We start from the raw sequence: 117063 nt of genomic DNA, 5'->3' as shown, positions 1-117063 counted from the left end.
CTGTTAAAAGTGCACACTCAGCAAAGAACCAGAACACCAGAGTACCATTTAGGACAAGGGCAATAGTCACTCCAGCCTGTAAGCTCTCCCTCTCAACCTGTCAGCTTTCATAATGCTAATTTGTGTTGTTCTGGTTGGCTGCATGGCTTTTTCTTCACTGTCAGCAGTATCGTGTACTGGGTCCAGCTGTTTGCCTTCTGACTCTTTTTCTGTCACTACTGCAATCACAACCCAGAAAAGTTCTGCTTGAACTTTGAACTACAAAGCTCTTAAACGGATGTACAGATATATTTGGTTTCAGTGTACATGGTATGATTTTGAAGCAAATTATTTTTGATTTCAAATTGCTTTTAATCACATATTCAGTTTGGTTTAGCAGGTGATGTCCAAAAAATAAACCCAGATGCAGACCAGCTGTGCAAATTACAAACAAATTCACTCTCTCATTCTCTCTCCTTGTGGTGTAGTGATGGACCTATTAAAGCAATACATTATGATATTCTAACACAATTTTAATTATGTTTTTTTGGCAACAGTAAAATGAATTATTCTACTACTACATACATTATACAACAAATCCATACATAATTCATTACATACAAACATGCAGTAAGTACAAAAAAGCACATTACTGTGCTACATATACTGTAATAAAAGCAAAATACGTTGTATCACGTGATGTCATGATACCGTCAGTTGAGTAAGAAAAATATTTTATGATTAATACATAACCACAGATCAAATTAAATTGTTCTGGTTTCTGGTAGGTCAGTTCCTGACTGTTTTCTTTAATGTCGTTTTATTGTATTGATTTATAACTTATTTATGTATTTATACTTTTATTTATTTATTCATAATGTATTAAACGTCCTATCTTTCTTTGCCGTTTATACATATTGCGTCTATAGAAACATAGTGTGTAGGAATTTTTTCTTACTAAATCACAGATGGTTCATTATCCAAAAGTAAACAAGCAAATTAGCAAATAAACAGATGTCAGACCCTGGTCGACGTCACGACGTAATCATACGTACTCCTGGTTCGAGAAGTTACGCAGGACGTGCAGCGGTTCAAAGAGGAAGGAAGATGGCGGATAACAAAGGCGAGGAGGATATGGAACCGTCTGTAAATTCGGACTCAGTGCCTTCAGCGCAAGATAATGAGCAGCCAGAGACGAAAGTCGACAATGCGGTAATAGTTATAGAGGCAAATTCAAAGGGCGGCGAAGAAACAGAGACCCATGATACCGCTAACGAGGCATCTACACCCACCAGCGACGGAGGGGACGTTACTAGCGGCGGGGCTGCTGGAGCGGGAGGGGAAGCCAATGGTAGCGTTAGCAACGCCGTAAGCCCGGCTGGAACGAGCAGCACCAATAACGAACCAACGACAGCTGAAACCGTGGCCGCTGGGGATGCTCCAGCTGGCGGACTATCCACTGAAATGTCCCCTCCTCCTACGGCTCCAGCGGCCACACCGGTATCAGCGCCCATTAATTTACTGGATACGTGCGCAGTGTGTAAACAAAGTCTTCAGAGCCGAGACTGTGAACCAAAACTTCTGCCTTGTCTGCACTCTTTTTGCCTAAAATGTATCCCGCAACCTGATAGACAGATAAGCGTGCAGGTGCCTGGACCGCACGGGCAAGCAGACACACACATAGGTGAGTGTTTCACGAGTAAGCAGCGTTAACGTTCGCTAGATCAAACGTTAACTCTAAACGACCATGTACTCTCTCACCAGGTGTTGGGTAAGATGCGTTATGTCAGTCAAAAGTTCTGACTTAAGGCAAGTGAGGTGGTAAAGTTTATTGAATTTCGTTGGGAATTGAGAGGCTAAGTGACATCTTGGTCGTCGTTAGAGACTTTACCTGCCAGGAAGATGAATTTCAGACTTTTGCATTGGACAGTTAAGGTGGCGGGTGTTTCTATGGTTAGATTCACTCGTTGGTCCAACCGTTCTGTCACCATAACAGACGAACGGACGGCAGTTAGTAGCGAACATGAACCAGCAAGATTAGTTCAGTTTTCGTAAACAAAAGGTGGTCACGGAATCATCAGAATCATATTAAATGCTGAATCAATAATGTTGCCCAAGCAATGGCAACAGACTGCATGTTAAGTCATCAGTGTTGCTACGCTAAATAGGAAGACAATGTGAATTTGACATATTTTCGATGGCACTCTGGCTTATCTTTCAGGGATACCTATTGTATTTGCCCTCCCTCCAGAAATGTAGTCATTATGTTTTTGTAATGACTTAACAATCACTAAATGACTAACAACTAGATGGCGTCAACATAATTGGATTCTGATCAAACATTCTGGACGAGTAGTCAAACTGATAATCTACCACTGCAGTGTAGGGATGGGCAATACAACCAAAATCCTATATCACAATATAGGATTTTTCATATCTGGAGAATGATATATCACGATATAACATGTTTTCTGGTAATTTAACGAAGAATTAATCCATATGAAATAACCACATGGTAAAGCCTATTTTTGGATAATCGTGTGTGAATTAAAGCTCCAGTGAGTATTGTGATGGCTATGAAACAGTCTGAAATTAATTTTGATTACTCTATATGACCTACAAAACCAAACCAGACCACAAGCTCCTCACTGGAGCTTTAACTACTTGACAAATAAAAGTACTAAGTCCTTTTCTGCACGGTAATGTCCATGTTAATAAACAGCACCTCCGTCCATGGTTTGCTCCGGGTTCACTCCCAGGTGCAAGGATTGGAATGTAAAGCATTGTTTAAATGATGTAAGAATAACCGTAAAGCAGTTCAGCTGCTGGTTTTGTGGAATCCCGATAGAAACAATATAGAAAAGCGCATACGATGGACCTTTTTCATATTGTTTTAATGATACATATTGTCGTATTGCCTAGCCCTAGAAAGCTTGTTCATCAGATATCTTGCCAAGCCTCACGAGTCAGTCAACAACAGCTCAGCTGATGTTCAAAAGGTTTCATCCGTAGAGCACCAGACAAAAGCAAAACTATAGCACTGGCATGGTTTTCACTTCCCCTTAGTATTGACAGAACAGGCTGAAAAAGTGCATTAACTTCTCAAGAGTACATTTATATTTTGTCTTGAAGCTGAGAGATGTTGGGTTTTTCTTTAAACTGATACTGATTTAAGAGAGAAAAACTTTATGGTGGTTGGTATGGTGGTTGATTTTGTGAATTTCTGAGCTTGAACACAAATAGACCTTTCTTATTACTGATCTGAAAAAGCAATAATGGCCAGAAAGCTGCTTCTACAACAAGTTCAAATATATAACATCATTATACAATGTGAAACAATTCTAGTGCGCACCACCATCTGCTCAGGTGTGATGCTCTTCTACATATGCTGCAGACAGTACTTAGCAAGGTTTGCTGGACAAATGATATGATGACATCATTTCTAAATCCCCCCAAGCCTAGTCTTCTGTTAGTAAACAACTTGTATGCCTATATGGTTATATCTGTGAAAGCCCCATCTCAGCTGATATTATTGACCAAATAATGAATCTGTCGGGCTCTAAATTTGTCACTACATTTTTGTACTGTTCAATCAACATATGTTTGCACATAGCTTCTCTCTTAAAAGTACACATTAGACAATAAACCTCAGCCTTTGCTGTCATCAGTTGATATTTTGTAGAGCGACTTTACTGATAACATACTGACAGGTGTCTAGACTTGGTTTATGTGTAGGTAAATGTCACAACAATACATTTTTTTGCAGTGCAGAGCCAGAAAACATACTGTGTAAAGAATGACCAGAGCACTGGCGGTCTACACAAAATCGGTGTCAGATTTCAAGTTAAACGCAGGGACTCTTACAGGTGTCTCATGGTGACATCTCATATTACCCTTATTCTCCATTTTTAAGAGCGTGTGTTTTACCCCCTTTAAGTACCTGCCATCATGTTGAGTATGATTTTATTAGACATGGTCTCAGAGGAGAGTTTTTATGTCACATGGTCTTAATGTGGTTTTCAGGAATTACATTAGTATTGGTTTCAGGACAGATTAAATATCACGTGGTCTGAACTGTGTTTACAGAACTGCCTGTCCCCACAAAGGATTGCTTCTGGAATATTTAATATAACTATTAACTGTTAATATCATCTGACTTAGCCCTATAATTTGAAATTGACATGGGTCAATAATTTGGCACTTAAAATGTTTTTTTGGGTGAGACTCGGGAGGTGGGTTTGAAATGTTTCTTCACAGTTAATATAATAATACTCCACAACATGTTTGTGAAAGCATCCCAGAAAATTATTAATTCATCACTTTCAGCTCAGCAGTTACATGTTACCAAACATCTGTAACTGGATTTATGGCATTGATTAACTCTGCTTTTTACAAAGGATTACAAATTATGTCACCCTGCCCCAGTAAGGGCACAAGGTCAGGCCACTGATTGATTGTATTAATCCCTGTGCTTTACCTGGTTAGAGGAGAGCAAGCTACTAATAATATCAGAATTTGTGGTAGGTTCTAATGCTTTTCCATGATAGTTGAGATAAGATAGATAAGTGCATAAAATGGGGAACTGTAAAAGATGAGCATGCTGGGAACATGACTGACTTCACTATTTCCTAACTGTACTACTGTAATAGATCGAATTGTGGAATGTTGTTGTTCAGCTTCTAGTATCTTTGAAATATCCAGAAGGACCTGTCAGGTGCGTCTGAAGATATGTTAAGTATCTGATGCACTGAGTTAAACGTAAATAAACCTCACAGAACTACTTAATAACTACAAAAGTATTTTTATTTTATCATGGCATTACTCATCACTCTTTCTTGTCCTGCATTTCAGGGAGATTTACAATTATCTTGATTCCAGTTTAAGATGTTGTTGCAACTCTCTTTGGGCTATTTATTTTACTACAGTACTGGTACAAAGCATTTGTTTTACACTAGGTTAATATTTGGCTAAGCAGTAGCCTAATTTGGTCAAGCTAACCTGTTATTAGGGTTAGAGTATGCCCTTCTTCCCCTTTATATGTCCTTTAACAGAGAGGATACTTTTGATTAAGGTAGAGAAAAACAACCCTAATCCTGTAAAAAGTTAAAAACTAATGAAATAAGGTTGTAATTGTGTTATTATTCTTGTTAGCGGGTGTATATATCTACAGAGGCCCAGCTGAGCATGGGCTGCTCCAGTTCAAAGTGACAGCTGTGCATTTGTTTTTTTTCATGATGTGTGTGTGTGTGTGTGTGTGTGTTTAGAGGTGGTGTGGGTTCCTCGACGCAATCCGCATCCAGCTGCTCTCACCACCAATCACTCAGGAACCCATGCAGCTGGAGCTTACACAAACCGGCTGTGTGCTGCTCAAACCGGTGTAGACTGGCTCAAACTGGCTTACACCGGTTTGTACCTCAGCCGGCTGGAGATGGGGAGGATTTATGGATTTATGAGGGGGGGAGGAGCAACATATTATGCTGACTCAATTTACATTATTTATGTGAAGTTTAATCTTGTGCATCTCATTAGAAAATGAGTGACAAAGTTAATGTGCTGAACTAATTATTTGTTGGGGTGTATGATTATAGCAGTAATTCAACCAATTCCATCAACAAAGCCAACTAAAGGGATTAAGTGAAACATTCCTCGTTGTTAGGCCATGTGATTTAATAGTCTAATAAAAATGCCAAGGATGACGAGATTGAATCTTTTGGAGAAAAGCGCTAAATCAATTAGCTCCCATGAATAGGCACTGGATATCTGCAGTGCCAAGATTTTTTAATAACAACAGCATTTTACCTAAAGGAAATTATGGAAATAAGCATAGACAGTCTGCTGAAAGCCTCTTATTAATCCTCTTTTGTTTAAAGCAGGAATATTCATAGCCAAGAGTTAACGGGGCTTCTTAGAAGACAGGTAAAAGCTTACGAGCTTGTCCTTGATGGGTATTGCTTGTTTGGCTTTACTTTCATTTTTCTTTAAAGATCAGACATCAATGCAGTATCAATAAGCATTTAACTTGTAACCCAATTTTTGGCCTTTTAATCTCATTTGACTCCTTTTCCATCTCATTTTCTGTCTCTTCTGTCTCCAGTTAATGTTATGCGCTGTGTGGTGTGTCACCAAGACTACAAACAGAGTGACATTATTGACAACTACTTTGTCAAAGATACCACGGAGGCCACCAGCACGTCTGATGAAAAGTCTGCACAGGTATGTCAGAATGGACGGCTTTGAAGCTGTAATGTTTTGTATGAAATGTATTAACATCAATGCCTCGCCTTAGAGGCTTTTCTTTTCTGTTTGTACGGGCATAACCTTGGGATTCAAATACTTTATTTTCAATTGAAGCAAAGATAAAGAACAGATGTATCCGTCCATGATACAAGACAGTTTTATCTAAATATGCACCATCTCTATTTAGTCCATAATCTGCCGTCTTTAGAATCAGATCACAGTCCCATCATCTTTTTTGTCCTTTTTAAGCCAGTTACACCTGGGTAATACTGTGGCATTTTGGAATTCTTTCATTGGCTGAGCAAGAATTAACGGACTACATGTCACACAGACTGCTTAGGTTAATGGTGTTTTACAACAAAATTAATTTAAACATTTTATCATTAGGGGCGCTGGTTTAGCTCAGTCGGTAGAGCAGGCGCCCCATATACAGAGGCTACAGTCCTCGTCGCACTGATCGCAGGTTCGACTCCCGGTCTGCCGATCATTTGTGCATGTCAGCCCCCACGCTCTACTCCCCACATTTCCTGTCTCTCTTCAGCTTTCCTATCGAATAAAGGCAAAAAGCCAAAAAAAAAATCTTTAAACATTTTATCATTAATATTGCTGTCAGGTAATTTTTAGTGGAAAGACAAGCCTGCAGAATTTATTGTGTCGTAACTTGTTTCATAGCTGCCAAAAGTATTTTATTAAGATGTCGATCCTGTGCCACAGGTTTGTCTGGGGCTTTGCTGAGGTAAAATCTAAGAAAAAGAAATCCTACTTCCAATCCAAACAAAGGGAGGAGAATTTGTTTTGATTGCAGACACTCCTTGTGCCACCAAAAAATCACACTCTGCATTTCTTGACCTTTTATTCTGATATAAAATTTGCATTGCGCATTAATGTTCCCATATCAAATGAGCTTCATTATTTGAGCGAATCAATGACAATTCCAAAGTACTACCAAGCACAGACGTGCAGATCTTTTAAACAGAGCTGTTGTTTGATTGGGGAAACCTTCAAGGCCCATTAAATAGATTTTTTATAATAATTGATTTTAAAAAAAATAATAAGTCACTGGTTTCTAAACTTTTGCTTGTAAGCATAACTGTATCACTTGAAGAAAGCTTAAAATTACCTCAAAGCTCTGTCAGATGCTGAGCCATGCTTAAGATGATTATCTTTAATCCAAATTAAATTCTGACATCAATAATTTAAAAAATGCTAAACAGAGAAGAAATTAATTTATAAAAAGGCCATTTTTATCAGTCTGGAGTGGAAATTAATTCTATTGTCCCAAAGTGTTTGTAATTAAAATTATGCCTCAGTATTGATGAAACACTATTTGATAGTTTGAGCACACGTTCATAGGAGCTTGATCATAAAGCACCGGATTATGTACAGTATGAGTCTGCCTTTGATTCTAAAAGGTTCTTAAAGAGGCTTATTGTTGTCTATTTAAGGTGTGCACAAGTTGCGAGGACAACGCAGGAACCATAGGCTTTTGTGTGGAGTGTGGAGAATGGCTGTGTAAGACCTGCGTAGAGGCTCACCAAAGGGTCAAAATTACCAAGGACCACAAGATTCACACGAAAGAAGACGCTGACGCTGCTTCTGGTAAGATGGCTGACCCTCACTGTGAGGAACCCACCGAGGTTCGCTGCAAAACTGCAAAAGCCTCAGTAAGACAAACCCTAGCTGAAGCGCAGGGAACATGGTGCTGCGGATAGGCTGTTGCCATGGTAACAGTGCTGCAGAGTCTGGTTGCTTAGATGGTACCTCTTGCCTGGGGCACCATATACCCTGAAGCTCTGACTAGACCCAACTACTGAGGCTTTTGGAACAACATTTCTTTTTCTATTTTTGTCATTCTTGTCTTTCCTTCACTGGTTTCTATGATTTATGTGCCAGTCTATTCATTTTCTCCCCTTCCAATTGATCATCATTGGGTGTCTCTCATCCTGTAGAGTCTGTCGGTGCATCAGGACAGAGGCCTGTTTTTTGTCCCATCCACAAGCAGGAGCCACTGAAGCTTTTCTGTGAGACCTGTGACACTTTGACCTGTCGAGACTGTCAACTGCTGGAGCACAAGGAGCACAGGTAGCACAGCAACTTACACATCTCACACCTCTATTTAAGCACTCACAGTGTGCCTTCTCCTGTTTGTCTGCTTCTTTAACAATGTTTTATGGGTAAGTAATGTTATGGGCCTTTTAAAGTCCCGCTCCAGCTTGTGTTTCTAACAGTTTTATGCTAAAGGTTCTTTAACAAACAGAGAAAAAGAATGTGGTTAATTCTAGGAAATAATCCATTACAAGTTATAGCATATGTTTACTCACACATAAATCAAGTGGAGGGTTAATTCAGTACAGATGTGGATATTTGCCAGCTTGGTCCCTGGCCCCTCGGGCCTGACCCGGCCATTTCATCCTCCCTGGTGTGGGGATGCAACGATTAGAGATTTTGATGGTACGATTATAGTCAGAGGAATAATTGTGGTTTCACGATTATCCCAATTATTATGCATTAATTAACTTCACAACATTTCTAATATATAAAATCACATGAACAGTCTTTAGAAATGTTAATATGCCATTTATTGCTGCCTTTTATAACAGAAATAATATAGTCCAAAAATAATAAATAAAGATAAACAAAAAGTCTTATCTTTCCATTTTGAGTGGGAAACCCTTTAGACTGAAACTGTTGCTCCCCTCTAAAGAATAAATAATACTTTAACTGAAGTGTTATTGTCATCCACTGTCAAACATGCCGATCTTTTTTAATGCTCTATCTTTAATAATTAATATAACCTGGGAGAATCCTGACTATAAATGTTGTTTCTTTGAGGTTTAAGTTAAAATATATTATTATTATTATCATTACTATTATCATTATTAATACATTAATTGCAATGTGTTAAATCCCATGGTATAGTGCTGGAAGTCCACAAGCACCTGATGTCATGTTACTGTTTTACTCCTGGTATATTAACCTACCAGTTCAGCGTTTACTCCACACAGACGGTAGGGTGCAGCGTGAAACGGTCACTGACTGGAGCCCTTGAGAGGACTGTTTTATCTTCCATAGACTACATGCCGCTTTACTGCTGTTTGTTTACGTTGCATTGAAAGCACAACTTTCACTGCTACATCATTGAAGTGATGCATTTATTTTTTATTTCCTACAAGCTCAATGTTTCATTGTAATATTGCATCGTTTCATTGGGAGTGTAGTGCTGGGTGGTGATCCCACAGATGCTGCATCAAGTTTGAAGTGTTTGACACTTAAGCTGCAACTTTTTTGTGGCAAGTTTTGCAGATGGGGGATCTGTCATCTTGAATAAGTCCTTGGTCCTTCTTGGTATACCCGAAATGCCCCCACACTGCCGACTTCACTCAAAAATGCGGTGAATGTAAAGCTTCGCTGCTCGGCCCCTCTGCCATAGTAAAGCTAATGTAGCGTAGGCTCCTGGTTCTTCATAAGCACATCACATTAGGCTAGTGCACCACAGGTGTCACTTTGTTTTCGTTCCAGGCATGCCAAAAAAACCTTACCGGCCTGTTTTTTTAAAGTGAGACCAAAAATAACTGGTGTAGCAGAGCCTTTATGAAGAAATAAGCGTGGTATTTACACTAAAACTTCCCTGGTGTACAAAGCTTCCACTCTGGGAAATACCGTAACTATCTAGAAAATGCAATTCCTGAAGTAATTGCAGTTTGAATGCTGCTAAACTGATAATGCTGCGCTTGAAAGTTGAATGAATATAAGTAATGTATGAAAGATGTCGTATATGTTGTTGAAGAGCTGGCGCTAAACTGCTAATGCTGGGCCTGAAATTTGACTGAATATAAGTAATGTATAAAAGATGTGGTACATGTTGTTGAAGAGCTGGCCCTAAAATGCTAATGCTGGGCTTGAAATTTGACTGAATATAAGTAATGTATGAAAGAGGTTGAAAGAAGCTGGCGCTGACCAAGTTGCTGTGTGTTGAATGACAGATGTTGAATGATTCAATGTATGTTGAACAGCTGAGGCTAAACTGAATTGACATATTTAATGTCTGAAGAGGGAGTTGAAGGATGAAATGATGAAGATGACTGAGGAGGTAATAAAGGAAGAATGAAGTAAATAAAAAAATAAAATAAAATTAGCTAACAGTGTGGAACGGTGTCGGGCTTAAAATACAGTTCGAATGCGCTTAGTTTGAATTAGGGATGGACATTTCAAGCAAAAATACTACTAAATATTTACTGTGAATTATTTGACTGTTATTGCAAATTATTTTACCGGCATGTGGACCTAATGCGTTCTTCTTCTTTTGTTATTTAATGGCAGTTAGCAAACAGCTTTCAGATGCGCTGCAGCCACCATGAGGCGGTAGTACTGCATCACAACTAGGCACCAGTAAAAACGATTGAAATTTTTTTTTTTAAATATGAGATAATAGTTGCTTGAACTTTAGGAATTTTTTTTTAAATTGATGACTATTCAAAATGCATGACCCATACCTAGTTTGAATATACTTAGTTTTACCACTGAATTTTCAAGAAAACATGGTTAGGTTTTCCATTGATTTCCACTCTGCTAGCAGTCATTAAATTCAGCAGACTATTATAATGAGCTGCAGACAGCTGAAACATGCTTGAGAACTGTAGTTCACATTGACCCACACAGCCACCTAATGTTTAAGTATGGTGTGAATGTGCACACCAACCTATATGCTAATCCGACCATCAGGTTTTAAGATGTGTTGGGTATAAACAAACAGTTTGACAAAGTTGTCACATTTGGCACCTCCATGGTAGAAGTGATGCAAGGACAACAATGTAGTCCTTTCTGATTTTTTTTTTCACCCATTTTTGTTTTTTAGACTCACAGCGCATAAAATGTCTCAAAGGGCTTTACAACAACACATCAGCAATAGATCCAGACACAGCTGACCAAACATTAGAGAGAGAGAGAGAGAGAGACATCCCTGTAGTATTTCGATAGCATTTACATTAAATGTACAGAGAGCTGATCACTTCAAAGATGAACAGTAGGAACACAACATATCACATACTAATTAACAGTATTAATTTAAATAAAGTAGATCTAGCATGTGAGATCACACCTTTTGGTCTGTGCTTTTGTTTCTTAAAATCTTTGCAAGGCCAAACGTGGTGCAAAGGGAGCCAACTAAACATTTTTTTGTTAGAAAACATTACTTGCGCATGTAGAGGACATGATCAACACAGAGATAAGATGTACAGCTTTGTCCCAAGGGGTCGGCATGATCGACACAAAAAAAGTTCCTCACAGTAGCTGTAAGTTATCTGCTGGTGTACCATCAGAATCACTGTTTCTCCAGTAAGCTCCTCATATAAAACAAAATATACGATCTTGAGCACAATGGTGATTTTGAACTAGGACTGAATGATATATTGCATTGACAGTCGCTATTGCTATAGTCACTAATAGTCACATCGGAGGACGTGATGTTAATCAAATGACCTGATTGAGGCAGGCGTTCAGTTACGCCAGTTGGCATTTCAGTGGGTGTATTCCCCTCACTTAGCGGTTAGCGATATGTGGCTGATCACGCTGATTAAACATACATTTAAACATTGTGACAAATGGTTGATGACATAACAGTAACACAACTGTCACCAACAAGTCTCCTGGTAAAGTTTATTAAGACATGTGCGCTCGATCCCCAGCTCCCTCAGGCTACATGTCGAAGTGTGCTTGGGCAAGACACTGAACCCCAAATTGCTCCCGGTGGCATAGCCAACAACACCTGATTGACAGTTGGGCACTTAACGTAGCAGCCTCTGCCATCACTGTATGAATGTGTGTGAATGGGTGAATGTGATATGTAGTGTAAAAGCAGCTTTGAGTGGTCGCAATGACTAGAAAAGCGCTATATAAGTACAGTCCATTTACCATTTAAAGCTCCTGTGAGGAGTTTTTTGCTGGTTATGAAACAGACTGAAATGAATTCTGATCATACTATATGATCTAAAAAAAGCAAACCAGACTATCAGCGACAAGATTGATTATTTCTATATAGTTATTTTTAATGCCTGAAACTGCTGGTGGGGGGTAGGTTTTAGATGACGCGATTAACTGCATGCTGCCTTTGTTTATTTTTTCCAGGGCAAGAATTTTATGTGATTGATACATATGGCTGTTAAAGAAAGCAGGGATATTTTGTTTAAAAATAAACACTTGTACAGCATGTACAGGACATAATCAGCAAAGAGAGAAGAGGTACAGGTTTGTCCACAGGATGTGCCAACATCAACACAAACCGAAAGTTCCTCACTTTAAAGGAGCTTAAAGCATGGTTCTTTCTTATCTGACTGTGTGATTTTGGCCCATTATTTTAATCCTGAAGTATCCCTAAAAACTTCATTTTTGACCATATTTATATATATATCTTTTTTTCTGAGTAGAATTATTGTCGATGACTATAGTTTGAACTTTTAACTCTCAGGTACCAGTTCCTAGAGGAGGCTTTCCAGAACCAGAAAGGCATCATTGAGACCAGTGTCGCCAAACTACAGGAAAAGAAGAACTACGTCCATTATTCTGTCTCTCAGGTGCAAAGCAGGTACGGCGTTTTCATCACCAGCTTCCTCAGTTACTGTATGTCAGTGGGCTGACAAACAGTCAGCATGTGCACTGGTGGCTGTTGTGACTTAATCAAGAGGCTATTTTTTTTTCTTCCAGGTTGAAAGAGCTGAATGAGACGCATAGGAAGGTGGAACACGAGATCAAAATAGCAGTATTTACTCTCATTAATGAGATCAACAAGAAGGGCAAGTCCCTGCTTCAGCAGTTGGAGGTAAGAGAATATTAATGAAAGCCAGACTAGCTAAGAGCTTCAGAAGGTGCTGCAAAATGACTTACTGATAAAGTACAATGGGCCTCATTCTCCAACAATTCTTAGAAAGAAATTACTTCTTAAAACCCATTTACAAAGTTTCCAGGAAAACTTTACCATTCACCAATGTTTTTTTTTTCTTAGTTAAAGACTCCCTCCAGTGAAAACCAAGTGTTTAAACTTGTAAACATCTCCATGTGGGGTTCTTCATGTGCTACAAGATATATCAAGGAAAACATAAGCAGTCATCTCCATGGCTGAGCCTGTCTGCTTTTAAACTGCAGTGTACAAATTTGCATAGTGGGTGGATTCAGGAATTTTTAATGGGGGAGAAGTAAGAGATGCCTTGGGAGGATTTTTACAAGTATATTAAACTTATTTTGCAGAAAAAACACATCAGACACTATTTATTATTTTGAGCAGAGCGTTTTATATGTCTTACAACATCACTGGAGCTGGTCTTTAAGAACAAAACCTGTGCACGCTTAGGAGAACACTCCTGCACATTTGAGATCTGACATGCTTGTATTTATTTCTTTAAGTCTCCCGGAGATTGTGCCCAGTGTTGAATATGTAAGAGTAATGTATTATTTCTGTAAAACCTGCTCAGCTTCTCTTTCGGAGATATTGAAAGGCCTAGGAGATGAATGACGATTGCGTACATCTCAGATACCTCTGATCAAGTCTGTCCCCCTTTAGTAGTCAGCATCTCTGGTCTTTCTTTTGCAGTTCTATTTGGTTTCAGATTTGATATCAAACTTCTCCTTTTCACACAATTTATTTTCTGTACTTCTTTGGATACAGCATAAACTTATCAAATTATAGTGTCTAATACATCTGATATAATTTAATCTATTTTGTATTCACTGGCATTACTAAATTTGTCATGTTTATTGCTGTTCACTTCCTGCACCACAACCCCCATTTCAGAACTGCCAGTGTTTTACTTAGGTTTTATGTGCAGTGCTCCACCAGTTAATGTGTGAGTTCTGTGTGTATGCACGCAGACCTTCAGTCTCCTAGCCTTTTAAGGGTTTTAAGGGGTGTTTAACTAGCTAAATTAGAACTACTGCATGAGCTTGAAACTTGGGAAGAATTTGCTTTCATCATTTTAAGAACAAAGGTAGAACAATTCAGCAGTTAAAGAACACCACATGAAGCTGACTGACACTTTTCTCAGTAACTTTTTAAGAACAACTTTAAGTAAATAGCTAAGAAAGATATTGGTGAATTAAGCCCATTAATTATAATGTTCTCATACACAATGAATTGCACCTAATTTTCATAGATTTCCAGTTCATATGCCTACTGCTTCATAACAACCATGCTTTGATTTGTTTTCCCTCTACATATCTGTGCTCAGTTCTATTATTGAATCCAGGTTTTATCATGACTACGTTTCCAATTAGCTGTGCTCTTATTTATTTATTTTTTTTGTCTTTGCTGCATTCTTTTATTGACTGCTGCAATAACCCAAGCTCCCCACGGGGATCATTAAATTTTAATCTAATCAGATCTAATCATCGAACCAATCTCTATGCAAATGCTAACACTTTTCTAATAACTTGGAAAGAAATATGGCTGGCTTACGATTCATTCATTTAACAACGGTGTAAAGACTGTCTCTGTAGCAGCCACCTAACTGGAATAATCTGATTTTTCTCTCCAGAGTGTGACCAAAGAGCGCAGTTTGAGGCTCGTGGCTCAGCACAAAGATACCACCCAGCTGGCCCAACAGATCCACCATGTGCTCAACTTCTGCCACTGGGCCATCACTACTGGCAGCAGCACAGCGCTGCTCTACAGCAAGAGGCTGGTATGTTTCTCACAAGCTCCAGATGTTCAGTTTTAGAGGCTGAATATGGCAGTGATCTCTGAAAAAAGTGAATATACGTACATAAACATGACCAGGTTGTGATCACAAACTCATTGAATTTGGCTTTGGTTGGATCCAGAACTTGTGCAATACATAACAAATAGACTCGTTTTAGTTCGAAATTACTAAACAGATGTAGGGTTGCAGCTAATGTGTTTTTTAACGTGTGTTTTTCTTTTATTCAGTAGGAGTCTATGAAGATAACATTTTGTTTGAATTATAGTGCTGGCCCAGTTTTTCCAGATGAAGTTGCAGAACCTGCTTTTTTCCCACATTTTCACGATTGCTTCCGTCACGTGCATTTGACTACTTACCACAAATTAGATAATTGGGATGACTATATTATTAGATTGTGGAATTTATGCTCCAAAGGGCATGTTGACAAATGGATTATTTGTTTTTCGAATATAGCCAGCATGGTAAATGTGTGTTTGTGTTTATGTAGATCCTGTTCCAGCTTCGACAGCTCTTCAAGGCGAGACTGGAGCCAGCGCCACAGGCCAACGGTGTTGTGCGCTTCTTTTGTGACCCCACTTTCTGGGCCAAAAACGTGGTGAATCTAGGTGAGAGAGGCCCATTACCTTATTTTTCAACAGTTTATTTTCCTTTTGAAATATTTTTCATTTTGCCATGTAGGGGTTGTATGAGATTCTTATCAATAGTCAGTGTATAACCTACAACAGTTAGTTTCCCCCAAGTAATCTGATTAGACAAGAGGCATTCAATGAGTGCTGATATAGAGCACAACATCACTAGGACTTTTCACCCTGTGTATCACTCCACCTCAGCCAGGTGTTCTGAATACTGTTAATAAACATTACAGCAGACCATTAATGTCTACATTAATCAGGCTGGTACCTCTGAACACAACAGACTCTTATTTCACTGGTTGATGATAAAAAACATACAGATCAATGTACATCATACAAAGTAACTACTCTGTGGCAACTTTCAGGCACAATCAAAGTAGCAGGGTGCAGGAGAATGTCTCAGTTGCTTGGCAACAAAATTCCAGTTTCAGTTAATTTGTGGAACTAGTTGAGTTGGTGGTCAGCACAGCCCGTTTGAAGGAGCTAGCTGGGTACCGATATGGATGATTTGTACCACTGTGGACGGGGTTTAGCAACATGTACTTAAGCCACTTGCTTTGTCAAATAATTTTTACCCCTTCATCTTTCTGTCAGACAGGCTTGTTCTGCTACTTTTTTAAAACATCTTTATTCCTACACATGCAGCGCACTTTCTAAGATCAGCACTTTGGGTCGAAGTCAATCATTCTGTTCAGTTCATTCTGCCAATTCAAACTGCTTACTCTTCTAAATATTTCAAAGATTCTTTTTCTCTATTCTTTTTATAGGAAATTTGGTTATTGAGAAACCGCCTGCACAACCGGCCAATGTGATGGTAGGAGGGCCGCCAATTTCACCAGGTCACTCGGGAAAACACCCGGGACAGATAAACCTTGCCCAGCTCCGGCTGCAGCACATGCAGCAGGCAGCCTACGCACAGCAGAAACAACAGCAACAACAACAGCAGCAGCACCAGCAGCAGATTCAGCAACAGATGCGCATCGCCTCCCAAATGTCTCAGCAGCATCCAAGACAGGGCGGCCCACCCATGGTTCAGCAACAGGTACAGGTAACACAAAGTCTCCAGTCTATCACACTAGTGACAAAATATTTAGCCTGAAATTAGCTTGCTTCAAATTTTTAGACTTAGTGAATCAGACTGTTGGTGATATTATTATTATTATCATCATTATTATTATTATTATTATTATTATTATTATTATTACTACAGAATGTTGTTGTCAATAATTTTCTAAGGCATATCATTGAAGATTGATGTCCTACCTTCTAAAACTGGTTGAAGTTTATTAATAGACCCAAGGAAAATCAAGACTTTAGCTATGTTGACATAGAACAGATCTTACCTTTATGGTGAGATAGAATTATAAAATCAAGTCAATGTATTTTCTCTCTATTTTATTAATTAGTAGTGTAGATTTAAAATGAAACATTATGATTGTATAAAGAATACAAACAAAAGTAATCTCATCAGATCAATTACATTTCTTTAACCATCAGTTAAAAGTCTGGAAAAAATTTGAGTTTTTAAAGAAGCATTTAGAAGTTCTCACTTGTAGATATTTGGCATTTCTAAAGGTTAAATTATTAAAGTGATGAATTATGTTCAAGTCTTCAATTTGTTTCTGTGGATTGAAAACTCTACTTGTCATGTCAGCTCCAATTTAATGACTTCTTCCTGTACTTGCATAACCCTAAGAATCCCCCTGCAGTTTGCATAAACTCATAATTGCGTTTATCCAATGATAAGATTTTCACAGTCTGTGTATGTATGTGAAATTTTACAGCCTCCGAGGCTCATCAGCATGCAGCAGCTACCAAGAGGGCCTGGGGGCATGAATGGTGGGCCAGGTCCCCCCATGTACCCCTCCTCCCACCATATGCGTCTCCCGGGTCCACCACAGGGCCGAATGCCCTCAGCTCAGCCGAGACATAACGGACAGCAGTATCCCTCCATGATGCAGCCTCAGCTACAGAGACAGGTCAGTACAAACTCAACAGTCTACACAGTATGGTAATAGATACACACATTCAGTGTTTTTTTAAGTGTAACACATTTGTTGCTGTTAAAATTGGATAAACTGATGTGCAAATGTGACTTCAGTGAATTTTTATTAGGCTTTTAGCAACTACTAGAAAAGTGGTAGAAAAGGAGCAGCAGGTGTGTCTATTATTTCTTGTTGGTGGTTATAATTATTGTGTGGGTTTAGTTTAGAATAAGGTCCTTATTGGCTAAAGTCATTACACAGTTTCAACCAAAGAGCAGGTTTAATTTCAAATGTAAAATGTACCACACAGTACATATTTGTCATACATTTAAAGGATCCTTATAGACGTTTGTTAATGTTGTGTATTTAAAAAAACCCAACAAAAACAAATATCAGCCTGGTTATTGACCTGAGTGATTTGACATTTAGTCTGTTCAGAGTTCCCTTTAATAAGAGAATATTTCAGTTAGATGTTAATGTCATTAGCTGTGTGTGCATGATTTAAACTTAACATTAAATGCAAGAATCTAACTTCCATTTTAATCTTTGACAATGCATTATTACTGAATACATTACATAATAAATAATACATCACTCCCAAGTATAACCCTACCATAATTACATTTAAGTTGAATGTAAGATGAGTTTTTGCATTAAGCAGACAGACACAGTTGATGACTAGCTGGTGACCATTGTGGAGCCTGTAACAACTAAAGATATAACTTTATTTATTGCAAGGGTAATTGTTGGCTTAATGACAGAGAATATTAAACCTACATTTATCAGGTGACAGGAAACATGGTTCAATATGAAAAATGGAGCTCAAGCAACTTTTTGTTTACTGTATCAACTTAATTGGTGGTTTAAGGTGCTGTTTTTAAAAATTGTTTCCACTGCACTGGGGATGCACCGATGCATCAGCTGAACATTGGTATCGGCCAATTTCGACTGGTTGACAGACATCGGCCCATCAGCAAATAAGGTGGCATGCGCTGATGGCAGTAGCCGATGTTTTTATATTCTTTAACTGCTTTAATTGTGCAGTAAATTTAATTGTAACGTAAAAATCTTTGTTTTCAGAAAGATTTTTATTAGACTATGGAAGCACTGAAAAATGTTTGTATTATGACCAGGTGATTCTAAAACAATGATGTTTTCAATGAGGGAAGCTTAATGCGCTCTGCTTTTGCGTTGCTGAGCACCTCACTTTTTTCCACTCTGTGCGCCTTGCGTTTTTGTGGAAACACTCCGAGCACCTCGAGTTGAAAAAACTTAAACTCAAAGCAGAAAAGCGCCCAACGTCATTGCCATTTTTTCAGGCAGAAGCAGGCCTTCTGTCAGTTTACAATATAATGGTTAGGTTAATGACAGCTAGTTGTGCGGTGGTTGCCTTAACAACAGTAAAAAAAAAAACTGGCACAGCAAGCCGCTCATTTTTTAACCGAAGGCTTCAACAAAAAAGGCAGTGCAGTGCGCCATTACAGCCTGCAAAACGGGTTCTACCTGATTGGGCCCTGAAGAGGCTTTTCAGGCAGTTATGTTTTGAAAAAAATGTTATGTGAAAGAAGTTTAAATAAAAAGATGTAATAGGAATTTGAAAAATTGAATTCATGCTTTAAGGATGCCCCTTATCCAGACCAGGGCATTAATTATTACAAAAATTATTGAAAAAACATCGGCCATCGGCAACATTGTTGTTTTAAACATCGGTATCCCAAGACCCATAAAGGCCAAAGGGTTTATTCGACGTGCCCACTTGTTTTGGTTGGTAACTACATAAATTCCTTTAAAACAAGCCATGGGGAATACTGCCTTTATTCAAATTAACATCCAAACTCTGCTACATTTCAAATTTCAATGCAAATTCCAGTTTTCATTTGCATTTTGATAAGAAGTCCAGAGGGGGTCCTGTGTGGTACTGTAAACACTCAGAAATGATGTTTCCATTTAGTTGTGCGTATTTCGGGGCAGCATCAGTAAAGAGATAATATGTACCACTTTAGCCAATAGGAATGTAAAAATCAACGTGTTTCCATCAATGTATACAAACGTGCAGTCTTCTCATTCCCTTTGCTTGTTGGCACATTGCAGCATATGTAGATGTCATACAGCCACCTGTAGATCAAAGGAGTTGTGTGACAGTTTTTAGGACTGTGCATCAGGTCAGCTGTGTCCATGTGCATGCATGTCCTTGTGTGCGAGCACAAGATAGACATAAAAAGCCAAGTCAGAGAAAAAAACTGCTCCAAAGTGCTAAAGGATTTCTTAAAGGGAACCTTTAAATTGCATATTATCTATTAATTTGAAAATCAGAACAAAAAGTCCCTTATATATTTAGTTTAAGTATAATTACGGGAAGATTACACTTTGGAGTGCACTGAGAAGTACTTTGTATTTTAATTTCATTGGCAATGGTGCATTTTCAAACATAACAACTGTATTTTTTTATGTATGTTTTGAAAAAAATTGCAAGTGAAATTTAAATTTGACTAAATTTTACCGACTTATATTTCCAAACTATAATTTTCATCTCCAAGATGCAAATGAGCCAATTAAAACAGAGTTGATGGATTTTCATTGCAGGGTTCAAATGTTCTGTTTACTCATTCAGTCCTGCTTCGCACCGCCTTACCAATGTACCTTTACACACAAAGCAGATTATATTATTTATCATTCAAGAGAAAAATGCATGTACAGTATGTAAATGTACATTTACTGCCTTCATGTCAGACTAGGTAAGAGAGACCTACACTATATCCATACTCCTTTTCTTTGTGTCCAGATGTCTATAGAATCTGAGATGAGCCACCAAAGGTTTCGTTTCTTACTACAATCAGGGGTTTGGCACTTTTTCCTACTTTGTCATTTGTCATTGTGTCTTGTGCAGCATGTGTTATCATCCCACTGCATGATCATGCAACCTTCTTCTTTCACAAAGGAAATGTGATAAAACAAAAACCTTCATTTTTCTTGTCCTCCCTCTCTTTTCTTCCCTTTTTTTTGCTTCCCTTTTACTTATGTTCTTCTTTATTTCCATCTCCCTCTTTCTCTTTTTTTCTGTGCAGCATTCCAACCCAGGGCATGCAGGCCCTTTCCCCGTGGCATCCCTCCATAATGCCAACCCTACAAGTCCCACCAGTGCCAGTATGGCCGGAGCCCACGCCCATCGTGGCCCTGCCAGCCCCATCATAGGTCCTATTGAGCTCATCCCCTCCGTCACCAATCCAGAGAACCTGCCCTGCCTACCTGAGATCCCGCCCATTCAGGTGTGTACTTTTCTTACCGTATATGTTGGTTTTTAACAAGGGCAGGATCGCTACCCTTGTTGACCCTCGAACATTTTTTTTTAGTAGCTCAAATAAAATGTGGAGTGTGCAATTGTAATCCAATACAGCCCTGTACACATCCCTGGCTCTGTAAAACCTCACAACCAGGGAACCTAAGCAGGCGCAACACAATTTAAGCCAACACAAACGGGTAGAGTTTGTGCACTGATCTGACCTCACCCTCTTTCACAAAGCTCATGAAGAACAGAGCTACACCATGATAGCGATTAAAAACCACTATTGAGGATGAATTCATGAAGGATGCATGTGGGATCAGAGCTTTTGAAGCAGCACTGAAAGGAGGGATGCTTCTGTTGTTGAATTCAAAATTCACAAACTTCACTGCACCTTTTGCCTTTTAAAATGAAAGTTTAGATGTAAAGCTATTCAGTTCTATCAATTAAGAAATATGTCATATTTAAATTTGCTCTTTCAAAGTGTCACATAATTAGCTTTATCATTTAAAGTTGACAAGAAAAAATGGAAGAAATAACCTTAAATGCAAGGAGAGGTTTATCTTGCGCAAAAGTCTCAAAGTTGCGCGATGTATAAATTCTTCACCTCCACATGTGACACACAGTTTGATTTAGCTAAATACAGACTGTTTGGTAGCTTTGGCTCCTTCTTCCTCACATTTCTCTCCTTGCTTGGAGAAGCTAAGAAACGAGTTACACATGTTATCACAATGAAAGGCACCCTGAGTTCATGCTGCAGTGGCCAGGGATCGATATATTGCCCAGGGCCCATCGCTGGGTGTCATCGGCTCTCTCTCCTTATAGCTGTGTCTATCACTAGTACTGCTAAAACATTTCTTTGCAAAACACCTCCCACACACACTAAGTTATTTGCAGCAATTTATTTATTTTCAACAGAAACATCCAGAATAAGTTAGACGGCATGACTTTTAATTCATTTGTTCCTCTTCTATACACCTGTCTTATGAAATAGATATGAAAATTGTTCCTTTATTTTAAGAAAATAATCTTTAAAAAATGTCCAATATTTAGAGAAATTATAATAATTTATAATTAAAATAATTATCCATCCATTATCTATACTGCTTATCCTATTTAGGGTTGCGGGGGGGCTGGAGCCTATCCAAACGGTCTATAATGATTATAATTATTGTTTATTATTATATTCACTTGTTAAATGTATCTTTGACTGAGAAAGGTATGGAGAAGCTACAAATGCCTGATGTGGTGCAGAAGCTTTAACACGTCAATATATGTCTGTCTGGTTATATTGTCCCTGGTCAAAAGTTTTCTTTAAATGTATTAATTTACAAAAATCCATTGACCCTCTTGAGTGACTTGTTTTTTTTGTGTGTGTGTTTCTCCGGCATCACTAGTTGGAGGACGCAGGTTCCAGCAGCCTCGGACACCTCTTGTCTCGCTACATCACAGCCAGCACGCAGCAGCAGCTTGGCTCAGTGGACATGAACCCCTCACCTGGACTGTCCACACACTCTTCTGGATCTTCAGGTACATTCAAGTTCAATTAGAGGCAGTCACAGTCACAACAGTTAACAGCTTAATTTCCAGATTTCCGAACTTTGGATTTATTGATTGCCAATTATAGATATTAATCTTGGCAATGTTGCCCTCCCTTTTACATATCATTTAACTACTTCCTAGACACTGCATACATTTTTATGACCACTCCAGATAAATTTAACTGTCAAGTACTTGTATCACTGCTGCCTTATCACCAGCTTCCTGTCATTTCTGTCTGCAGGTCTGTCGAATAACCACACACCAGCACGACCTTCTAGCACGTCCAGCACAGGCAGCCGAGGCAGGTAAGAAAAAATAAAGGTATTTTGCAAACAAGACATCCTGGTCCGACCTCTTGAAAATAGTGACACAGCAGAGTCAAAGTAGTTCTTTATTTAGTATAAAGGCAACTGATTTATAAATTAAGGTTCAAGGTTAATTCATTTTTCATTCTACAGCAGAAGAAGCTTTGCTCTCTAAAAAACACGTGCCTAATCCATTATTGACTGAGCTGGTATGCGGTTGTGTCTAGTTGCACAGAGAATATGAACTGGCCAGGAAGTTGCAACACTATATCGACATTAACTTTTCATGTCCATGTATGTGCCAAATTCAGATAAAAAGTAAAGAATTAAAGACATTATCAAGCACGTTACAGCTTGCTCAGAAATCATGTATCATTTTGGTCCTGCCCTCTCTCAGTTTTAACCTACCTGCGTATATATAAGGCAAATCTTTGCCCATTTGCTTTAAATTGAAAGCTGGGATGGGAATCTAAAATGGCAGTAGATTAAAAAAATGCTGAGGTAAAGGTTTAAAGTCACAACTTTAAAACTTTATTGGTCAGAGAGACAATTACAGTCATTAAAATATAAAGCAATAAACACAGAGACTGGACTTGCTCAAGAACCATAATCAATAGTCGATAACTATGAAGTTATTGTTTTACCAAATGCTTTTATAATTTCCTCATGGTTGGTCTTTGTGTGTTTAAGCTGTAGCTCTGCGGGGAGGGCGGGTCAAGGAGGTGGAGCACCAGTGGAGCAGGTGAGGGTGAAGCAGGAGCCCGGTACCGATGACGGCTACAGCTGTCCAGCTACTTCTATGAAGACGGAGCGGGGAAAAGATGCCGGGAGGAGCGCCTGCATGGTATAATCACTTTTCTACATCTGTTAATTGGCTAGCTGAGCCAGAACCAGAGAATCCTTCTAGCAACTCTTGATTGCCATATATATTATGCTTTTTTTTTTCATATTTTAGAAGGTTTTTTTATAGCATGTTTAACATTTAGAGTGAGGTGCTCTGCACTGTGTGGCTTGTGCGTGATGATTTCAGAAACAAACCATCAAACGTTGATGTGTAGACTTGTGTAAATAACACAAATATTCAGAGGATTATCATACTGTCTTAAAACAGTCCAATGTGTTTGTATGTGTTTTCCATCAGATGAGCAGTCCAGAGAACAGTCCTCATCCTGTAGTGGGATCTGTATCTGCAGGACCAGATGCTCTCAAAGCTGTAGGGGAGCGTATCAAAACAGAACCCCAGTGTGAGACTCCGTGTTCTGGACTTAATGGCTCCAGTGCAGCCATCTCCTCCCCTTCCAATACCACTACCTCATTATCCTCTGATAACAGCAGCAGCAGGGCAGGGGCTCCACTCACTAATGGAAACGTTGACAAGGGGACCGAGACCAAAGTGTGCGGTGTGTCCACTGGAACAGGCAACTCTGGTGGGAAAGAGGACGACCCCAATGAAGACTGGTGTGCTGTCTGTATCAACGGCGGTGACTTGCTGTGCTGTGACCGCTGTCCTAAAGTGTTCCACATGAAATGTCATGTACCAACCATAAAGATCTTCCCAAAGTAAGTGATCAGTGTAGTTTAACTGCTGTTGCACACTGCCATGGGACATTGTTAGAATATAACCTGTTAGAGTACTTCGAGCCAGGAGCCAGTATGTTTTACCCACTGATAGGGTCAGTTACACATAGGGACACTAACATGCAAATGCAGACAAATAGATACACAAAGTTAGAAAGAGAACAGAAAAAGCAAAGACATGCAGAATGGTTAAGATCCTGTTTAGACCTGGCATTATTATGTCAATTTGGTCATCTGATCACACATGGACAGTTTTAGGTACGTCAGTTCATACTTGGCATTAGAATGTTTGTTCACGTTTTCAGTGACCCATTTTAATGGGATCTCGCTTTCTTGCACTATATGCAAATAAACATGTACGTCATTTGCATTGTAAAAAACATCAAAGTGACTAGAGGGTCTCACAGTGGTGCCCAGGACACCTTTGTGTACACACTGCTCTAGGAATAGGGTTATATGTGGCCCAGAACACTGTGTCTCCTCAATTGGTCGTTCACGTCTGTACTAAGAGATGTCCACTGGTTTACATTGGATGCATGTTGATGCTAGTTTTAAAAAGACCATAGAAGCAACGTTAAAAGCAAAATGTATTTTAGACATTGAAAAAGTTTATAATGGTTTTGTAGTGGAGGGCCCATACTAGCGGGCAGTTACATCAGTCTAAACCAGGGGTCTCCAACCCTGCTCCTGGAGAGCTACCTTCCTATATGTTTTAGGTTTCTCCGTACTCTAACACACCTGATCCGAAAGTTTTGCTCGTTATCAATCCACTGGGACGCTTCAGTAGGTTGATAACAAGCAGATCAGAAGAAACCTAAAACATGCAGGAAGGTAGCTCTCCAGGAGCAGGGTTCAAGACCACTGCTCTAAACCTAATATGCCACCAAATATATATATGCCACTCCAATCTAAATTTTTGTTTTGGATCAAAATATTAGATTTTGCCAGCTTTTAATTGACCATGCATGTGAAAGATTTAACACAATAAAACATTAACGTGTCCTATGTGTATTTGTTTTGTTTGTTTTTTGACTCAGGGGTGACTTTCTCTGCACGTTTTGTCGGAGTCTCAACAGCCCCGAGATAGAGTACTGTGACGATAGCAAGAAAATCACAGCAGAGCAGAGCCTGAGTCCTGAGGACCAAAGGGTCAGTACAGACACCACAACCTCAAAAGCCGTTTCATGATCAGTACGAAGCAGCTAATTCTCTCTCTTTCTCCTGTCTCTGCAGAGATGTGAACGCCTCCTGCTGCACATCTTCTGTCATGAGCTCAGCGTGGGCTTCAGGGAACCTGTTCCTAGCTCTGTAAGTAGTGCTTCGTCACTTACAAATACACAACCCAACACTGGTATTTGGCCAGTTCCACTGCATATCCAAATCCCGTCTTCTGTCATGTTCCCTACTTTTTTTTCTCATGTGGTGGCAAAGGTTGAACATTTCTTTTCTTCAACACAAGGTTAAAAGAACCCCACACAATTAAAGCATCCAGCAGTCACTGAATGATAAATGTTCAAAGTGGCCAGTCACACAGTAGTAAACCATTATCTGTGATGCTGTTGGGCCCAAACAGGGCCTTCAGTTTAAGGCAGAACCTATTGAAAGAACGACCAGGACAATCTGTAAACCTGGTAGCATCATGTTGCTGTCCTGTGTGCTGGAATTTGTCATTCTGTTACTTAACTGCATTCAGCCTTGTATATTTTTTTCTGTGATTAATAATTGATTAGTAGAAGAACTTACTACTAAATTATTAACACATAAGAAATGATACAATTATTGCAAGTTAGTTATTTAATGAACTCATAATATCCTTTGAGACATGCTTGGGATGAAGAACTGTACAAATGAACATAATTTCAAAGCAGCTCTCAAAGCAGGTACCTCACAAAAATATTGATTAATGAGTCTTAAAGAGAGCTGAAAGCAGAGACTGGGTGGAAATGTAGCTATTTATATCTACAGTATTTACCACATGCTTGGGGCAAGTCAAAATATTTTTGCAGGTGTGCTGAAGGAGCCACCTGTGACCTATTTTCTTATTTTTGCCATGCTCCCTTGGTACAGCATTGTAACGCATTCTCATTTTTAATTACTTTTTTGGGGGGTTTAACTGTATCCTGATGGTCTGAGGAACACACTGTGTAGCTGTAGCATCTCCAGTTCAGTTACAGCTCCTCCTCCCTCTTAATCTCTTCTGAATATCCTTTCTGTCTGTAAGCTATCAATTAGAGGAAAACAGGGGTCACCTAGCTCTAAAGATGCTAAGCACTGTAGGGGTCATCCTTCCTCTTGTTCTGGTTCTGCTGCCCTAAATGTATCTGGATAATTAACACTACTAAGCTTTAGCTACCCTTCTGGCCAGATAGCTTAAGATTCCTACCCACTATAGACAACAAAAAGCAGTTGAATTTTAGCCATGTTGGATGTCTTTTTTTATATGACGTTTTTATGCCTTTATTGAGTGAAAGGACAGTGGATAGTGTCGGAAACAGGGGAAGAGTGAATGGGGGATGACACAAAGCAAAGGGCTGAGGGCGGTGGTCGAACCTGGGGCGCCGCATTGAAGGTTGTAGCATCTGTACATGGGCCGCCGATTTAACCGCTGAGCTAAACCAGCACCATTTATATGACATTTGACATTAAGGACACTGGTTGACGTATTAACATGTTAGCGTAAGCTCTGAGTTTTGTAAGACCTTGAAAGAACACCAGCTTAAAACACATTTAATGGGAAAACTAGTTATAGAGCAATCCATTAAAACCATCTATCCACTGTTGATTAACTCAACCCTTTCTTTGTTTTCCTTCTTAAATTCCCCTTCTGGTGTCTCTGAATTACTTTGCTCCATGCCCGAATGCCCTACCTCTCATGTTAAAAGAAATTAGAAACCTTTTTGTCATCCTTAAGAATATTTAGAGATCTTGTCTAACCCACTCATTTTCCAAACCAGGTGCCGAACTACTACAAAATTATCAAGCAGCCCATGGACCTGAAGAAGGTAAAGAAGAAGCTGCAGTTACGGAGCTCCCAGTACTACCAGTCCATCCAGGACTTTGTGTCCGATATACGCCTGGTCTTCAAAAACTGTGCAAATTACAATGAGGTGAGCAGCATGAGTCTTGAGCCTGCTTTGGGGAATGGCATCTGTGTGTGTGTGTGTTTGTGTGTGTGGGGGGGGGTGGGGGTGGGTGAGCATATATGCATGCAGACAAGGGTTAGACTGATATAAAGTTTAACTACCCACCAGCTAATTAGTTTGCTTAGATGTTATCATTTCTCAAAATTGTGACTGAAAAATGTAATTAAACACTGTTCGTGGAACAGTATTTAGCATCATATATCACCTAATCAATGCCAGAGTTGGCACACTAGTATATTGGTCTAACCTTATGTGAAGACAGTCTGATACTGCAAAAGGGTGGGTAGTGTGGGAAGTGGTGCTTACGGCCTGTGGTGTGCGTACAGTTTCATACACCTACTAACACTGGCTGCAGGAGACCTGTCTGAACCCTGCTAACACTGTCTGCATCACAATGTTAAAGCACAAGTTTGTGTTGTAATGAATGGCTGTGGTCACTCGATGATGTCACATTTCATCTAAGCAAATTCTTCTCTGTGGTGATGATGTATTTGAATGTATATTGGATGTATTCCTTTTGATTCTTAACGTTTGGATGCTGGTGTGGGTCAGTTTAACTGCTTATGAAATTGTGCTATCTGTGTGCAATGGAATACAGCCTTTCTTGATTTGAGGTTTCTAAAAACATATTGTACATGATCATGTAATACACTTTCCAACCACATGAGGGAGCCTCTATTTTACCAATAAGTGAAGTGTCTGGACCGACAACATTTCATTTGCCTTGAAATTAAGTTAAAGGTTTTGAGCCTTGCAGGAAAACGTCTCCATACAAATTATGTTACAAAATTAACAGCAAGCATTTTACGTTGCAACATATCGGAAGATATTTAAGCAGAAGGAAATGATCACTGTAGTCTAATTAGATTACTTAAGGATCAAAGTAATACTTTTTTGCTTTGTGTCAACTTACTGGTGATACAATTTATGTATCATAGATCACCCCAAACACAGGAAAATACATACTATTCAACAGTTGGAGGGTTGGAAACCTTTCAAACTATTCTTTGTAAAACAAACTGGATGTATGTAATTTAAGAACAATTTACTCCCTAATGACAGGGCTGCTTTGCTATGGGTTTGTCTGTAATGAGTCAGTGTTTGGTAGGTGAAGTTTTTCTGAGAACGAGGATACACATAGCCTATAAACAACAGATATCATCTTTCCGCTAAATATTCTGTTGAACTAGTTGCAAAAAATATAGAACTTAAACTAAAAAAAGATGTTTGTTGTTTGCTGTCCTTGTAAAATAACCCAATTGTATAGACAAAAAAAGAAAAAGAAACAAATGCTGTCATGATGAAGAGCTTTGGAGAGTAGCATTACTTAAAGCACTGGCTTTTTGAAGCCTTTGATAATGGTATTAGCATTCACTGAGAATGCTTCCTTCAGAAATAAACTACTTACTGTCAGTTACAGTTACATAATTTTGATTGACTAACTACTGAGATTATCTCGGTTGTAAAGCCAACATTCTTAACACATACTATTGATGTATTGAAATTGTAATAATACATTTTTTATATACATAAGGTAAACATCAAAGATAGAAGGGTTAGTGCTTATAGAAAATGTGCTGCAGAGAATGTGAACTAGAACTACAGATGAACTTAAGTTATCAAATATTCCCTCTAGTTCCTGTTGCCTCTGTGTCTAAATGGACCTCTTAGACAAGCGCAGACTTGCTGTTAATTTCTGCAGTAACAGCTTGGTGTCTTGCACCTCGTAGGCTTGAGCACAGTGGGTCGTAAACAGATTTCTGATCTGTTATTATCTAACCTGCCTGTGCTGTGAACTCTTCTTTCCCCCTGCTGCTTTACTGTGTTTGTTGTAATGTTATTACCCCTCTTTAGATGTCTCGAATAATCCAGGTTTATGATGAGGAGAAACAGATTAATACGCAGGTAAGCCGTTTCAAATGGAGCACAGATGTCCTGTCCCCTCCCACTGAGGCTCCAAGAAATGTTTTTTTCCCTTCATCTCACCATTAAGAATTCATAAGCAGAAAACTTGCGCAGTCATACACTTTCAAACTATGATAATGATGCATAAAAATGCTGACAAAATGCTATTTTTTCTTTTCTATTTAATCTTTAAATTAATCTTAATGAAGGTGCTAATTCAGACGTCCTGAAACTCGTCCATCTAAGCAGCCAGTACACTTTGCCAGAATTACTTGTCAGACTGGTCTGTCTGGTCCTCAAATTAAATTTGTAACACAACCACTTTTCATGTGTCCAACTGAGTGTAGCTTTATGATTGTCTACTAAGTGCTTGTCTTTCCACTCTTTTCTATTCAGATCAATCATAAAACCTTTTGATTTTTGCATGTTCGGACAAAACGTTACACAAACAATTTCTATTCCAGCATAGCACAGGCCTTGGTGTAAGTGTGACCACATAGCTAATTCTAAGAGATGTGTAGAGATTTGTTAAGTAGATGTGTTTTGTATTTTCTTGCAGGCCCTGACATTTGTCACATCAAACACTTTATTGTCCTTTATTTCCTGCATCCTGGTGTACTTTTAAGGAACCTATGTGGTGGAAGTGATATTTAAGAAAAGGATAACTAAAAATACGTAAGGTGCATATAGACCATATGCACATGAAGCATCTGGTCATTTTCATCCCCGAGTGGTCTAATGTAACCCATGCACAAATAAAATAAGAGACTACTGTTAGCACTTCACTCACCTTGTCTGCACTCTCCCTCCATCCTAAGGGAGTTATGATTTACCCAACAAATAACTACAAATATGTGACCATTATTTCACTGCTTGAGACCTATAGACCTAAATCAAAAACCTTCCGTCCCAGTCTAAAGACTTAAGGATTTTGAAGTTTCCTGTAGCTGGTTAAGAGGATTAGCTTTTCTTTTTCAACAGCAACAGCATAATTGTCAGATTTTGACAGCTATTTCTAAGTTATGGAAATGCTTCATGGAGCCACTGTGGGACGGAGCGGCAGGACATTTCTGCTCTGTACAGCAAGGTTGAGCCAGGGCCGCCTTGCCATCAGCAGTGTTAACCGGATCTAATTTGTCTCCTCATTCTCTTCTTCCTCCTCCCTGCTTCAACCCATTCATTCCTCCTGCTATATGGTGCTTCTTACACCTGCTTCATCCATACCACTCTTCATCCAACACCCTCTTCCTCTCCCACCTCTGTCTCTCCTCTCTCCTCCTCTGGCAGGTGGGATCAGAGATGGCGATATCCGGCAAGGCAGTGAGCCTTCACTTCGAGGAGAAGTTGCAGGACATATTCCCGGGGCAGAGCTTCCCTGAAACACCCGAACCCGAGTCCACAGAGACGGAGGAAAAGCAGGAGGATGACACAGACGACTCTGAGGAGGACTTCATACAGCCCAGACGCAAGCGGTTAAAAACAGATGAGAAGGTGCTGCACATAAAGTGAGATGACACAACAAAAGAAACAAGAGAAGTGATAAACTGTCTTCCTCACGTCCCACACTTCTCATTTGTTGAGGCAGCAAATAAAAAGGACGACAGTCGCTTGTACAAACTGCTTGGTTTATCTCATCCTTGCCTTCGAAAGAATTACTGTCAACTCTATTAGACGTCTGCCTTTATCAGAACTTTCAAGGACAGAAACAGAACATAGAACAGCGGCATCCCTCCTCATTTCATGGACACTCAAGAACTCACCTGTACAGAGTTTTCAGTAGGGCTTGTTTGGCAGTAGTTAACGATTGGTCGTTTCTTTTCTATTTTCCATTTTCATTTGTAGATTTGTTGTGAAAGTTGCTTTATAAAAGATGTAAATCCCCAGTTCTCATTTCTTAATGTATTATATCTATACTTTGACCTGAAACCCACCAAGTATTTGTACGAGTTTGTGGAAGCGTTATGTAAATAAGAGAATCTAGCCCACTGAAGGTATTCCTACAGTATAGATGTTTGGGTGCGTCATCAATAAAACCTGTTCTTGAAATATATTGAAGAAAGCGTGTGGTGTTGTAGAAGGCTTTGGTTTGCCGGAGAGCTTTTAAAGATGCTGTTCACCAAAATTTTGAAAACGACAAACAAGTAATGTTCTCACATTCCTACAGAAGCCCTGAGCGGACATGCATCCATACATTTTATTTAATAATAGTAATAAGTCGAGATCTCAACGGGTAAACGGAGTAAATAAAATGTTTGGATGCATGTCTGCTAAGGGCTTACGTACATTCCCTTAAGATGAAGAAAACTTCAATTCACTTGGATTCAGTTTATTCAATACAGTCTAGGTGGATGGAATGTAATTTCTGGTTCTTATAAAAATGACAACTATATCTCAACATTGTGTCCACTTTTAAAAGATCCCCAGACAGAACTGTCACTAGCTCTGTAGGAAAAGTGCAGGTATTACCAACAATAGTAGGCAACACAAGTTTGTTCATACAGCACATTTCCCACACAAAAGCAGTGCAAAGTTCCTTTATTCAATTCTTCCAAACAAAATTTAGACACATTTAAACAAAAATTAAAAGGTGGGGAAATGGACACTATTACAGAAGAAGAGGGCAAGATAGAACACGAGTAGGGTTTATCCAACAGCATTGCAGGTTTTCTTGTTTCAGGTTATTTTTGGGGCAGTTTTTGCCTTTAAAAATGACAGGAAATTCAGGTGAGAGAGGGGACAACTTACGTCAAAGGGTCTGGGCTTGAGTATGAAATCAGTATTTATTTGGTGAAAGTCATATTTGCTCCTCAAGTTTTTCCAGCTCTCTGGTACATTATAACTAAATGCTCAGCTGGCTCTTTTCCATGAAGTTTTCCAGGAATCCTTGGCAGTGTGGCAACCAGTGAATCAGGACCCTGAATCTGAAGCAGCTAAATGGAATTCAGTACGTTTCATACTGTGAAAGGGCCAACTGGTATAGAGTACCGTTTTTTTAGCTACAGGCCTGTGACAAAATTACGAAAAAACCTGAACTCTTAACCCCTACAGTGAGGGGATCTGTCCACGCTCAAGCTCAAAGGGCGTTAGGGGTCACTGAGAGGTTTAAAGGGTGTACAATTGATGAAAATTCAATGTTATGACCTTCGCAGTCAACAGATCTAAACCCGGTTGAAAACATGAGAGAATTTGGACCTATTTTGTAGCGACGCTGTCAACCACCTTAATTAAAACATCACATAGGCCTAAGGAAATTTGTTACCCACCTTTTTATTTGTAACAGCTGTCATGGAGGGTCTTAGATACAGAATATAAAAGTAAAATGTTCAAATATGTTATACATTATGTGAGACAGACAACGGGAAGATAATATCTAAACGGTTATTCGATGATAGGAAGTAGTCGGTATTGACTCTGGCCAGTTTAGAAGAAGCACGTGACGACAGTAGACACTTAACTTGCAGCCAACTTGAGCATAAAACCGCACGCACGAGCTTACATAAGCAAAGTGAAGTGCTGAGTCGTCAGTCTGACAGTCAGCTGACATATACTGCATCATCTCAGACTTTTCCGAAATAGCTAGTGGAATCCTCTCTCCTCCTTTTCATTCAAAGTCTGACGTCGGATTTAATCTTTTCCAGGTAGGATGTTTCTCTTTTTGTTTTTCTATGTTGAAAAGGTGGTTTCTTGTCATGACTATCCTTTTTTATGATTTTTATCCCGCATTGAATAACTTAACTTTCTCACAAAGTAAACACGACATTATCAACTTGATAACATGAAAAGTACTACAGCCTCTCTAAAGTCCACAGCAAGGAAGAACATTTTCATACGAGCCAGTTTCACAGAGAATTTATCCTTATGGGCCTGGTTATTAGAAGTGTACTGTTTTTCACGGCTGTACACTAAAATGCAAAGCTTGTTAAAGAATGTGGAGGCCTCGCTAATAATGACGGCTCAGGACTAATGGCTGAATTACGTGGAGCGAAATTATCCAGTTTAGCAAGGCTTGTAGATATGTGAGGAGAGTATGTGAAATGTGTGAGTACTGGGATATCAGAAGGGCACCACTGAGTTTTCCCAGTTCTGCAGATCAGTAACATTTACATGAAAGCTTGTTCCACTGCCTCAATAAATCTTCCACGAATTGAACAGTCTCGGACTCAGACCGATGTGGATCGGATTAACATCATAATCATAATTCAGAGCTCAGCATCACCTTGATCCTGAGCTGTGAATTATGATTTGTTTCTCAAACAATATCATGACAAATCCTCACAGGAAAAAGGATATCTCAACGAGAGATCTACGACAGTCATTTTTTTTTTATTAGGATAATGATATACAAAATACTGAGACATTATATAGACATTATATGAAACAATAGCAGTGTGTTAAAATTGATTACAGAGAACGTCTGCTATGGTTTTCAAACCAATTTCGTGGGATTCTTTAATTAACTGTACGAAATGTATCACATCTTTTATTTTGAAAGCCTGTGTGATTTGTTTTGGAGCTCACGCTCCGCTTGTCACGTGCTTATTCCTCTGACGTTGACGGACGTTCAGCCCAACGACCAATCAGCTCACGTGCACTGTCATCGCTTGTTTATCGCCTGCTTCCGTGTTTTTCCCTCAGTCTCGGGGAGGTTTTTGTTCTGCTAAGGACTTTGCCGTTATGTCAGCGGCTACACAGGCAAGATACATTTGTTGTATTTATTTCCAGTGTGTTAGTTTGTAGGTATCTTTGACGTAAAAGCCACAAACAGAATCCAGCTGTCTATTATTTGGTAGTTGTCGTCGCTGCTAGCTAGGTAATTGGCCAACAGATAATTTGGTTGAACTGTTCTCTGGTTTCTTTTGGGGCTATTTTTTAAATTATTTTTTCTGGCTTGTTTATTAGACCCAATAAACTAAGTAGCTACACATACCACTATTTTTTCCTTGACTGTGTTGATTTATGTGTTTAATCAGCGCATCAACAGCTGTATGTAGATCTTAACAGGCTTTTCTGGTGTTGTTTTAAGTGTCTGACCCAATTGAGATTGTATTTACTTGAAACATGCAGTGTGTCGCGAGTTGTTGTCCATATGAGATGTTCTTTTGGCGTTTAAATGGCTCATCTGAGCAGGTGATGAAGTTCCAAATATGTGCCATATGGTTAAGACAGTTTCATTTTTATTTTCTGTTCTCCTGGATGCACGTGTAAACAGGTTTGTGATGTTATGAGAACCAAAATAAAAAAAAGTAGGATAATGTAATTTTTTAATAAACCTGAGATTTACAATGGCTGTTCTCTCCAGCAGAATATGGGGACGTATGCAGTCCCTACACATAGTCCCTTTGTAATGACCAATGACGGAAACTTCACATCCTTGTGCCCTAATGGGTCTAAATGGGTTTGGGAAGGACTTGGAGAATGTGCTCAGGATGCCAGGGATATGGCCAGCATCTATGCGGGCCTCCTGTCTATCCTCTGCTTCATGGTGTCTTCTCTTCCGTAAGTGCTTTTTTCAGTGTCATTGCTTCTCCGAGGACGTGCTCTTTTATCCAGGCACCAAGAATATTTCTTTTTTTCTGATTGCAGACAGTACTACAACTCATGTAAAACAGGGAACATGGACAGTGCAATCTCTATTTGGTTCCTGCTGTTGTGGTTGGGAGGTGACACTTGCAATCTGGTGGGCTCCTTCTTGGCAGACCAGCTTCCACTTCAGGTGACTTATAGTGATATAATGATGGCCACAGTATTTCCAAAGACAGAATAGGGCTGCAACACTTTTATCCTTGAAATTGTTCTATGAAATTGAAAAAGCAATGAGAATGTGGATAAGAAGTTAAGTAAAGATCAGTCTAAGAAAAACATGACAAGACAAAAAACACAACATATCACCACATTTTTAGAGCTATTCCCGGCTTATTGTTAATAAGATGTTCATTCATTATTGAGTCAAATTGTTGTTCCTAGTCTTTTATAACTTTTTAAATTACTTTTGTAAATATGTGTTTATTATTTACATAAAAAAAAAAACTATGAGAAGATCTCAGCCTCTCTAGGTGTTATTTGTTTGCCATTTCTCCCAATTTCTCACTAATCATCATCACAGGATTCACTCTTTTGTAATATGATTCCTGACAAATCCGCTGTTTTTCATATTTATTTGCAAAAGATAATGAGCTTAAAATTTAAACTCAATTCCATTGCACTGGCTTTGTTCATTTTCATGACTTTGTAACATTTGCCTCTCTCCCTTTCTTCCAGACGTATACCGCCATTTATTACGTTATAGCTGACTTAGTGATGCTTGGCATGTTTCTTTACTACAAAATGAGGAACAAAATGAATGGAAGTGAGTGTCTTTTTGTTTTACTCCTTTATTTTTTATTTTATTATTAACACAGTGCCATATTTGTATGCTAGTGCTCATTTGATGTCCTTTGTGAGTAGCTGAATGGAACACTTATGTGTCCTTTATCACCAGCTGTTAAACTGTAGTTATAGTCCTTGTGTATCAGTGCTGATAATTGATCCAACACTAGTCCAGACAGAGGAAGAGGGTAGTCCCTCTACCCTGTAACGATGTTATCACATGCCTCTTGTTCCTGCTGTGTTTGTTTCCTTACTGGCGAGCTTTGTCACAGACACCCTTGTCTGGAGGAATGTGCTGAGATGTCTTTCTCAGTAATGATGATGAACACAGGTGTTGTCTCTTCTACAGGCAGTACGATTATAAATGCGGTTGGTGTAGCCTGCATCCTGGGCTTCACCACAAGCCTTGTCAACCTCCCCGGGTTTGGCTCTCAACAGGAAATGATTCCTTCAGGGTTCAGGAGTCGCAGCTTGCTCTCAACCTCTGATGACCGTATCAAGGTGAGTAATATTCACTTGTTTAACTAGTGACCTTTGGGAAGTGATGTCGTTATGTTTGCCTTTTATTTGTTGTAATGCGACTGTGTTTCTGTCACCTCAGCCTTTTACCCCTAAAGAGATTAGTGGTTTCGCCATCGGCTCAGTGTCATCAGTACTCTACCTCTTTTCCAGACTTCCACAGATGTACACTAATGTGAGTATGACAATGGTGGTGCGTGGATTCTATGGCTGCGCGTACTGTCGGTCATAGACATTGATTGATACTAATGCTCCTGCAAATTATAAATGCATACTTGAACTGCAGCAACGCTACCAGAGGAAAAATCTTACTTTGTTTCGTAAAGCTACCAAGAAAAAGTACTTTAAACTACTTTGTAAAAAAAAAAAAAAAGCTTAATTGTTCTTTGTTTTGAAACAAAATATACAAAAAGGACACATGCAAGCAAAAAGAACGGAATTCCTTTTTAATGCAAAAAGTGCCCAATTGTTTAAAAGGTTGTGCAAAACTAAATGTAATACCCCACTATTTATGGAAAGGGCAAGGAATTTCAGCTTTGTTTTTAATACCTAATCAGTCAAACATCAGCCTTCCAGACTCTGAGGCCTGTTTGGGGTTTTGCACCAAGCAGGATTCATCATTTAACCACTTTACCTCTAAAATACCATGCAGCAACTTATCTGGACACTTGTAAATCAACACCATTAATCAATATCTATGCTGGCTCTGGTCAAAGGGGGTCAATAACACATAAAAAAGTAAAAAAGAACATTATCATCATCAATCATTATTCCTTTCCTTCAATAGCCAAAAAAGTGTGTGTAGTTGCAGCAGATAACTACACATGAAATTAGGGGAAAAAAGCTATTTAACTTCTTGAATCACTGTGCAAATATAAATGTAATTGAACTACCAGCAAGCTTTAACAAAATGCTGTAAAACTACTAGTTTAAATACATGTAGCTCCATACAAGTTCTAAACATAACCAGATAGCTTGGTAAGAAGTTGGACTTCAGTTCAGGTATCCACCTTATCAGTGAGATGCAAAACCTGCAACAAGTAAATGATATATTTTGAATGAGGGAATGATTAAAAACATAAATCACATAATAGTGACAGAAACAGATAAAACAGGTGTAAAGGCATTATAAGTTGTGTTTTGGTGTTAAAATCTGCACAAGGTGAAATATAAATCATAGTGAAGGAGGCACTATTCAAAGTAAAACTCAGCATGTGGAAATGCAAGTGAATATAATGCGAAGTCTGCGATATCACTGCACCTCACTATGGTGGAAAATAATGTGCGGCTGCTGCCTCTCTATTATCTGTTCCTCCTTTCTTCTACACCTTTCCCCTTCAATCCTCTTGTTTCTCACCACAGTACAAGAGGAAGTCGACAGAAGGAGTATCATACTTCCTGTTTGCGCTGGTCATCCTGGGAAACACCTTGTACGGCCTGAGTGTCCTCCTGAAGAACCCTGATGACGGCCATGGGGAGAGGAGCTACCTGATCCACCACCTGCCGTGGCTCATTGGCAGCCTCGGCACCCTCTCCTTGGACATCATGGTATCCTTTAAAGAAAAAAGAAAAAACCCAGAGCCGCTGCAGACGGGCCTCCGGGCTCTCCTTAATCCCACGTACATGCTACATTTTAGGAAGTGCTGAGCTTGTAGAGAAGACACTTGATCCGTTCAGGTCTCGTGACAGCTTTCGTAGGAACATGATATGTAGTATCAAAGGTCCAAACACTCACGTGTCATTGCTTGTTGCCAGCACAGCTCGTCTCACAAACGTGATGGTCTGAAGTATCAAATTGTTTACTATTTGTTTTAAATTAACATATGCATAAGACAGAAGCATGTGAACTGATGATCACTTGGGGTTCAATTTTAAAGACACCCTCCAGTGAAAATCCAGTGCATCTCCATTTGGTGTTTTTCATGTGCTACAAGAAATATCAGGGACAACATAAGCAGTCATCTCCATGGCTGGGCCTGTCTGCTTTAAACTGCAGTGTACCAAGGACAGGCTGAACAACACGTTTTCAGATTGTCAGGTTTGGGACATCACAAACCTAAGGAGCCAATCCCGTTAATGGACGGGGTGACGCTATGCATATCATTATGTGCAACCTATGGCAACCACTTTGGCGATGCGCGAGCCAGCTGTAACCGTCATCGTAATTTTTGCAAACTCACTACCATTTCATTACTACTACTAATCACTAAATTTCAAAATAGCTTCAAAAAGTTGCCACTAAACGAGGGCAGAGACGTGTTTTGTTTTCGCGACGTAGGGGGCGGTTGGAAATGTGCATAGTGGGCGGGGACTATGCAGATTCAGGAAGTTGTAATGAGGGAGAAGGAGGAGATGCCTTGGGAGGATTTTTACAAGGTAATTAAACGTATTTTGCAGAAAAACATATCAGACACAATTTATTATTGTCATGTCTTAAAACATGACTGGAGCGGGTCTTTAATCTGCTCCTAATAGAGACAGAACTTAAGGTATTATACGCTAAAAGCAAGATGAGCAACAGGGAAAATCAGAGAGACAATAAGCAGCAAGTACTAAATTGTAACAAAATGTCTGTAACTATCTAAAAGCACACAAGACTTCAGCATGACCGAGGATTCTTTTAGTGCCCTATGAAAACCAGAGAGGCAAACGTATATTATCAAAGTCAATATTATCCGTCTATCGCTGAGTCTCTTCTCATTACCTTGGAGAAGATATTATAATTCAATATTTAGCTAACTAATAATTCCATAACCACCTAACAAAGCCAGGCCCTCCGCGTTACTCACGTCTTATTGCCTTTCTCCACTTTTGATTTTCATTTTGGATGTTTATAAAACTTGGTTCCACACAGCAGCTTTTGGGCATGTATCTGTCGTCTTCAAGCAGATGAAAGTAACAAAGAGGCAGATTCACGCAATACTAAATCAATTAATTGTTTTCCCGTCTGGTGTTGGCGCGACTTCATTGTGTTGCGTCTCTATAGCAACAGTGGCATAATCCTTTCGGGTCTCTGAATATCATAATCAGAGATTTTCAGCGCAAACATTTTAATTAAAGCTTAATGTCAATCGGCTCGAGCAGAAGGCATGCGTGGAGAACTTGTATCTCTCTCTCTTTGAGGTACATTGTTTGTTATGACAGGGCCAGTTCATTTACTTTCCCTGTTTCTAGTTGTTATACAACTCTTGCCTGTAGCTTCATATCTAATGGACAGACAGGGGAAAGTGGATGTTGCATTTTAGCAAAAACACGTTTTTTCCTCCAGTATACATGGCAGCCTCATTTAATGCTTAGGCACTGACCTGTACTGCTAATCTGGAATACTTTCACCAGAGACGAGTTGATTGTAGTGATGATAAGCACTTCTTCATGAATGCTCGTACATGTAAATACATAAGGGCATTCACATACATGCAAAGATACATAAATGCATTCGTACATACATACATGCATACATGTGTTTCTTCTGTTCTTTATTGTTACGTGTGTCTGTGGCTTGAAATCCTGTCATTAACACGCACAGTCTTTCCCAGGATGATTTCCTTAACCCTGTGGTTCAGATCTCCATTCAGTTCTTAATTTACCGCAAACGTAAGGAGGAGGTCAACAGCGATGAGAGAACGCCTCTGATCAGGACCTAAACCTACCAACCATGAGTGCACTAAAGGGACATGAGCAGCGATCACTTCAAGTGAACCCTTAAAATCAGAATTCAAGCAAAATCAGGATGACCAAACTGTACATTTTAGCCAAATTGCATGATCTTATTTATTTTGCGCTTTTATGAAAGTTTACAATGTGTTTTTAAATGCAACGGTACTGTGAAACTTGTGTTCAGCTGCAGTGATATGATTAAAGCTGCCTTTAATGGAAGTTTTAGCGATACGATTGAGGTTTTCAGGTGTCGGACGAGGATGAAAACTCCCGATGCCGACCTGAGCTCCTCCAGGTTTTATGTCACAACCTTACTTTAAAGCCAGACCTCGTATAGACGTCAAAAACCTGCTGGTAGGGTTTACAAGACCACACAGAGGTTTCTTTAAAATGATTCCTGTGTTTTTAAGTTGCCAAATACTCTGACATGTGTGACACTAACAACTCCATGAAGCCCTGCCTGATCTCGTTCACAGTGTTCACAAAGAGCTCCGGTGACTTGAATCTTTTGTTCTGTCGGCTTCAGTGGTGTGTCTTGTTGGAAAAGAAGAAATGTTTTGCAAAATATTTGCAGTTGTAAATTGTATTTAGTCGATTGTCATGTACTGTAATCACCAACAACTTTTAAGCATGTATCTTTTTGGTGCATTTTAGATATCTTTTAATTAAAGTCATACAATTTTATTTTATTCAAATACAGACTCTTGACCAGTTTTGTTTGCACAGGTGATAAAACGCAGGTTTCCCCTACCACGTTTGATTTAAATGTTTTCATTTGTCATTCTCACTGTTTTGCACAACAAAAAGTTGTTTTGTACTTTGAGAAATATAAGGTATGTTCAGTCGGTCAGTTTACTGAATAGATTAAACAAATGTAAAAACCCATTTACTCTGTTCTTTTTGATTTTTTTACTAAAGTGTTTAATTCTTAAGGATTGTCAAAACTTTACTGATGAGTGTTAGAGCTTAAGTAAAACACATGAGAGGTGGAAGTGTTTTTGTATAATGAAAAAAAACACAGTTCCAGCATCCTGGTTTGGACGATGTGGGCCTTTCAGTGTGGAGTTTGCATATTAGTAAATGGTAAATGGACTGTACTTATATAGCGCTTTTCTAGTCTTCTGAGTCTTTCTAGTCTTCCTCAAATCGCTTTTACACGTCATGTCACATTCACCATTTCACACTCACATTCACACACTGATGGCAAAGGCCTAAGTGCCAATCTCCAATCAGTATCAATGCTCATTCATACCTGATGACTGATGTTCAGTGTCTTGCCCAAGGACACTAAGCCACAGCCGCCCCTGTTCACCTTGTGTGTGTGGTTTCTCTCCAGGTACTCCGGCTTCCTCCCACAGTCCAAAGACATGCTCGTTAGGTCCATTGGTGATTCTAAATTGCCCGTAGGTGTGAATGTGAGCATGAAAGGATGTCTGTCTCTGCGTGTCAGCCCTGTGATTGACTGGTGATCAGTCCAGGGTGTACCCCGCCTCTCGCCCAGTGACAGCTGGGATAGGCTCCAGCACCCTTGCGACCCTGAAGAGGATAAGTGGTATAGATAATGGATTAATATAATAATAATGATAATTATCCTCCTCAGATGTATTTTTCTTATGTCTGGCACTAAAACTTGATTTTATTCCCGACAATTTGACTTTAAAGTAATATTCTCGAAGATGTTCATTTAAATAAATGTCTGTAAGTCTCTATCTATCACTGAATGAGGTAACACAATGACGATTGAGCCTATGGCCCACTGATGAAAGCCTTTGCATTTGCAGTATTTCAGACTGGGTGTCTGGTGCGAATTTCGCAGAAATATTCCCAAGCGGCGCCCAGTTAGTGACGTGTTTTCCATCAGCCAGCAGTTGTTGGTCTGCCAGAGAGGGTAGGTGGAGCTAAGCGGCTGCTTTTTTGGGCCTGCAATTACTGTTAGGTTACTGCATAGGTGCCGCCAAAGAGAACGAAACTGATCTTCAAGATTACAACTTTAATCTTGAAATACAAAATTAGCTGCTCACGCCTCGCCCTTATAATGCTCATAATCTGTACAGTACCGTACAATAATAGAGTTGCAGTTTCATCTCGCTCTGATTTGATCAGAAATGCTCCTCTTTCAAGTAAAAGCTCTGGTAGCTCTTCCTCCCCTTCAGTTTACTCACTCCAACTCCCACTTTTCGGTCCAGCAGAGGTCAAGGCCTGCTCTTGGCCTTGATGTTGACCTTTGACCCTTTGCCTTTGCTGACTCCAGCCCCCAGCGGCTGTGTTTGACTTGCTCCTGGGAGGCCTTCACAGCCATGTTGTTTTTCTTCATTAGCAGATTCACACTGGCCTCTCAGTTGTACTCTCCTCCCTTGTAACCCCCCCCCCCCCCCACACACACACACACACACGCTTCACCTCACTATTAAACATAATGCAATCACACACACTCAAAACTGTAAGGGCCCACCCACCGAGGAAGCGAGGTCAGCACAGAAAACACTGAGGGTTCAGTAAGTGTGTGTGTGCGGTTGTGAAACAGTGGCAGAGAGATTGTTAAGCGGGCTGGGGAGTTAGCAGGAAGAGCCGGTGATAGGGAGCATCCATCCATCACGAGGGATGAACGAGAAGCTGTTTATAAACACTCCGTACTGGGAATTTCTTAATGAGATGATTCCTATAAGCAGGACTGGGAGGTTGGAAGTTTAACTCCCTTATACAACCAAAAGGCCCCTTGCAAAGATTATACTTGGTAAACTTGTAATATTTAGATGTTGACTTAAATTACCTTCAAATGCTTTTGTGACCCTGCTTAGTTTTTCCCATAAAAAGTCTGTTAATTATTTCCTCTTGACACTTACAGTCGTTTGTCCTGTGAGAGAACATTTACAGGGAAAAGAAGATCTTTGGTCAGATTCCCGCATGTCGAGTTCAAACACACATCAGCAGCAACTGTCTCATTTCTCTCTGTTTACTCTGTGTGTGTGTGTGTTTGTGTGTGTGTGTGTGTGTGTGTGTGTGTGTGTGTGTGTGTGTTTGTTAGGATGGAGGCTGGGCTGGAGACAACATTTCAAAAAAGTTGGACAGTTGGACAAAGCGAGAGGACGACAGGACGCTCGGCGCAGCACCATCAGCAGTGAGTACACAACTTAAATGCAATTGTTCTTAAGACTAGGCAATGTTATTGTGTGATTTTTTCTATATTATATTATATTATAAGTATTATATTATATCTGCTGTCCTGTATTCTGAATTAGCTTTATCTGCATACATAAATATCTTTCGCTCCATTTCCGATTGCCTTATGGTGTACATTTTAGCTTTGGATTTGGATTTGGATTACAAGCATTATAATGGTCCGTTTTTACATGCAGCTTCGCCTAGGGAGGTCATTGTTTACAAGGAACTGATTACAGCCAGCATACGTAACCTTGATATCAACATACACACAACATAAAGGAAAATGAGCCACACAAGAACCTAGTTAGAACATCCGATCTCACAAAAACCTCTACAGACCATAGGACATGGATTCAAACAAACCCCTATTTACCATTTTAAGTACATTCCCTCTCATGATTGCTTAATTTCCCCTAAACCACACTCAAATATGCTCAAACACAAGCTATGGACTTTACCCACAAATACCGAGGCCACTTTAATGTGTCAGTTTCCAGCGAGGATCAGTAAACAGTCCAGGCCGTTATCGAGCTGTAGCCACCAGCCAGCAAGCTCTCTGATAAAGAGACGAGCCTGCTACATGGATGGGAAGCCATGAGCTGGATTTATGATGTGCTGAATTTATCTCCAGGCTTGTACTGTGAGTGATACAGGACTGATGAGTTCAAGTTGTTTGCACATACCATCAGTTTGCTTTCTGCGATCAGAAAAGTAGCCCTGGTGCAGTTAATTGTTGCAAAGGAACTACTTGAGAAAAAGCTCTAGTATCTTAGTGAACTCAACGTCCTTTATGTAAATGCTCCCTAAGAGTCTTTCCCTCCTTCCCCCTACTCTATGTCTTTTTCCCTGACCCTCATCTCCCATGGGGTGAGCCCTCACAGTCAGGCCTATGCGTGTGTCCAACAATCTGTCCAACTGTGTGACACCTCCAGAAGATCCATGGCGACTTTTGCACGCCCACATTCACTGTCCCCATCGTTTAGTGTCACCATCTGCCCTGCTGCATGCTCTTTACTCTGCCTCCATTCCTCAGAGGTCAGAGACAGTTGGAGAAATGGTTTAGCTTGTTTTGCCACTTAAGTCGGGACGTGACACCCTGCTGATGACCACCTCTATTTTTAGAATGGATTCATGCATTTCCAGAAACTACCACCAATCTATCAAATAGTTACGTTTGTTCGTGACACTTATCACTTCATGCCGATGATACTATCCTATTACGTTATAAGCATTCGATTAGGCTGTTTCCTTTCCAATTAAAGGAAGTTATAAAGGAGTTATATTCATTCAATGCAAAAGTTTCAGTTCACTCTATGAAGGAACTTTCTGGAAACAAAAGTCAACATATTAAAAAGGGGAAATAAAGCTAAATATTCCAGTAATAATATATTTAGGCCTTTGTTTGGAAATAAAGTGATTTCCTACCAACTTTGCTGACACCTCATTTTTATTTTGTATGTAATAGTTTGAAATGTTTATTGCAGCAGCAGATCATAGCTTGTGATTGGCGTCTCAGCTCCCACCTCATCACTCCTCACAGATTTATTTGAGTGATGAGATAATATCTTAACCCCCCAGCTGGAGCCTGCAGGTGGATGCTGGGGTGGAGTTGGGGCTGAAAGTAAGAGCACAGTACTGGTGCAGGGCAGTGGTGGCAATGACGGAGAGAGCGGACATCTTGCAGCTAAAATAGGCCGCCACGTTAAGAGGAAGTGTTTGTCAGGTGTTTGTGGAGAATGACGCATGCCAAGTTTGAAACCAGTGCAGCTCCAGTTACCTGTCTGAACTAGCTCACAGACGTCGCTCCATTTAGCGCCAGAATTAAGTTGATGTTTCGGGATTCATGTTAAGTATTTCAACAACTACTAGTAAATATTTATCTATGAGATGAGGTAAAAATATGACCAGTGACTGTCTTTACCGCTTTTTTATTTTTAAATACAGACCCATGTGTCAAGCATCTCTGGTGCATTCAAATCTAAAGGGACACAGTAAACTCACTATCAGTACGTCCCAGAGATACACCTCATCTTTCCATACAGAACGATTTGCATTAATCAGCAAAGAAACATGGCTGTCAGAGCACCGCTGTTACAACCTTCGGCGCATCTTATCGCCTCAGACGAGCCCGTATGCAGTACAAGAACTTTAAGTTAACAAATTTGGGGGTCCAGTGTTTTTCCTTGTAGCGCTAACATTAAGTGCTGATTAGCAAATGTTAGCATTTTAACACTCTAAACTAACTGCAAAGCTTGTTAAAGACCAGCTGCAGTCATGTTTTAAGACATATGAAATGTGTCTGCTTGAAATAATAAATTGTGTCTGCCAATCTGAAAACGTGTTGTTCACCCTGTCCTTTGTACGCTGCTGATGTTGTCCCTGATATGTCCTGTAGCACGTGAAAAACACCACATGGAGATGTTTACAAGGTTAAACACTTGGTTTTCACTGGAGGGGGTCTTTAAACAAAAGCATGTTAGCTGTTTCATTGTGAGCATGTTTCGCTATAACACAAACATTAGCATTCAGCTTTAATCACCTCGGTGCTTAAGTGCAGCCTAATTGAGCTCTGGTTTATTTGAGAAAGGCAGGTTTAATCATTCAATCTGTAAGTTTTCATACACATTTTAGTTTTCTGTTGTCTAATTTTCGTTGCCCTATGATATACATGCAAAAGCTCCACAAATGTCACATTTGTTAATCTGTCGGCCACCTCGCAAAATTCAGATGTTTGTGTGGAAGTGTTTTTGACATGTGGTCATATTTATTTGCTCTCTTTCAGTTAGTGATTGTCCCTCTGGTACAGTTTATCTAGAAGCTCTGTTGTCATTGAGCACTGTGATCACATGTGTACCAATTTACCCTTTGGACACAATCTTCAAAGGAGAGACACCGAGTGACTAGCCAACGAATTCCTGTGTTCCTGTGTGTGTTGTCAGTGAGATCGATCGTGAGCGCTCCACCGAAGGCTACAGCTTCAGAGAGCATGATTGGCTCTTCAGTCACACTCTGAGTCAGTCCTGGTTCCCATAATGAACCAGTGAACGGGGATGATACGCGGGTGGGAGGAAGCCGTTAATCCTCAGTAAGCATGCTGCATGTCAAACGGCGCTGCTCAGAGATTTACAGGCCAGTGTGGAGGTCACTCTTGTCTCCTCCGGGCGGTTCAGGCCTCGACTCCTCTCGCTCTGACCCGGGTTAGTTAACTGTCTGTGGGGGAGGCGGAGGTCCCCGAGCCCCTTAAATCTAACTGCTGTCCAATATTAACTGCAGCACAAACAGAACAGTGGTAAACAAAGGGCAGAGTAAACACACTCCCTAGGCTTGGAGGACAAACACTCACTCATACACAGCACACACACTTAAACACACATTCAATAAATAGTTCAATTTAAGTGGGTTTGTTTCATGGGGTTTGAACCAGTCAAAAGCATCATTTCTTTCATGAAATATTAAGAAAATTTGGCTTTTATTTCACTCATCAGATTAAATCTTAAAAAATAGTTCCATTGCCCGGCCCAGCTGTTGCACTCTGGGACACATCCACTCAGGCCAAACCTCAGCGCACACAGATAAACACCATGAGTGTCACTCAATCTGCCCATGAGGGATGAAGTCTCCCTCCTTCCCTCCATCCTCACTCTCTTCTGATCTATGAAGACCCGTCCAGGTCCAGCTGTTTGGACCACAGTCCCATCCCTGAGCTTCCTGGGTGTCCCTGCTTTCCCTTTTGTCTATCCCCCCCCCCCGGGATTGGTTAAGACCTCCTCCAGCACATCATCCGCCACAGACTAAGAGCCTCAGCTGCACTGCTTTTTAAAAATAGTCTGGGATATCAGCCTGGACAGCTAAGAGACCTGGACGCATCCTGGGGATTGAGGAATGTCTCCATACTTCCCAGATCCTTCATATCTGTGTGAATCCTCTGAGTAATCGTCTTCGTGTGTGTGTTTATGTCTCTGCATGTGTGTGTGTGAAGATAGATCCCGTATTACCAGCTAAAGAGAGGATCTTCCGTCCAGATGAGAGAGTGGACTGAGTGGGAGATGAGCTTTTCGGCAGGAGGGTTTCTGTCCTCCTCGGATGGTTACGGCTCCACAGAGCAGCTGCAGTACTATGGTGAGTCCACAGGGCCGCTCCTGTGTCCTCTGTGACTTTTACACTTTGTTTCCCACTATTGCTCGGCCTTTGACCTCTTCTGCTTTTCTTTTGCTTCCCTAAAAATTTGTTTCACGATCACAGTAGTTGATAAACCACTGAAGACAAAGAATATGAGAAGTTATTCTGCTCTGTTTTGTAGCATACATTTAAACCGTCAGCCCATTGAATACTGAACTGAAAAACACAAGTGTTCATGTCTTGTGTGATTTTAATGTGTGGAGACTTTGGAGACAAATGATGCTGTGTCATTGGTCAACGTCATTGGTTTCACCTGCAGGTAGATCTTTCTTACTTTCTTACCTAATAGCAAGAGGGCAAAGTAGGCGGTGTACATTGTTTTCTAATGTTCTAAATGATGAAAACACTTTTTCTGGCTTACTTGAGATAGTTTCGAGTTCAATTTCCTCACTTTTCTAAAGCTCGAAGCATAACAATGAACTGAATATATATCCTTCTTTTTTGCCAATTACACCTATAAAAGTCTGTGAAGCTTCTCAGTCATACAGGTCATGGTCATTTGAAGCTTAATCTAAAAGGCAACTGGACTTGTTTAAAGTTCTTGAAGACGTTTCACCTCTCATCCTATACTGACTGGTGGATGGAGCTAGAAAGAGGCTTGTGTTTCTATCTCCAGATTAAGCTTCGAATTACACCTTTAACAGTTCAGAGCAGCCACCTCTTTCTTCAGTCGGTTAACTTTTTAACCTGTGTAAACCAAAGGACACGCAGTTGTCAATTTCTAAAGGGACTATTTTCTTTAATGAAACCCAGCTTCTATGAAGTTAGCCCACAGTTTTCACCTGGTCCAACTGAACAAATAAAACCCAATTTATATTTATGAGGAAAATACCAGTGTTATGAGTTTAATTTGGGTGAGCTGGTCCTTTAAAGTTACACAAACATATAAAGGAAATCAAGTGCAGGGGTTCTCAGACTTTTTGAGGCAACATTTTCCAGGGACCCCCTCATAATCGTTACACCGATTAAGCATATGTTTACTACCATTTGCATTCTTATATGCCACTGAAACCAGCGTAAACTCATAGTGATAAACAGAAAAACATTTCAATCTGAGTCATGTTAATACTTCTATACTTAAAACAGAGGGTTACTTTATTCAAACTGCTTGTGGACTCAACTCGACAGCATTTATACTTTTCAAGTAACTGATCTTAAAAACATTCAGAAAATTAACAGCAGCAAGACAGCTGCAGGAACGGCTCGCTGCAACCTGAGTGAGTTGAGCGATAGGCCTACATGACAGATTGACCTGATGTGTCACAATCATGTCAGTTTCTATTGGTCTAAAGCTGACGTGGGCGGGAGTAATGGACACTATATGCTTGTTTCATTGGCGCAAATGGTCGTCATCTGTAGATGTGCAGTTTTTAATGATAGAGCACAATTTCAAATTAATTCTACATTTATTATAATTATTTCGCAGCACCCCAGGCTATGGTTCATGGACCCCCATGGGTCCTAGGACCCCACTTTGAGAACCACTGAACAGGCCTATTCATACCTCCACCTCATATTGTGATGACTCATTTCTACTCTTGTTTTTACACTTTTACTTTTATTCTGTCAGAGACATTTCTGGATGAATTAGAATTTTCAGCAGGTTAATTCATTCCTTTGATACAGAGCTGACTGAAAGTGAAATTATAATAATCTAAAATAAGAAGTTAGACTTTCCTTTGTATTACAAATGACAAGTTGAAGTGAAAACGCACCTTTCCTCGATGCATTACACTCCTCCGTGGGGTTTAGCTGCCTGGTCATTAGCCGCTATATAAGAAGCTTACGGAGATAATGTGAGCTGACATGTGCAAATGTTAAGTAGATTTTGTTGTGACTTCGACATTAATGAGTCAAGTGTTGTTGTTTTTTTGCTCTTATTTAAATTCTGAATGAATATTGCTGCCATTCTGACATCACATGTACATATTTAACACTATCCTTTTACTGTTTAACAGACGTTACGAAGGCTCTCTTCAAGTGAACGGATCATTAATACATTTTATAGTTATACAGCAGGACTGTGAGTGCACTCTGTGTCCATGCAACCTCGTCTCATGAATGAATGTATGGCGCCAAGCGTTTATTTACCGCTTTTGAGGACCCCGTGACATGAAGAAAATAGTTCTTGAAGATGTTCAGCCGGCTCGCTGCATTCACAGCACACAGGGAGGCTGAGCGTGCATCAACGGATCTATTTATACGACGTGTATCATCAACAAACTCCCCCTGTTGTCTCCCCTCCTGCCCTAAGGATCAGGGGGTGAAGGGGGAGCTATGGGGGGCAGTTTGCGGGTGTTGTTTGGCTCTCTAACGTGCGTGGGATGGAAGGGAGGCTGAGGAGTGTTTAGACAGTGTTCAAATGGTTTACAAACAGTGAGAATCACAGCTATGTCGCATGCTGAGAAAACAAGGACCCCCCCCCAAAAAAACCATAGCTGCCATAGACAAGTAAAAGACAGGAAACATCTGGAGAGAGAGCGAGAGAGATGACAAAAGGCAGCAGTAAGGAGGGGTGAATAGGTGCCCTTTAAAGTGACGCAGACATTTACTCAATCAGAGCTGTCATTCAACTTAATCCAGCTCCTTGTATGCTTTCAAAATTTGTGGCTTTAGACGACTCTTAATCAGTCATCTTTCACGAGTCAAGACTGAAGACTGATGATGATATGTCCTGATAGTCATGAAGACAAAGTGAGAGTAGCAGCTCTGACCACACAAAGATTAAAAGACAGTTCTTCCTACCAGGACAGAGCTGCTCTGATTTTTTTTTAAAGTAATTATAAGAAAAATTCAACACTTTGGAAAATACAAATGTCCTTTTAAATTTCCAAGGGGCACTATCATCGGGCACAAACCAAAATGCTGCTATACACTACAACCAATCAAGAGAGCAATGACATGATGCAGTGGTATGCTGCTAAGCTAGCAAGCTAGTTCCATTATCCAATTTTAGTTTAAAAAGATTACATGTTTGGCCTTTTGCCTTTATTTGATAGTGAAGATTGACAGGAAATAATGGGTGGAGAGACTGAGGTTGACACGCATCAAAGTCGAGCCTGGGGCTGATGCAGTGAGGACTTTGCCATTGTGTATGGGGAGCAAATTCGAACCACCGAGCTAAACCAGCACTCCAATTCTTATGGCTTCAATTTCAACATAATATCAATGACTGTATATAAAGATGGACAACGCGTCTCAATAGACTCTCACTGCACAAGATTGACGCCAAAATAGCCCCGTGATAGGCGCTGCCATCTTGTGCTGGTGACATCAGTTGGAGTCAGAGCTGTGCAGCAGAGATTGGCGGGTGGAGCCGCCATAGCCACTCCCGCTAACCAAAACACACTGAAAAAAACGGCAACGATCCCGCACGTCGGATTTAACCGCAGAACAGCTTCTCGTGTTGATCTGAAGCAGACGTTCACAGATATGTAAACTTCAATGACTGTAGTGATTGTTTTTGTTACAGCTCTTCTCACCATTTGTCCTCTACTCTACCCGGAACAGAACGGCTGCAGGAGCCGGATTTGTCAACAGAGCTGTCAATCATCATTTTTACAGCATCGACTGACTAATTAAAACTAAACTGGTCAGAAAACACTTAGACCTAAAATCAGCATGATAAGAACTAACTATAATGACAGAAACCATGTTTGAGAAACATGTATTTGGCGTGTATTTTGATTTTATAGTTTGACTCATGTCCCATCTGTTAACATGGAGGAGGTGGGCTTTATGACCTATACTGCAGCCAGTCAGCAGGGGGCGATAGAGAGGTGTTGTCCTCACTTTCAGGGAGCTGTCATGTCGTCCATCTTTTTATACAGTCTATGCATAATACCTTGCGTTTAGCATCTTTGTTTCCTGTTAGATAAACGATTGTGATTGGCCCGACCTGAATCAAGCCGGATGGAAATTGGTCCTGTGATAGCCAAAGCCAACAGACAGCTTGCTCTCGCTTCCTAACTAGCACACAGACCTGAGAGTGGTGATGATCTTCTCATCTAACTGAGATCAAAATTAGTTTCAGAAGATACAGGATAGTAAAGAATATGATTTAAAAAATTGTAAACAGGACATCCCTTCTTTGGACCAAGCTGTGTTGTCCTTATACGAGGGGCCCTCGCTCACAGGCTCTGAGCCCTTGGACCCCGGAGCCCCTGAGCAGGAAGCTTGTTCAGCAATCCATCCAATTATCTGCGCTCAAGCTCTGCAAGGCGGTAAAAGTCCTTGTTTGTCTTCTGTGATTCCCCCGGCTGTATGGACATACAATACTAACTGATCCCTTTAACAATGCTGCAAAGCTGCAAAGTGGTCCGTTGGTTTCTCTGTCAAAAGCCCACTTTAACTACAGCTTTAAAGAACACACATTGTGCAGACAATCAGATTGTTATTTTTGTTAGCCCTCATCCTTTAGACAACATGTTTTACCCTTTAACTTCCCATCTCCAGCAGTTATGTCACTTAGTTGGGTGGGCTCCCCTTCAATCAGCTCCTAACAGATCCCACAGCAGTCCCAGTGGTTCTGCTCCAGCTGTGCTTTAAGAGGCTGCCAGTGGTCACACATGTTTCCTCAGAGGACTATGGACTTGCAAAACACAAGCCGCTGACCCGCGCTCAGTCGTCTCGCTCCGTCACAACACTGAACAGCCAGTGAAGACTGAAGCATCCTGAAAAGGAGATCAAAACATCCTGCATGGCACTTGGAGCTCTCAGCTGCATCCGGCTTCAGCAGTCAGAACAAGTTCTCAAGATCTCACTGTCAGCTCTTTATCGTATCCCCCCAAGAGCAATCAGGGATGAGGATCGAACGAGTCACGCAAGAACACATTTCAATGACGCACTTTGACTTTGTAGCAGCGTAATCGAGCTTCTTAAGGCGTTACTTCACATTTCTTGTTTTGCTTAAGAAGTTGTTCCTGCTGAAAATCAATCTGTTGTTCAGACATGTGTGTGACATTTTTATTGTTTATTGCACCGACCAGGTCTGCAAATAACATTATTGATTGAACTGCTGATTATTGTCAGGATCAATCTAAGAATAACGTCTTCTTGAAAAAATCTCATCACAGTTTCCTGATGCCCAAAGTGACGTCTTTAAATTGCTTCTTTTGTCCAACCTACAGTCCTACAGTTATCCTGTTCAGGGTCGCGGGGGGGGGGGGCTGGAGCCTATCCCAGCTGTCATTGGTCGAGAGGCGGGGTACACCCTGGAGTGATCGCCAGTCAATCACAGAGACAGACAATCTTTCACACTCACACCTACGGGTAATTTAGATCCACCAAGTAACCTAACGAGCATGCCTTTGGACTGTGGGAGGAAGCTGGAGTACCCTGAGGGATCCCACGCATGCGCAGCAGGGGTGGATCCGGAGGGGTGGCCTGGGGTGGTCTTGGCCCCCCTTGAAATCAGATTGGCCACCCCAGGTGCCACCCCAAGATCCTAAACTATGATTGGATATGATAACATGGGACTTTTTGTTAAAATCACCTATTTGGGCTGTGTTGCAACATGCTGCTAGTAGCTTTCTTTGCATTTTAATGTGGCACATTTCCTTTTGTTAGTACTTTACATTTTACTCTGTGAAATCTTTTTTGAGTCTTAAAGAATTAGGCTTTTAAATTAGAGTAATTTTATTGCCAAAGTTCTTATCATTGTTTTATACAAAGTTTTATCTCTGGTATTTCTTTTGTCTTAAACTTGTTACTGTTTTTAATTTATTGATTGGTTTTACTGCAGTGATTTAATCTTTTATTTATCTAAATTATTTTTATTACGTTCTTTGTTCTAGTCATTTAAAATTGTATTTGTTGTTAAATTCTGTTCTGATTTTCTGTATGTTTGTTCCTTTGTGAAGCACTTTGGGTTGCATGCTTGTATGAAAGGTGCTATGTAAATAAAGTTGAGTTGAGTTGATGGGTAATCTTGGTTGCTGAGTCCTGGCATACTGATGCCTGTGTCTTCACAGTCACAGAGATTTGTTTGCTCTCTGTGGCTCTGTGGAACTTGAGTTTACACGCCTGAATACGTTGTGCAGTCCACTTTTCAGGGAACTAGTAGGCGATTTGAATGCCACCACTGTATATCACCAGCCTTATCTTTGACCTAATTGCAAAACAAAGGCGGTTTATTCAGCTGAATTCACAGAAAGGCAGCTAAACCTAAAACACTGTATTTTCCAGAAAGGTTCAGTTACCAAAGGAGGTTACAGTTTTCTTGGAAATTCAAGGTCGCGTTTCATGTGGTCTTAAAATGTCAGAGCTATAAATACTCTTGCTTACTTCCCTTTCAAAGTTTCCCACTGTTTTATGGAAGTTTTGTCAAGGAAAGTAAATCAAATCAAAAATCTGAACTAAAAACGTGCAATAACCACGTCGGAGAGGTCGATGTCTGCAGGTTTTTAAACATACATCTCTGACCTATAAAACAATAAGTTCACTTGTTCACTATCATCTTTTTCCATTGCAGACATGCTGGCTGACCCTCTGGGCTACCCCCTGCAGGACCCAGACCTCCAGCTGCTTTCTTACAGCCAACAACAGTACAACCCCGCCAACCTCCCCTTCCCCCTCTATGGCTCCCCTCCCTCCTCCACCTCCTCTCCCTCCTCCTCCTCTTCCTCCTCGCAGCCCTGCCATCCTCAGTACCACTACAGCCCTCACTGCCTGGAGGGCCCCTGTGAGCCCAGCCTTGAGCCCCACTGCGCGGGCCTGGTTCAGGGGCTCGGGGCGGTGGGGCTGCCTCTGGGGCGGAGGACTCGGGTGGGGCTGGGAGGGAAGAGCAGAGGTCAGGACGAGCTGTGCGTGGTGTGTGGGGATAAAGCGTCAGGGTATCACTACAACGCTCTAACCTGCGAGGGATGCAAAGGTATTCATATCTTTGATTTGTGTCGTTTTTTTTCTGTAAGACTTTGTTTCAACTTCCTCTCGTCCTTCTTTCCTTCTCTTCTCGGATGCTGTAGGTTTCTTTCGGCGTAGCGTGACTAAAAAGGCGGTGTATCACTGTAAGAGTGGAGGTGGATGTGAGATGGACATGTACATGAGGAGGAAGTGCCAAGACTGCCGGCTAAGGAAGTGCCGCGCTGTGGGAATGCTGGCTGAATGCAAGTGACATCTGCTTCACTTTAACTACATGCAATCACATCTTAATCATCCTGAAATTAAAGAAAAGGGTCGATATTTTCTTATTTGGCTGGTTTTATGTGAGTCTGAAACTGCATATGTGTTTCTCAGGCCTTCTGACGGAGGTGCAGTGTCAGTCCAAACGACTCAGAAAAGGAGGAAAAGGCAGAGGGCCGGAGGAAGAGGAGAACACAGACAGCAGGAGGGTCAGCTCCACCAGCAGGCTACCTGGACAGGTACTAGAAAAAGGGACTGATTATGTTTATTGCACCATTATGAAGTTAACTCTTTGTTTAATAGTGACATTTTTAAGCCTCATTGTTCCGCTTATAAATAATTAAATGCTAACTGAAAAATGTAAACTGAGATGGTGTACATGGTAAACATTTGTCTGGCTGCATCATCCTGAGCATGTTAGCATGTAGACATTAGCATTTAGCTCACATCACACCTCTGCTGATGTACCCCCCATGGGGAAAAAGTGGGCCTATGTGCAGAACATGACAGACCATGAAGTTGTAATGACATGGTTTGGCCACTGTGTTAAATTGGCTTCAAAGCCCAACACACTTCCTCAGGGCTTGTTTACACAACACACACACACAGCTTGTCACTATTTCACAAATCTTCCAGCATGGCCGTAGACCCTCAGTCTTGTTTAGAAATAGCTGATTATGTGGTTGTTTAGTCTGTGTGATGGCTTAGAGGGGCTACAGTAAGAGTTATTTCTCAGTACATCATTTCATTATGCAACATAACAAGTTCTGAAACTGTTTCTGAGCGAGATTTGAACACTTGTTTTTTGGGTAATCTGTCATTTTGTGGTTTGTTTTTGGTTGTTTTGTTGAACTGTCGGATAAATTACATGTTGTGTTGCTGGTTGGATGATGAAACAAACTGTTAAAGGAAAGTTTAATCTCTCTTCCCTCAGGTAGAGAAATCGATGCAACATTAAACTTTCATCCCAGTGCACTTTCTAGTGTTAGTTGTAACAAGGGTGACGTAACATAATATTCCTGATGTTGGTTTAACCTTGTGTTGTGTTCACTTCCATCTGCTCCAGGCTCTGTCTGCCAGTTTAACCCGAGATCAGAAGTACATCGTGGACAGGATGGTGGAGGCCCATCGCCTGTATAGAGCGCAGGACAGCAGCAGCTGCAGGGTATGACACGGTGTACACTTCATGAACTGTTAAAAATATTTATGTTGCTCTAATAGTTTATAGTTTGTTTGTGCTCAGGTGTTTGAGTGGCCGTGCACAGAAGAAGGGGAAGTTCTTTCTGATGTTTTATCGCCAAACCTGCAAAGACTGCTGCAGTTTGCCCGGACAGTGCCAGGTGAGACGGACGGGAATATGTGACTTTTTTCATCTAAAATCTCAACAACTGTTAACATGACTTTTTTTTAATAAGTATTATTTTTCCCTTCAAAATAAAATGTTATATCTTTAAAGATTCTGTGACCTTTAAACTGGTTAAACCATCAGGTTTAAAATTACAGTTTATGCAGTTCTTTGGATTATGACCAAATACTTATTAAACTAATCTCATCCCAATCTGCCTCAGCTGTATTTAGTGTTTAGTACTGAAATGTTAGCAAATGTTGGCATACTGACAACCTTTAATAAGATTTTGAACATGGCAAACCCTAAACTGATCTCCATGAAATAAAGTAATAAGATATATGAGACTTTGGCAACACAAACAAGACTTCTTTATAAGAAAATGCCAGTGTCAAGTTTTAATCTATTTAAGGGGTTTGGTTAAAAATAAAGTTTTAATGAAAAATATAGGCTAGGGACACCTATTAAAGGAGAAGTTCAGTATTTTTAAACCTGGGCCCTATTTGTATTTGTGTCAAAATGACTCATAGTAACAAAAACTTTTGGAATCAGTCCAGTAGGTAGCTTCCGCCGTAGCCGAGGTAGGGACTTACTCTTTAAAAAAAAGGACGATCTTTGTAGGGATCATTTTCAAGACAAGCACTTTTAGTGGACGTACTTTGTTCGTACTTTGATCGGGCTCAGTTCCCCCAGTCCGTACTTGTGATTTACTTTAATTAACAGGTCTCACCTTTGCTGAAATTTCAACACAATGATGCAGATTAGTAAAAAGTAAAAATGAAGTCAGGTCTGTCCTCCAGGAGAGAAGAAAACTACTTTTAAAATGCACGTTTGACAGCTCAATCATTTCTGATGCATTCGAGTTAGTCAGGAAATCTGAATGGTTTTAGTCTTAGTTAGGCAGACCATCTAACATGAGTGAGGGCTTTAAAATTACTGATGAGCCTCAATGCTCCATGATACACAGTGTGCACAAATATCCTCTGCACTCATATTTTCAGGCTAAATACTTTGGCTATGTTGCTGTTTGTAGTGTAGGTTTGTACTACTTTGAAATGAAGGCAGAGACTACAAATCCAAAGTTGAATAGCCTGTAGTTCTTCCAGGCCACCAACCATGTTAGATGCACTGGTGCAGAAGAACCACAGATGTAAAAGCATCTTTTAACTGCACCCAAGAGACAGAGACAACATCAGCAACAACTGCAGGCGTTCTTTCACACAATATACCTGACTCAGACAGATAGAGATCAAGTTGAAACCAGCAGATTTTCCCTTTAAAGAGGGGGTATTATACTGTCTCACATTTTAAAACATATATACAATGTTGGATGTTCAGACTAAACATGGGTGAAGTTTCAAGGGTAAAAGTATGTTGGTGTAATCCCCAGGCTTCTCAGCTCAGTCTGCAGGCTGCTGTGAGCTGTGCCAGATTTCACACTGTTTTGTCTACACTTTGTGACATCACAAAGTGCAGCCTCAGCAGGCTTCAGAGAGCTGGCCAATCAGAAGAAAGTGGTCGTATGAAATTGAGGAAAATGAAATTTTAAAAATGTCTTTTTCATGTTCTAAAACGTCTAAAGCCAGTCCTATCAGATGAATGACCCCAGGAAAAAAACTTTTTTGTCAGTTTAAAGGGGCAGTTTGCTGATTTTCAACCTCAGTCCTATCATGCTATTATGTTAGCCTGGAAAACTTCCATCAGACTACGTAAAACGCGTCATCTGGCGGAGGCCAGGGAGCTTGCTAAACTACACTTCCTCAATCTAGGAGGCCCGTCTCTGATGTCATGTCTCATTCAAAATCATCAGGTTTGAAATGTGGACTGCAGACCCGAAGATTTTATAGACGATCCACCGGTATATTCTTGTCGTATTTCGGATTCTGTACCGCTCTGAGCCGTTGCCTGCTGTTAAAACGGTAGTATTTCACTCCAGCGTCTCTCGCTGGGCGGCTCGCAATGCACGTTGGGTGTTGTAGGAATGTAGAAGGGGCGAAATCACAAGCTGTTTGTACAACTTTCTCCACAGCTATGGCACCAATTTCAAATATTATTGCTTCTATCGATTACAGAGAACACCAGCTTTGACTGACAGTGGCTTTTTCCAGGGGCAAATTGCTCCTTTAAGGGTTCTTGATGTTAAAAGCTTGAGATGTTTTCAAATTCAAGTAGAACATAATTTTTGTGATGACTTATTTTGACTCCAAGGAAATCCTGAAAAAATGAAATACACATACAGTCACTTAACGGTTATTCCCCTCACAGGTTTCGACCTCCTGGATTTCTTAGACCAGAGCTCTCTCTTGTCCGTCTCCTCTCTGGAGGTCATGTTCCTGCTCTCCGCTCAGCAGTTCTCCCACAACCCAACAAGCCCCTCTCCAGGTGAACACACTAGCAGACACGCTTTTCGAGTCACTATGAAGGAAGTCCCGTCTGACAAAAAATCTTCCTTTTTCTTTATTATCAGCTCTGCAGCTTTTCAGCATGTCGACACACAACTGGCTGAGAAATGTCGAGTCAAAGGAAAACATCCACAGTCGGACACCAGTCAACTCAGGTGAACGCTCACTCAGAAAATGATTAAGATCAAGCTGTGTAAAGCTACTTAAAGCGAGTTATTTCCCTTTAAATAAACACTCTGCTGGTGTGAACAGGAGGCAGTGAGGATCTCTTCGGGCCCGTGCTCAACTTCTTCCACAGCATGGCGACGCTGCGGGTGACAGAGGCTGAGTACACGCTGCTCACCGCTACAGCTCTGCTCTGCTCAGGTCAGACCAGCAATCTGTGCTCTTTAGTTTGTGGATGTTTGCTCTCGAATAATCCAATCAGCTGTCAAGTCAAGACACACAGATACCCTATTGAACAGTGAATAATCAATATAAGCAATCTCAAGGTTTTTAACAGGGTGTGAGAGCGAAATGACACCTTCGAATGATTCACTCAGGCTGTCTCAAGGAGGTGGACAATAGATTTATCGAGTCCTTAAGTGGCATTTTGTTTTATCGCTCTATAACAGGAGCATTATGAAAAAAAAATCAGTTTTTTGTTGTAAACCTGTCTCTCTCTCTCTCTCTTGGTCTCTGTCGCTGACCTGCAGACCGTGCGTCGCTGCATGCAGCCAGCTGTGTTGAGAAAATGCAGGAACTGATCCTAGACCTGCTGTCCAGGGTGTGTGGGGCCCAGGCCGGAGCTGCACGAGGAGGACCACAGCGGTTTGGCCGCCTGCTGGGCAGACTGACAGAGCTACGAACCCTCCGTCACAACTACCTCCTCCTGACCAGACAGCAGCCTGGACTCTGACGGAGAAGACGTACTGTGATCAGTGGAAAGCTCGGCTATCATCTCTGGAGAGTTTTATGTGGGAATGTAAGGACCAGGTGATCCTGCATGAGCTGAGAGATGTACAAAAAGTTATTCAAGGTTTTAAGATATTGATCAGATGTTTTGGATTCTTTTGGTGTCTGGTGTTGAAAATCTGACACAAACCTTTTTCTGTTGACTTCAGTTCATTCAGTCCTGCAGGCATTATTGGACTCTAGCTTCAGACGGGACTGAAAGTTGTGCTTGTGGACTGCTGTGGTTGAACAAAGATATTTTATAGGTCTTTTTATAACTGTTGTATACAGCTAACATGTAAACATACAGAGGGTTCATTATTGTGAGTATTGTTACATGAAATAAAAATGCAAACTATAGAATTTAATGCAGTTTATTGGTGAAAAATAGTTGTCTGTGTGAAATTAGGGACTAAATGAATGAATTAGTTTTACCTCACTGTTCAGACTTACAGGTATGAGCTAGTAGTCTGCATCCTTTCTTGTAACGCATATAAATATCTTCCGTACATAGACTTCCTCAAGTTATCCTCCATGTCAGTAAGTAAACCCAATGCGGAGGTGCCTTAAACCTGCAATCATTCTAATGGCCAGAAGGGGGCGACTCCACCAATGCAAAAAATCTGATTGTATGGAGGTTGATGAGAAAACCTACTTCTTAATTGGTTTATAAAGTAATAATCCCGAAGATGTTCATTTAAATAAATGTCTGTTAAGTTACTATCTATCTCCGTATGAGGTAACACAATGACGATTGAGCCTATAGCCCACTGATGAAAGCCTTTGCATTTGAAGTATATTGTAGGATTAAGGACCAGGGGCCTCATGTACAAAGGCTGCCTACATACAAAAACGTGGCGTACGCTCTTTTTCACGGCAAAGTTCAGGTGTATCAAGAGTGAAATGATCCTGGAAATGTGCGGTGCCTCACGCCAACTTCATGGCTGGCGTACGCACTTTTCTACAGCTGTTGATCCTTTGGCGACACTTAGAGGTGATGCTGGGAAATATGAAAACAATTAGTCCTCAGACTGAGTGATGTGCACATCAGAGACACATGAACAATTAACACTGATGAACAATTAACACACCCACGTGTCTGCAATTACATGAGTGGATATAAAAGCATGCGCAAAGTGGTGCAAAAAATACCGTTAAAAACAGAGACAGAGAGGATTTACTGGCACATGATGACAACTGGCTCATCAGCCGCTTTAGGTTCCTGAGGGCAATCCTCCTGGAACTGTGCGCAGAGCTGCGGCCGGCCTTGGAGCGCAACACAGCGAGGAGCCATGCGCTGCCTGTGCCCATACAGGTGCTGACCACACTGGGGTTCCTAGCAACCGGGACATTCCAGAGGGAGCTGGCCGACCGATCGGGACTGTGCCAGTCAACCCTGAGCCGAGCCATGCCAGCCGTGTGGGACGGAATTATCCGCATGTCAGCCAGGTATATCAAATTCCCATACAATGCAGCTGAACAGGTCAACATTAAAGCGCAATTTGCAGCGAGAGCCGGTTTTCCTAATGTAATCGGAGCTATCGACACACATTGCAATAGAAGCGCCATCACGTGATGAATTTGTATAGTCAACAGGAAACATTTTCATTCGATTAATGTAAAGATCATATGTGATGCGCAAATGCAATTAACCAACATTGTGGCGAGGTGGCCTGGTTCAACGCACGATTCATACCTTCTGAGTAACAGCATGGTTGGGAACAGACTACAAACGGGTGGCTTCTTGGTGAGTACATTTATTCGTGTAATTGCCTAATATTAATCCCCGTGATGCGCATTGAGCACGTGCCCCCAAATTCTATCCCGTCTTCACAGCATCATTACTAGTCAGTGGTTAAAGTTAGTGACTTGTTGTTTTTTGCTGGTTAAACTACAGCTTAAGATCCTTCTAACAAGCCCCTGATTGTCTCTGTGTGCGAAGAACTCATGTTAATAACCCTGTGCGTAAAGTGTGCAATGTCTTAATCAGCCTCACCTTTTCCGCAATTTACGCATGAACCTCTATCTTTTAGGGCTGTGAGCAGGCTACGGTATGAACACATTTGTTGTGAGTTACACATACACAAACACATAGGTATTTACCTTGGGGTTAATCAGAGTCTCCCACATGTGCTCCCACCACCCCTGAGAGAGCAGTGTCAACCACAATTGCGGCGACTCTCTGTTCAAACGGGGTGGGCCCCTCTTCTCCTGTCCCCCCTGCTGTTTTGGCCACACTTTGGCGGTGGGCAGCCATCCTCCGCTTCACATCCACCTTGATGTCGGACCACTTCTTTTTCACTTCTGCTTGTGTGCGCTTCTCTGACCCCACAGCATTGACAGCCTCACACACGCTGTCCCACTCACTCCTCTTGCGTTTGTTGCTTATGCCAGAGGACAGCGTGCCAAAGAGCCCATTTTTGCGCGCCTCCACTTCAGCGAGTAGCGCCTCCAATTCGCTTTCCGTGAAATCCTTTTTCCCCCTCTTACTCATTCTTTTTTAATTTTCTGATTCGTGCAGAGAGGGGAATCTCAGGTGCAGGCTCATTTAAATATAATTTGCGTATTTAAATGGGGGCGTGAACAGGGAGGGGTCGGGTACTCCAACATGTTCGCTCAATTCCACGTTGATTGGGATGTACAAAGGAAATGTGCTTGGACTTATGCGTGCGCACAGATTCATACATCTGGATATTTTTGTGCGTACAACGTTTACTGGATTAGAGGTTTGAGGTTTCAGTAGGAAATCCACGCAAGTCTTTGTACATGAGACCCCAGGTGTGAGGGGCACTCACTTTGGCCAGTCATTTAGCTTGGCAGAGGGATCATTAAAGAGCAGAGTCAGGTGTGTGTGTGTGTGTGTGTGTGTGTGTGTGTGTGTGTGTGTGTGTGTGTGTGTGTGTGTGTGTGTGTGTGCCTGATTGCTCTTGATTGAGAGCAGGTTGTGGGAGCTTATATATACCCTTTGAGTCCAGCACCCAGTGCTGACTCATTGTCTCACCTCCAGAGATAGTGAGAGCTTGTAGAAATCAAAATAGCAAACTTTGTTGGGCTTATTATCTCAAAAGCCTTTTCTGTTCTCCCTTCAAATCCCTCGGCCCATTTTTGTTCCAGGGTCTCCCTGAGAGTTTACTTTTGGTTCAGCTGCTTGGCAGTGGTGGTTTAGTTTGCCTTACCCTGACTTTGATTTTGGTTAAAGGAGCCTGCTTTTTGCTAAATGTTATTTGTCCTTTCCCACTCCCTTTCAATTGCTTGCGATTTTCAGTGGCTATTCCTCTGGGATAGCTTTTAGAACCCCTTCCCAGTCCGCAATTGTGTCCCACTCCCCCGAACCCTGACACCAGAGCTGATTTAAAACCGTAGACGGCGTGTTTGAGCCATTTCCAACCCATGAAATGCCAATTTTTATAAATTTGGTAAGAACTGTCAATATTAATACCAGCATTGATGTGTTTCATCACAGTACAGCAATATAATTTAGATTACAGCTCAAAAAACATGTTTAAGTGTGCAGTTACTCTTACAGAATATCAGGGTCTAAACAGCCCACAGGTCCTGGGTCAGGTTAAACCAGTATTGCATCCGTGTTATACTGACACCCTGGGTCAAAGGTCAAAGTTTAATCAAGTTATTTTTAAAGGAACAAACAAAAAAGCATGAGGACACGGTGAGCACAACAATGAATTTAGAGACAGTGGTTTATTTACTTCAGAAGGTCTAATAGTGTAAACAGGTAAAAAGGAAACACGTTCTAAACAAGGAGCTCAGGTAAGTTCATCACTTTATAATGCACCTGAGAGACACTGGGGAGGGAATCAATTTACACGTGACTTTAATACAACTTTACATTCTCAACAACAACAGACGAACAACAAAACATAAATTTGTTTTTGTTTATTTATTTTTTTTATTTTATGCTAATTATTGATTTTGAGCACGTCAGCAGCAGCTAACGCTTTCTATGACATAGAGGCAGGTGAGGAGTTCTGTCTCTGTAGGTCTGTCAGCTGGGACCTCATGGAGCTCTCCTTCTCCTCCTACTGCTGCTCCTTCTCCCGCAGACGTCTCCTGAGGCCTTCTGTGGTCTTAAGGAGGGCTGACCTTTCCTTGTTCCACTTGATGATTTGCTTGTCCAGCTCTTTCTCAGCCTCCTTCAGAGCAGAGGTGAGCTTCTTATTTTTATGTCTCTGATATGCTACTTTAGTGAGACAGGAGGCTTTGGTTTTCTCCATCTCCTCCTGGTGGTGGCTACTCTCCTGCTGCTGCTGAGTCTCCAGCAGATTCTTAGCCTCTTTAAGCGCAGAAAGGTTCTTCAGATAGGCTCTGTATTTCTCCTGCTGAGCTCGATGGGAAAGCTGGGATTTCTCCGCAGCCTTTCTAGCATCCTCTTTTTTTGCTTCCTCCATCTCGCTCAGTTCTCGCTTCAGCTTCTGAGCTTCAGCCCGCTCAAAGTGAACCTCAATCTTCATTGTCTCCATCTTCTTCTGGAGGGCCTCACTCTCTTTCTTCATTTTCTCCAGCTGCTTTTGAAGGTCTTGCTTCTGATAATGCTCCAGCTCCAGATCAGTGTTGGCTTTCCTGAGGCTGGCCCTGACCTTCTTCAGCTCAGATTTGAGCCAGTCCTCTTGTCTTGGAGCAGAGAGCACCTTCTTCAGCTGCACTTGGAGGTCTTGTTTTTCATAGTACCCCATCTCCAGATCAATGGTGGCTTTCCTGAGGCTCGCCCTGACCTTCTTCAGCTCGGATTTCAGCCTGTCCTCTTCTCTTGGAGCAGAGAGCACCTTCTCCAGCTGCACTTGGAGGTCTTGGTTTTTAAAATGCTCCAGCTCCAGATCTATGTTGGTTTTCCTCAGGCTGGCCCTGACCTTCTTCAGCTCAGATAGGAGAGGTTCCTCTTCTCTCTGAGCAGAGCGTTTGGGCTCAACCTGTTGCAGCTGGGCTTTCAGGCTAGAGATTTCTCTCTGCAGCTCCTCTCTCTCACAGCTCCACTGCTTGTTGTCTTGCTGCTCTTGGAGCTGATCGAGGAGATTTGCAAGGGATTCCTCTTGGATCTCCAAGAGGACTCTACCCTGGGTTGTGCTCTGGTGGATCCTGGCCTCGTTGTCCTTCAGCTCACTCCTCGCTAGAGCTTCGAGGGAGCTGAGGTAGAAGTTGAAAGATGGTTTTACTTCTAAGTAATTGACTTCCATTTTTGGTGTCGTTTGTCTTTTGCTTGACTTGCTAGTACTTTGACGATGTGGATATTCCAATGTCTCAGTGAACTCTGAACCAAAACTCTGAGCTTTTATAGTCTCTGAATCATTACATCATGGATTCTGTCCTTTGAGCTGTGATCTACATGTTCTCTGATCTACATTCTGATTCTATTCCATTCTGTCATGTGGCTGTTGCTGTGGATACCACTTTGTTATTTTTTTAAATTATTTTTTAAACGTATTTTGCAGAAAAAACTAATCAGACACAATTTATTATTTCAACCAGAGCATTTTATGTCTTAAAACATGACTGGAGCTGGTTTTTAAAGTGTCACTGCACCCACAGGTCTGACCATAACTCCAACCACTGCACAATTTTGAAAAATGCTCAAAGTGGGCAAGGGGCTGAGAGTGGGGTGGAGGGGGATGGAGTGGGATGGGTGTGTGCAGCAGCTCACTGACGTCCCCTCCCCTGGCCAGAGAAAAATTGAGAGCGACACAGGGTCTCAAGGCACATATGCCACTGAGGAGCACTTTAGTGTGGTGGAGGACCGTGGTGGTCCCGAGTCCTATCAGTTCGAGCCGTTGGCTCCAGCCCCCTCGATCAGGATATATTTGAAAATGAGTGCAGTTTCACAGACTCCCTCTCAAAGACGGGGCCGGGGGGTTTACCGCCCACCTCTGATTGTCAGGCGTAAATATTTATTTTATAAATTTCATTACATACCTTCGTCCCAAACGGTTGTGTCTATGTCACCAGCAGCTGGCAAGGTGTCTGTGGCGACATTCCCGCTTTTTTCCGCTCAGTGCGCCTCGCATTTTTGAGGAAACGCTCCGAGCGCCTCGAGTTGAAAAAACTTCAACTCAAGGCAGAAAAGCGCCCGACGTCATGGGCGTTTTTTCTAATTGTCCAATCGGATTAAAGGAGAGGCGAGCCTTCTGTCAGTTTACAATGTAACGGTTAGGTAAATGACAGCTAATGATTCGGTGGTTGCCTTAACAACAGTAGGGGAAAAAAGCCGCCCCCAGCTGCTAAAACGCTCTCTGTCTGATTGGGTGTTTACTTTCACAAAAAGGCAGAGCGGTGCGCCTCGCGTTTTACGCCTGCAAAACGCGTCCTGTCTGATCGCACCCTTAGGGGGCGCCCAAAAGAACAAAACTGAAATATTTGAAATTGTCGTTTTAACTCGACATTTTCCTAATGCGTTTATTCTCTTAGTTGCTAGTGTCATGTCTTCTTTAATACAAAATGATGCTAATTTGGTAAAGTTAAGATAAAGCAGGGTATGCTAACCTACCTTTAAATCCAAATATGGTCCCTTTTAGCTCCATGATTATCTGGCTTAAAGAGCTGCTCAAGTCATGTTTTAAGACATATAAAATGCTCTGCCTGAAATAATAAATTGCGTCTGATATGTTGTTTCTGCTAAATACGTTTAATTACCTTGTAAAAACCCTCCCAAGGCACCTCCTCCTTCTCCCTCATTAAAAAGTCAGTAGTGCGTTTGCAAAAATTATGATGACAGATACAGCTGCTCGCGCATCGCCGAAGTGGTTGCCATAGGTTGCACATAATATGCATACATCTATTAACAGGAACCTGCCAAACCTGCCAATCTGAAAACGTGTTGCTCAGCCTGTCCTTGGTACACTGCAGTTTAAAAGCAGACAGGCCCAGCCATGGAGATGACTGCTTATGTTGTCCCTGATATGTCCATCATGAAAAACACCACATGGAGATGTTTACAAAAGCCAGGGTTTACATGAGTGTGTTTACATAAAAGGGGTGTTATTGCAGCATATGACTTATAATAGAAATGAAGTCATCTGGCAGCAGTGACATATTTTACAAACTTACAGCAGACTATAAAGTTAGACAAATACAAAGAAGTAAAAAACATAATCCAGCTAAAAGTTGAACAGCTGCCAAATTCAGGAAGGGCAGCTGGCAAAAAAACCCTGATAGTGTGAAAGTGTAAATTAAGGCATATAAAACATAATCCAAAGCATTTACTTTCAAAACTTAGGCAACAAGTACGAGGCTTTATTGCTTCAGTCAGTAAAAAGGACCATAAATATCTCTCATTTGTCTGTCTGAACACTCGGTTCTAAAAAAAGAAAACACAAAAATGCAGTTAAGTATCCCAAAAGGTTTTTAATAGAGCATTTATTTCCCAAAACGTGGAAATACTGGTTCAGACAAAATATTTGGTGAGCAGGTAAAATATGCAGGTAGTACAAGCTTATAAAGGTGTATTTTTCCATTTGATAAAATGGGGCTCTTGACAATAAATAGAATCTTCTGGGGGGTCAACAGTGAAAGATGGCGGTTGGTCTTGACTAAATTCATCAATATCAAACCAAACGTGTGAACTCATCTGTTAAAATGTGGGCTGCATGTTTTTAAAACCTCACTCTGTTTTAAATAAGTTTTAATTCTCCTCTTAAACCAATATAACTTTATTTCTATAGTTCTGTCTTCCATAAATAAATTATTTCTCTCTGTATCAAAAAGAGAATTCAGATATAAACAATGGCTCATTGTGTTGTATGCTCTGAATGTACACACACACACACACGCACACACAGCACAATGAAATTACATCAGAGACGAGCTAAGAAGTTGCAGCAAGTCAGGAATTATTTTATGTTCACAAATATACACAGCCTCGCTTTGCCCCGTGTGGGTTGATTGAAATACGCATTTTAAAAACAGCAACATTAAATTAAATTGGGTTTGATAATACACGTACATATGTACACAAAGTGTGCCTTTATAATATACAAGTGTCTTTGTAAAAGATTAAAATGTAAAAAGCTATTGTATAAAAGATGGCAGTGATCCATTCATACGTCTGCGTTTCATATAAATATGTCAAATCTCTTTTCTGACAATTTGATTCCTTGGCAGTAGCATTATACAAAATAGAGGGGAATTCTTTTACATTTGATCCAGACACACGGATTCAACACATCCAGGTGGAGTAAGCAGATACCTCCATACAGCCCTGATCAGGGAATTAACGCTTCACTGACTGCAGCAATGTGGGATCAAACGGTAACTTCATTAACTGGAACTCCACATCCACACCAGCGACACAAAGGCAAACAGCACAGCTCTGTGTGCCACACACTAGTGGTTTGGTAAAGAACTCAAGTCCAGGACTCCTCAGACCACAGTGTGAATACAAATTCAGCTCGCAGCAGGTCTCGACCCACCTGCTGCTTTAAGACGAAGGAGAAATGCATAGTGGCTGACTGAAGGGGCACACAGGGCTCACTGTCGCCCTCTACAGGTAGTTGGAGGCCACAAAGCCGTGGTTGTGGCTGACCCTGCTCTGGTGGATCATGGCTCGGTCGTACGCCACCTGGACAGACTTGCGGATGCTGGACTTGCGGCCCTCCATTATGCGCAACTTGTCTGCAGTGTCGTCTACACCCAAGGGTGTCACCTTGTCGCGTGGCAGCCACTGCCTACAGTACCAAAGACACAGAATTAGCCTATAAGAGCTTTGAAAGAGGCATAATGAAGACCACTGGAGACCTGTTTGTTTGGTTTGGACCTACGTATTTGTGTGTTCAGAAAATAGGTATACATACATCTACAGTATTTAATTTACAAATACAAAAGTTCTGTTCTTTCACATACATAGGCAAAATAACTTTCTCCTTTTAAAGAGCAGCTTGGACTCAATGGATGATGCACATGAAGTGCATTAAACAACTGCCTCACATGAGTGTTGTAGAGCCAGGCCGATGTTTTTGTTGGTAGATGTTTTTGGATAGATTACTCGACTGAAACTGTACTCAAGTTAAAGTAAAAAGTAGCTCATTTAAAAAGTACTTAAAGTAAAAGTTATTTAGTTACTTTCCCACCCCACTGATTTTTATAATAAACATATTTTCCAACATTACCTAACACATGCATCCTATGCAAATGAAATAAAATGAAACTTTGTTATTTTCAAACCTGGGCCCTATGTTTACATGTTTTGGTGTCAAATTGATGAGAGATGGACATTTTGTTAAAGAGTAAGATCCATTTTTTAACCAGAAACAGAAGTTATAGCTCTCTTCATAGCCACCAGACTCCATTGACAAATGGTGTTGCTGATGGTCTACTGTTGCCTCAATAGATTAGTTTAGAGTTATTGTGTGGTGTTTTAAAGGGTTAGTTTGGTTACGAACTAACATGTGTTACGACGTGTAACAAGGCAGCGGTAGACCCGCAAGTCCCATGTTCTGCGAGGTAAAATTACTGTTTTTGTTAATGGAGTCTGGTGGCTTTGAAGAGAGCGATCTAACGGCTGTTTCTGGTTAAAGTAGTTGGTAGTTGCAGCCCTGCTCTCCTTTGCTTCTGACTTAGTGAAAATCAGCCAGCACTGGTGTTTTGTTGCTATCATGACACTTTAATCTGATTAGCCTGTTGTTGATGCGATGCATTTGATTGGTGTCTGGTCCAAGTCAGTTTTTCTCTCTTGCTCATTATATCCGTAGATAAATATTTTACTTAGTAAGGGATGGATGTGCAAATGTAGCGAATAACTTTACTTCATTTAAAACATAAAAAGTAAAATTACTGGCTTTGAAAAATACTCAAAAAAGTACATGAAAAAGCTACTCGATAACAGTAACGTGAGAACTTGTAATTCGTTACTTCCACCTCTGGATACTGGTATGTCGGGTTCATCGTATGATTGTGTTAAATATTCTTTAATAACTATACAGTATATATATTTTTTTAAAAAGCAGCTCCCTGAGCACCTTTTTATAGTGACATTGGTGCTATAACATAGACAAATTCCAGATCAGAAATGTACCATATCGGCTGCAACAACTCTAATCAGTAAATATTTTGCCCTCTAAAATTGATATCGTAGTCAAATATCACATACTGATTGGGCTATTGTATGATGCATTAAATTTGTGCATGTCTGTTAGAGTCTCACCATGTCCGCTTGTTGTCAAAGAAGAGCACCAGGTAGAGCCTCTCGTTGGTCTCCTCCTGCCTCTGCTCACCCAGATGGAGGACTTCTTTGGGTGGGACAGGGATGGGTACCCCGTTGTGCAGCAGGCCCTCCTCAGGCATCTCTGGGTCGATGACCTGGAAGGAAGACACAGTCAGTCTACAACGGAATTGTGTCTTTTTGTAGCACTGCATATAGCTGTTCAATGGTCCAACAAACTGAAGTCTGACTTCTCTTAAAGACCCCCTCCTGTGAAACTCAAGTGTTTAACCTTGTAAACATCCCCATGTGATGTTTTTCATGTGCTACAAGACATATCAGGGACAACATCAGCAGTCATCTCCATGGCTGGGCCTGTCTGCTTTTAAACTGCAGTGTACCAAGGACAGGCTGAACAACACGTTTTCAGATTGGCAGGTTTGAGACGTCACAAACCTAAGGAGCCAATCCCGTTAATGGACGGGGTGACGCTATGCGTATCATTATGTGCAACCTATGGCAACCACTTCGGCGATGCGCGAGCCAGCTGGAACTGTCATCATAATTTTTGCAAACTCACTAATGACCTACGTTAACGTTACTACTACTAATAACTACATTTCAAGCTAGCTAAGTCTCAGTTCATTTTATATGTCTTAAAACATGACTGGAGCTGGTCAACGATCCAATTTCATCTGTGGAAAGTGAAAAACATCGAGCCATATCATCATCTCTAAGAGTGGCTTATTTTGATGTTCCAATGTCTGTGTTGCAGTTTCCAGCCAAGCACACTTCTTTTTACCAGGCAGATAAAAGCAGGCAGTAAGGAAAATGATTTTAAGGACATTAACAACCTTCTCTGGAAATACTCTTATTTTCAGAAAAGACAGTTCCACTGATGAAGCACATAACACATGCTTACAATGCCTTTACAAGAGAAAAAAAAACTGTTGCTCACAGCAGGATATTCACACACATCACATGACATGGAGCTGCAGTAATATTAGGTAGAATAATGGTTTACCAGAGCAGGGTAGGAGGGATATCCCCGACACTTGGCCCACACCAGTTCTAGCGGCTCCAGCTCCGAATCGTCCTCAGACATCTGGCTACCGTTGCCTGAAATACAGCAGCAGTTGTTAAAATCATTTTGTGAATAAAAGGGAGAGTAGCAGGAGATTCACTTGAACATTTTCACATTAAGAAGTTATATTTGTAATGAAAATTTTCCTTTGTTTATGGAACATTTGTGGGCATAAGAGAGGGGGATACGGACGACCTGCAATGGTAAACAAAGAAAAAACAAACATACCAGTGTAATCAGAGTCTCCGTTGACTATCTCCAGGAAGGGAACTTTGGAAAGAGCTGGTTTCCCGAGGCTTCGTTTAGGTGGGGAGCTGCTGGAAGACCACACATTGCAATGTCAATGTTTTGTCAATCACTCCTTAAAACCAAACAACCACTGTCAACCGGTACAACATGGCTTACATTTCTTTGTGGAGGACTGGACAAGGGCTGTACTCAGAGTCGGACCCGCCGTCTTTGTGCTTGTTGAAGCCATTGGTCAGTCCTGAAAGCAAATGAGAGATTTCAGATCAGCTGCTGCTTTAATAAGAAGACCAGGAGGAAAAACTGAAAGAAAAGAAGACATCTAAGTGAAGATATTTTTGGGGTTTTTTTCATTGTGACCGAGATAAGGCCAGAGTACAGTGCTTAACCACAATCAGTGCCACAGAGCACAGCACACAAAAATCACAGACAATTAGGGAATGCAGAGGTGGTGCATTGGTTTGTTTTGCTGATCAGGTGGACTGAGGTCCTCAAAAAACACAGGCTCCTTTGCTGTGATCACGATTTGTTTCCTCAAAACAAAGATAAGAACAAGAGCTCAAAGGACCTGAAGTGACAAACAGATGTTAAAACGGATAAAGACAAGTTGCAGACGGCTCTTTTATCTGGGGAAGAAAAGAGCAGCTAAATTTAACATTACCGAGTTATACCTCCCTTCACCTTTTCTGCTGTCTTCCTATGCTATCACAAGACTCCCTAAAAAAAGGGCACTTTACCCCAAGGGCGGTACATTATGTCTAGCAGTGAGGGGAGTGTGCCTGATGTGTATTCTTTTCAGCTCATGTTGGGTTCTCTCTTCTGACACAAACAGGAAAAAGAGTAACACAAAAAAAGTTGTGCATGAACTAAATCTTTGCAAACAAGCTACCTAAGTCCTAACTGCAACACCTTTTTGATCATCAACTTCAGGAAAAACACTTTTATTTTCAGGGCTGTGACTAAGTAAAGCTTCTCACCACTTTCCAGTGTATGATTCGGTGTCTTCTCCAGCTCACTGTCCGAGCATGTGTCTTTACTGGGGGTGCATGTTTCACTGATGCTGGGTGGTCCGGGACTTTTCTGTGGGGTCTTGGATGGAGTGGATAGAGGTGTGGAGGATGGGGTACTTGTTGTAGAGTTGGGTGCTGTAGGGGTGTTGTTTGTATTGTCATCCTGTGGTCCCTTTCCATTCAGCAAAGGACTGTCTCTTTCTCTGAACAGCTTAGCTCCATTTTTTGCCTTCTTAAACAGAACAGAGGTTCGTCGTCCGACTCCCCCTGTGGTGGGCCGTGGGGGGGTACTGAGCTCCGGCAGGCCGTTAGCCACCGCCTGTCCTTGGCTGTGCAAAATTGGAGGCGGTGACGTGGGCCGCTCCTGAGTTTTAGTGCAATTATTGTTCTCTGAGGTGCTGTCTGAGATGTCACTGTCCAGCTTTAGGCGTTTGCAGGGCCAGCTGGGGGGCTGGGGCTCCCCTGTGATAGGCCTCAGGGTGGGTGGCTCCAGAGGTGCGTCTCCCTGTCGTGGAGGCGGGGCCGGGCCCGTTGGTTCCAGTGTCGGTGGCGAAGTGGATTTAAGGTCTTCTGGAAGATGAGAGAGGAAAAATTAAATTAAATTTCATTCAGCGTTTACTCAAAATGAATGCCCATTTAGTATGTAGTGTGATGTGGTGGTGTAGTGTTCACACTGGAAAATGGTGTCACTTCTTAATGAGTTACATCTCATTCTAACAGTCCAACCACAGCCCAAAGGGAGGTGAGGTATTCTGTAGATATGGAGGACCTTATCAAGGCGAGTGAAGAATTAACTTTGCTCTCACAACTGACCACCGGCAACATTGTTAACATGGCAGTATTTACGACTCGACTGACACAAACACAGGCGTTGTGCTGCCCTCCTCTAGGCTAGCAACAAACTGTTTGACTGGACTATCCTGGTCAGAAGTGGGATGGTATGGCATGACTGTACGTGGCCAATGGAGAGTGGTGAGTCCATGAGAGTGATGCAGAGAAGAGGTGCAGACATAGAGTGCACTGGGAGAGAGGAGTTGTGAGGCAGCCATGGCTAACGAGACTCTGTGGGCCCCTACTTACTAGACTGGAGACAGTGGGGTGGTTGGGGTTGGTGCGTGGGGGGGACCCTGGCTCAATAACCTGAGGACAATGTTCTGTTAGCTCATGTTCACAACTGGTCTCATTGAAAAAAAGAGGCTTTAAAAGCTTCATGCATTGGCAATTTCATTCTGTTGAAATGTTAGTACTTTTTAACACCCACCTTTGTCTGAAGTCGACAGGCCGTTGTCTGCCTTGGTATCTTTGTCGTCATCTTCCTCGTCATCCTCATCGTCATCCTCTTCTTCCTTCAGGTGTCCATTGTGAAGGCTGTGGCGGGATGGTTGTCCCTGTCTGTAGCGGATGTTGTTGATCTCGCGACGAAGCAGGCGGATGCGTTTAGTCCGAGCACCACTGCATCTCATGGAGGTGACAAAGTCCAGCTTTTCTAAAAGCTCCTTCAGCTGCTCCTCAACAGTCATATGAAGCCGGTTGTCTGGGTCCAGCACACTGTCCACTGGACATAACAGGAAAGAGTTAGGTTAACAGTGAGGCTGGCATGCATGTCGCACAAAGTTGAAACCAATATGAGTAATCTAGGTAGCATGTGGCCTAAAGATTACATGGCTGTAGTCATGGAATCTAAAAATATTTGTTCAATGAACTGTTAGACTCAGAAAATTTTGAATTTTCAAATTGTAGATGCATGTAATCAAAATCGGACTATTCTTTTCTCGGGTTGGGAATTGGAGTGTAACTCATGATACAATCGAACAAACAATTTTTGGCTGACCGCCGGAGTCAGCCCTTAACACAGATCTGTATGTGACTGACTGACTGAGTGATGATACTTTCAGAGCCGTAGAGAGAAGGAGAGAGAGTTGCGACATCGCAATGGCGGATCATGGAACATATTGGACATCCACTGACTCTCTATACGGCTCTGGTTACTTTGTTCCTCCGCTGCTCGTCCACTGTCCTCACCTACGTCCGCAGCATGCATCTGCTTTCAAACACGTTGTCCACGGCCTCATAGGGACAGTACCTCCACTTCACCCATCTCCTTTTAAAGGTTTTTCACGCCGTTAACAGATTTCCAACTTTTCGTGGATAATACAACTCAACACCAAGGTTATGTTGCTGCCTACAGCTGCAGACTTCGTGACTGCACAGCGACTCTCTGTCTATACAGCTCTCGATACTTTGTTCGGGGAGTAGGCGGGGCTGGTCTCGTCCGCTGATCTCACCTACTTCCGCAGTGCGCACCTGCTTTCAAACACGTCATCATCGGCCTCATAAGGACAGTCCTTGTAACACATTGCCCACAAAAGCACCTGATGCGGTCAGCCACATACTAGGTTTTGACCTGGTCCTGTTTGAAAACTAAAATATCGATATTTGGCACCAGCGATAAGATAATTGTATCACACCAGTCGGGGCAACGATATATTGCGATATCGACATTTTGTCCTACACCTATTCCTTTCTGTTATAAACAATTTTTCTGCACCTAAGCCAAATGAACAGAGAAACACTTTGCCACACTATGTTTTAACTGTCAAACGGAACAGACTGATATCTCGAATACATTTAGAAAATCTCAACAAATGTACAATATGCAAGATAAGACATGAAACAGTGCCATTTACTGGTGGCCACACACTCTGCTAATTTAAGAAGGCAGCTATGCTGAGATTAATGTTACTTGCAGGAACAGACAACCTATTCCTAAAACCTCTCATATAAAACTGAAGCAAGAAAACTGGCCCATTTTCTATTTTTATACCAATTCTCAAACTAAGCTACAAGATAACAGCATTTCTCTTTTTTGCTGTCGATTTTTCCCTTTAATAAATAGAAAAGCTGAAGATCGACATAAATTGCAGGGAAGAGAGAGGGCATGACTTGCAGCAAAGGGCTTTCTGTGGGATAAGGGCTTGGCTTAAAGTATTGGGCACATGCTTTACCAGGTGCTCGGGCACCCCCACAATGCCAGCATTTAGGGGAAAAATACATCCATGGTCATCAACATAGACAAATGGTAGACATCTTTGGCTAGGGGCATGTAGTAATCAGCTTAAACTTAACATAATATAGTGAAACTCATAAGTTTAAAAGAGTACATTGTATCAGATTCAATCTTAAACTGAATCTGAGCTGAAATAAATCCATTTTAATCCATCTGATTGCAAGTTGCAGTGTATTTATAAATGTGTATTGTCCTTCTTAGTACAAAAGATGTGTATTTAAAGTTCCTGTTCAGTACAACCGCTGTGACTTACCATCCTCCCAGGTGCAGCTGTAAAAGTCCCGTTTCTGCGGAGACTCCGGCAGGAGCATGCCGGTGTCCAGGTCCAGGCCAGTGTTGGTGGCTTGTCGTTGGGCATGGCGCAGAACGGCTCCCCCTAAGTCTCGAAGACGCAGTGCCGCCCGGTGGAAGACTGTGTCCTTGCTGTTGTAGAGGAGGCAGTTGGAGACCATCAGGTTGAAATCAGTCTCCAGCTCAGACACTGAGCGGTAGGCATGACTGTCCAACTTAGAGCGCATAGTGGAAAAGTCCATGGGCTGGTTGATGAACTCCAGGTAGTCTGGGACCTGAGGACAGAACACCAAAGGTTCGTGAGAATAATGGACACATACTGGCAAATACAATATAAAGTAGTAGAAGTTTAACATTTTGAAAAAAGTTAGTACATGTATGACTCAGTTTGACTCATTTTGGCACCTTAATTCCAAAGATGTTCTTTTTATTAGCGACAACATCAGGTGACTCACAGATGACGCACTTAAGACAGTTTAAATGGGCATAAAATACTCCCAGTTAAATCATCAGTAAAAAAGAGAAATGTATTACAAATTATACAGTTCTGATCCGTGTTAATTTATGATCAACAGCAACCTTTATTCCATGACGACATTGAGCCGTTGCCGAGCTAAAAATAGATCTTTGATAATAAAAACTCTGATGACGCGTATGTGAGACGGGACTAAAATGTTAGTGGTGGGCTGTCGGACATTTAAAATCCATATTTTCCCCCACTGTGCGTCTTATCTGTCTGTCAAAATACAAGCAATTCATTCCTGTAACTGGGTAATCCTGGTTGGACATAAAAGGTATCACAAAGGTGGTTATGAACTTTCTCTGTTAACTCAGGCTTTCTACTTCAGGCTCTGTGCGTGCTCCCAGAAAAAAAGGTGTTTGACGCATCATTTGCGGTTCTTCCACACAAAAAGGAGCGCTCATCGGCTGTTTGCTGCAGTCAGACTGTTTCAATGAGAAGCGATGATGAAAAGTAATCTTTAGATGCATTGTCTCCATGGTTCTTTTACTGTTTGGATGATCTGCTGACATTTAAAGTGTTAATTTTACCTGAAACAAACAGGTAAAACGAAAGGAGGGAGACTGGAGGGTGTGGTCTTATTTTCTCAAGGGGGGAAATGTTTTGACTAAAAGTAATGACTAAAATAGAATTACTTTTTATTGACTAAAACTGGACGAAAACTATAAAGCGTAAAAATGACGTAAAATGTGACTAAAACTAAAACGCATTTTCATCTAGAGAAAAGGTGCATTTCCACATGAAACAGATATCACTGAGCTTAAATCATTATCACATGCACCATAATGAGTGGACCTGACAAAAAAGTAAAGAAACATTAGGTTTGTTTTAAAGAAATATGTGAAACCTAAATACAGAATGAGAATGCTTCTGGTCTCAGTGTTGTATCAGTGATGTGTCTGACCTCCTTGATGTTGACTGGTGAGGCAAAGATCTGGGCTGTGTCCTTCTCCTGTAGCTGCTCTAGAGTGGAGCGGAGCAGCACCAGCATCGGGGTCAACTGCATCTCCAGAGCTGCCTGGTGAACTTTGACCTGTAGTTTTCAGAGGGTATTTAAACATCGTCAACAACCACAAAGACACACATTTTTACAGAGCTAAAAAGCTACAAAAGGAGATAAGCATCGTGTGGCTGTACATGTTAGCGACATGTTTTCTGACCAAGTCAATTGTTTTACTGTATGTAATGTGGAAAAAATCCAAACATTTCTCTCTACAGAATATCAATTTAGGTCCACAAGGCCGAAGAGATTTTACACTTATTGACCATGACCACCATGACTTATCCTTGCACGTTACCTGTTCTCGTTTGAGTTTCTCCCTCTTGCGGATGAGCTCAACCAGCAGTCGGGCTTTTTCAAGATCATGACGCAACTTCTGCCAGTATCGCAGCGCTTCTCTTGCAGCAGAAACCTTCTCATCCACCTCAGGCTACAAAGCACAGCAAATTATTCAGAGCTTCATTGTAGAAACGCTGTATCCAATTCTAAAGCCAACCAATTTTTAAAAAAAGCCGTAGTTCTGTTTCTTTCCTGTTCCTTACCTGTTCAGTATTCCGTTGGGACTGGACATTAGTGTGCAAATGCCGGACCAGCGGCACACCATTCCTTGACTGACGCTTCAGTAACCAGTAGCTGTGTAGCCTCTGCATAAACTGGTTCTTCCTCTGGAAGAGGATTCCTTTGCATATGATATTCAGCCTGTGCAACACAAATACATGCAGGTTGGTCTTTCTTGCAACACTCACAGATATCAGCTGAGGCACCTCCAACAGAGAACTGTTCAGTGTAATTGTAGAAGGGCTGCTCGATTAATCGAATTTTAATCTCAATTACGATGTTGGTTTCCAACAATTATAAAAAAACAAATACAAGAGCGAATTGCACGGAGTAGAAACACTTTATGATCGTGTTTGCGCTTGATAATCATTAGTACAATATGATTTGGGAATCGGACCTTGAAACAGAGCAGAGAGCGGAGCAATTGATGTGCAATTCATGGTGCTATTATATAGTGTCAAAGATTCTATGAAAACCATCTTGGTCAAATTTGACAAACAAACAAAACAAATCTCTTCTTTTTTAAATTAAAAATAAAAGAAACTAACCTGCTTGTTGGTATCTGAGGCACTATCACTTGTGGTGAAGTGGTGTGTTGCTCTGTTGACTCTGTGCCCTTTTTCCCTTTCTTTTTATCCGTCTTGGCATCATCCTCAGACTTTCTGCCTTTTTTCGGTGTTATAGGACCTTGTGTGTAGGCGCTCCTTCCTCTACTAGCCCTCCCTCTGCTGCCCACCACTCTTCCTTCACTTTCCTCATCTGAGACGCTCTCTTGTCCTGGTGGTGAATGGGCCTCACAGAAGGCCGTCTTCTTTACAGAGAACGTGGTCCCGTTGATGTTTGTCTCTCGCACAGGATCTATCTTCATAAACAATCCTGCTCGCTGAGCACATGTGACGTGAAACGCAGTGTAACAGTTGGCCTTGTGGCACTGAATTGATGCACCGCGGCCTTTCTGCTTGCACAGATAGCATGTCAGTTTCCAGCGTGCTGGGGGAATGTTATTGACTCCTTCCACTGGTTCTAGAAAAACTGTATTGGCAAAACATACTTCAGGGATCCAGATAGCACAGACCACATGTGCCCAGCGGCCGTCACTTGTCTGCTTGAAGGCGCCACCACGGTTTGGACATAAAACACAGTCAACGGGTTTCTGAGGGGACTGGAGGCAGCAGCGGCACAGCCACTGCCCCTCAGGGATGTAGGGCACTCCGTAGCACTCCTGGTGCACAGCCAGGTTGCAGGAGTCGCAGAAAAGGATGACGTTGCTGTTGAGGCACTCGTCATCTAGGCACACGCAGCAGAAGGCATCATCGTCTATAGTGCTCTGAGAGGGAGCCCGGCTGCGGGCTTCCCGGTACGCCTCCTCCTCCAGCCGGTCCACCAGCAGCTCAAAGGTGTCCTGTGAAACAGCAGAGTAACCCTCTGATGTCCGGCCAGCATTCACCATTTCCAGCCAGGCGGTGTCCTCTTCATCCATGTCATATTCTGCCTCAGCTTCCTGCTCCTCAGCCAGGCGTTCAATGTAACGGTAATACGCAGTAGGCAGAGGTTCTGCCTCAACCGGTGTGAATGTTTCCAGCACGTGAAACTTAGGTTCAGGGAGGGTCATGTTGTGATGGTGTGATGCGTTTACCTTCTCAGGTGTTTGTGGATGAGAATTCGAACAGGTGTTCTTTGAAGGTGGTGGCGACTTGACAGGAGGACATTTGGAGTCTCTCCTGCGGCCTCGGGGTGTGGTGGGTTTGCGGACTGTTTGGGCACTGCTGGTGGGAGATGATGCCTGCTCACTGTTCTCCTTGTTGCTGTTACACTCACTAATGTCCTGAGCCTTCATCTCATCTTCAGTGATGACCTCCAAGGGCTCCAGAATAGAAATGCGGTGGAGCCTACCATCCAGTTCCACCTCAACCACCTTCTGGGCCTGGGCGTAAGTCAGGGTTTCTCTGCTTGGAGATGCTTTGAGGCTGTAAGGGGAGGGGGATCGCTGGCGGGCACCCCCACGCCCGCCAACTGTCCCGTTGGACTTCCTGACATCTTCTCCACCCCCTCCTGCAGCCACTTGGCCTTTTCGACGTGGCTTCCTCATAGGCCACCAATCACACTTTCCCTCCTGTTGGTTTAGAAAGGAAATAAAATAATGTGAGAACTTTGGTGCCAGCCTGTACATAATAGTCAATAAACAAAGCATTTTTTAAAATAAAAATATACAAAAATAAGCAATTGATAATCATGCAGTAGAACACAATAATGTGTGCCATTTTCCATCCGTTACACCTGTTTAAATCCACCACATCAGGCACTGATGTAGTATACATGATGAAAGGTAAGCATAGTTGTAGCACCGAGCATGTCCACCTAACATTACTCAAAGATAACTTACTGAAAATGAGAACTAAAGAAACATTGGCCTTTAAGTTTGAGCTAGACCTAGATCTAGACCTGCTATATATGTAAAGTGTCATGAGATAGGTTTTATTATGCCACTGACATTATTCTTTCTATTTTTTTATTGAAATAGGACAGTGCACATTAATCAACCTATAAGCAATAGACTACACGTCAATGTAAATATGCGGGAATTAGCACAATAGCCAAATGCCATTCGTAGTCCTAAGGCAGGTACTTACAAAAACACAAAACAAATTTTGCAATTATAGGACTCAAGGGACAGTTCATTAAAAAAGCGATTTCAAAAGGCTTTAAGGCAAACCCTCTATAACAAAACATTCATACAGGACATTGGCCAGCATTTTTTTATGTAATTTTTACTTGTTGCTCAGTGATCACTTATTCTTATCCATCTAGATTTATTATCTGATGCTTATCAGCTTTATTTCCTCATAATCATAATCAAATATCAAAAAGACTAAGGATCGCTGTAACAATGTCAGAAAAAAAGAGAGGCTAAAAATGCTCTGAATTTCTTTATATTTTGAATTGTCCCAAAAAAAACCTGTCGTGCTTTTCATTTTACTGCACAGTGTTAAAGGGATATGGTCATTATCCACTGTAGTGTCAAACATTCCTTCACACATTTTAGCTAGCAAAACTCTTACTCACTTATCCAAGGAGCTAAATGTATGCAACAATATATTGAAAGCTTACTATCAAACTGAGAGTTACTCATTGCTGCAAAAAACACATAGTGAAGTGGTCAGTGAAGGAAAATGATCTGTAGATTATTCTTGACTTTATCTCAAACTGCTGGCAACTACTACCAGGGCTAGCCATAACAAAACGGGCACATCCAATCAGCTTACAGGAAAGTTAGACTGATCCAACCCAGAGCCAATCAGGTTCCAGAATTTCACGGACTCAACAGATCAGTGTCCTTATTTCTGGAGTAAAATGTCAGCCATATTTACAGTTTTAAAACACTGTTAAAAGCTCTTCTACGGTTTGGATTTTGATAATAGTTTTGAAATGTCTAAGCACTGCTTCATCTGGTCAAGACGGGTGAAAAGGGCACAGAACTGTGAGAGTATTCTTGTACTCTGACATGAAAGTACGGCGACAAGTATTTTAAGATATCAGCTAGCTAACCTGCTAACATTAACTTTAAAAGATGGGCAGTACCAACGTTAGCGGGATTATTTTTTAACATTGACAAGGCGCAAAACAAGTCAAGTTGTAGCTTACTAATATACAGTTAAAAGTTCTGAACCAATAAAGAAACAACTGATAGGATACTTACCTATTATGGCAACTGACTGACACAAGTAGCCGGCGGTCTGAAGCCCCTAGACAGTAATGGTTGCCTAGCCAGCCGCCTAACTTGCTGTAGTCTCGAAGCTAATAGCCACCGTTAGCCAGATACGGTTTGCTTGTACAGCCGGTCTATTTCGCTATTTTATAACGCTTCCGTTTCTTCTTAACACGGCGACTTGGAGGCAGGAAGACAATCGTAAAGGCTTAAGGAGAACATAAGTGGTACGTTTGAATTAATAATTTGTGAAACAGCTTATTGTCGACCCAATTTTTCTGAGAAGGAGATATTAGCCTCCTTCGGCTAGCTGGTTAGCTATTTGGGACTAGCGTATGAGCTAAATGGAAGTTAGCCAAAGTAAAAACACAAGACTTCCGGTCACATCTTTCAAAATAATGTTATTGGCGTATGTCGTGTTAAAATGTTTCATCACGACAACTTCAAAGAATAACATTAAAGGGTAAAAAAGAAATTACACATTGTTGCTTTTCTTCCACGATAACATGACCTTGTCAGAGCATATTGTTGGCGCTGTCTAAACAAAATCAGACAAAATGCTTTAGCCACCAATAAACATTAAATTTCGGCACATTAGCTGAGCAGCAGTTTGGTAATAACGAAAATCGGGCAGCCAACTTTAACTTTCACATTTGTTTGTCGTTACATGCATTTAAATTGTGTGAATTCCCATGTTAAATGTCTAATGTTATTTAAACCTTTGTCAGTATAAACCTTTGGGATCACTAGGGTTTCTAAAGTCCTAAATGAACTTTATTGTTATCTTTTTTGGTTCTATAATTATTTTTAAAGTCCTATTAGAAATTTGTTTTTAAAAGGGTCTTAACACACATTAATATTTATAAAATGTTTCACATTACAAGACTTTATTATTTGACCCTTTGTTCCTTATACAGACTATGAATTTGCTATAAGAAAATACATTATTATTACATATCTTTTTAACATTATTTGATGGCTCTTAATTTTACGAGGAAATGTCTCACTTCCGCTTTTGTGGTAGCCTGTTGGCTACCTTGATAGTAGCAGATTGATACAAGTTTAGCCCGCCCCCTTGACGTCACCAGGGCATGATTTTCGCGCGCAAGCTACTTATCGAGGTCAATGACAGAACACAGTTTGTTGTCTTAATACATCTGTATCATTTCTGAATGTATAGTTTTTAATCCAAACCTGGCCTTTCAAACCAGCTCTCTGGGATTTATGTGGGCTGTTTTCTCTGTAGTGGAAACCTGACACCTATCCTGTCACCTCATGTACACAAAACATGTGTGCAAACATGCATGCTCATGAATTGTTTATTCTATTCATAGACACACAGACACACACACACACACACACCTTCCCAGAGATAATTTGACAGGTAGTTATCATTTTTATATTACATGGCTTTAGCAAGTTTCCTGGGCAGGATCAAAGAGTTTACACAAACATTCAAACAGAATAACCTTAACTCTGATGCATGACCTGTTTTATACATCACACAGCATCCTCTAGAGTCTAAATGTACCAGTCCAGTCAAGTACATAGCTACATGCAGGAAAATATCCAAAAGATTTGAGCTTGTGGGCAAATGCAAAGTTATGGTATATACAGAATGGCAGACGTTGCAGTATTTTTGTATGGAACCCTGAAGAAAAAAATGAAACATGAACAACAACTATGATTTCCGCATCATAGACCCTGTCATGTTCAAATATCCCAGCTAACAATGGTGATTGATATATTGGGCCTTTGTTGGTAAGGGGTTTTCAGACAAAACTTCAGCCCTTAATGATCTTGTAATAAACAACATGTAAAGATGCATTTTTGATCTTAAGACTGCACCAAATTTAATGACAAGAGATTTAAGTGGGTGGTAAATTAGTCCTGAATATTTTAGTCCTGGCAGCAACATTTACAATCTGCTGCACATACAAAACTTCATACACATCTTCTCTCATTGTTTAATTGGAAAAACAATATTACAGTAAATCTTACAGTAAATCCTGTAACATTTGGTCAAAATGCATTTACAAGACAATCCACCGTTTGTTACATGAAGGGCAATCTACACTAAGAAGACAATTGCACTTAAAAAAAAAAGTTTGACAGCCTTAAAATAACCACTTTCCTGAACACTGACTCAAAATTGAAGCATATCCAGTGTAAAAGAAACAGAGTGAATCCATGTTTGGAATATACAAGGGCACCATTGGCTGTACAGTTACAAGACAGGCATCCTCCGATCAGGGAGACATCGTCAGAGTGTTTTTCCTCTTGGAGTCCCTCCGTGGGAATGGAACAAAGCTTTTCACCTCTCTGAAACATAACCCTGAGGGCAAAAGTGGTAAACCATTTGTTTTCTGCATGTGCAGCACTTCCACTACCCCAGTCATAATTTAAACAGACGGCAATTAGAGCATATTGCATGGCATTTTAAAATTAATTATTAATTAGCACATCAACAGAAGCCCTGCAGGAGAATGTTTGTGGAGTTGTAAAACATCCAATATGGCCAACATGTTAAACACTAAAAATCCGGAAATGTCTTTTGAAATTTTAAAAGCATAATAATTCTGTTTTACTGGAACCGTTAAAGTACTACTTCTGTTTACTTGTTTCTCATAAGGCAGCATTGATTATGTTATGTCAGTTTCTTCCCATAACGTTTGCCTATTGATTTTTACTTACGCTTCCACTCCTCCAGGGACAATGTGGCGTTGTCATGGCTGTCGTCATATGGCGTAGGCTCAGGAAAGTCATCTTCGTCCCTCAGGCTGTCGAAATATGGGTGCTCCAGAGCGAGTTCAGCTGTGGGCCTCTCGTCTCCGTCCAGGACCAGCATTTTCTCCAGCAGATCAATACCTGCAAACGGTCAGTGGTACAAAATAATGCAACGTTTTTATTAAAAAATAAAGACCATCATTTTGCACGTCAGTTAATGTGTTAAACATTTCCACTGACATCAGCCTTATGGAAGGTCGCTGCAGGCTTTTAAGAAGAATCGATTTTCAGTCAGTGTTTCATATCACAAAATATAAATATTTAAGCTAACTTCAAAAGATAGGAATAGCCAGTTACATAAAACGCACAATTTAATAGAATTTCTCCTGTTCATGACCTATCTGACACATTGTTTAGAGCTGTAAGGGGAAAAGCTTTCATGAACAATGTTCAAGGAGAGTCCTTATGCTGTTACATAATTCACAGTCTGAATGTAGCACAATGAAACAGACAACAACAAACATTTGATCTACAACTGCTTGTGTGGATCAGTGTAATAAAATGTAATAATAAGGTGAAAAACCTTTTTGGACAAGTCAGGCTTCGAGAAAAAGCTTTGGCTGAACTCACCCTTTGCACTGGCTCTGGGAAACAACGTTGAGAAGTCTTTTCTGGGATAGCGAGGAAGGGCCTTAATGTAAGTCTTGGCCTGATTTTAGAGACAAAAAAGAAATTAAAATAACCATAATAATGACAATATTGCAACACAAATCAAAGCAACATCTCATACTCTATATATTTACTTCTGCAGACATAATATTTTCAATTTCCTATCTGGACATGGACTACAATGATTAAAAGTATACATGTTTCAACCAATGACTGTATATATAGATGGACAACGCGTCTCCATCTGCTCCCATTGTACGTCATTGATGCCTAAATAGCCCCTGTGATAGGCGCTGCCATCTTGCGACGGTGACGTCATATGGAGCCAGAGACTGCGCAGTAGAGATCGTTTAACAGCAGAACAGCTTCTCTGTGTTGGTCTGAGGTTAACGTTCACAGGTATGGAAACTTCAATGACTGTAGTGATTGTTTTAGTTACGTTTCCACTTGCGGATCATCCTCCGCTCTGCACACCCGGAACCGATTGGCTGCAGGAGCCGAATTTGTCAACAGAGCTGTCAATCATCATTTTGACAGCATCAAATTACTAATTAAAAGTAAACTTGTCATAAAAATGAACACGTAAATCAGCATGATAATAACTAGCTATAATGACAGAAAAATGTATCGGGCGTGTATTTTGATTTTATAGTTTGTCCCATGTCCCTCTTGTTAACATGGAGGAGGCGGGCTTTATGACCTATACTGCAGCCAGTCAGCAGGGGGCGCCCGAAATGTTTTGGCTTCACTTTTAGGGAGCTGTCATGTCGTCCATCTTTTTATACAGTCTATGGTTTCAACTGATCATAAACTGTGATTGAAGCTATCACTATTTCCTATTCATTTATAAACATATTTTCCAAAGTTACCTGACACATGCATTCTATGCAAATGATAGAAAATGAAACTTTGTTATTTTCAAATCTGGGCCCTATGTTTACATGTTTTGGTGTCAAAATGATGAGAGATGGACCTTTTGTCAAAGAGTAAGATCCTTTGTTTAATCAGAAATGGTAGTTATATAGCTCTCTTCATAGCCACCAGACTCAATTGACAAATACTGTAATTTTACCTCACAGAACACGGCAGTTGCTGATGGTCTACCGCTGCCATGATCGGTTAGTTTGTTTGTGTTATTGTGTGGTGTTCTCAAGGTGTGATGTGTTACAACGTGTAATGAGGCAGCATTAGACCAGCAAGTCCTGTGTTCTGCGACGTAAAATTACTGTTTTGTTAATGGAGTCTGGTGGCTTTGAAGAGAGCTTTCTAGCTCGCAATATCCGTAGATAAATATTTGACTCAGTCATGGATGGATGTACAAATGTAGTGAATTACTTTATTTTATTTAAAACATACTTAAAGTCGAGGTGAAATGAAAAATGTCATTTTAATCCTTTTAGATCACATCCCCGGTAATATTGTGCATCTATGTGACAATATAGGCCAAAAAAAAGTACAGAAAATCAATTTCTTCGCCAAACAAGCACCAAACAATTTCAACCAATCAATCTGCAACATTTAGCCGCAGAGCACCAAGAACGCTCGGTCAGTTAGCTAGCTACTGCGCTGTGGAGAACGTCTGTCTACGCCCACTTCTCAACGATCAAATCAAATCCCTCTAATGATATGTCCCGCCTGCACGTCCTGTTTCACTCGGAAATACGTCACGATATGGAAGCTAGATACTCTCGAAATGCCTTTTCCGCTCGACTTTAAGTAAAAGTAAAATGACTGGCTTTGAAAAATACTTGAAAAAGTACAAGTACACAAAAAAGCTACTCAATTACAGTAACGTGAGTACTTGTAATTCGCCACTTCCACCTCTGAGAATAATGGTAACCAATGAGCATAGCTCCTAAAATCAGGGATCCACGTCACATAAAGCATGAAGCAGAAACAAAACTGAAACCCTCTTGCTATAATGTAACATTTAATGAATACTATAAATGTTTCATTCCATTTATTATCTGAATTAATTGGTAAAGACATTTGTTGCTTTTGGTGCCTGTGGAAAATATCCACAATTCTACTTTTAATTTCCATGATTTTCTATTGTGTACCGCTTCCTGCTGGGGCGTTTTGTTAATGTCCTCCTCTGGTGCCACCCTCAGGACAAATATTATATTTCCACTCCCACTACTGAAAGCTGACTGCTGTTGATAGTGCAGCCTCTGAGGGCTGCTATTGGGACTTAAGCCTTCTTATTATTACATTCATTGGCTTCAGTAAAGGATTTAGAGATCTGTGCAGATGAATGAGGCATTTTAACTCCCACTCTGGAGGAAGTCACTGAATACTTGGCATTTGTCTACCTTTTAAAAATGTTCACCCTGAAATTAGGTGAATATTGACATATTATAAGCCACTGGGTTCGGTAATTTAAAAATCAGCTCAGCCTAACTGTTTTACTCATGACATTCATTTATCAATCAATCAAATTTTATTTGTATAGCGCCAAATCATAACCAAAGTTATCTTGAGACACAAAACGAGCAGGTCTAGACCGTACTCTTAAATGTTTTTTTAAAGAGAGACCAAACATGAATCACCATGAGTATATTGATGACAAACACACAATCTAATTTGTCCTACCTCTGGACTGTCCAGCTTCTGTATGAAATCTGTTCCAGGTACTCCCGTCACTTTCATAATCTGAGTCAGTTGGTCCATGTCTGTTAGCAAAGGGGAACAATCAAGGATTTTTGAACCGGGTATGTCCTGGAGGTTCAATAAGCGGACACTCAGTAGTATTTGAAAGAAGGGTTTCCAAGCAGGTCTATAAAACAGAATAATAAAGGTAGCTGAAAGCCATTTGATGAAAGAGTGACAGCTTTATTTAACAGTACGCACTATAAACCAGTTAAGTGCATCAGGTGCCAGAAAGAACATAAAAAGCACATATAAACTGTGCAGAAAAGTATGTAATGCACTGCAGCTGTAGCTGCCTGAGGAAATGTGTTGCTTTTTCTGCATGTTTATATACAGTAATAATCTTGTGTTCCAATCTGTACTTAAAGTGCGTATTATAACAGTCACTGTTTAACCAGACAGCTTTCAATCACCTCTATTATTACAATGGTTTTATAAAGTAATATTCAAGTTTGAGTTCTGTATACTGAAACCTTTGTCATTATTTTGCATTACACTTCAAAAGTATCAAGTCCAGCATATGGACACCGCAGATGAAAGGATACAGTCTTTGCCTTTGAAGAGGGTTTTTCCATTGATCATTTCTGCCATGATACAGCCCACAGACCAGATGTCCACTAGAATAAACAAGAAAGAAAAAACCATCAGTGAGAACACAAGCAGAATACAGATTGTTTAAATCTCAGTGCAGTAAAATGGGGAAGGTGGTATTTATATGCCACAGCAGTAAAGTTCCTATTCCCAAGAGACAGTGAAGGATCTGTGGTGCTGTTTATTTCGGGGGATATTTGGTGAGTAACACAATCCTATGAACGGTGCAAACTTGCCAGATTAGCTTTCTGTGCTACATTCTGTCCTGTGTAAAGCTGTTTACAAATTGAGAAACCTCTATCTCCTACAGAAACATAAATCTTGGGAAAGTCGGTTCCATTGCAGTGACAGCTCTGTCACCGAGTGTCAGCACTAGCGAGCTGCTGTCAGAACCATCTGTGTCAACTGCTTAAGGTAAAAAGATTTATCGTCGCTATGAAACTCATGCTACTTTAAATGCTTTTCATACAACAACGAGAGGATTAAAAAAAACGCTGTCTCATGAAGTACCTGCTGAAAGACACACATCCCTATACCTGGAGTTGGGATATTTTGACATGACAAACAACAAACAGTTACAGTGGCACAGACACCGCCAACTCAGCAAGGACGGAGGTGCGAATGTGTAACAGCTTTGATTGTCTTGCCAGTCTGGGTGTAGTGCATCCAGTTCAGAATGACCTCAGGGGCCCGGTACCAACGGGTCACCACGTAGCCCGTCATCTCAGCGTCAGTGCTGCGAGCCAGTCCGAAGTCTAGGATCTGCATCACAAGCAAAGACTTGTTAACACTGTAAATAACAGGCATCTGTGGAATTCATTTATTGTTTCAAAAGGTCATTAATTATTTCATTACAACCAATACAGGGTTGTTTACACCAATACAATAATAAGAATTTTTGAGCTGGAATGAAATATCTATACATGGATTATGCACTAACTAATCTCTATAGGCAGGGACGTGGATGTTAGGGGTGTTCTGGTTTCCGTTTGTACTACGCTTGTAGTCCGAGTAATATTGACCAATCATATGAGGCGTCGGCAGGAAAAACAGACCGTGTGGAAAGCAAAAGCAGGCTGAACGTAATGTGCTGTAATGACATCTCGGCTCCCATCAACGGTCATCTGACTATGATTTAGCTTCTTATTCATCTCTATAAACAGGCATCTGCATGCTAACAGATTTCCCAACTTCCTCAAATGCATCAGAAACGAACGAGCATTTTAAAAGTAGTTTTCTGCTCTTGAGGACAGACCTGACAAAGCTTGATTTTTACTTTTTACTAATCTGCATCATGATGTTGAAATTTCAGCACAGGTAAGACCCGTTAATTAAAGTCAATCACAGGAAAAACGGTTTCTTTTCTGTAGACAACGCAGCACACAGAAAGGGAAGTCTTGACTGGAAAGTGTTTATGCTAACCGCTGTCTACACGCCCGACATTCCCTGTTGTCCCCAGAGGCTATATTGTCGTCAGACTATACTGATGGGATCTGAGATTGAGCAAACTAAGAAGGTTGCTAACTTTATAAAAGAATGTGTAACATAATTATATATTGTCCAGCAAGGTGCTAGTGCTCCCTAGCATCTACCTAGCTGTGATGCTCTGCTTCATGTGCAGCAGAGAGTGTGATGACACCATTTCTAAATCCTCCCAAGCATTATTTTCTGCATTACATGTTCTGTAAATGATTCTGGCAATATCATATAGAACGTTATTTTCATAAATCAATAACATTATCTTAACACATACATAAAGTGTTTCTACATTAAGATTTAATGAGCCACATTTAAGTAGGAATCAAAACAGTAACATATGTCCGATTGTAAGTCAGTCCATATGCTGTTTCCTGTTTATTCCATTCTTCTTTACCTGCTGAATCCCTTTATATTGCTCATGCAGCTTTTACTGTTAAGTGTTTTTCTAGTGTAATCCTTTAATGTACAAACCTTTAGTTCACAGTCTTGGTTCACTGCCAAGTTTCCGGGCTTAAGATCCTGTAAAAGAAAATGAGCTGAGTGATGGTAACACATTGCACATAGTGATTAACAGCAAACTACAGTGCTTTTACTGTTCAGTATTAAAACTGGAACTGAGAAGAGCTTAAGTGCTTGTAGTTCCTATGGCCTAACATGGACCAGCTGTTTGTCTCAATGCATGATTTTAAGCAGGGATTCAATGCTGTGACTCAATGATTAGCTGACCATGAGACTTACTGCAGCTTTTCCGCGGTCAGCCACTGAAATACTGTGACATAATGTGGGATAAGTGTGGCACTGCTAGCGAGTGTTGATAACAACTTCACTGTGTTAGGAATTAGAGAGTTATAGCAGGGTAACAGCTTCACAGAGGACTGAAACCGAGTGTGCATGACCATGTTCCTGACAGTCCAAACACACATAAACACACAATTAGCTAATCTAGAACAAATCGTCAGAGCTCGACCACCACACACTACTAGTTTACTTATTAATAAACATCATTGATAAATATGTTATAATCAAAACATGCTAGAAAAACCCTCAGTTGTCCACTTAATGCCCAAGAAAATTCTTCATATAGAGAGAACATGAATGTGTTTGTAAATCTACCTGTATGCTGCAACAAAAACAAGGAGAAACTAGATTTAATAGAGGATCTTGGAAGTTGATTTCCTCCTCAAACTAGAACTATGCTTCTTTGAACAATGACGAGAATACAAAACAATGTGTTGTTATTTATGGAAACTAATCGATATTAATAATGCCCATGAAATGTCCTTGGGTGTACAAGAGATTAAAAGCCTATAATAACTGCAATATCTACAGTATAACAGCTGTATTGGCCTAACCCTAATTTCCCTTCTCCAACCAAACACACACACACACACACACACACACACACACACACACCCACAAGCCTTGGCACTATGTCGAAGGGTGTGGTTGAACATCTCTAGACATGCTGTGCGACATCAGAGATGATTAAACTCATCCTACCTGTTGGGGCAGAGGTGGATCTGACTCGAAAACAATGACAAATTAAATCAACATTCCCATGCATGTCTCTTGTATAGGAGGACGCGCATTTGTGCTTTCTGAGTCAGAGTGATGTGCAGTACAAACTTACTCGTAGGCCTTGAAGGTTGGTGTATCATTGACTAAACAATGAACCCGAAATAAAGCTTCCTTTGTCTAACTAAAGCTCTAATGTCAGCTTTTAACAATTACATGTGATTTGTTCTTACCCTGTGGATGATTCCAGCCTTGTGAATGTACTGCACAAAGAGAGACACAAAAGGTTTTATTGGTTTAGTATATGTCATTTAAACATGGTATTTTGTCTCTTTAATGTGTCTGCCCACTATTAACCTAGTTTTAATGACAGATAAAGATCAACTTTGAGAGTTAGTTTAAACAAACATATAATTTTAAAAGTGCCTGTTTCTTTCATTTTTAGATAACTTTTAATAACACTCCGTTAGTCCATAATTATGTAAAACCCACAATAATATTGTAATAAAACTATAAACTTAAGTCACAAATGCTTAAATCTCCTCTGTACTTTATATATATACAGTATATATTGTACACATACAACTGCTCAAAGTGCAGACAAATCTCTGTAATTGCTGTAGCATATATTAAAAAACACTATAATTCTGGCATGACTGTGTTACACCATAACCTTGGAATATACTGTATATTCATTAATCTTGTAATGTGTTACTATTCAGCTTCCTGATAATGTATTTTTCAGACAGGTTAAAATCTCAATAGTCTCACCCTGAGTCCACAGAGCATCTGGTAGACGAGAAACTGGACTTTGTCCTCTGAGAGATGGCCGCGCACCTTCGACAGGTCAGTAAACATGTAAGGCATCACCAGGTAGCTGAGAAAAGAAGAGGCAGAGTGAGCAGGAGAATAAATGAAAAGAGATGCACGGTGTGATGACCTCTACTGAACAGCCCAAACATTATACAAGCTGCATTCAGTCAGACGCTTTTCTTTGCTGTCTGCTGTCTGTTGATGCTGTAATCCATCTTTTCATACTAACATTAAGGAGCTCAGGGTACTTATGTATGTTTATGTAGTGCTAATGTTTATACAACCTTAAATATATTCTTCTTCTTTATATAATCCTTCTTATTTGCTTCTTCATGTTGCTACCTTGGTGACCTGTCTATCAGGATAGAGATAGTAATACATAGCTAGTCCACAAAACCGATGGGTGACGTCATTGTCTAGTTGGCACTTGCTATGTACAGTCTATGACTTCTATTCAGAACACTTTAAGCAACATTATGCAATTTTTGAGCTATTCGGCCCCATTAACAGTTTAGTTGTGCAATTCACTCAAAGCCAGTCTGAGATTTATTGTTTTCCCGACTCTTGCTTGATCAGGCCCTCTTCTAATCTCTGTCAGTGCCCTTTTTGGTCTTTTCACCTCTGCCGTAAGGTCTATACTGACTCTATTGAGCTGAGACCAGCAATGTGAGTTGTTGCCTTCAGGGCTTTTTCTGCCATAAAGCCGTTCTTCTCCCAGGAGAACCTGCCTGCTTAAACCAGGTTACATAGTGCAAGAACAGATGCTGGAGGCATCGTTCTCATTATTACAAGTCAGTCTTCCCTCAAAATGATTTTTAAACTGTTGGTTTTTTGGTATTTTAGTTACATAATGTTTCTTTACAGTTACAGTCTCAAAAATCTATGTAGATACGCAGTAAATGGCCGGTTTGTTCTTGGATCTCACTCGACCTCACTTCCCAGATACTTAGACAGTGTGGCCCGTGTGATGTCAGTCAGTTGTCGGTGTTTGGCGCTGCTTGTGGTTTTTTCCACAAATGTCGCCAGAGACAAGTCCATAAAAATACGATATACTGCAAATGCAAAGGCTTTCATCAGTGGGCTCAATCACCACTGTGTTAACTCATTCGGTGATAGATAGTGACTTCAAAGACATTTATTTAAATGGAAAAGTTTGAGATTATATCTTAAAAACAAAAGGAAATGAGTTTGAAACATGTATTTCATAGTTAATCTTTAATATTATTACCCTTACTTTCTCACAATAAAACAGTTATTGCACTACATTCATTTAAAAATATTCTAACCCAAATCTCAAAGTGAGTTATGTAAATATGCAACTATAAATGTAATTAAGAAATTTAGTATGTATATGTATTTTCAAAATGGTCTGTTTCAATAAAGCTGTGTAATTCAGTGTTTACAGGACTTTGTGCTGTTTAAGTGGGACTTATTCCAAGACTCTAACCACTCAAATTAAGGCTTGGGGTGCCAGTTTAGTGCAGTGGTTAAGGCATTCGCCGCATGTAGAGAGGCCCAGTCCTAGATGCAGCGGCCCCTGGGTTCAACTCAGACCCTCGGCCCTTTGCTGCATGTCATGCCCACTCTCTTTTCCCCACATTTCTGACTCTATCCACTGTCCTATCTAATAAAGGCAAAGGCCAAAAAATTGTCTTATAGACAAATTAGGCTTACTTATCTCCAGGTCTGTAACACAGAGAGCACAACCTTATCTTTTAACCCTATCTCTGCCTATCCAAAGTAGGTTATATAGATTGATAATTTTGCTGTGTATGAAGCCATTTTTCAGTTGAGCTAAGTATACAGTAAGAAATGCAGCACAGCGGGGCTGAGGCTGCTGCTGCTTGACCACAATGCATCCTGGTACATAAAGTCACTACTCCATGAGCAAGAGAACTCAGCTTCCTCAGCTAATACAGCATGCACTGAGGAATTTATTGACTTAACTGACTTCATTAATCATCAACACTGACTGGACATCCACATAAAACATGGCAGAAACTCCCTTTTACTAACCTGGCAGGTTTTATGACAGACTAACCTAATATGCACCTGTCAGAGAAGTGAAAAGATAATGTTGGCCAAACACATTTTCTCACGTCTCTCTGGAGACATTTTCTTTGACAACCAAAATAGAAAACAATCATTGTTCCCAAAGTTTCTGCAGTCCTTGAGGCATTTCTGCAGGTGAATACCAAACCTGCAAAGCTGCAGGTTTTTGTCTGACTCTGCCTGAGGGATTTGCTAATATGGTGAAAAACACTCACAAGTCCTGGATGTCATCGAGGCTTGTGGCAGGTGTAAACACATCAAGAAGTCCTATCACCTGGTTAGAAACAGAGACATGGGAGCAGATGTGAGGGGTATTTACAGCACATTTAAAATGCAGAATTGTTGCTCCAAGGCCAAAGGTAAACGACAATAGTACAGTCTGCTAGAGGAAACAGGAAGTGTTTTTGGCTTTAAAATCTACTCACATTTTCATGCTTCATGTGTTTTAGCAGCCGGAGCTCTCGGTAGGCCCTCTTAGCAAAGATCTCTGACTGGAAGGGCCTGTGGAGCTTCTTAATGGCCACTTTCTCTGTAGTCTTCTCATTTATTGCTGAGCTGTGGTGAATAATAGAATAACAAGTCATTAGCATTGCACTCTGAGGCTGCGTTAGCCTTCTAGTTTCACTATGATTTCAATCTTTGAAGTCACAGCAGTGGGAAAATGACAGGAGGGTCTATGTTGAGGTTTCACTCTCACTGAGAAGCTCTTGTGAAATCCACGGCAAAGACGACCTCCTATAGAAGTAGCACTGTACGTGACACTCATTCTCTGAGTGTTTATGTGTGTGGGGGGGTGTCTGCGGTTTATTGAGCATCGACATGTTAATGTTTGGCAACTCGTGATGTGCATGTCTGCAGTGATCTGCAGGGCACCAAATCGTGGGAGGACAGGATTGTTAGGCTATTTGAAGCAACGTCCACCAACACACATTACACACATCACTCGAGCATAATGCCGTGGACAAATTTGGTGCACTAATGTAGGATTTTACAAGGCAGGTGATCTATAACAAACATGTTTAATAAATACAGTAAATCTCACACCTACAGTAGTTGTGAGACTGTCGGTTATGTGTCTGTATTTTCTTCTCCTTTGTTTGAGATTTCCCACAAGACACTTTTTATTGTAGATGTGCAATTATTACAGATAATGGGAGTGGGCTGATCCCGGTACATCAGATGCTGCTTCTTTTAAAGGTTAAACATTTTAAGCTCTAATAGACCATAACTCCCACACTATAAAGCTTAAAACCCCAGTGACCACAGTTAGCATGCTAATAAGTGCAGCGCTGACAACAGAAGCACAAAGATCAACGATGATGGATGAATGTTAAACCACTTTGACTTTGGGTTTTTTTTCACTTCCAAGGCCTTCAGATGTTCACCTTCTAAGCCTCATTGGTCAGTTTACACAGACAAATGATCTATAAGTCACAATGCTGAGTAGAGGTGCAATCATTTACAGATTCATTTCCAATATTAATAATCGACTAATCGGCTCAGTGATTTTTCAACTGAAACTGGTTTGGCTTCTTAATGTGAGGATTTGCAACTTTTTTGCGGACTATGAACTGTTGGTTGGACGAAAGAAGCTATTTGTCACTTTGGACTCTGGGAAATATTGATTACACATTTTCACCATCTTTTGACATTTGCTGACGACCCTTAAGCTGAGACTGGGTTTGGCCCGAGACCAAAACCATGATGCAATGACTAGTCTTCTGAAAAAAACGGTGTGACTTTTCAGTGGATGCCACCCAGGGTCTGTGCAAAATGATCCCATTTGTGAATAATTTACTAACATGTATATGCATGGTAAAGTACAGCATAGGCACTTAAATTTAATATCATTTAGAGAAGTACATGTGGTTTACTACAGTAATGAGATGAAAACACAGCTGGATGACAGTAGGAAAGGTAATGTACTCCAATATTATAGGCAATTTGAGTGGGGGGTTGATGGCATGAAGAGGGGTTCAATTTCTTTGATAACACAATTATTACACGTTGGGATTTAAGTGTGAGACTGATATAATTCAGACTGAATATCCAAAAAAAATTGTGCACATTAAAATAAAAGGAATTATGATAAGAATTGCAGATTTCATTACAAATAATTTAACAGCTTCATTAATACAATATAACATGTTATGATATATAAACAAACTCTTTGGGGTTGGGTTCCCCTGGAAGAACTTGGACTCATCCATTACCCATATTTCTGTAATCATGGCTGCATACACCTATAACTTGAGTGTAGGTTATAAATTAGACGTCTATTACTGTCTATTGATTAAAATGCTGGTATGAAACTTGACAGCAGCATTGTATGTATGATATTTTCATTGTACCAACTGTTGCCTAAGTTTACACAGATACAATAGTTACCTGTCATAACCCAATATTACAATCTACCACCTATAGAAAAATACAAATATAATATATACCAATTTTATCACCAAACTTGCAGAATGAGTTGACCTAAACACTGATTGTATTTATCAAGTCAGCTAGATAAACAACGATAATGTTGAACGATGTTGGGCGTGTCTTATGTATTTTCTCTATTTGCTCAAGCACGCAAATAAATGTCACAATGAAATTAAAAGTTGCCAAGTAAAAGTTATGTTGTGACGCCTGTTCACAAGTATCAAGGAGTAATTGTGCGTCACTGCAATTTGATATATACCATGCATGTGATACATAAACAAAAATTATAATATAAAATACGTTATGTTTTGCATATAATCCTATGTCCTGTGGCATTGTGTAATTTGTACATTATCTATTTCTTTGGCCTTCACAATGCATTGCCGTGCCTGTCCGTAGAAAACAAGGAGGAAAGTGGCCATCTTTATTTATTGACATTTTATAAATAGCTACATCTCTTTTAATGTACAGCTAAACACATATAAGATGCGTGTTATGAGATGTAGTCGCCGTTCTAAGACGACACACATGCTGTTGGGATGTGTAATAAGGCGCCAGGTGTAATAACTTGTTAACACGAGTTACTCGCTATGTAATCAGTGCTGACAGTATGTTGATGTACACTACAGGACATAATAACCCAGGCCCACCACAGACTGCATGCAGCCAGTGAAGCGAACGTTTATGAGTGCAGGGCTCAGACTGAACAGTATTCATACACAGTCCCGTCTCTACTACGACACACACTTCATGCAGCGTTCAGTAAATGGCAAGTCACTCACCACACGGAGCCGTACGCCCCGGTCCCTATCTGTTTGAGCCGTTTGTATTTCTCCGGGACTTCCCACACCGTGCTGTTGATTTCCTCTCGGGAGAAATGTGCCTGAGCCTCCATGATGAAGTGGAGAAGGCAAAACTAGAAAAAAAAACTTCTCCTCCAGTACGTCTATCACTTGTTCAGGAGGTGAAGCAAAACACTGCGCAAGCACAAAACAATATGCTCCGTACGTTATTTCCTTCTTGGCTTTTCAAAATAATGTGCAGTCCATGCGTGGGCGTGGACATGCTACACAAAACCGTTGACTGTATATTAAGGTTTTGTCCGATATATATTACTCCACAATATAAAGAGGACTCTATAGTGATAAGTGAATAATTTCGGACACATCCCAAGATTTAAACTAATATTTTGTACAGAATGTAAAAAACAAAGACTGCATTCGTCACCAATAGTTAGTTGTAAACCGAGTCCTCATCTCTTTTTTCAATGTAAATAAATAAATAAGGAATATATATGCTAAAAATTAATCAAAAGCAAAAAAATACATCTAAATATAGGGGAAATTAGATTATACTAGCAGCATACACACACACACACACACACACACACACACATGATAAACATACACACATAGATAACAAGAACAATACTATCTAAGAAATGCATTCATTCAAATTCATTCGAAGCATATGTTAAGTAAATATTAAGTAACAATAATAATATCTCTATTTATACTTATATTATGTACTCAACAAACGTGACTTTTACTTTGTAATTTATATCTATTTTCTTGTTTCCTGTCGACTTTTCATTTGACTTTCACTTTTAAAAACTTAATTAGCCCTTATTTTCAGTTTTCACGACAAATTATTTTTTATTTTGAAGTCAAAATCATCAAAGATCCGGTCTAAACTGGTGGGCTTGACTCGGCACCACAGTGTTAAGCTGTCAGCTACAGTCAATCACAGTAGATAACATGTCATGCAGCTCTGAGGTTTACACGAAGCCTCACGTTGTCTTTGGTTTGCAGGGTAACATCATTTCACTATGTAAAGCCTTATTCACTGTGTGGAAAACAACCAAATGATGTAAACACTTTACAAATCATGAGAGCCTCAGTGTGAAAAACCAGAGGGTTTGCGTGCTGAAACATGTCAATATGACTCCATTTGCTTCCACCCACACACAGGAGGTGTTACTTGTCATGAATAATAACTGCACATTCCCAGAAGTTTGTGAATCATGGCAGCTTACAGGAGAACGTTCACACTTACATGCATGGACAAAAACATGTTAACTATAGCAGAATCTTACTTTGTAGCAACAGAAATACTGCAGGTTTGTTATCACATTAACAAACAATCCATGACTATAAACCTTTTTCTTCGCACAGATACTCAACATACACTTAATAAGCCAAATTACTGATTGTATTCCTGTACAGTTGCTTTAACATTTCTGTAAAAGACCAATCTTTAAGTGTCATCAACATACATAGCGTGGAGCTGCTCTGTTGGCAGTCTATAAAAGACTGACCTTGTAAATGTAATCTTAATCAAAGATATCCTTTTACAGTGATGCTCACAGTACTTATTGTTCAGAATTATACTTATCCTTACCATATTCCACTGTACATCATGCAGAAAAAAATCATGCATTTAAAATCTGACCTATGTAAAAGTATTTAAGTAAAATCAAAATATACAATATTGTATTAAATCAGGTTGGGACTGTTAAAGCATGAGTGTTTGAAAGCAGGTGCAGGGAATGGTAATAATGTAGAATAAATTAGGTGGATGAAAATAACAGAGAAATTATATCTTCTGCGTATTAGACTCGTGTTAGCATCATGTCACCTGTAAAGATAGGCCTAGTATTAAAGGTTCTTCTATAAATATAAATGAGAAAATTAAGCCTCTAAATAGGAGGGTTGTATTAATTTATAACTCATGTTTGACTTTGGGCCAGCTTTCTTATTTATCAGGGAGCATTTAAAGTAAAAGAGGGATGAAGGAATGAGGTGAGTGTTTTTAAATGTGCATAAGTAAGATGTTTTACAGCTGGAGGCACAAAATGACAATAATATATCTGTGTAGGATGAAAAGGTTATGAATCAATACCAGTGACTCAGCCATTACTTTGCCGGCTGCTTAACTTTCTGCCTTTCATAACTCACTTTCCATCCTGTAGGCTTCTCTGGTTCAGAGAGAAAACCAGCCACCTACACGAGTTACGAAACCTTGTCTGAACCAATCTCCGTTTAGTCAAGTGATTAAAAAAGAGGACTAGCCTGAAGGAGGCTGAAACTGTGGCATCGTTGTTTCCCTTTCACTCATTTGTCACAGAGATATGCCCAGTAGATAGCACTTCTTACAGACAGCAGATGCATGAGTAGAAGTCATGGTAACAAAAACCGATGACAAGTCTAATCTGCAAATCTTTCTCACTGGACTTGACCACACCGAAACTACTGAAAAACTTGAGCGCTGGACACTCTTCGAGATCTGATGCATCTGGAGACAACCCTTAAACTAGAAAGACCAATCCACTGTTAAAAGATAATGTTACAGGCCTCCAATCATCTCTTAAGTAAAGTGACTTATTTGTCACATTTAATCAGACAAAAAACAACTTCTCATGTTTCCTTATGCCTTTAAATGCTATGAGCCATGTGTATGTGGACTTTTGTCTCTCTCTATTCAACTTTGAACTTTAAAGTGATAATCTTGAAGATTTTCATTTAAATAAATGTTATGCCTGTTAAGTCACTTTTTATTACCGAAGGAGGTAACACAATGGTGATTGAGCCTATGGCCCACTGATGAATACCTTTGCATTTGCAGTATTACAGACTGGGTGTCTGCAGCGACATTTGTGGCGGCCAGTATGTGACGCGTTTTTCATCACCAAAATCATCAAAAAGAAAAAAATGTATCATCAAAAAGAAACAAATTGGACGCTCAGATGGAGGCCGTCAGCGAGGAAAATCAAGAGTTACAACCGGAGCCAACCGTGAATCCACACATGCAACACTGTCTGGATGTCTTGGAAGTGTGCTCCAGAAATGATCGTTTATCATCATAGGTGCCGCAAAATAGAACGAAACTTAGATCTTGTGACAAAACTATTGTGAGAAACATAATTCGTCAATTGCTCACCTGACAAAACATTTGTCCTCTTTAATTCAACTTTAAACTATACTTCCGTTGTTTTGTTGCACTTCCTGTGGTCTGACTGTGTTGAGCAGCATCTGGAACGGCCTGAGGAAGACCCTAAGGGATAGTGCTCTTTCTGTAAATCATAGCATAGTTAGAAGGAAAGAATTAGATATTTTGAAGAGCCGACTCTCTCCACTTCTGGCCTCAGCTTAGTGCAAGTGGAGCTGTGAGATATACAGAGGTGGTGGTGGGGGGGGGGGGCAATTGATAAGAGGCCAAAAGCGCATGGCGACAGTGATGCCATCTTAAAAATCTAAGATCTGGTGGCTGTATTTTATTTTTGTAAACATGATGACTGGTCTTTTGCATTTGACACAGCTGCTAAAAGTAGTGCCAGGTTCTATCTATATCGAGAGGCTGGATTGTGCTTTTGCAACCTTGGGGCTCGCCTGGCATCTGGCAGGGCTGGTGGCCCCAGGTCTTATCTTGCATTCGACATAATAATAATATTACAGCTGCAAGAAGTGTTGATTGGAGTACAAAGGGCTGGTTAAGTATTAGTCCCGTAATAATGGACCAAAATGACCCATGAATTTCACAATAATGTTTTAAGTGTCTTGTTTCCTGTTGGGTTTTGGTTCAGTTGGTTTCATGAGAATATGAGGAGCAGTGGATTGGCTGCTACCACCTGGGCAACTTCCATTTGCATAATTTTGGCAAAAATGTGAGTAAGAGCATGACTTATCTTCCTCCCTCTTATGTTCTTAAAGATGTTTTCACTAAGTTGCAGATGGCAGAACAAAGAGGTATGGTAATAATTACTGACATCTGGAAAAAACTGTCAGTATGTGCTATTTATATAATTCCATGGAAGGCCCGCTCCTCTGTCCTTGGGAATTAAGAGTTAAAGTCAAATAACAAGCAGATGGTGACCAAGAAGCTTTCACCATCTGCTCGGGTCTGTGCAGAATTCTAAGTGGTCAAGAAGTAGTCTTGACTGTTCAGCCCGAGTGAGAGAAAAACAAGAATTGAAGATAGGACATTGATTGGGTTCTGTTAAGGCCAGTTCAGATCAATGATTTGCAACGAGACAGGATGCAACAAGAAAAAGAAAAAGAATCCCTCGACATCTGATCGTAAGCGCTCTAAAACTGGGCCGTTCACATCAAAGCAACGCAACGCAGCTGACCGTCTCCATAGCAATGATGCACTGACATACCCCACTACTTCTGCATTAATACTATAACGTTAGTTAATACTATAACGTTACTATTAGGCCTAGGTTACATGATTAACTTGCTGGATTTCTGTTATCGTTATAAAAAGAAGTGGATGACAGTGACAGTGACAGTGACATGCTCACAATGTTAGCTGTAACACTGATTAATAAACGTTGAAGACAGAGAGTTTGGAAAGAGAAGATCTGGAGCTATCTTTGGCTACTGCAGCGCCAGAGACAGCGTGCCTACGCTAACTTTAGCTTTTTCCTGATTGGCTGAAATGAAATAGGTACATCATTCAGTTCTTTGGAGATTTGACAAGTCAACTCCACCCAGCGGCTACAGACGCTCTGCAACTAACCAGTTCACACCGCTGCATATTTCTCTGCAACATTCTGAAACTGTTTTGTTGCGTTGCAAATCATTGATCTGAACTCATTGATCTGAACTGGCCTTTAAAGGAAAGGTTGTGTTTTGTTTTTTTTAACCCTTAATCATTTTCAGTATTTATTCCTTTTAATATAAAATCAACTTTCATCCCTAAAATAAATAATGGTATAATATACTGTACAGCATAATAATGTATGTTTTATTGTAATTTTACTCTTTACTTCAGTGATTTGAAAGAGGCCTACTTTGGTAAATATAGCCTACTTATTATACAGTATTTTACAATTGACATAAAATATTGATGTCAGGATAAAGGGAATTATTATGCCTTTAGTTGAGAGTGAGGACAGTTGATAGTGTCCGAAACAGGAAGAGAGAGTGGGGATAACATGCGGCAAAGGGCAGAGGGTGGAGGTCGAGCTCAACCGGCGCCCTAAAGCTGTATTTCTGATCATGGTATTACTTTCTTATCACCTCCTCATATATGTGAGTAATAACTATTGGTAAACAATACTGACTCGGTCTCATTATATGCTATCAGCTGTATTAATTAAAGTCACTGTTTGTGTTGCAGGTAATAAAAGTGTAAACCTCCTGGAAACCACTGCTTCTCTCTAACCCTCTTTTTAAATGCACTCTAACAGCCATGAGCACAGAGGAGACCAGGCTGTGGGACTATCTCTTTTTCACTTTCTTTCTCTCTTCGTGTTTTTCTCCCCCCCTTGCCCTCTCCTTCAGTACAGAGGCTCCTCTGTGCTGGCTCATAGGCCATCCTGGGACCTCTCTCTCTCTCCCTTGGCCTCATTGACATTTTGGATCTGAATCTTCATCCTCCAGGAGATCCAGACTCTTTTGTCTCTTTCTCTCTCTTTCTCTCTCTGAGTGATGTCCCTGAGTTTCCTCTCGAGTGTATGTGTTCTCTGTCCTGTTTCCAGGTCTCTGTAGTTGAGAGGGGATTTTGCACGATCCTTCCTCTCTAGCTCTTCCCAAGCTTTCTTTCTGTTTTTACTAGCTGATGTTTCCTTTGGGGGTTGCAGAGTTTTTAATTTTTCAGATTGTATGTCTAAGGCAGCATTAAAAAAACAACTGAAGTTAAAAGCACTGCAGCTGTTATAACTTACCAGAGTGCTGAAATCCTGCCCCATAGTATTATAAACTGCTGTGCAGTACTTTAGCGTCTAATAGGCCTTAAAATTTGTGGAAAAGAACTTCCTTGATTGTCTCTCGCCCTGAAGCAGTACATCCCAACTGAAGCAGCATAAATCAATACAAACTAAAGCAGAATAGCTTTAGCAGAATACCAGCCTGGCTCTATTGTTCACTCCTCTTTTTGTACCATTGTGGTTCAGTGTGATATGCAGCTGACAGAACTCTTCGAGGAAAAGTCAGGGAACAAAGCGTAGAGTCATGTTGCTAGCAACAATAAGTGAAATCTGCACGTTTGGCTTTGGCAGCAAAAATCAACAGATGTCGAATTGGAAAAAAAAGCACTAATTAGAGCACGACAGCACATAATTTCTGACAGAACACAATGCTCCAGTGATCATTAGTTTAAAATACTGAGACTTGTCCAAAGTCAGGTCGGAGGTTTTATGTGTCTGTGCTGGAAGCAGCCTCGGCAGGAGGATGTTTTATAGTTCTCTGTCCATGGATCCTTTTGTACACGACATCTCAGGAACGCCTGGAGGAAATAACTTCTAATTTGGCACAAAGTCCACTTGAAGGCGAGGATGAAATGTTTAGTATGTGGTGGTCAAAGATCAAGGTCACTGTGAGCTTACTTCATCCCATTTTCGTGAACACAATCTCTCAGCAACTCTGAGAGCGTATTTTATTACATTTGGCACCAACTTCCACCTGGAGGCAAGCATGAAGTGATTTGAATCTGGAATTCAGGGGTAAAAAGTGAAGGTTGGTATGACTTGGAACCAGGGAATGCCTTTTAAATATGCTAATTATGATACATTTAACACAAATGTCAGATTAAATTGAATTAAGCGAGGACATGTTTTACTTAAAAGGCCAACAATACTGTGACATCATAGTGTCACATAATGTCCTGGAAAACACTTTTCTGGCTGTTTTTCCTTCAACATTTGAATGTCCAATATTTGTTTAATCATCAACTTGGACTGATAAGTTGTGGAGGTCAAAAGTCAAAGGTAAAGAGAAACCTCACATCCATTCTAGTCTTGTGAATACTATAGCCGTGTCCCAATCCAGGGGCAGCATACATCAAAGGAGGCAGTCTGTGAAGGCACCGTCATTTGTAGCCTCTGTAGAGCGCTACAGCCAAACTGAAATGAGGAGGATTTCCTGTTTGTGTCACCAGCTGCTCCCGCCCTCACCAAACGCCACTGCTGTCGCCTAGCAACAGGTAGTTAGCAGGCTAACTAGCTAGCATAACTAACGTCACGTAACTTAACCTATTATTTTAAAGATAATTTGTTTCAAGGGCCCTTTTGTTTTATTAACATCTGTATCGGCAGCTATTCGATTGAGTTGAAACCAAAAACTTTTACATTTAAAGTGTATTCCTCAGCTGCGTAAGAGTCCGCCATCTCGTTTGAATTGGTATGCAATGAATCTTGGGATACGCTTGGCTGCGAAGTTTGTCGGCAGCATCTGGAGGAGCCTTCAAATTGCGTCAGCCTTCGTCGCGTCGCTGTGACGCAAATCTGCCCTTCGAAGGACACAGCTAATATCTCAGTAATGCCTGGAGGGCATAACTTCTAATTCTAATTGCTTTTACAGGATAAATATAAACCATGATTTTACCTCCAATACATGACACATACTGTTTATTATCAAGCTAACATAAAAACAAACCAATGCTTTTTAGAAGGTAAAGTTGATTCAGACTTTAGTTAAGTTGAAATCTACACTGTTTATTCTTTGAAGTTAGGGGAACTGGAGTCTATTACAGAGCATACACAACATTTACCATGCGTCCAGTGTTTTACAGGGTAAATACATACAGACAGTCATAAATAAATGTCCTTGTACTATAGAATGAAACATAGCACCCACAGACCAGAAGATACAAGCAAAAACCAGAAACAGAAAGAACCAGCGGAGGCCTGAACCTTTTTGTCTCTGATGCATTTCAGTTCATAAAACACTTTATGTGAGCCCGGTGTCACGGTATTACCTGGATGCACGTGGTTTACGATGGCCTCACTCCTGTAAAGTAACATTTAAAAGAATAATCCATTGATGGCTGGAGCCAATCTTCACAGGACAGTTTAGTACCTGGCAGAAGCTTAATTTAACAGTCTAACTGTAAAATGAACCAAATGAGCGAAAAGTTCCCCTCTCCTTGTCGTCCACCTTCAGCAGAGAGCAGAAGTTTTCTGTGTTTTCTGGCAGCTACACCGCCCATGTGTCCCTCTGAATTTAGGATATATACATTTGATTTATTGAATTCACTCTACCAGAGATGCACATTATGGGTAAGTCTGCATACTTTGCATTGTTCTGTGTAATTGCTTTAGCTAAAATTGAGAAATCCCATTTGACAGACATCTGTTTTCTGTCTGCTGTTGCCAATATTGATCATAAATCCATTTGCTCTTTGCTTTTTATTTGCATTTTGTCAATCTCGCCGGGTCATTTCCAGAAATAGTTTTCATCAACCGCCTGAATGGGGTGTCTGTCACTCTGTCTGGGTAAATGTCAGTGAAATGCCAAATTTCAGAGATATTTTTTGGGGCTTTGTGACATCGAATACAAAAGATTTTGATTAACTTCTAGTGAGTGAATTACATCAGTTTCTGGCAGGAAAGGTATGGCAGATGTGCAACTTACAAGTTGGCTATCGTGGAAGGAATTTAGGAGTTGATTATAGGAGCATAATAGCTCAGACTATAATTTAATGACATTCATACCATGTCTAAGTGTCAAATAAAGCAAAATGGATTCAGTGAGATGATGATATGCTAATGCACATTTAATATCAGCCGCACAGGGATTGAAATAAACAGTCTACATCATAAAGGCTATAAAAAACAACTGCATCATCATCTCCATCTTTGTGGATTTATGTTATGCTTAAACAATCAAATGATGATCCCAATTTTAAAAACACAGCATCAGATTGTCTTTAAACCCGCTAAGCCGGCCACGTATGCTTTGAGCTTTAAGCTTTTTTGAACAAGATGTGGCAGATTGACGGCTTCAGCTGCTCCTGATCCCACTACACACATCTCCCCATTTCAAGCTGAGTTTGGCAGCGGGAATAAAAGCTATAAATGTGAAAATGTAATAAGATGTCATAGCCTGGTTGTATCTTTTAAGGATTGCAGCTCATTTTATGTCTGGAAAATGATCTTTAATGCCGCCCACAAGATGGAGCTAACGTCTAGCAGAGAGCTGAATGCTGCATCTGAGTGGTGCATTCAGGCCATTTAATCAGATCAGTGACCGGTGCAGCTTTGTTTAGACGTAGATGTGTGCACTGTTTAAATCTGTTTACATGTTAACTGCTTAAAAATAGAATACAATAACAGTCATCTCTGGGCTTTTATTTTGTAAGGCATGAGTCATATAGTAGCAATACAGTGAGTGCTTTTCTCCTTGAATTTTATTTGAGGTTTATGTCTTAGCTGCTCCGTTCTTTTAAGCTAATGCTAACTAACAAGTGCTATTTATTATACATGTTGAATCAGAGATGTAAAATGCATCACTTCCTGTGTGCAGGACGAGTATTCCCAGGAAAAATCCTCCAGACCCCGGCTGCGAAGAAAAGCAGAGCCTTCGTCGGTTGAGTCATTACTCTGCTTTAAAAACTGGCAACGGAAACAAAGAGACTGAATGAGATAGTAGTAGATGACACATTTATTTATGTGAACATGTCACAGAGTATTATTTTGAAAAGTAAAAGCCTCTGAGCAGTACATTGCATCAGCTTCCTTCACACAACTTGGATTGGTAGATAATAAAATATCATGGCATGTCCTCTATACTTGCTTGCATTGCAGATACAACTTGCGTGACTGGTGGCGTATGAGTGACTCAAGACAGAGTCAGACACATGTATACATTTGCATCACCGCAAACACTAACGCAAACACGCAATAACAGTCATACAGTTGTGCAGACGCACGATCTGAGCCTGTGTGTCTGTGCTTTCCCGCATCATTTGTGCTTCAACCCATCTGCCAAAATCCTCTTAGGCAAAATCTGACTTGACATTTTGCAACACTGAATCAGCAGAGAAAGTAGGCTAGCACGTAGACGGATCGTGCTAGAGAGACGTAGGAAGTAAGAGAGAGAGAGAGACGGCGAAAGCAGCTTGTTCCACAAAAGGCCACGGGTTGAGGAAGACATCTATTTGCCCCCTGTGCCACCGGAGTGCACGATGGCATTAACCTAATGAGTCTTTACATAGTAATTAAAGGTTCCCCACTGAATGATACTCTGTGTCGTTCTGTACCGAAGGAGAATTAATTATTAGTATCAATCAATGATGTTATCTGTGGGTGTTACTTGGTTAAGAAGGGGAGACGGGCAGACAGTGGCATTTAGCTGTGATTAATGAAGTGACCTTCCCTGCAGCCTTGGCTGAGATCTAGAAAAATCTATTCCATTTCAAAGTGACCTCCGGGGGGGTGGGGGGGGGGCATGGCTGTTTGGAACGCCCATACACTCAGCATCCAAATGCAACTTAACACACACACATGCACACACGCGACCTTCAACATAAGGCCCGGCCAGTGGTGCAGATGCAGAACTTTGGACGTTAATGTCAGAGGAAGTCAAATCAGAGGCTCCTCACAGTCAGTCGCTCTCGACCTCGGCTAATTCTGAAATACGAGTGAAGATTTCCCTCATTGTAGCTAATTTTGTGACCTGATATAACTCCTCAAAGCTTCAGCGTAACATCCACCAACATGCTAATGTGATGGTGGCAGAAGCGGTGATGATAATGATATTAATGGGTGCCCAAAGACTTCTCGGATGAAATTTCCATATTTCGTCCCATGGGCATCAGTGGGTAGAGCATGGCATTAACATTTTTATATTGGGACCATTCCCACTAGAACAGGTCAAGCCAAGCATGGAGGCTGTATTCATTCTTCACACTGGAGAGGAGGAGGGGGAAACTGTTTCCACATGCAAGGGTTCACAAAACGAACATGGGATTGATGTGCAAAAAGAAAATATACAGGACTATAGATTTACACTGTGAGAAAGACAAAAAAGAATTAGCTCTTATTCGATGCAATTTTAGTCAACATGAGATTAAAGTGCATCTAGAGTCTGTAAAGTTTGTTCTAATACTTCAGTTGGAACAAAGCAGACAAATACAGGAGATAATGAGGTGTGTATTAGACTTTTGCTCTCACTGGGCTTTATTTTCTTTTAGCAACAAAACCCCTTGAATTGTACTGCAGAGCTGTTTGGAGAAAATAGCTGGTTATTTTACGCTTTTACTTTATGCTTTGAACTGTACCAAGATGATAGTTAGAGAGAAGCTCAGATAGAAGTTTGGAGTTGGTCGCTGTGTTCAGTGACCCAGAAGAACTGAACTGATACAGCTACGGCATGAGTAGATAAAGATAATGACTGCAGAGCTCAGATATAAATGGTATATCTATATCTGTATCTATGGTAGAGCTGTTCTCAGATGTGGAGCTCCTCTCCTCCGGCCAAAACTGAAGTGAAACACAACTTAATAAAAACAGTAAAAGCTGAACTAGATGGTGGATCTATATATTCCTTTTATATATTTGTGTTGAACCTTTGCAGTAACTCTGTCACAGAAGACATTTTAACATGTGGCATTACAAAAACATGTGTAAAATGAGACTTTGATAGCCGTTAGTTTCCCTTTATCTTATGATCTTATATTTATTAAAGTTCTGTGTGGTGACCATCAAAGAAAGGTAGGCTTTAAATGTTTACTTACTTATTGTTGCTGCTGGATCACATGGCTGTATTCTCATGCGTAATGGAGACTGGACAGTGTATTAATATCTGTGGGCACAATTGTCAGTGCCACAGGTAGTTATGTTTGAGTCCGGTAATTAATTTACCTCTTATTTGCTTGTGTGTGAGTGTATCTCGGTTTCTGCTCTATTATAAAGAGCGTGCGTCAGAATTAGCGTGCAGTATGGAGACCTTTGTGTCGGTCTCAGTAGTTTTGGTCCATGCGCGGCTGGAGCAGGAATCTCCCTGAGGTGAAGCAGGTGTGTGTGGAGGAGAGCTTGTCCGCGTCTTCCTGCACTTCTCAGCAGATCGGTGACAAACCGAAAGCAGTATCATGATTTAAGGAGACGAGAGAAACCAAAGCTTGCAGTCTGTCCCTTAAACAATGTTTTTTAACTGTATCTGCACACTGCTTTTTCCTTATTAGCAGAAGCGCTGCTGTGCGTCCCCGTGTGAGTGACAAGCAGAGACTCGTGTTGTGAACTCTTTGATGTTTGTTCATAATGCGCCCTCTAAATAGCAAAGACAGAACGCGGCATAGACTTAAGACCAGGTTTTTTTTTTGGTCTAAGGCACAGTTGCTTTCTGCGTCCTCAAGATAGCAATGCACCCCCCCGTTTGCCTGACCACACCTCATTTCAAAACCAACACGGCCATGACAGCTAACGGTGGCGCAAGATCACTTGCTAGTTACACAACTTGGGCGCTGGGCGTGAAAATGACGACTGCGCCAGCTGGAAGATAGATGACACTTAAATAACATAAGTCACCATAAATCATAAATCACACAGAGAGGCAGATTATTTGTCTGATATGTGCATTCAAAAATCCCCAAAAGGCTCCAGCAAAACAAACACAGCCGAGAGGTGAAGTTCAGTGACCGTGTGTCTGTGGTGACGTAAAGCAGGCAGCCAGCATCCACCTGTCACTCAAGTGACCACGCCCCTATAATTTAGGGCGATATATAATTAAAACGGTGAGTTATATAAAAACTTACCTCCCATACAGTTATGTTGAATAGTAAAATTAGCTTTTTATATCAAAACCGTTTTTTGTACCAGGCTGTCAACATGTTTACTTCTGCTGTAAAAATGATCATTTTTCCATCTGCTGCTATCTGAACTAGTTTTCAACACCGGCGGTTGCCGCTAGGTTTTGACCTTAGCCTGATTCTTGACTTTTCCTTTCGCCGGCCCCTTTGGATTATTTTGCCTTCTGATTACTGGTGTATCTTACCAGGACTGGACATTAAAACTCTGCCGGTTTTCATCTTACTCCGTGTGAGTCGTGCATTTTTGGAGTCATCATTTGTCATGCTGGCCCATTTGGTGCCCTCAGATGCCGTCCTGTTAACTATGAACGACACATGAATGCCCCATTTTATGATCTTAAACTCAAAAGTGGACATTTTCAAAGAAGCTTCCATGAGTTGAAACGTGTTTGCTGATATTTTCAGAAACTGCTTTGGAAGTTAATCTCTCTTTGCACGGTAAGCTTTCCTTGTAACTGTGTAATATATCTGAGTAAAATGATGCTTCCCACCGCCTCATGTTTTCCCCTGTTATTATGCCTTTGAATTCCCTGCATTACTTCACCAGCTCGCTCTTTTTGGTGTCCATTTTCTGTTGCCTAGCAGCTTTCTGAGGCCTGGATGGAAAGAAAAAACCAAAGCACAGAACAAGAACATGCTGATTTATGTTCCATTCAGGCACAAACTGATGGCTTTTCTTCAGCTGTGCGTGTGAAGGCTCCTCAAACTCAATTAGATAATCTAAGTTTTGGACATTTGAATACAGCTGCTGTTATCATGTTTTTTCAGCCATTGGGAGGCAGTTAAAGACGTGTAAAACACAATATCTGATATTTAACCTTATTAAGTTCATAAGGAGAACATGTTTTAAAGCAATTTTCTTATTTCAAATACAGCAGACATTATCACAACATTAACATTCAGTTTGTGTTTCTGACCACCTGAAGAATGTAAGTCCAATATTAACTCTTCTTTTAGGTGTATTTTTGGTTTCCATCATCTCCTGAGGGAAACCTCTGCAGCTGCTAAATGCTCCACTATGTTCACCAGCTAGTTGTCTGTGTGCAGTTTAAAACTGGTAGGTAGTTTAAAGCGGGTAGTAGGTAGTTATGGTGAGGTTGATGAGAGCAGAAATGCAGGAAACCAAAACGACAAGCAAAAAGAGGCTAAAATAAGTCTAAGAGGGACTGTAGATTTAAATTGTTTGTGTCTTTATCACAACGAGCAGGCCTCTGCATAATGCTCGCTGACATAGGATTCATTTTTGATAGAAATACATTGACTACTGCTACTTTAAATCTCTTACTTTGGGTGATTTTAGACATTCTGTTTACTTGGAGATGACCTGCAGGTAGCAGGGAACAATGGGGCTGTCAAGTTTGAACTTGGCCATGCCGACAGCTGTCATGGCGGATCAATCATCTTTGATGATCAGGACTGAGATCATTTTACAATCCCGAATATGTCCTTTCCATTCAGACGGCCACCTGGCTCTCCTTCCGTCTCACCCAGCATCAGGTCGGCGAAGATCATCTCCTAATGAGGACGAAGGGGAAAAACTGTTAGTTAAAATAACTCTCCCAGCCCTGCAGATGCTCCGTTTGTTTTGTTACAGATTAGAACTTGTGGTAACAGATGGGTAATACACGCACATGCACACTAACAACGCCAGAATATCTTACACACTAGCGCACGTCTAAACACAGATTACCTTCTCGTATGATGCTGGTGTGCTGCCCAGACGATGACAGCTCCTCATACAGTACAGGAAGTCCCTGCGGTGCCACTTTAGCGAGCGTCACAGGCCTGCAAGTTAGTGTGCCATGTTTCATCTCACCCCCTCATTAATGATGCTCCCTGGCCAGCACATGACAGACCTCAGCTCTCCCGCTGTTTGTCTGCTGGCTGCCTCCGTAGCAAAGCTGGCCAGTGCTAATAGTATACACGCCATGTAATTGCTGCATTTTCGGAGCGTACGACAATAATGGGCTATAGGAGGCTGTTACCGAGTTGACCCTCAGCATAATGACCCACTCAGTCCTTATCAAGTATTCAGGACATTGACTTTTCATTCATGAGTGTGAGACTGAGGAAAAAGGAGGCAATAATGAGCATTAGCCAGGCTAGTATATTCATTTGTGTGTGTGATGATCCAAACAGTCAGAGGTTACGGAGCCATGTGAGTGAGAGGATATAATAAGTAAGTCTGCAAAATGTATCTCTGTCTACAGATTCAATGCGGCTTAAATGGTGGTTTTATTGCAGCAACAGTGGAACAGTGTGGTGTTATTAGACGACTCTAAGGAGGGAAGTGCAGCTCGTGCTGATCAATAAAATTTTACAATCCACCCTAAATTGCTCCAGTGGCCAATGAAGTGAAGTTAAAATGGAGTATTAGGTTGTCTTCTCCACTTAGCTCCCATCAGGAGAGCAGCAGCAGAGTTGTGGACTAACTGTAATCTGGACATAATCTGCTTGGTTGGACAGCTTTCCAAGGAGGCGTAATGAAGGAGAACCACGGGTTGCAGTTTTAGCTGCGAGTCAAAGGCAGAAAATCTCCAACAGAAAATACAACATAACAGCCTTAACATTTGATTTTGTGCACTAAGCTTAAGCCTAATAGGAAATTCTGGCTTTTTTCAGGCATTAGGAATGTGAGGCTAACTGTGCTTTTGTTATACCTGTATCAGCAGTATAACTCGAGCACTAACCCAAAGTTGCAAAAAAGAAAACAGTTAAGCCAGACGGTTTGAACAACTTTATTTGGAGATAAAATTAAAAGTGAAAGCACCAAAAATATCTGTAAAAGTTCCTTATTGCACAGGAAACTATGTCGATAACTACGGCAAGTATAGAATGTCAAAGTTGAAACAGGAAGTCTGTATGTAAACTGCATGGATGTATTATGAAGACAAGGATAAGGTGTCCTCATTACACCTTGCTTCCAATTTTCCCTAGTGGCCACTCTAGATATTGCAGCAACAAAATGTCTTTTCCCGGAGGCCACCATATTTAGTAAATATCTTATTTTTTGCCAGAGGATAGTGTTGGCAACAGGGGAAGTCAGAATGGGGGACAACACGCGGCAAGCGGCCGAGGGTGGAGTTGAGCCGATTTAGCTGCTGAGCTAAATTGTTGCCCAAGAAGCATCTTTAAAACTGTTGCTTGGACAGAATGCAAACAAGGTCAATCACAATTCTATCTTTTTGAATTGAATGAGTTATGATCCATGGAGGTTTTATATTTGTAACACTTTTCTTAAAGTAATAATCTAAAAAAGATTTTCATTTAAGTCACGATCTATCGCCGAATGAGGTAACACAATGGTGATTGAGCCGATGGCCCACTGATGAAAGCCTTTGCATTTGCAGCATTACAGACAAGGTGTCTGTGGTGACTTTCCTGGAAACAATCACAAGCGGCGCCCAGTTAGTGACGCGTTTTCCGTCACCCTGCAGTAGTTGGTCTGCCAGAGAGGGTAGGCGGAGCTAAGCGGCTGCTTTTCCGCTCTCTGCAAGTGTTGCAAGTAAACAGTAATCTACTATGGCTGAACAGACAAAGAAAAGATGTATGACTACAGATACAACTTCAAAAATAAGTGAAAATCCAAAGAAAAAGAAACAAACTCGACGCTCAGATGAAGGCAAACAGTCTAAAAAGGAAAGCGACCGTCAGCCAGGAAAATCAAGAGTTACAACCGGAGCCAGCCGTGGACGTCACACGCGCAACACTGTCTGGATATCTGGGAAGTGTGCTCCCACAATTACCGTTTATTGCCATAGGTGGCGCCAAAGAGAACGAAACTGAGATCTTCGAGATTATCACTTCAAGACAAGATCTTTAAAACATGTGATGTCATTATACAGTGTCTATGGCCTGAGCAGAAACTTGTCGGCGGTGCTAGCAGAAGAAACACTGCACACATTGAGTTGGTCATATACCGTGGAAGTATGGAAGCTATCTCTTTGGCATATACGTCAGGGGAGCAGCGATTCTTATTGGACTGAATATTGGCCATCTTTGGATCCAGGACTAAATGACCTCTATGATAGACAGTGATTGATGTCTGTATTATAGTTAATATTTTACAGTTCAGTCAGACAACTCACGTTTGAAATAGTTTGAAATGTTTATTGCAGCAGCAGAACAGAGCTTGTGTTTGGCGTCTTGACTCTGACCTCATCACTCCTCGCAGATTTGTTTTACATGCAGAAACTTGAGGAGTGATGAGATCATAAAACCCCCTAGCCGGAGCCTGCAGGTGGATGCTAGGGTGGTGCTGGGGCTGCAAGTATGGGCGCAGTAGTGGTGCAGGGCAGCGGTGGCAAGGTCAGAGCAGAGGGAGAGACTGGAAATCTAGGAGCTTACATAAAGCGCCAAGTAGGGAGGAAATGTTTGTCAGGTGATGTTGGAGAATGACGCCTTTGTTTTTCATTTCCTTAGATGTTAAGTATCATTCAAAACATTTCGGCAGTGTTGTCAAATCTCAGCAATAAACTTGCAAAAGTAGACGCTTGTTTCTCATTATGGCTCATTTTAATGATCTCATTTCCATTCATTACAAGAGACACCATCAGCGACAGAACAAGATCGTATCTGCCAAGCTGTATGGTGTTTCTGTCAACAGTCCTGTCCTTGTTATGCGATCCTATTGTCTCCGCAACTGTTGTTTTCTACAGTTAGAGAATATCAGACAGCCGGGCTAGAGCGACCAATAATAACCATCATTTCAGATTCATCCATAATCATCCACTATAAATCCTTTATAATGTTCTGAAAAAGGTCTAAGCTTGCTAATTGCTGTTATAGATAAAGTATCTCTGAGGCTCAGAGACAGTTGCATTCTGGCATTATCAGCAAATCAGTGACAATACCCAATTATTAAAGAATAATGTATACAGAAAAGAGCCAGAGTGGACCTCCCGGGAACACTACAATACTACACAATCAATATATATAAAGTTATCGTACAGCAGAGGAGCCGTTGTTTATTCATTTATAACAAAAGTCTTCTGGGTTTGAGGCTTTCCAGATATCTGTTTTCATTTGTTTCCAGGAACTTGTCGTGCCTCGCGAGAGCATCAGTAAATGATCAATCTGATTAAAAAATGAACACTTAAATTAGTCATGAGATTGTAACAGCTGTACGGCCGTAAACTCATTTGGTCTCCTCACCGACAAAAGGCTCATTATTCTGAAAAGTCTGCATTCAACTTCAGAGCAGGAGGAGTTTTTACAAGCAGCTGGGACAAATAGTAACACAAAACCCTGTGTGTGTGTGTGTGTGTGTGTGTTTAGTTCATTGTATATGTCTGAACTTGGCCCATTATCGCAGATGTTTTGCAAATGTTGCGACCTACAGTTTTGTCTTAATTCTAAACGGAAAAACAAATGATTTCTGTTGGAGAAGCTCGTGGAAACATCACAAAGACTTGCAGCATTGAAGAAACATTCTTTATACACATCAAATAGTACTCAGAGTCTGTCAGTTAACTGTCTTTTATTGAAATGTTTGTATGAGCTACTCAGAGTCTATCACATAACAGATACATGCGGTTTGACTTTTAGCCCGAATTATCAACTTGTTACACGATATTTCCTTCTTCAGTCTGATATTTCCTCCATTCAAATAGATTTCTGTCGAGCAGGAGGTCCAACTTACTCTCACCAATCACTAGAGACAAATATAAACGCCTGAATCTAAAATATTTAATGTGGAAACTGATGCATGGCAATGTCAACTAAAAAACTACAATGTTAAGTGTTGTTGCCTGACAACAAATAACTGCATTAAAAGATGGACGACACATCTCTGACTCTTCTCAATGTACAAAAATGAAGCCGAAACACCCCCTGTGCTGCCATCTTGAGTCTGCGCTGGTAGAGCCGAAGTGTCCCACATTTAACTTACTGGCAAAACAGCAAAGGTCCCTCACTTTGGCACAGTTAACAGCAGAACGGCTTCTTGTGTTAATCTGAAGCAGATACGGAAAGTTAAGTGACTGTAGTGATCGTTTTGCCTCCTCTTCTTTGCTAATCCGGAACAGATCCACTGCAAGAACCGGATTTGTCAACAGAGCTGTTAATCATGACGTTACAACTGCACTAAACTTCTCCAAAAAAATGAACATGTGGATGTAAATCAGCATGATAAGAACTAACTATAATGACAGAAACCATGTTTGAGAAGCATGAATTTGACGTGAATTTTGATTTTATAGTTTGAATCATGTCCCATCTGTTAACATGGAGGAGGCGGACTTTATGACCCATACTGCAGCCAGCCACCAGGGGGCGATAGAGAGGTTTTGGCTTCACTCTTGGGGAGCTGTCATGTCGTCCATCTTTTTATACAGACTATAATGATTGGCTTATTATTAGTCACCTCGCTGCCCTCAATGGCTCGTGGTTTTGTGACTGTCAGAAAGATGACAGATGAATTAGTCTAGTTGATGAAGTTGGCGGTCTCAAAGGTCTGGACATGGGCAATAATTCTGATGAATTACATGTATGGATTGCTTTAAACATGATGTCAATATTATACAACATCCTAATTCCACTGGCAATCATGACCTTTTTAAATTTGATTTGAAATAATCAGGCATTCCTTACCCGAAGTCATATTCAGCAGTGGCTGAAACACCTGATACCTGGTATAAAAATGAAAGCGTATGGGGCAGAAAAATCACACACATATAGTAAGGAAGATATAAATAGATGGCTGTATAGGTGACTCTGTTTGATTGAAGCACTTGAAGATCTCAAGCACTGGCAACCACATCTGTCCCTGACATGTGCTTCTGTGCTGGGGGAGAGCTTTGCATGTTGACTGAGTCAAATCCTCCAGTGAGGAAGACGTCCACCTTTGCAGCTAACAGCAGTATACCTGGAACTCATGGGTCCATTTTAATACTGGTGGGTTTTTTTTAATTCCCGTGGCTAAGTGGGCGCTCACTCCACGATTGATGGATGTGTTATTAAAGGCACTTAAATTACATGGTTTAAAACGGGGACAGAAAGCCTTTATGTGATCTCCATATGTTCACCGTTAAAAGTTCATTCAGCCTTTTAACATAACTGACAGTCATTCAGAGGGATGTGGGGGAAGCAGAAGAATAATAATAAGACGAGGCAGGTCGAAGAACATGTATATGGAACAAAGAGAATTACCACAATGAGTCACAAAATCACCCCCAGCACATTATAAACCGCACAGATTGATGAGTCACATAACTGTACAGTAAATGTTGAATTTTCCTTCCCCTCAGTCTGCATTTGCACGACGATAGAGCCCATTAGCTCTCATTATGCTTGTTGATTGAGTTTACCAACAATAAAGCGTGTAGGCTTTCTCTTTCCTAAATTGAAACTTGATTAAGAGAAACCAATGACTTGTAACATCTTTCTACTCCAAATACTTCATTTGTCATCTCGGTAAGTGGTGTTGCAAATACATTAGAGGCACTGTATCCAAGACTTCTGCAGAAAAATCTGGCTGTTCATAACTGGCAAGCATAAAAGAGGCATCATTCTCCACCCAGTTTGCATCCAGAATCACAGCCATTGCTCTGAAAACATGGTGCAGTGCTATAATTAGTATAGAAACTGTAAGTGGTGAGTGGGCAGCCTGTGTGTTGGAGAGCATATGTCACAGTGTGTTAGCGTCCAGGCTAAAACGTGTTACTTACGCCTGTCATGGCCGCCCTGGCTGCCTGTCAGACCAGCCATGAGGTGACAGTGATGCGTCTTGTCTGTCTGGTTCAACGGCCCAGAAGACCTGTCACCTGTCAACACACACACACGCACCCACACACACATGCCTATTCCCCCTCACACAGAAACAGCAGACACGCTAACGCCACATGAGCTAGTAAAATTCAAATGTGTTAGCATGGAGCCTCCCATCACCTGACAGAATGTATGCCACACTGTTATAATGTGTATTGACACTTCACCTGTGCCTCAAGCTTCACTCAATTCTCACCTGCTCCACTTTGATTCTGCGGATTGCCTCCTCTGGGCTTCACATGTTCCAAAACTACATGGCA

At 40.7% G+C, this 117063-nt stretch overlaps 5 protein-coding genes across 10 annotated transcripts; 3 read left to right on the top strand and 2 right to left on the bottom strand.

Moving 5' to 3' along the window:
* The first annotated feature begins 1086 nt into the window (after positions 1-1086).
* On the top strand, positions 1087-31310 carry trim33 (tripartite motif containing 33). 5 transcript variants are annotated; one of them, XM_069660158.1, is made up of 21 exons: positions 1087-1663; positions 6074-6192; positions 7662-7815; positions 8166-8298; positions 12680-12796; positions 12916-13030; positions 14739-14885; positions 15391-15508; positions 16303-16577; positions 17320-17514; positions 20303-20359; positions 20586-20786; positions 22198-22330; positions 22584-22647; positions 23338-23491; positions 23789-24207; positions 25263-25374; positions 25459-25533; positions 27180-27332; positions 29223-29273; positions 30561-31310. In XM_069660158.1, exons 1-21 carry the CDS (start codon positions 1087-1089, stop codon positions 30780-30782), a joined length of 3591 nt encoding a protein of 1196 aa, XP_069516259.1. In that variant the 3' UTR covers positions 30783-31310. The 5 variants fall into 5 exon arrangements, with proteins under 5 accessions (XP_069516259.1, XP_069516258.1, XP_069516261.1 ...); XM_069660157.1 differs by having other exon boundaries at positions 16303-16583; XM_069660160.1 differs by lacking the exon at positions 20303-20359.
* A 2610-nt stretch (positions 31311-33920) lies between these two features.
* On the top strand, positions 33921-40689 carry slc66a1 (solute carrier family 66 member 1). The gene is made up of 8 exons (XM_069660534.1): positions 33921-33965; positions 34576-34769; positions 34857-34986; positions 35532-35619; positions 35989-36140; positions 36241-36333; positions 37521-37706; positions 39722-40689. The coding sequence occupies exons 1-8, from the start codon at positions 33948-33950 to the stop codon at positions 39800-39802; spliced, it is 942 nt and encodes a 313-aa protein (XP_069516635.1). The 5' UTR covers positions 33921-33947; the 3' UTR covers positions 39803-40689.
* Positions 40690-46999: 6310 nt separating this feature from the next.
* nr1h5 (nuclear receptor subfamily 1, group H, member 5) lies at positions 47000-58923 on the top strand. The gene is made up of 10 exons (XM_069660861.1): positions 47000-47096; positions 53629-54027; positions 54122-54262; positions 54393-54517; positions 55345-55443; positions 55522-55618; positions 57889-58005; positions 58091-58180; positions 58278-58391; positions 58721-58923. Exons 1-10 carry the CDS (start codon positions 47000-47002, stop codon positions 58921-58923), a joined length of 1482 nt encoding a protein of 493 aa, XP_069516962.1.
* Positions 58924-66302: 7379 nt separating this feature from the next.
* Positions 66303-80888, bottom strand: brpf3b (bromodomain and PHD finger containing, 3b). 2 transcript variants are annotated; one of them, XM_069660393.1, is made up of 13 exons: positions 80573-80888; positions 77424-78988; positions 76860-77016; positions 76616-76747; positions 76222-76350; positions 74760-75072; positions 72701-72994; positions 71407-72009; positions 70589-70670; positions 70412-70500; positions 70124-70218; positions 69103-69257; positions 66303-67627 (listed from the first exon to the last, which is right to left on the bottom strand). In XM_069660393.1, the coding sequence occupies exons 2-13, from the start codon at positions 78962-78964 to the stop codon at positions 67444-67446; spliced, it is 3774 nt and encodes a 1257-aa protein (XP_069516494.1). In that variant the 5' UTR covers positions 78965-78988; positions 80573-80888; the 3' UTR covers positions 66303-67443. The 2 variants fall into 2 exon arrangements, with proteins under 2 accessions (XP_069516494.1, XP_069516495.1); XM_069660394.1 differs by having other exon boundaries at positions 70412-70497.
* Positions 80889-81884: 996 nt separating this feature from the next.
* On the bottom strand, positions 81885-96479 carry mapk13 (mitogen-activated protein kinase 13). Its single transcript, XM_069659540.1, has 12 exons — positions 96289-96479; positions 93502-93631; positions 93292-93350; positions 90983-91088; positions 90445-90474; positions 89168-89215; positions 87865-87979; positions 87172-87243; positions 86570-86649; positions 83939-84017; positions 83276-83449; positions 81885-82916 (listed from the first exon to the last, which is right to left on the bottom strand). The coding sequence occupies exons 1-12, from the start codon at positions 96399-96401 to the stop codon at positions 82831-82833; spliced, it is 1092 nt and encodes a 363-aa protein (XP_069515641.1). The 5' UTR covers positions 96402-96479; the 3' UTR covers positions 81885-82830.
* Between the last annotated feature and the right edge of the window lie 20584 nt (positions 96480-117063).

Source organism: Semicossyphus pulcher, unplaced genomic scaffold, assembly GCF_022749685.1.
Source record: "Semicossyphus pulcher isolate SPU_LCO1_2020_fin unplaced genomic scaffold, fSemPul1.0.p SCAF_13, whole genome shotgun sequence".
Taxonomy (NCBI): Eukaryota; Metazoa; Chordata; class Actinopteri; order Labriformes; family Labridae; genus Semicossyphus; species Semicossyphus pulcher.
This window is presented reverse-complemented; position numbering and strand designations above follow the sequence as displayed.

Bases quoted from the DNA above. Each gene is read 5' to 3' on its own strand.
- trim33 (XM_069660157.1), top strand. From the start codon at position 1,087: ATGGCGGATAACAAAGGCGAGGAGGATATGGAACCGTCTGTAAATTCG. The intron at 22,331-22,583 runs GTACATTCAAGT...TTCTGTCTGCAG, and splicing joins ACACTCTTCTGGATCTTCAG to GTCTGTCGAATAACCACACA. The intron at 24,208-25,262 runs GTAAGTGATCAG...TTTTTGACTCAG, and splicing joins ACCATAAAGATCTTCCCAAA to GGGTGACTTTCTCTGCACGT.
- slc66a1 (XM_069660534.1), top strand. The intron at 34,987-35,531 runs GTGACTTATAGT...CCTTTCTTCCAG, and splicing joins CAGACCAGCTTCCACTTCAG to ACGTATACCGCCATTTATTA. The intron at 37,707-39,721 runs GTATCCTTTAAA...CCTGTGGTTCAG, and splicing joins CCCTCTCCTTGGACATCATG to ATCTCCATTCAGTTCTTAAT.
- nr1h5 (XM_069660861.1), top strand. From the start codon at position 47,000: ATGAGAGAGTGGACTGAGTGGGAGATGAGCTTTTCGGCAGGAGGGTTT. The intron at 58,181-58,277 runs GTGAACGCTCAC...TGGTGTGAACAG, and splicing joins TCGGACACCAGTCAACTCAG to GAGGCAGTGAGGATCTCTTC. The intron at 58,392-58,720 runs GTCAGACCAGCA...GCTGACCTGCAG, and splicing joins TACAGCTCTGCTCTGCTCAG to ACCGTGCGTCGCTGCATGCA.
- brpf3b (XM_069660393.1), bottom strand. From the start codon at position 78,964: ATGAGGAAGCCACGTCGAAAAGGCCAAGTGGCTGCAGGAGGGGGTGGA. The intron at 76,748-76,859 runs GTAAGGAACAGG...TGTGCTTTGTAG, and splicing joins CCCAACGGAATACTGAACAG to CCTGAGGTGGATGAGAAGGT. The intron at 69,258-70,123 runs GTAAACCATTAT...TCTTCCTTCCAG, and splicing joins ATCCCTCCTACCCTGCTCTG to GTCATCGACCCAGAGATGCC.
- mapk13 (XM_069659540.1), bottom strand. From the start codon at position 96,401: ATGGAGGCTCAGGCACATTTCTCCCGAGAGGAAATCAACAGCACGGTG. The intron at 93,632-96,288 runs GTGAGTGACTTG...TATTCACCACAG, and splicing joins GGGGCGTACGGCTCCGTGTG to CTCAGCAATAAATGAGAAGA. The intron at 84,018-86,569 runs GTAGGACAAATT...CTCTAAAATCAG, and splicing joins AGAAGCTGGACAGTCCAGAG to GCCAAGACTTACATTAAGGC.